Source organism: Engystomops pustulosus, chromosome 5, assembly GCF_040894005.1.
Source record: "Engystomops pustulosus chromosome 5, aEngPut4.maternal, whole genome shotgun sequence".
Classification (NCBI taxonomy): Eukaryota; Metazoa; Chordata; class Amphibia; order Anura; family Leptodactylidae; genus Engystomops; species Engystomops pustulosus.
The window spans coordinates 81,906,185-82,050,363 of NC_092415.1; the positions used below are offsets into that span (position 1 = coordinate 81,906,185).

The 144,179-nt window shown below is 41.8% G+C and overlaps 1 long non-coding RNA gene across 2 annotated transcripts; it reads left to right on the forward strand.

Moving 5' to 3' along the window:
* Positions 1–24,466: 24,466 nt before the first annotated feature.
* On the forward strand, positions 24,467–73,754 carry LOC140134061 (uncharacterized). 2 transcript variants are annotated; one of them, XR_011856058.1, is made up of 6 exons: positions 24,467–24,573; positions 25,002–25,086; positions 25,849–26,025; positions 66,650–66,733; positions 70,799–70,942; positions 73,376–73,754. It is a non-coding gene; the product is annotated as an uncharacterized lncRNA (long non-coding RNA). The 2 variants fall into 2 exon arrangements; XR_011856059.1 differs by lacking the exon at positions 66,650–66,733.
* Positions 73,755–144,179: the final 70,425 nt, after the last annotated feature.

The window sequence follows — 144,179 nt, forward strand, 5'->3', positions numbered from 1 at the left end:
CGCTCATACGGCCCGTAAATACAGGACTGGAGAAATCATATGGTCGTGTGAATGTAGCCTAAATGTTTTGGATCACCACATAAATTAAAATATTAGGCAAACATAACACAAGTAAACACAAAATGCAGTATGCAGTAAAGTATTATTAAGGGAAAGAGTATTCAAAACCCACAGTGCCCTGTGTGAAAAAGCTATTGCCCCCTAAACCTAATAACCAGTTGGGCCGCCTTTCAGCAGCAACAACTGCAATCAAGCGTTTGTGATAATTGCCAATGAGTCTTTTACAATGCTCTGGCTGAATGTTGGCCCTCTGTTTTTTGTTGAATTGTTCTACTTCATCCACATTGGAGGGTGTTCGAGCATGACCCACTTTTTTGAGGTCTTGCCACAGCTTCTCAACCAGATTAAGGTAAGAACTTTGACTGGGCCACTCCAAAGTCTTAATTTTGCTTTTCTTAAGGTGGACTTGCTGGGTATTTCAAAGGTGGACTTGCTGGGTATTTTTTGGATCATTGTTCTGCTGCATGACCCAAGTCCGTTTCAGCTTCATGTCAAAAACAGATGGCCTGACATTCTCCTTTAGCTGTTTACAGGGAAGCAGGGACTCCTTGCATCAAATATTGAATTAATGAAAGGAATCCTGTCACCAGCAGTGTGGTTGGTCCATGAATGGACCAGTCATGTCTAGTGTAGGAGAGACCTTAGGGCTATCACAGCATATAATTTTCAGTTTCATTTAACTGGTCACTTTTGTCACATGAGCTTTAATTGAAAAACAAGATGTTGTTCTGAAGCTTTGTCTTAGATCACGTTTTTTATTAATGAAGAAAAGGACGAGGTTCCAGCACAGTGGTTATCTTCTAAAAGTCATCTTTTATTTCATCAGGATAACAGATATAAGAAGATAACCTCATCCTTATCCTCATTGTCTCCACACTGGTCTGGTGTTTTACTGAATGCTGTGTATGTGCTATGGTTTTGGACTGCTTCAATTTGGTGAGACAGAGCTGGACTTTAAATGCGTATAAAGTTATTTAACCCCTTACGGACCATTTTACAGCTTAAGGCTCAGTCCCATTTTTTGGATTCTGGCTTGCATCGCATTATATGGTTATAACTTTTGAACACTTACTTATCAAAGTGATTCTGAGACTCCCCACTTGTTGTACTTCATTTTAGTGGTAAATTTTGGCTGATAAGTTTTGCGTTTATTTACAAAAAAAAAGAAAAAATGAATTAAGATTTTTTTGAAAAATTTGCCATTTTCAAAATTCGAAATCATTGCGTTTTCAGGCAGATAGATTTACCACCTAAATAAGTTGATGAATAACATTTCCCATATGTGTACTTTACATTTGAGTTACAATGAGTTCACTGTACTTAACTGGCCTCCACAGTCACCAGATCTCAATCCAATAGAGCATCTTTTGGATGTGGTGGAACGGGAGATTCGCATCATGGATGTGCAGCCAACAAATCTGCGGTAACTGTGTGATGCCATCATGTCAATATGGACCAAAATCTCTGAGGAATGCTTCCAGCACCTTGTTGAACCTATGCCACAAAGAATTGAGGCAGTTCTGAAGGCAAAAGGGGCTCCAACCCGTTACTAGCATGGTGTACCTAATAAAGTGGCCGGTGAGTGTATATTCCAGGATTGTAGCTGGACTGGGTGTAGGTGCACTGGGAGTTTCTCAAACTGCTCTGCTTTAAGCTCCCTGGAATCAAACTGCTCTCTGCTCTGAGTGACAGCTATAGCATGTTTCTGGTTTATTACTACAATAGTCACTCAGAAGGGAGGGGTTATTGAGCATTATAAGATAGCTCAATTATTTTACAACACTTCCACAATCCGAGACTAGTCATAACGAGCAACCCTTGCAAACAATTCTTACCAGCCGAAACATACAATGTTGTCATCTGCATAAAAAAGTGTTCCAAAATGTACTTTACTTGGTCCCTCTTCTCTATTGCCTTTAATGTGTACATAAAGCGTACTTAACCCCAGTAGTGAAAAGAAATGGAACCTTTGACTTATTTGGAATAGCATATTCGCTCAGCTCTGCATAGAAAACATCATCATAGAATGCATCTCTAATGTTGCGTGGAAGTAAACTTGCAGCCGAAGATACTTCCCCACACGGCCCAAGTGAATGGGGCCTTAGACTGTCTAGTTTAAAGGGTTATTCTCGTCTGGGCATTCACATTCACTTTCATTAATCTGCCATATATAAACATTTCTTCAATTAGATGTTATTAAAAAAAAATGTTCCTGTATGAAGATAATTTTTCATAAATGTAGTAAGATCCCTTAGAAAGTAAGTCCCTTAGAAACAAGACGTTGGATCCGGCCACCTCTGCTGGAGGGACTGCACAAAGAAACAAAAGGTTTTTGTATATGAAATGTCCGGGAGTTACTGCATATCCTACAGCCGTCCAGTGGTAATGATTACTGAAGCCAGGTGGTCAGGCAGGACTCAATAGGGCATGTCTGGCCACGGATACAAAAATGTGAGGTGGTCGTATCCGAGGACGCTATCTCGTTTCTAAGGGACAACATGGCTGCATTTATGAGAAATTATCTTCACACAAGAACATTTTTTTAATTACATCAAATTGAAGAATTGTTTACATTTAAATGTGAATGCCCAGATGGGAATACCCCTTTAATTTTGCACTGAGTTTAAGAAACATTTAATAAATCTTCCGCAATATGTAGAAGAGGAAATATATTTATTTATACTAATTACAATAGCGCACATAATCTAAACTTATCATTATTATCTCAAACTGAACCTTTGGATTGCTAACCTCACCTTGTGTAAACCTGAACACAGGTGCACTGGCAAAAGTTTGGCGTTAGCTACAGCTAGTTTAGGAGCAAGGACCACTTACGTCATTTACTGAATTAGAAAAGCTCTATCTAGAATAAGGAACAGGGTGGAAATATATCTCAGCTTCATGTAAACATTACAACAGTGTTACCTTGATCCTGTACTGATGTTGATAATGTAGCCTCCCGTTCAATAGGAGTGAGAGCGCTCATGAATGTCTATAACGAACCAATGAACTAACATTTTAACTCTGTACCACCAAACAAAATAATGTTGCAGAAGTTGTAGAAAACATAAATTCTGTAAAGATTTATCAGATTTTATGTTAACAATGCTCACTATTAAAAATAAAAGTTGTATTATCTTGCAAAATAAAAGTGAACCTGTTAACCATGCAAATGTAGTCCTATCTGAACGCAGCATGTTGTGGTGCAGGTTTCCCACATATTAATTTTAAGTAAAAAGATTTGTTATATCTTGTCATTTATAGATTTATATTTATATTGTCTCTTTATTGAGAAGCCCAGAAGGTGGAGCCATCAGCGATTGGCTATTACCTCTGTCGGTTCAGTTATATAAGGAATGCTGTTGATCACAGATAAGATCTGCCCTCTGAATCATCTAGAAGTTCTAAGCTTAGAAAGAACTAAGATACAAAACTATATGTACAATATACTCAGTTCCACCTGGTCTTTAACATGTTACCACAAAATTACAATTTAATTTCATGGCAACAGGTTCTTCATATTTAAAATTTTCTGAAAGTAGAGATAACAAACCTGAAATGATGCCCAAATTGTGGATACAGTTGAATGAAGAACAGTCAATGTTCTGTGAGCTTTATCACATAAGCAGAAGCCTCAAAGTGAAGGTTACAGGAATATTAACTCCTTAAGAATGAAGCCATTTTGTAGATTAACCCCTTATCACAATGGGGCACATTTACTTACCTGGTCCTGTCGCGATCCAGCGGCACGTTCTCCATCGAGGATTCGGGTCTTCCGGCGATTCACTAATGTCCTGCACCCGATGGCCACCAGTTGTCGCTGCTGTGCCGAGGTCCGCCGAGGTTCGCCGGAGTTCACCAACTTATTCCTGGTGCATGTAAGCGCGTGTCAAGCGACACTTTTTTTTTTTTTATTACCGCGGGTTTTCTGAATCTGTCGTTTTCCGACGGCCACGCCCCCAATTTCCGTCGCATGCATGCCGATGCCGATGCACCACAATCCGATCGCGTGCGCCAAAATCCTGGGGCAATTCAGCGCAAACCGGTAATTTTTACCATTATGATATGCATGTGTGTCATAATGCCATTAAAGGGGTTTGCCCAGGAAAGACAAATCTCAAATTTCAATCACCTAGTGATGTTTACATAATAAATATCATTTTACAATTATTTTACAATTTTACTCAATTTATTGCTGTTAAGGTTCCTATCACTGTGGGTAGGAACTCTCTAAGCAGACACTTTATGATCCCTCTAGTGCTATGAGATGCTGTGTTCTGACAATGTGCTTAGATTGCATAAACTTTTATTTAGCTTCTGAACATTCACTAGAAAGAGAGATGATACAAATCAGAGATGATATCTATGAGATGCATATAATACACAATGACCATCTCAGCTCTGCTATCTCAGCCATAACATACACTGTCAGCACCGCTGTGCCTCCCCCCCCCCCCCTGGATAAAGACTGTATCTGCCTGTAGATTTACAGGAAGTCTGTGTGTTTGAGCTTGTCTTGAAATGCAATGGAAATGGCTGGAGGCAGCGTCAGACAGGAGAACAATGTGTCCTGCCCGAACCTAGACTTGTGATTTAGGGTTAGGATGTGAAAGGATGTTGGGTGCAAGTCTTCACAAAGGGTCTGACGAAAACCAAAGTGAATAGTAGCAATCTACGAAGAAGCAGCACTCTAGGGTGAAGATTCTTTATTCCACCATTAGTATGCAATGGTGCAATTAGTCTTCCCCTTAAAGGCATTATCAAGCATTATGTGTTTGATATGTGCTTAAAAAGTAGTGATGTGATCACCAGCGTGGGTGCAAATGAGACGTCATATACAGATTCATTATAAACAATTAAAACACCATAATGTGTATTGTAATCAGGTACATAATACATAAGGTGATACATATTATAAAATTTTTAAGAATAACGTGATTGGTAATGTTTAGGAGTCTTAGAGGCAACTCATGAGTCTCCGTGGTGACTGCTACTGAGTACTATGTCTGAATAAACAGACAAAGGAAAAAAACTCAGGTCTGTGTGCATACTAACAAAAGTGCTTAGTGCAAATAAAACAATGCAATACAGAAATGTACTAGTTATAAAAAAAACACAGTCCGTGTGAATTACCCAGACTATGTTCTTGCTTAGGAGGTTCCATGAAAGTATCAACCTCCGGCGAGTAATTGGAGTCATGGGTATGGACATGCGCATGTTGCTGCCCCCATCGTAGCCCTGATGGAGGTATCAGAAAAGGCAGAGCATTTGTTTTTTGTCTCATATATAAATACACATATATATGGTCCCCAGAAGATGTTCCATCACCAGGGCATATAGGAGAGGGGATAGGGGGCAAGCCTGACAGGTGCCATTGTGGATAAGAATGGGGCCAAGAGGGCAGCGTTAATCTGGCAGAGGTGTTATCATACAGAGAAAATATTTTAGACATCAGTGTGGAGCCTAAGCCTATGTTTTGACCGGTCTGGGGTGAAGGCTGGACCAGTGGGCTTGTCCGAAGGTTAAATAAGTTGGTGTAAAAGGACTGGAATGAGGCTGCAATGTTAGGAATAGTGTGTACCACTCTACCAGGAGCAGATTTTATGTTCCAGATTTGATCGCGTGCGCCAAAATCCTGGGGCAATTCAGCGCAAACCGGTAATTTTTACCATTATGATATGCATGTGTGTCATAATGCCATTAAAGGGGTTTGCCCAGGAAAGACAAATCTCAAATTTCAATCACCTAGTGATGTTTACATAATAAATATCATTTTACAATTATTTTACAATTTTACTCAATTTATTGCTGTTAAGGTTCCTATCACTGTGGGTAGGAACTCTCTAAGCAGACACTTTATGATCCCTCTAGTGCTATGAGATGCTGTGTTCTGACAATGTGCTTAGATTGCATAAACTTTTATTTAGCTTCTGAACATTCACTAGAAAGAGAGATGAGACAAATCAGAGATGATATCTATGAGATGCATATAATACACAATGACCATCTCAGCTCTGCTATCTCAGCCATAACATACACTGTCAGCACCGCTGTGCCTCCCCCCCCCCCCCTGGATAAAGACTGTATCTGCCTGTAGATTTACAGGAAGTCTGTGTGTTTGAGCTTGTCTTGAAATGCAATGGAAATGGCTGGAGGCAGCGTCAGACAGGAGAACAATGTGTCCTGCCCGACCCTAGACTTGTGATTTAGGGTTAGGATGTGAAAACAATTAAAACACCATAATGTGTATTGTAATCAGGTACATAATACATAAGGTGATACATATTATAAAATTTTTAAGAATAACGTGATTGGTAATGTTTAGGAGTCTTAGAGGCAACTCATGAGTCTCCGTGGTGACTGCTACTGAGTACTATGTCTGAATAAACAGACAAAGGAAAAAAACTCAGGTCTGTGTGCATACTAACAAAAGTGCTTAGTGCAAATAAAACAATGCAATACAGAAATGTACTAGTTATAAAAAAAACACAGTCCGTGTGAATTACCCAGACTATGTTCTTGCTTAGGAGGTTCCATGAAAGTATCAACCTCCGGCGAGTAATTGGAGTCATGGGTATGGACATGCGCATGTTGCTGCCCCCATCGTAGCCCTGATGGAGGTATCAGAAAAGGCAGAGCATTTGTTTTTTGTCTCATATATAAATACACATATATATGGTCCCCAGAAGATGTTCCATCACCAGGGCATATAGGAGAGGGGATAGGGGGCAAGCCTGACAGGTGCCATTGTGGATAAGAATGGGGCCAAGAGGGCAGCGTTAATCTGGCAGAGGTGTTATCATACAGAGAAAATATTTTAGACATCAGTGTGGAGCCTAAGCCTATGTTTTGACCGGTCTGGGGTGAAGGCTGGACCAGTGGGCTTGTCCGAAGGTTAAATAAGTTGGTGTAAAAGGACTGGAATGAGGCTGCAATGTTAGGAATAGTGTGTACCACTCTACCAGGAGCAGATTTTATGTTCCAGATTTGATGCCGGAGTTCCCACAATACAGGATTGGAAAGAGCCTGCTTGTGTCTCAGCTCAAGCAAATAAACTTTCTCAAGTGCTTTACATAGAGTATCATACATAGAGTATCAGCTTTTTTCTTTCTTGAAGCGGGAGCAATGTTTAATGAGGATACCTCATATGAACCCTTTAATGGTCACCAATTAAACCAAGGCAGAGACAGGGTCCCCTTCATGTTCTGATATAATGAAAGCAATGATTCTGGAAGTTTTGGCTGTGCAAACTAAGTCTAAAAGCAAAGATTCATTGAACCGCCACATCCATTCCCTCTGGATGGATGGCAGGGCCGCATCTGCCATGAGGCGAGATGAAAATCTCGCTTCAGGCGGCAGAATGCGGGTCCCTGTAAAGGGCGGCGAAATTTGTCGCTCTAAAGTGGGCGATTCGGGCGTCCATTAACGCCCGAATCGCCCACCAGCTAAATAAATCGCGCCTGTCTCTTTAAGACACAGGCGCGATTTATATGCGGAGCGACGCAGCTCCTTTCCGGCAGCTGCGTCGCTCCGTTCTAAGCAGTGACACAGGCGTCATGACGTCACGCGCCTGTGTCATTGTGCGGAGCCGCGGCTCACAGAAGGGCCGCGTGAAGACCGGGCTGCTCGCCGAGGGAGCAGCTGCCTGCAGGTGAGTATGATTTTATTATTTTTCATGTACTTTAATTAAAGTATTAAATTTCATGTTATACTGGGAGGGGGGGGGGGGTACTATATGGGGCTAGAAAACGTTTAATACTGGGGGGGGGGACGCTATAGATATCATATGGGGCCATAATTATTTTATACTAGGGGGGGGGTGCCATATATATTATTTGGGGCCATAATTATTTTATACTGGGGGGGGGGGAATGCTATATGTATTATTTGGGGCCATAATTATTTTATACTGGGGGGGGGGATGCTATATGTATTATTTGGGGCCATAATTATTTTATACTGGGGGGGGTGCTATATATATATTATTTGGGGCCATAATTATTTTATACTAGGGGGGGATGCTATATATATTATTTGGGGCCATAATTATTTTATACTAGGGGGGGGGGGGATGCTATATATATTATTTGGGGCTATAATTATTTTATACTGGGGGGATGCTATATGTATTATTTGGGGCCATAATTATTTTATACTGGGGGGGGGGGATGCTATATATATTATTTGGGGCCATAATTATTTTATACTAGGGGGGGGATGCTATATTTTATTTGGGGATTTGGGGCCATAATTATTTTATACTGGGGGGGGGGGTGGATGCTTTATATATTATTTGGGGCCATAATTATTTTATACTAGGGGGGGGATGCTATATTTTATTTGGGGATTTGGGGCTATAATTATTTTATACTGGGGGGATGCTATATTTTATTTGGGGCTATAATTATTTTATACTGGGGGGATGCTATATTTATTATTTGGGGCCATAATTATTTTATACTGGGGGGGATGCTATATATTATATATCACTATATCACTGAGCTGGAGGGCTGTATATGGGGTACAGTATATTACTAAGATGGGGGGATGTATATGGGGTACAGTATATTACTAAGCTGGGGGCTGTATATGGGGTACAGTATATTACTAAGCTGGGGGCTGTATATGGGATACAGTATATTACTAAGCTGGGGGGATGTATATGGGATACAGTATATTACTAAGCTGGGAGGGGGCTGTATATGGGGTACAGTATATTACTAAGGTGGGGGGATGTATATGGGATACAGTATATTACTAAGCTGGGGGGCTGTATATGGGATACAGTATATTACTAAGCTGGGGGGAAGTATATGGGATACAGTATATTACTAAGCTGGGGGATGTATATGGGATACAGTATATTACTAAGCTGGGGGGCTGTATATGGGATACAGTATATTACTTAGCTGGGGGGAAGTATATGGGATACAGTATATTACTAAGCTGGGGGGATGTATATGGGATACAGTATATTACTAAGCTGGGGGGCTGTATATGGGATACAGTATATTACTAAGCTGGGGGGAAGTATATGGGATACAGTATATTACTAAGCTGGAGGGCTGTATATGGGATACAGTATATTACTAAGCTGGGGGGATGTATATGGGATACAGTATATTACTAAGCTGGGGGATGTATATGGGATACAGTATATTACTAAGCTGGGGGATGTATATGGGATACAGTATATTACTAAGCTGGGGGGCTGTATATGGGATACAGTATATTACTAAGCTGGGGGGCTATATACCGGGTACAATATATTACTTAGCTGGGAGGGGACTGTATATGTGGGGCAAGATTTTATTTAAGCTGTAGGAGATCTGTATATGGGAGCTGTATATAATTTAATTGGGGGTGAATAACGAGGCCTTTAAAAATATGAGAGCAGGGATATATAAAAATAAATGTATTATATATATATATATATTCATTAGGGGGTGCTATATATGTAGTAGTTATAGGATACAGATTACTTTGCATCATGTAAACCAAATGTTTGGGGGGGGGTCTGTAATAATAAATTGGGGGTGTTGTATATTGATTGGTGCTTAGCATGCTATAATTCCTGTAGAATATATATAATGAAGGGATGTTTTATATGTGTGGAGAGTGAGGTCAGTTGTGTTGTGAGGGGTATATATTATTTAGGAGCACAGTGTTGTTATCCAGGAGACTTTATACTGTAAGTGACTGTGGTATTTTTAGGGACGCCGGGTGGAGATGTTGAACGGAGCTGAAGATATCCGGCCGTGAATTCACCTGTGATACGTCATGGATTGGAGAACCCGGAATAAAGTTCTCCTGACGGAAGAGATTGTCATCTATAAGGTACTAGATGCCACTAATGCCCCTCAGATCCTGTAGTCAGTCACACAGTGTCACTGCGCTGTCTGTGGGATGTTAATTGTTAGTAAAGTTTAAGGATTTACTTAACAGGGAGGGGGGGGGCAGCATTTTAATATTAGCCTCAGGCAGCAAATATGCTAGAATCGGCCCTGATGGATGGTCATAATTTTTAATATTCTGCCCCAATTGTGATTGGCAAAAAATGCAGCTGTGCTATTTTCTAGTGGCCTTTGTTTTACAGCTTTCATTATGCGGTCCAAATGACACACACCCTTTACTATTGCGAAGATACCAAATTTTGGTATCTTCTGACCATATTCTGACCATAACTTTTTCAGTGAGGGGAGTAAGAAGTTATTCTTTGTAGGATGAGATAACGTTGATGCCATTTGTAATCTAAACAACCTTTTGAACACAAATATTATGCAATCCAAACTACCAAAAAAGTGTTGATTTTAACATGTGGATGATATTTTCTGTGACGCCGTTCATAGAAAATACTTAACATGTATGATTTTAGTTTGTTTATTTTGTATGTGTTCTAGAGAAAGGGGGTAAGTCAAATTTCTTTTTTACTTTTTTATTTATTTTTACAGTATATTGTCAATATACTTCTTCTCTACTACTATCTGCCTGCTTCCAGTAACACAGCAGACATCTTCCCTGTACTGTATAGAGAGGGGTCAGCCCATGAGCCCTCTCCATTCACTCTTGCATAGACCAGCCTGTTAATCAAAATGGGCTGGTTATCAAAGGGTTAAATAAAAAATACTATATTATGCAATTTTAACATAAGCCGCTAAGTCTACTGCTATCTATAGTTACAAGACCAGAGCAGAGGAGAAGCTGAGGCACTGAAGCCATCATAACATACACAACAAGACACAACAGATAGAACCAGGAGCGTAACTAGGAGAGGCTTAGTCCCATAGCAAATTTCTGCATGGGGCCCTTTTCCCCTCAGAAAAAATATAGACATATTTGTTCACACACATGTTTATACAATCACACAGATTTTTAAACTCATATAAACACATTTATGTACTTATATACACACACATAAAGTTCCACACACACATTTATGCAGTCTTACACACATAGATACATGTATACACTCATACACACACATTTGTGAACTCATATATACTTTATACACTCATAGATACAGTATATACAAATTCATACAGCATATACACATAGTATGTACAACACATACATACATTTACACACAAATGCAGTATATACACATCATATGCACACATACAGTATATACACTTCAAATTTGCACACAAACTGTATACTACATAACGCATTATATACACACGTATATATACATCATATACTTAGATATATATAATATACACATAATATATACAAAAAGACACACATATATCACATACATACAAACACACCATACACACATACTGCATAAACATACTTAAAGCATATACACACATAAATACAGTATATAGATATCATGCACACATACATACAGTAAATATACACCATACATCATATACACACATACAGCATATACACACACATACATGGAGCATATATACACCATACAACATATACACGCACACACAGTATATACACACAAATATAGCACATATATACACACATACAACATATACAGCAAATATACATATTTACACACATACAGCATATACATACATACAGTATATATGGCACATACACACTGTGGCAGATTTATCAGGCTGTCTGAAAGTCAGAATATTTCTGGTTGCCCATGGCAACCAATCACAGCTCCCCTTTAAAATATTCATGAGCACTGGTAAAATGAAAGCTGAGCTGTGATTGGTTGCCAGCAACTAGAAATATTCTGACTTTCAGATAGCTTGATAAATCTGCCCCACTATGTACAGTCACACAACATATACACAAACATACATTATTTACACACATCTAGCATATAAACAGCAAATACACACACATACATTTATACACTCATAAGCACATGTATGTACTCACTGTCAGGGAGTTTTTCTTTTCCAGAGGTCTAGTAGCTGCCACCTGGAGGAAGTAGACTGCAGGAAGTACAGATGAGAGCCCCCTAGTGCTGCCTTTTTGCAGCCCCTTTCCCTTCCTCTGACATTTCTTATTTTAGCTCCCAGCTCAGCCGTTTACTGTGGAAGTTGTGCATAATTGTACAATGTGTGGCATAATATGTATATAACATGCTTTAGTGTGGTAGGATGGGTGCTGTGTTGCCAAGCTGGATAGAACATGCATAGGAAAACAGTACATCTTTTTATACATCAAAAAATTGGGTGTTCATGCTTAGGTAGAGATGTGTTGTAGGATTAGAGTTAGTTTTTTGCTTCAAATAAATTACAGTTATTGGAAGGACAATATGGTAGAAAACTGTGGACCAGTAGAATATTGGCCAAAACTATGTTACAGAAAAAGATAAATTATTAAATAAATTGCTAATTTTCAATATGATTTTATCTCTCTTCATAGAGCCATTAGCAGTTCACCCATGGATGACCTTGTCTGCATGTACTCGTTGGTGGTCTCAGGAATATTCTTGTTTTTAGAGAAAATATTGTTGAATGAGAATGTAAAGGTTTTTCATTAACCCATAGGTTACATGTACAATATGATATCAATATGCCAATGAATGTATGAATATTTAAATTTGCCACCAAAGTTATTATTGATTAGCAACCTCATGGTTTTCTTCTTTCCTTGTGTGATGTTAATATTTATGTATAAATTATGTCTGAATTGTTTTCATACCCTATTTCCATCATTGTATTATTATTATTTATTATGTATGTACTTATTTCCACCAACCTTATGTACACCATTGGTTGTATGCTGAAATCTAATATCTAATATTGTCACATTCATTCCTGAGCGATTCAGGGTGTGATTATAGATCATTCATACACTGTGATGCCAATTGTCTGGAGTTTCTGCATTCAAGTGCAAGTCCTAAAATATAAAAAAAATCCTGCAAAACAAGAGAAGCACACAGATCAAAATAAAGATACATGTCCTCCTATATATAATATATAGACATGGCCTTCATGATAAAAGGGGTTGTCCAGGCTTGTATTTTTTTTCTTTGTTAGTGGAGTAAGGAGGCTGTAAAAACAAGAAAGCAGATGTACTTACCCCGACTGCTGCTCCGGTCCAACGCTGTGCCCCCCATCACCCCTGGTATGTATACAGAGATGCAGCAGTAACATCACAACCAGAGGGGGCGCTGCGGGTCCTGGCTGTGGTCAGTGTAACACGTACACAGGCTGCAGGCAGAGGCTGCACAGGAGGCGCTGTGGTCATGATGTCACTGCAGTATTTCTGTATACATACATACCAGGGGTGATGGGGGGCACAGCGCTGGACCGGAGCACCAGTCGGGGTAAGTACAACTGCTTTCTTGTTTTTAGATTCGCATTTGTTATCTGCAAATCAGACAAAGAAAAAAACAGAAATGTATCACAATGGCAGACTTAGAAAGATACATAAATGCATAGCACTGCTAAAGTATCCCGACCTCAGCCAACTTTACAAAGGAAAACAAATGATACATGTGGCTCATAGATATGTATATACACACAAAGGCTTGTATACTACATGAAAACATAACCAAAAACCAAGCTCAATGTTGTGTATTGAGTGGATAATGTGAGATAGAAGTATTAAAGATATTCTGACTTTCAGACAGCTTGATAAATCTGCCCCACTGTGTAATATCAGCACTTACTGTAACTCCAGCAGCTCACACATGACGTCTCTGGTCAGAGAAATTATCTTTCTTCTTCTTCTTCTTCTTCTTCTATCTGGAGGATGTTTCAGCTTCTACCAGATGAGTGCTTGGCTCTGAAGATATAGACACATAAAAAGTTACCATATCACCCTGTATTCCCACATTACATCCATGTCACCCTGCACCCCACATTACATCCATTTCACCCTACACCCCACGTTACATCGATGTCACCCTGCTCCCCCACATTACATCCATGTCACCCTGCACCCCCACACTACATCCATGTCACCCTGCACCTCCCACATTACATCCATGTCACCCTGCACCCCACATTACATCCATGTCCCCCTGCACCCCACATTACATCCATGTCACCCTGCTCCCCACATTACATCCATGTCCCCCTGCACCTCAATATTACATCCATGTCACCCTGCGCCTCCGCATAACAGCCCTGTTACCCTGCACCTCACATTACATCCATGTCACCCTGACCTTACATTACATCCATGTCACCCTCCACCCCACATTACATCCACGTCACTCTGAACCCCACATTACATCTATGTCACCCTGCAACCCACATTACATCCATGTCACCCTGCACCCCACCATAGGTCCATGTCACCCTGCACCCCGCATTACATCCATGTCACCCTGCACCTCACATTACATCCACGTCACCCTGAACCCCACATTACATCCATGTCACCCTGCACCTCCACATTACATCCATGTCACCCTCCACCCCACATTACATCCACGTCACCCTGAACCCCACATTACATCCATGTCACCCTGCACCTCCACATTACATCCATGTCACCCTGCGCCCCACATTACATTCATGTCACCCTGCGCCCCACATTACATTCATGTCACCCTGCCACCCCCAACATTACTTCCATGTCACCCTGCACCCCACATTACATCCCTGCATTATGTCTATTTCTATATAATGCAGGGACTCCCATCCTCTGCACTACGTGCAGCCTGTGGCATCGTGCCACCGTACAGCACGCATACAGAGGCTGCTCACATTTGTGTGTAACTGGTCTTAAAGTTTTCTCTTCACACAAAAAGGGAATGCTTTATGATAATTGATGTTTATATATTTGCAATTGATATGTGTAAGTTGTTTCTAAAGTAAATCTTGGTTTAAGACCAGTTACACCGGTTGCAATCAGAGCCGATTCTAGCCTTTTTGCTGCCTGAGATGAAAATTGAAATGACACCCCCCTACAAACACCCATACACAGCCCACTCCTGAACCCCTGCTATATCTGGCTCAACAAAATTGCAGGCGAATCTAAATAGTGCTGACATTACTAAACATTGAGAACATCCCCACACAACACCACCAGATCATTGACACTACACAGGCTGACACTGTCTCACACACTAGTAGTTAGTCAGTGAACACAGACTTTAGCGGCATCTACAACAGGATACAATCTGTGCCATCAGGGAGAGGACTTCATTACGATTTCTCCTGGCCAGCCGTGACTTTATTCTGCTAAATTTGCCCTAGACGTCTTCAGCTCCATGCACCAAATGCCCCACACTGTGCAACTAAAAATACCACAGTAGCTTACAGTATAATGTCACCATGATAACAGTGCTCCTAAATAATATATATCCCACAAATGGGAAATAAAACATGTCATATAAAGTCCCCATAAAGAATATATATATACCAGATACACCCTATATTAATATGTATTCTATACAGCTAATATATACAGGAAGCCCCAACACCCATCTCTATAGATAGCATATAAAGGCGGACTCCATCTCCATAGACAGTATATACAAGCGGCCCCCACCCCAACAGGTAGTATATACAGGCACAACATCCCATAGTTAGTATATACAAGCGAGACCTCCTCCCCCAATAGATAGTATATAGTCAGGCAGGACACCCCAATAGATAGTATATACAGACAGAAAACCCCTGTAGACAAAATATACAGGCAGGTCACAGCAAAGACAGTATATACAGGCAGGAACCCTTAATAGACAGTTTATACATGCAGGACCTCCCAATAGAGTGTATATATTTTTACCTGGGAGGTGGGTGGCAGTGGATAGGGCTCAAAAGCAGTCTGTTGATCAGGAAAGCCAGCAAGTAGATAAGCATATAGACGGATGAGTGGAAGAACGGATAGATAGAATAGCGGGCAGGCGGGCAGATTAGTGGATGAGCTAACAGGAGGAGTGGGCAGGCAGTCAGGCAGGCAGATGACCGGGCAACCAGGGGGGCAGAGGAGTGGACATACAGAGAAGCGGGCGGGCAGATTAGTGGAAGAGCGAACAGGAGGAGCGATCGGGCAGTTGGGCAGGCAGATGAGCGGGCGGGCACTGGAGCGGACAGACAAAGGGGCAGGTGGGGGGATTAGTGGATGAGCAAACAGGACGAGGGGGCTGGCAAATGGGCAAGCAGATGATCGGGCAACTAGGGGGGTAGAGGAAGGGCAGGCTGGCGGATTAATGGATGAGCGAAGCAGGTGGAGTGGGCCGGCAGTTGGGAAGGCCGATGAGTTGGCGGGAAGATATGCATACAGACAGGTTGTTGCAAAGGCAGATCAGCAGACAGATGAGGAGGGGCCACGGATGTGCATAGAGATGGAGTAGCAAGCAGGTAGTCGGACGGCAGATAGAGTGGGCATGCAGAAGATTTTTGAGATTTTTTATGCCAGGAGCAGTACCCGCATGTCCTGGGTTATGTTGCCATCTGCCCTGCATTCTTTGATATTATGTGGCAGGGTAAGGTGAACAGTGATTCACCTATTTGCCGCTCCCCCTAAGGGCTCTGACATCTGCCGCCTGAGGCAAGATTTTCATCTCGCCTCATGGTTGATGCGACTCTGGTTGCAATTCATGTTTTTTTTCAAGATTTTTTTAAAGACAGTCAGATGAATTTATAAGACTTTTGGACTGCCTAGCTAAATATTTACTGTACTGGATGAGGGAAAGAGATCCTCCACTGGTTAACTGAATGAAGTTGCTATACTGCTTAAAACTCTAACAGTTCATTAAAAGTAGCCGCACTATATGGTTGACTGTGAAGTGATCTGCTACTGTTTATATTTAAATGAAATGTAACCTATTTTGGCTTAATATAAAATAAAACTTTAAAGTGAACTGAATTTTAGAAGATGCTCTCTGTACTTCAACTTGGCGCAGTACACACCTAGCTATATCAGCTGTCTTCAGAACACAGAAACTGCCACTGTTTTACAGCTGATAACAACGTGTTAGTCTAAGCAGCCCAGGAATATTTATAGTAATTAATGATTATAAGGTCACTGACATCTTGTAAAACCTTATCGATACTGTGCTTAAGCTTTGCGTATTCAGGTTCTTGCCAGTGAGTAAGCAGGACAAGGTCTTACCCACACTGTAAATTTAAAAATAACATTTGCAATAAAAGTGTCAAATGTGCTACTCCGAAACCAGAAATGACCAGTAATATAAGGAAGAATGCACATTTATTATTATTTTCTAAATGTTAATGTTTATCTACTCTTAGAAGAAAATTATGTTAAAGATAACCTGTCACCAGATTTTGCCCCAATAAACTACCCCTCATTTATGTGAAATCTCACCTGTTTACCTAAAAAAAAAATCTCCTCCAAAGTCAGGCAAAAATGCATTTTCTCTCCATATTTTCAAATGAGAAGTGAAGTTTAGTGGTTTCAGTGGTAGTGCCACTTCAAAAGCCCCTATCTTTGATTCCATAGCAACTAGGAAGTGAAAGCTTTCTGTGTCATATTAAAAATAGAAATCGCATCATTTAAGATCAGGATTATGGCTTTGTGAGCTACAGAACCAGAGATACAGGCAGCTAAGGACATAGTTAGAAATGCAAGCTTACAGAACCAGAAGCCTAATGAGATCTGAAAGAGATTCTTATCTTTAATATGACACTAGTAGCATGTTTCCAGATACTGTAAAACTAAAGATGAGGGCTTCTGCAAGTCCAGCTTCTGAAGCCCCCATTAATCACTGGAGAAGTGATACCCAGTCATATAGTTTGAAGGGTAAAAAATAAGAAGGTAACCAATGAGATCACATCTTTGATATTAACCCCCTACCGACGTGTGATGAAATGGTACGTCCACGTCGGCTTCTGCTCTGTGGAAAGAGCTCACAGGCTGAGCCCTCTCCGTACAAAGTGGTTGTTTGCTGCATATTGTAATCAGTTACTATGACAGCCTCTGTCATACAAAGACCCGAAGTTGTCTGGTTTTAGCCCATTTATTACAATGTGCGATTTGCACTGTGTACTAGATGAAGTGTAACATCCTCATATACTGCTATACTTTAGTATGGCACTATACTGTAGGATCAATTAGACAACCTAGGGTTTTCAGACACCCTAGAGGGGTGTCTGAAAAATAGTAAAAATAAAAGTTACAAAAAAAAAAATAAAAATTTAAATCACCTCCCCTTCCCTAGAACTGATATACATAAACAGTAAAAATCATAAACATGCTAGAAATCACCACATCCCAAAATGTCCAATCAAAATATCAAAAATCAAAATATAATAACGGTTATTCCCAAAATTGGAAAATACTTCGAAAAATATAAAAAATTCAAAAAAAGTGTCAAAAGGCTGTACAGTCTGGTGTACAATGGTAGCATTGAAAATGTCAAGAAAAGTCACAAAAAATGACACCACCCACAGAAATATGGAAGAGTTATTAGCACCAGAGGATGGAAAAATGAAGAATTTTCTTTTTTGTACCAGAGGTTTTAATTTTTGTAAACGTATGAAAACATTATAAAACCTATAGAAATATGGTATCCCTGTGATTGCACCAGCCCAAAGAATAAAGTAGACATGTCATTTGGGGCGAACAGTGAAAGCCATAAAATCTAGGCCACAAGAAAATGGCACAAATGCATTTTTTTACCAATTTTACTGCATTTAGATTTTTTTCCTGCTTCATAGTACACGACATGGAATATTAAATACCATCACTATGAAGTGGAACTTTTTACACAGAAAACAAGGCCTCATACAGCTCCTCACATGGAAAGTTTAAAAAGTAGATTTCTGAAGGTGGGGAGTGAAAAATGGAAACGCTAAATCTAAAAGGGCCTGGTCATTAAGGGGTAAAGAGGTGATTTTCCACAATTAATTTTCAGTCTGGCTAGTAAACAGGACATCAAACCTCCTAAAGGAAATGCTAAAGCTAGAAACATATGACAATGGTTGGTCGGTAAATAACGGACCATGCACTGGCTGGATTTCATGGACCAACCGCATTCCAAAAGGACTCCTTATCATTATATGAGAGGCAAGGAGTCCCTTCTGCACTGCTGTTTTTAGAAGTCCAGTCCTTGGCACTGTGGAACATTGAAAACTGTCCAGCAAGTGATGCGCGATTCACCACAATTGTTTGCGCCTAACCTAATAGTAACTCTGCTTTCTCTTTATCCCCAGTGTCCAGATATCTCATAAGAAAAAAAAATATAGACCCTCTTTAAACACTCTGGTTATCTACAGTATACAGAAATATATTTATGTAAATATATATATAAACAAACAAAAATACATCTGATTCTTAGGAGGTCTTAAAATTAGGTGCACACAACCCTAACATCTTTTATATTACCGGTTTGCAACTTGAGCTCTTTGGGGTTTACTTTCTTTTCCCCCTTTACTTTCCTATTTATCTTTTCCATTTGATGTACAATGTTTAACTCATCGCATTCCAAAAGCCATAACATTTTATCTTTCCATTTACAAACCATATTATAATAATTTTATGCAGGGGAAGTTGGACTTCCAAATGGCACCATCTAATATTTCATGCAATTTACTGAGAAGTTGAAAACTGTGGTGAAAGTAGTGCAGTAGTGCCATTTTCTTACAGGGTATCTTTATGTAAATGAAGTAGAAGTCCTTTGGGAGGCATTACAGGAGCCCCTCTACACCATGTGCCTCCTCTGACGCTGACCCTAGTAGATGACATCAACCAGCTCTCCGCTACAGCTCTGTCTGCTACTCACTGCGACTGCCCTCTCCGAGCCACAATTTCTGAGAGTTTGGTGATGACATCTACTAGGGGCAGCAGAAGGTGTGATAGAAGTGCTGTAAGGGGAATGAAGCCAGAGCCCTGAGCGTTTTTTGCCTCTTTGACATAAAGATAAAATAAAGTTTTATAGGAAGGAGCCTGCTGATCACTAATGTAGAGGTGTGCCTGAAACGTTCATGTTCACCTCTACAGATTAGTAATGGAGCTTAGTAAAGGTGAAATCAAGTGATAGATAATATTTAGAATCTTTAGAAAAATATAATTATTTGCAACACTTGTACTTCAGGTACAAGTGATAACTACCCTGTTGGGGGTAGTTTGTTGGGGGGGACATGCTGATGTTTTCACATTTTGATCAGATATTTAGTACATCCAAATGGGAAAACAATGAATGATTCAGATGTCTTGTTTTGTATTACAGCGTTCATTCTATGGGATAAGTATTTGTATATCTTTTATACATCAGGCATTTGCAGGTTTTGAAGCATTAGATTTTATAAGATGGAAGGATACTATTCTACTTTTTGCATATGGCTTACATGGAGCTAGGCTTTTATCCTGCAGCTAATCATTTCACATTGTATATTTTACTTTGTCCTTTATGTTAAATGTACGTGGTTTGATGTTATTTTCACCTTAGGTCTATTCTTGACATTGTAAATTATATTCATATAATTTCAAAAGAAGCACAAATATTGTAATTAAAAGCAAACATTCAGTAGAAAAATACAAGGTAGTTTCTTGTTTTTAAAGACACTTGAAAACAAACCAGAAAAGGGTTTTCTTTGACCCACTGTGTTGGACGACTTTGAACTCTCCCAGAGGATTTGCTTTTATTTATTGGCTTTGATATGCTTTGGATCACGGATATAGATTTTGACTTGATTCTGAATTTGAAATGTTATATAAGAGTGAGCGCTGTTTAGGCATACTCCAGGACCCAGTATTTAAAGGAAACCTACCACTTAAAAGTGGTAGTTCTTACACACAGATATATGGCACCAGCTCAGGGTGAGCTGGTGCCGGAGCATATTTTCATTAGTAGAATAAACCCTGTATCACAGATTTATAAGTTATATTAACATTTATCTCGGCGCACCAAACTAGGGCATGCACCGGATTCTGAAGTGCTGGAAAGCTGGTGACGTCAACGAGCTCTCCGGCACACTCGAGCCTGTGCAACTTAGCACGGCCTGTTTCCCCCTGCGAAGTTGCACAGGCGCGAGTGTGCCGGAGAGCTCGGTGATGTCACCTGCTCTCCAGTGCTTCAGAATCCGGCGCACACATGGGCGTGCGCATGGTGTGAAAAAATTTAAATATGTTCCGCCACCAGCTCATCCTGAGCTGCTGCCATGTATCTGTGTGTAAGAACAACCACTTTTAAGTGGTAGGTTTCCTTTAAATGGCTTATAAAAAGTTTGCATATTTGTGTGAATTGTAGCACGTGACTAAAAGCAGTGGTATCGACAGAACTACAAGCAGAATTACATGCAGTTTATAAACAGGTATATACTGTTTAATAATGTATTGGTAAAAAAAACTAAGCTAATCACATGAAACGCAAATAAAATGCAGAGTGAATCCTCACAGGACTTCTAGGATAGAAAGTGTAAATCCTGCTTACAAGCACAATGAGTTAAAGGGAACCTGCCATTCAAATTAATCCACCCAAATAAAATACTTAATTAAAAACTATTATTAAACACATTGCTCCTATCCCTAAATGGTTTCTTTCTATGGCTACAATGTTAGAAAATCAGTTTGTTGACTTGCAAATCACCTGATGTGAGTCCAAACACAGTAAGTGAGCCCGGCATATTCATTGTTCCTTGCATTGCCCCGCCTCCCTGTTCCTGATTGACAGCTCTCACTGCTACCACCATGCTGCCTGTATGGAACTAGTACTTAGGGACCATGTGCAAATATTCAACTACCGACATATACAGCCAGGGCTCATGGTTATTTTATATACATCCCCCTCAAAGAATAATTATATACAGCCCCACATGGTAATATTAAATACAGCCCCCCATGTATTCATTATATACAGCACTTTATGGCAATTTTATATACAGACCCAAGGTTCAAATGAAAAGATAGTATACATTTAATTACTGCATGACCATTGCAACATTTCAGCTACAAAAACAATGTTGAAATGCTGAAGTGGACATGCAGTAATAAAAATATGCCATTTTTTCATTTGAACTTTGGGGGTTGCCCTTTCTTCTTATTTAATAAAGGATGATCTTTGTCATTGCACCAAGCATTTTTTTATTTTTCCTTTTGCTGCTGTGTTCTCTCTCTCTGTATATATATATCTGCAGAGGGGAGAAGGTATATGAGGATATATGTACTATGCTGCAGGGGTTGATTTATAAAAAATAATTTCCCCCCTGCACAGGGACGTTTCTAGCCTATTTGCTGCCTGGGGTGAAATTAAAAATGCTGTATGTAAAAATTTACATTGTCCATCTCCTCCTCTTTTGGTGGTGGCACAACTTCTATTCCGGGAAACCTAAATGGGTTGGGGTCTCCTCCAAGGCATTCTCTTATATGTTGTATCAACCTTGGAGCTCCCTCCCCTGGCCTAATGGACTTCAAAGACGTCTTATGGTTTTCCCAATATGAAAACAGTGTCATTCACATGAGTACATATGCTACAAAACAATCTCACAACTTTAGCCTCTAGATTATTAGAGCAATAATAACATTGTCCACATCTATACTTGCCTAACGGTACTTTTTGCAATTGAAGCATTGAGAGGGGAGGCTACAATGTCAATCTGGCAGCTACTGAACAAGCCCCCTATTGTGCTGTAGTTCAACTAATCTCTGCTGTGTAAGCGTGCTCCATTAATAAACTAACAGCAGCTACGAAACATGTATTCAAACCAGCATCTAAGGGTTAAACTTGCAGAAAGTCACATATCTATCTGGATCTGTAGAAAAATGAAAAGTTGGGAGCCACTAGATGAAAAGATGATTAGCCTTAGCGCCACTTGGCTTTATTGAGGGAGACTCCCTTTATGATATCTATATTCTCTAATAGGGTATGCAAGTGCTTCAGAGAAATTAGAGATGTAACATGTCAGGTAGAGTAGTTATATTTTGCTCCCACTTTTTTATCCGGCTAAAACAAAAAAAGGGAGTTGAGGTGTATAATGGTTCCTAATAGTTCCTTGGCTGTTGCACCTTTCAAGAGTTCCAAAGTGGGTTTGATCAATCAACTGTAGAAGGTTTAGGAAAGCTGGGTGTTCAGAGTGGCGATAACTCTGTGTACAAAAATGTTCAAGACACCCTAGCAGCATCACTCAAAACACCCAGCTTTCCTAGATCTTCTACAACCAATAGGGCACATGGTCAAGGGTTGTCCTGATGAGGCAAATCCTTCAAGTTCTAAATAACTTTTTTAACACTTCTGTCCAAACCAACCCATCCAAACCTCATTGTTCACTGCTAGAATTTTTAATATCTTACTTATTGGCACATCTAGAAACTGTTTATATCGCCGTTTATCATACTGCACACCTGTTTGGAGAACTTATGAGATAAGCCTTGGATATTGAATACTATCTGTATTTTTCTATTAGTAAGGTGTAAGAATGTGAAGGAGTTCATATCTAGTGCATGTATTTAAATAAGATAAGGGAATAACAGCAATTATGGAATGGGGTGTGCTGTGCTAATGGTCAATATGAAATATCCCACCTGAGGAGATAAGCACTTAGAAACTGTAAATCAAATATAAAACACTGCTGTGAAATATTCAGCAATAAGTTGTTTTATCAGTCGCTAAACCTTATCTGTGCAGAAGTGAGAACACATGTTCACTAACATAAATTATTGTTATGCTTTGCATTTTAATATTTGCTTCTGCATTGTAAGATTTGAACAAAGCTAAGGGTCGTATTATGCTTCCTGGAATTCAGTCTGCGTGAGCACCATATAGAGTACGGCCTGGCCGCATGTGTCCACAGTAATCTGCTGTTTCTGTACTGTTCACTTTGCACCACTACAAACTACAGCCAGGCAACTGGTGGTTGTGTATGAAAACCACTCATTTCCAGGCTTTACATATACCTGTTATTAGTACAAATAAAAAGGATTTGCCAACAAGAAAAATCATCAAATGTGGAAGAAAGTACAATACAAAAGGGTGGGATGTTCATAATTCTATGACTGACCACAACAAATCATCATCTGCCTTTATGGCTGCTAAGAATTTGTCACTAATCATAATGATGAACATTGGGTGAACAACTTATTTCCCTCTTTATAAACGTTTTCCTATGGGTGGCCTACAGCCACATTCATGTCAATGGGCAATACAGCCATCTATAATAAGATGTTTAAAATAAAATATATGTTGTATATGTGCTGCATACGGTTGTGCCCATATGCTGCCGTATATAAGTGCAGTATCCATGGAGACCAGAACCAGTGGGAGGTGCATTCTGTCAGCCAGCCAATAGTCAGCCATCTATCAGCCTGCACACCAACATTTTATAAGGATACAGTACGTATACAGCTTCATGATACAAACTCATATAATCACAAAAATCATATATTTACACAATAAGGGGAGAGAAGTTGTGTAGGATAGCAGTCACCAGCTAATATATATGACCTGCTTTCATTTTTTTTATAGTACTCTACTTTACCAAGTATTTAACAGAACATATTTATGCTCCAAACTCTGTATAATATGTTTCCTTTATCTAAACGTTTCAGAGCATGATGGAAAACACCAAAGCGCATTGCAACACCATTACAGCATCTGGAAATAGGCTTAGCCAACAATATCTAAGCTGGCCATTGATCTCCATGACAAGCCAGTGAACTACACACAGAGCAAAAGAGGTGCCACTTTTCACCTGCATGCCCCGCTAGTTAGATCCTAAACAAAGCTGTTACATTTTACCCAAGTGCACTGCTTTCTTCATAAACATGAAATCAGATCAGTGTCCCACTTCTGCCCAGCTTTATGAAATGGTTTTGAAGAAACAAATAAATAAATGAACACCATTCCCAAGTTTTTTCTGGTGTACCGAGCTCAAATATTACCATCACATTCCCTGATGGTAGATGATCAGGGGGGTAACAATTGCACCCCCTGCTTTTCCCCCTTTAATATACATTTTGCCGATAACCGTATTGGGGAGGGGGCCTGTGGCTGTCACAGATTTAAAACTGTGCAGTCACCGGGTTCCCTATTGCAGCTTTCAGCTGTATCAGAAGTGTCCTCCAATCAGTGATGCGCACTGACACTTCCTGCTTTGTCTTTTCAGCAGGAGCGCACGGGACAGCGATGGTGTCATTACGCTGCTGGTGCTGCAAAGAAGACAATCGCTCATCACCGACACCAAAAGAAGAGTATATATATATATATATATATATATATGTTTTCTCCATTCTGCTGCTAGTATGTAATATGGGATTGGGGTGGGAGGAAAATAATAAGGTAGGGGGTTATAATGGCTCCTAGTATGTAATAAGGGGGTGGTGGGGATAATAAGGGCTCCTGGTGTGTAATAAGGGGGTTGGGGGGGGGGGTAATAAGGACTCCTGGTATGTAAAAAGGGGGTTGGGGGTAATAATGGCTCCCAGTATGTAATAAGGGAGTAGGGGGTCAGAATGGCTCTTGGTATGTATAAGGGGGTTAGGGGTAATAACGGGGGTGTGAGGTAATATTGTCTCCTAATATGTAATAAGATAGGGTGGTTATAATAATTGTTCCTGGTGTGTAATCAGGGGGGTGGCTGGGGCTCCTGGACCGTATATATTAATAAACAATTGGAGGCTGATAGATGGAATATTTATAACTGGGAGCTGCTGAACAGTGTACTTACTAAATTATTTAGTAAGAGGGGCTGCTATGCTACATATTAATTAATAGGGGCACTGCTGACTATATATAGATTGGTGGAGGAGCTGCTCTGCTACTTTAATGGCAAGCTGCAGGGTTACATGTAAATTAATTGGGGGTATGGCTTTGCTAAATAATAATGAATAGGAGTAAACATAAATTAATAAGAGGATGTCGATGCTGTATAACAATTAGTGGGCGATGTATATAAATTACGAGAGTTTTTATCTTATGTGACATTATATTGTAAGTGACTGTGGTGTTTTTAGGGACACAGTTTTGGGATGTGTGGCACAGAGCTGAAGATATCTTGTGGTGAATTCTGTAGCAATATGTCACAGCCGAAGAAGTTCTGTAACTGACAGAGAAGAATCTGTGAGGAGTCAACAAGATGAGGACCAGGACAGATATGAGGTAGAAGGTGGGAGCTACGATTGATTTATACAGTAAGTGATGTCTATATCTGCCTTATAGCAGCTCTGGAGTGCTGTCATTTTTTGGTGCTATATAGTAATGTGCAGTATATTCCCAGCTGGTATATATTTATGTATATGGTATATTCATTACTGCAATAACATTAGTATTGTACAGGTATGTGGGTATTGGTGTGGGGATATGTATTTATGTGTATATATGTATTTGAATGTGTAGTGTATATAGTGTGTGTAGAGTATATGCATATATAGTTATAGAGTTATGTAGAGTTATGCATATGTAGTGTATGTGTGCTTATGTCTGTGGAGTGTATTTAAGGTGTATTCTGAAGTATTACGTGCAGATTGGGGCCAGCAGTAAGGGTTTAGGTATACAGAGGCCCCTTTTCTAAGTTTGCACCGGCGCTCACTAGGGTCTTGTTTCTCCACTGTAGATGATTGCTAATCACTTCCAAAATACAAAACAAATATTTACTTAACCAAAAGGTTGTGGAGATATTAAATTATATACACACTAGTGCAGAGAGTGGGTGACATCACTAACTCTCTGCATCGACCGTGGACGGAAGGTAAGTGCAGTGAACAAATGAAAAGATGGAGGAGCTCACAGGTGGGCTCATTTAAATATTTTAAAAACCTTATTTTCTAATAAATGTGGCTGTCTGTACTGAAACCAGATTACTGCAAAGGGGGACAGGATGGAGAGGTAAGTAGTAATCATCTACCATCAGTGACTGTGATGGTATATGTCCTTTAACCCCTTAAGGACATGGCCCTTTTTTCTTTTTTGCATTTTCATTTTTCACTCCCCTCCTTCAAAAATCTATAACTTATTTATTTTCCCATGGAAAGAGCTGTGCTTGGGCTTGTTTTCTGCGTAACAAATTGCACTTTCTAGTGACAGAATTTATTATGCTATGCCATGCACTGGGAAGCGGAAAAGAAATTCTGAATGCAGTGAATATTATGAAAAATGCATTTGCGCCATATTCTTGCATAACAAATTTTACTTTCCCGTGATGTTATTTATTATTCCCTGCCATGTAGTGGGAATCCGGAAAAAAATTCCAAATGTGGTGATACCAAATTTATACAGGTTGTATTGCATTTTAAAACATTTTCAAAAATGAAACGAATGTGTACAAAAAATAAAAAAAATTTGCCATCTTCTGACGCTAATAACTTTTCCATACTTTGGTGAACGGAACTGGGGGAGGTGTCATTTTTTGTGAAATGAGCCGATGTTTTCATTGCTACCATTTTGAGGACTGAGCAACATTTTGATCATTTTTTATAACATTTTTTATGTCATGTAAAAAGGTGTAAATGTCGTGTTTCGGACATTTGGGTGCCATTTTCCCGTCTCAGAGATCACCGCCGGCCATAACCGTTTTTATATTTTGATAGATCGGCCATTTTTGGACGTGGCGATACCTAATGTGTCTGTGATTTTTACTGTTTATTATGTTTTATATCAGTTCTAGGGAAAGAGGGGTGATTTAAAACTTTTTTTTTTTTTTTCACTATTTCTTAGACCATCTAGGGTACATTAACCCTGGATGGTCAGATGGCTCCTACCATATACTCTCTGGCCTCTGGCCTCTGGCTCATTGTAATGGATAGGCAGAAGCCATTCAGCCTCAAGCACCGATCACGGGTGTTAGCGATGGGTCTTTGCTGCGATATACAGCAAAGCCCATCTCTGTATGAAAAGAGCGTGTAGGGGTTAATACTGTCATTTTGACCAAAGTACGGCCCTTTAATCACTTTTTATAGAATTTTTTATATTTTTCAAAATGGTAAAAAAGTGGCACTTTCGACTTTCGCTATTTCCCGTTACGGGGTTAAACGGTGGGAAAAGTCGTTTCAGTAGATCGGACATGATTTGGGACGCAATGATACCAAGCATGTTTAAGATTCTTACTGTTTATTTGCTTTTATATGTGATCTAGGGAAAGTGGGGTGATTTAAACTTTCACCATTTTTACTATTTTTTCATATTTTTTTTTAATTATTTTTTTTTTTACCATTTTTTTCTGATCCTCCAGGGTAATTTAACCCTTCAGGGTCTGATTGCTAATACTATATACTGCAATACTACTGTATTGCAGTACATACCAATATTACAATGATTTCTAATAGCCTGCCATCTGCTGGCTATTAGAGATCATTGCACATGGCAAGTCTACAAGTCAGATGAGACGACTTCCGGTTCCGGCCCCGCCATGTAAAGAATAGTGCCAAGCATACAAGAAACTGTATCTACAGCAATAGAAGATACTCTCCAGGCCATACAATTAGAAATTGATTCGCACACAAACCGCCAAGAGGAAGCAGAATGACGCATCTCTACCTTGGAAGATGATCTAGCAACGGCGCTAACAAAAATAACGGCAGCAAATACAGAGTCAGAAAAAATGGCAGATAAAATAGACGACCTAGAGAACGGGTCACGCAGGAGCAATCTCAGAATAGTGGGCTTACCAGAAACGGTCACTACCTCGCAACTATACCAAATATTTGCCGAAAAGCTGCCATACAACCTAGGGCTCAAAGGCCCGCTAAAGGTAGAACGAGCCCACAGGATAGGTTCACCTAGAGCCCCAAGGTCCCCATCAACAAGACAGACGGAGAGAGAAGAGCGTCCGAGACAAGCAATAGCAAAGTATCTTGATTATGCTGACCATGAAGCGATTCTACGAGAATCTCTCATAATTGATAATACTAGACTACTGTTATTCGCGGACTACTCGGCTGACCTGACCAAAAAAAGGAGAGCATTTAGTCCACTTTGCTCAGTGGTTTTCAAAAAGCAATGGAAATTTCAACTTATGTATCCGGCGACCCTAAGAGTGTTCACACCAGACGGGATGGCACAGACCTTTACAGATCCCAACATGGCGGAGGACTGGAATCTTTGCCAAGCTGGCAAGACCCCGATGGTGGACGACGCACTCATAGATCACCGCTGAGACACGATCAAAGACAACCACCACCATGCACGTCATTGCGGAAACGCCCTGAAAGATCGCCTAGATAAGAGAAAATGGAAGCCGGAAAAGCTGGGGACACTGAAAAAACAACACACAGAAACACAAAGCTTGCAGAACAGCAAAGTTGGGTTACATTCTATTAAAGGGTGAACTGCTTCCACCACTGGACGGAAAATTGGGAAGTCGATGACAGGCTATCTTGCTGGTCCACCTCCGTGGACCTGGGTGAATATGAAAATGTCACTGTTTTATATTTTGAATATGTTAAATGTGTTATTGATAAGAGAATTGTTAATGTTAAAGAAAGTTAATTTAGGTTTGCAAGAGTCGGACAAATCCAAGGGACAGGGAACAACAACAGAAAGCAGTACACAGGGAGACATGCCAGATAAACCATTTACACTACAAGCATTATGACAGTAACAGTGATCACGTGGAATGTCAAGGGTCTCCGCTCATCACAGAAGCGCTCCATGGTACTGCGACATCTGAAATCTTTACACGCAGATGTGGCAGTATTACAGGAAACACACCTGTTAACCGGAGAAACTAAATACATGAGGCGCCTGTGGGTAGCCGAGGCCATTGGCTCTGCAGAATCCAATAGAAGAGGCGGTGTCATACTTTTAATAAACAAAAACTCAGCCATAACGATAAAATCCCACTCAGTCTCAGAAGATCACAGGGTCCTCCATGCGGTTTTGGACACACCAGCAGGAGAAATAAGTATATACATTGTGTATGCCCCCAACACAGAGCAGCATGTTAATGGAGCGATTAGCGCTAGCGATTAGCGCTAGACATGTCTGAACAAATAGTGGTAGCAGGCGATTTCAACCAGGTAATAAATCCTAGGGAAGACAGATCGCGACGAGACAGTAAACACCAAATATATACACAAACGCAGACGGATTTAGCCCTACTTACATTAGACTTGGGTCTTATTGACAGCTGTAGACACGAACACCCTGAAGGTAGAGAGTATTCTTTCTATTCGGATGCCCATGATGGGTGGTCCAGGCTAGACCACATCATGGTTAACAGGACCTTATTGGACAGGATAGAACACACCAAGATTGAAAACATAGTAGTGTCAGATCACGCCCCAGTCAGCCTAACCCTAACTCCCGAGCATAAAATGGGCACTGATTACATTTGGCGCTTCCCGTCATATATGGCGCAGGACGAAACCTTTCTGAAATTATTGAAGGGGTGGTGGACCGAATTTGAATTTCACAATGCGTCCACAAAAGACAACCCAACAGTGCATTGGGAAGCAGCCAAAACGGTCATTCGGGACCAAATACAAAGATACGTAGGACGGGCCAAAAAACAGGCCAGGAAAAAATTACACGAGAGCAGCATAAGGCTCCAAAACGCCTACACCGCATATCTAACCACCCCAACACCACAAGCCCTAGAACATTGGAAGGTAGCAAAATCCCAATACGAGACCTTGCTAGAGCAACAGGACTACCACACGCGGGTCAAGAAGCAAGCGAACCTATTTCGGTTTGGAAATAAGTCAGGTAGGATACTGGCAAATCTGGCAAAGGGCCGTAGGCCAGCCACACATATACCAAAACTCAAAAAAGAATCAGGACAGATACAAGAAGACCCGCGTGAGGTACTGAACACCTTTCGCCAATACTATGCAGACCTTTATTCAGATACCAAACCCTATGATAAACATAAAGGTGAGGCATACCTATCTCAATTAAAGCTACCAAAGCTGACTGAAGACCAAAAAGGGGCCCTCAATGCAGAGGTCACCCAGGAAGAAGTGTTAGCGGCCATAAAGGGACTGGCGTTGGGTAAAATGCCAGGACCTGATGGATTTCCAACGGAGGCATACAAGGGCCTAAGAGAACACATTTCACCGGTCTTAGTGGGATATTATAATGCCCTACTAAACGGCACCCATCTCACGCCTTACGCAAACTTGGCTTACATCAAAGTATTACCAAAGCCCGGCAGAGACCCTATGCTAACAAATTCTTACAGACCCATATCCCTTATTAATCAGGACCTTAAACTGATAGCAAAGATAATGGCAGATCGATTGTCGCTCCTAATGCCCAGCCTGATAGAAGAGCTACAGGTGGGCTTCATCAAAAATAGAGCAGCGGTGGCAAACATCAGGCGAGTCCTTACGATCTTGGACGTGGTAACGGTGCAGCCACCAACATCGGGCAAAAGTATCCTATTAACCCTCGACGCAGAAAAAGCTTTCGATAAGGTCCGATGGGGGTGGCTGGACCAGGTCCTAGATAGACATGAAATACAAGGACCATTCCAATTGTTAAAATAAGCCTTATATAAAAACCCGATGGCGGCCATTTACTCACCGGGATATTTGACAACTAGATTCCAACTGAACAGGGGTACAAGGCAGGGATGCCCACTCTCGCCACTACTATTCAACCTGGCAATTGAACCATTGGCAAGAATGCTGAGAACTCTGGACATAAACCCGGGCATAAAAGTGGGATCTGAGAGAGTCACAAATGCACTCTTTGCAGATGATATACTACTATTCATAACCAACCCAATAACAAACATACCAAAAATTTTGCAACATATCGAACAGTTTGGCGAAATATCAGGCTTCACAAGTAACACGTCAAAAAGCGGGATCCTATTACTAGACCCATTCACTTTCTCAGAACAGGCTCACATGAAGTCATATAACTTAAATATAGCTAAAGAATATATCAAATACCTGGGAATAAACATAGGCAAGACACCGTCATCCCTATACAAACTCAATTACCCCCCGATCTTTGCAAAAATCAAAACTGAATTAAAACGCTGGGAAACACTACCACTTAACATATCGGGGAGTATGCATTTGATAAAAATGATCAGCTTTGCCAGACTATTGTACCCTATGCAGACCCTACCACTACTACTAAAATCACAGGATGTCAGGGAACTAAATAAAACATTCACAACATTTATATGGCAAGGAAAGAGACCTCGTATCTCTCTACAAAAACTGACATACCGAAAACACCTAGGAGGCCTAAACTTTCCAGACGTTAAAAGATATAACTTGGCATGCCTAACCAGACACCTTGCAGACTGGCTGAACGCCACCAGCCACTACTCCAATACCAAGCTAGAACAGGCATTACTACAACCATGCGGGCTAACAGCCTTACATATCCCTTACGGAAAGCTGCCGCAGATGGCCAAGCAATCACTATTACTTAGAGACACAATATCAACATGGAAGATGCTGAGGAAAAAAAAACAATTGTCTTACCAAATTTCAAAACATCTCACCCTATGGGACAACCCAGAGTTCCGGGTGGGACAGAACAATAGGCTCTTCATACCATGGAGAACTCAGGGAATACACCGCTTACAACAGCTAATACACCCAACCGAACCAAGACTAAAAACCCTAAATGAAATAAGTAGAGAATTTCAACTACCCCCGAGACAAGAGTTTCAATACGCACAACTAAAAGCTTTCTGCTCTGCCAGACTGAGAAATTTAGCGGGAGAACTTATGACAAATAAAGTTGACACTATCATAGGAGGCCCAAACGTCAAACGGACGATCTCTATTTTATACATTCTATTAACACCAGAGAGGGACAACACAGAAATAGCCTTACAATTCCCACATTGGGAGAAGCGACTGCGAACTACGGAAACATCCCAAAGGATTTTACAAGGATGGGCGACAGTAAGGAAACATATAGTTAGCGAAAAGTGGAGAGAAACATTTTTTAAATTAATGCATGTGGCGATATACGCATTTAACATTCCTGCACACTGACAAAACAGAGGCGGAGAGTAAAGGAGACAAACGAATAAAAGGATTTTTTCGCAAATGGCGGAAATTTATCACCAACCACATGACTACCAGTGAAATCAGGGAGTTCATGCAAAAATTCCAATATTCAGCACGGTACATGACCGAGGACATCAAAGGCACACTGGGCAGATTGAAAATATAAGGCCACAAGAGGTAACACAATGAACCATATTCTAAAGCAAAATTGGTAGCACTTATTTTCCCCAATTATAAATTATAAGCAATAATGAAAACAACTCCCCTGGCCCTGTTACAGGATAGTACTACTCTTGCGGGTCCCCCCCCCCCTTTTTTTTTTTTTTTTTTTTTTTTAAATGTTACTGTTTAAAGAAATGAAAACTGTTTAGTCATAAAAGAAGCAACATAACCTGGATGATACGAGACAAAACTGTCAGCTAACACGCAATGGTGCGTAAGGCACCTCCAAAGGGGAACGAATAGGAGGAAAATTGAAAAAGTGAAAGAGGGAAAAAGACTTCAGAACATCAACAGGAGGGATGTATGAAACAAGCAGCATATTATACCATTGTAAAATGTATACCTCTAATGTAGATGATATTTGTCATATGTACCTGCCTTTTATTTCCCAATAAAAAAGGTTATAAAAAAAAAAAAAGTCAGATGAGACATCATCTGAGGGCAGCAATCGGCCATCCAAGATGGTGGCGCCCATGTAAAGGTAAGTTAGGTGCTGGTTAACTGCCGCAATCGGTGCCAATACCGACCTTGGCAGTAACAGGCGAGCGTCACCTGTATTATACAGCCGTCACCCGCTGTGTATGGAGAGAGCTCAGTTCATGAGCTCTCTCCATACACCCTTTGCAGCACGAGGACGATATAGTTTGTCTTCGGTTGCAAAGATGTTAAAGGACATCTATCACCAGGATCAAGGATCGTAAAACAAGTACACTGACATACTGGTGTGTGCCCCCTCAAGCAGGTTCTGCTCTTAATATAGCTTTTTTTTAAGCTCTTGTTTACAAAAAAGGCTTCTACAATTATGCAAATGAGTCTGGGCTACATAGGTATTAATGGAGCCTGGAGCCCCTCAGACTCATTTGCATAATTTTAAAAGCCCTTTTACTTAAAAACAAGGGCATAACAAGCTATGTCAGTGTATCAGTCAGTGTGCTTTGTTTACAATCTTTTAAAGGGAACCTGTCACCAGGGACCTCATTTTCACTAAAGACAGGTTACAAAAGCCTATTACAGCTGCATTGCAAATATGTTTTTCTGCTTTCTCTAAGTATTTGCATTAAAATATAATTGTGCATTATAACTTACCTTGCACCCTAACAGAACCCTCAGTGTAGTCCAAGGGGTTGGGCTTTGGTTTGGATGCATTTCAAAAAACATGTTACTTGCCTGTGCTACTCCTCAGCTCTCAGCCCCCATCTTTGTGCTCCTGTACTGCTCCTGTACGGCTGTGAGCTCCTTCACAGAGCTCACAGCCTGGTGAGCTGACTGTCAGGGTTCTGGGCCTGTGGACCCCCTGGACTACGGCGGGAGATGGTACTAGCCGACACCTGGGACTGAAATTTAAGTGGCACCTGGTTTTCACAAGAGCCTGCCGCAAAGCGGGATGGTCTTGCTGTGGCAGGGTGCTACAGCAAGACCATCTCAAGGCTCGAGGTCAGGGAAAGGCACGAAGTCAGGGAGGCAGCAGAGATGCAGAGGTCAGACATCAGGTCTGAGGTCACAACAGGAATTCAGCAGAGAAGGGAACAGGAAACGGAAAGGAACAAAGGAACACACTGGAAGCTTTCTCTAAGGCAAGGAGCGCAAATATCCGTCAGGGAATCCTGGGAACAGCCAGCTTTAAGGAAACCCGGGAGTGCCAGCACCAATCAGTGGTGCGCTGGCCCTTTAAATCCTAGAGTGCCGGCGCGTGTGCACCCGTCGTGAATCTGGTGCTTCCTGCACTGCCCCGACAGAGTGCACCACTTTTTTTTGGTGCACCTTTAACATAGGGCGTGCAACACATTTCTGTTGGCCTTTGCATGTTAAATCTGGTGCATGGCCCGACTGAGCACAGGAATGCCCCCTTCAGTGCAGAAATTTGGGTCGCATGAAGAATAGTGTAACACATATGCGACACATATGTGGCACAGACACTTCTTAAAAACCTGTGCAAGCAGTTTGCAAAAGAAACAACAAGCAAAGTCCGACAGAAACTAGCACATGGCCCTTAGCAAATGTGCTCCAATGTGTTAACACAAAGACAGCAGTGTACAGATTATTATACAACATAACCAAGCCGTAGTCATTTTCCTTGTACTTTGCTTTGTTTCTTTTCTACCATATAAAATTTCATTACCTCATTCACTTTTCAAAACTATTATTAATTGCATGCTTTTTAATGACATAATGAGAGTCATTAAAAGAAATGGCTGGACAAGTAGTAAGCAAAAAAGTTGGAGTTTGGACTCTTTTTATGACAAGGTGTGAAGTTGTTTAGAAAAAATAGAAATAAATGTAAATATTTAAAAATCTATTTTGTAGATGGTTCCAACATTTTTACATAATTAATTTCAACTACAGGTGTCAATATGTTCCCCATTAATCACCAAACTTTGTTCTAAATGATGTGCACTCATCAACAGACACAGTTGCCTTCATTTGCAGTTGTGTCCTGAACAAGAAACCTGGACTGCGACAGACTAGATAGAACATGTCTCTATACCTAGAAACAGGCTATATTAAAAGTGGATGGGATGGTTCCTACTAATCTACAATACCAACAGACAAAGGAAAAGTAACAAGTATAAGAAGAAGGACGGCACTCACCCACGGTTCTATGTGCAAACAGGAAAACTTCTTTATTGGTAGTCAAGTTGCCAACTTCACACCGGGGTACAACGGGGAGGGGGTGATGCGGAATGCTATGAGAAGGCTACGGCCGTTTCGCGCGGCTTGCGCTTCTTCCGGCCTCCGTGTGGGGATTAAAATCAAACGCTGGGTTTTAAGCTCATAAGGTGGGATCATAGGTAACGCCCCACTCTTAGTGATCCGTACGGATAGGATAACGTCATGTCAAACAGAGCAAGTAACTGCCAATCACAAATGCTATAAGGTCAAAATTGGTGGCTAAAACTCACCTGTGGATATGCACCTGCCGCACAGGTCCTCCCATTAGGCGGTGCGTCTATGGTCCGCGGTCGCTTCCGGACTCAGCCGGTGGCTCCGCCCCCAACACGACGTCCCACGTGGGGAGATCAGCTGACCTATGTCCCGCCTACCTCGCTCGATGGTCATGTGACGCGTCACCGCGGTAACCGCTGACGCCGTCCCCGGATCCTTTCACGAGCATACCAGGTAGGAGGTGGGAGTTTAGGAAGCTGGTGTGTGGGCGTAGTGTGCCACATAGGTGATACGAAGCCTTGTAACACCATGACCTTTGAGTATGGGGCACGTGACGTCAAACTATATGGGATACTTATGAGAGCTAAAACATCAGCCAGTGAATTAAAAACAGTAGAGCGGGTGGATATACCACCTGTGCACCCCACAACATATTGCACAGTGCAAATGACACATAGGATATAAATGATATACTAGGCTAAAACGGGCGGGCTACGCAGGATTAAAGAAATACGCCCCAGTCCACTTTGTCGTTCAGTCCCACTGGTCCTACGGCGTTAGAACGTATTATCCATCTGTTTTCTGCTTGTAACAATAGGCGTTCCCTGTCACCTCCCCTTTCGGGTACCCCGATGGTCTCAATGCCTGCGAATTTTAGGATCTTTTTGTCTCCACCATGGCATTCCTGTATATGCCTTATAAGGCGGGGGGCTCCTACACCTGTTCCTATGGACCTCAGATGTTCTCTTATCCTTTGATAAAGGGGTCTGATTGTTTTGCCTATATAGAATCTGTTGCAACTACACCATAATACGTACACAACGAAGCTGGTTTTACAATTTATGAAACTATTCACCTCCACTCTTTGTCCCCCAAATTCTATCACCTTCTTTGCTGCATTATGTGGACAACATTTGCATCTTCCACATCTAAAGTTTCCTTTGGTGGTGCCTCTTTTTTTTAACCAGTTATTGTCCTTCCTAGCTGAAGTATACGAACTTCTTACTAGCTTGGATCTGATTGTGTTCCCTCTTCTAAAACTAACCACCGGGCCACCTTCTGCTATCGTGGATAAATCTGTATCGTGTTCTATAATATGCCAGTTGTCTTTTAACGCTTTTTTAATGAGATCTGCCATCGGGGAGAAATCAAATGTAAAGGAAAACCTCTCTTGTCCTTCCTTCTTTTGGTTCCTTTTTTTCAATAGGGATTCTTGTTCTTGTTTCCCTGCCCTCTCATATGCTCTCTCTATTACCTTACTTGGGTAACCTCTACTGGATAATCTTTGTTTTAGTTCCTCCGCTTGCTCCTCGAAGCCCTCCCTCGTATTATTTATACGTCTTAGCCTTAGAAACTGGCCGTACGGTACTGCTCTTTTGACGTGGTCAGGATGATAACTGTTGAAGTGTAGCAAGGAGTTTGTCGCTGTTTTTTTCCTATGTACAGAAGTGCAAATTTTGTTGTTCTTTATCTCTACTAGGACATCGAGGAACTCAATCTTATTCTCACTAATCGTGTGTGTAAATCTCATATTCATGTTGTTGTCATTGTTTAAGGATTGCACCATGTCCTCAAAACTCTCCCTGGTGCCGGACCATAGAATGAACACATCATCAACAAATCTCCTGTACATTTTAATATGTGTCAGGTACGGATTGCTCGTATTGTATATGTATCTGGCTTCAAAGATGGCAAGAAAAATATTGGCGTATGTGCAGGATACGGGCGTTCCCATGGCCGTCCCGTCAACCTGCACATACCATTCGCCATTGAACATAAATGCATTGTGGCTCAAGATAAAGTATAATGCCTCACAGATAAAGTTAGTGTAATCGATGCCTTTTTGTGCATTCTCAACTATTTCCCTCACTGCTAGTACCCCTTTCTCGTGGGGTATCTAGAGATAGGTCCTTTAGGCTTCTTCGTGTCAGGGGAGTTAACGGCCATAGAGAAAGAGTGCATCTTGTTTCTAGCTAGTGAAGAGGAGAAGAATTTAGTAGAACATAAAGATACATTCAAAGGAGGGAATACGTCCAGATTTAATCCGCAGATTCCACAAGGAGGCACCCTAGACACTTTCCGGAGACTGGTAATGAGGGATATAGAGGCATTAATCTATAAAAAAGACAACCACAACATAACAAAGGAGGAATATTTAGCGTTAGAAGCCCTAAAAAAAGATAAAGAGGTCATAGTTAAACAGGCCGATAAGGGGGGTAACATAGTTATCATGGAAAGTGCCAAATATGAAGCAGAGGCACTAAGATTATTAGGGGACCAGAGAACGTATCGTAAATTGTCTGGAGACCCCACACAAAAGTATGTAACGCACTTAAGAACCTTCCTAAGAAAGTATGTGGAAAAAGGTATTTTGTCTAAAAAGATGGCAGAGAAACTGTTACCCCCCTTTCCAAAAAAACCAGAATGGTATTTTTTACCTAAAGTGCACAAAAATCTAGAAAATCCCCCGGGACGCCCGATAGTGGCAGGCATCGGCTCGGTGACAGAGCCACTCTCGAAATACATTGATTGGTTATTAAGACCAGTCCTAAAAGATATCCCTTCTTACCTTAAGGACACAAACGATTTCCTAAATGCACTAAACCAACAGACACTGGAAGAACAATGGCTATTAGCGTCCATAGACGTAGAAAGCCTTTATACCCGTATACCCCACGAGAAAGGGGTACTAGCAGTGAGGGAAATAGTTGAGAATGCACAAAAAGGCATCGATTACACTAACTTTATCTGTGAGGCATTATACTTTATCTTGAGCCACAATGCATTTATGTTCAATGGCGAATGGTATGTGCAGGTTGACGGGACGGCCATGGGAACGCCCGTATCCTGCACATACGCCAATATTTTTCTTGCCATCTTTGAAGCCAGATACATATACAATACGAGCAATCCGTACCTGACACATATTAAAATGTACAGGAGATTTGTTGATGATGTGTTCATTCTATGGTCCGGCACCAGGGAGAGTTTTGAGGACATGGTGCAATCCTTAAACAATGACAACAACATGAATATGAGATTTACACACACGATTAGTGAGAATAAGATTGAGTTCCTCGATGTCCTAGTAGAGATAAAGAACAACAAAATTTGCACTTCTGTACATAGGAAAAAAACAGCGACAAACTCCTTGCTACACTTCAACAGTTATCATCCTGACCACGTCAAAAGAGCAGTACCGTACGGCCAGTTTCTAAGGCTAAGACGTATAAATAATACGAGGGAGGGCTTCGAGGAGCAAGCGGAGGAACTAAAACAAAGATTATCCAGTAGAGGTTACCCAAGTAAGGTAATAGAGAGAGCATATGAGAGGGCAGGGAAACAAGAACAAGAATCCCTATTGAAAAAAAGGAACCAAAAGAAGGAAGGACAAGAGAGGTTTTCCTTTACATTTGATTTCTCCCCGATGGCAGATCTCATTAAAAAAGCGTTAAAAGACAACTGGCATATTATAGAACACGATACAGATTTATCCACGATAGCAGAAGGTGGCCCGGTGGTTAGTTTTAGAAGAGGGAACACAATCAGATCCAAGCTAGTAAGAAGTTCGTATACTTCAGCTAGGAAGGACAATAACTGGTTAAAAAAAAGAGGCACCACCAAAGGAAACTTTAGATGTGGAAGATGCAAATGTTGTCCACATAATGCAGCAAAGAAGGTGATAGAATTTGGGGGGCAAAGAGTGGAGGTGAATAGTTTCATAAATTGTAAAACCAGCTTCGTTGTGTACGTATTATGGTGTAGTTGCAACAGATTCTATATAGGCAAAACAATCAGACCCCTTTATCAAAGGATAAGAGAACATCTGAGGTCCATAGGAACAGGTGTAGGAGCCCCCCGCCTTATAAGGCATATACAGGAATGCCATGGTGGAGACAAAAAGATCCTAAAATTCGCAGGCATTGAGACCATCGGGGTACCCGAAAGGGGAGGTGACAGGGAACGCCTATTGTTACAAGCAGAAAACAGATGGATAATACGTTCTAACGCCGTAGGACCAGTGGGACTGAACGACAAAGTGGACTGGGGCGTATTTCTTTAATCCTGCGTAGCCCGCCCGTTTTAGCCTAGTATATCATTTATATCCTATGTGTCATTTGCACTGTGCAATATGTTGTGGGGTGCACAGGTGGTATATCCACCCGCTCTACTGTTTTTAATTCACTGGCTGATGTTTTAGCTCTCATAAGTATCCCATATAGTTTGACGTCACGTGCCCCATACTCAAAGGTCATGGTGTTACAAGGCTTCGTATCACCTATGTGGCACACTACGCCCACACACCAGCTTCCTAAACTCCCACCTCCTACCTGGTATGCTCGTGAAAGAATCCGGGGACGGCGTCAGCGGTTACCGCGGTGACGCGTCACGTGACCATCGAGCGAGGTAGGCGGGACATAGGTCAGCTGATCTCCCCACGTGGGACGTCGTGTTGGGGGCGGAGCCACCGGCTGAGTCCGGAAGCGACCGCGGACCATAGACGCACCGCCTAATGGGAGGACCTGTGCGGCAGGTGCATATCCACAGGTGAGTTTTAGCCACCAATTTTGACCTTATAGCATTTGTGATTGGCAGTTACTTGCTCTGTTTGACATGACGTTATCCTATCCGTACGGATCACTAAGAGTGGGGCGTTACCTATGATCCCACCTTATGAGCTTAAAACCCAGCGTTTGATTTTAATCCCCACACGGAGGCCGGAAGAAGCGCAAGCCGCGCGAAACGGCCGTAGCCTTCTCATAGCATTCCGCATCACCCCCTCCCCGTTGTACCCCGGTGTGAAGTTGGCAACTTGACTACTAATAAAGAAGTTTTCCTGTTTGCACATAGAACCGTGGGTGAGTGCCGTCCTTCTTCTTATACTTGTTACTTTGTTTATTGTGTGGACTTACCCCCTCCTGGGACGTTGACACCACCTCTCTGGGAACTCTGGGCACGAGTAGAACATCTCCGAATCCATCAACTGTCTTCTGTAGGTTTGTGGGAGGTGCCGCTATCATTACTCTTTGAAGGACTTGGTGGACATATTTTTCTATTCTCTTTCGATAGCAAGGCACACCACCAGTACCTGTCAGCAACAGCGTAAAGAATATATGGAACACATGGAGACAACAAGTGCCTCAGGAGAAGGGTTAATCAAACAAGGGAGGGAGGATGCGGATGCTTTTTTTGCACAGTGTAACGAAAAGGATGACGTTTTCATGATTAGTACCAAGGCCCTAGAATTTAGGGTGAAGAATTTAGCAGAAAAAGAAATACGTTTATTCTGGTCCATTAACTCATTAAGGTCATACCACGAATGCAAAAGGGTCCCGAGAGGTTTAAGAACATATAAAGAACCATCACAGTTTGAAAATGACCCGGTATTCAAAAAGATATGGGACGAAGCACATCTGGAACACGCACTCACCCTATTAAGAATTATCCTAAAAAGGAACGAAGAGGAATATGAAAAGGTGACCGAGGAGCTATGCAAAACAAAATTGGAACTAAGGAAAAGATTGGCACCCCAACAGTATGACACCTTCCTGAGAAATTTGGAGAAAAAATTAGTTCCCATCCAGACAGATATAAAAGAGAAAAAGAAAGATAAATTCTTAAGAGACAAACAGGATTTTGCCAATAACAAAATATTCACCTGGAGACAACAAAGGGGCCCAAAAAGGAATGAATTTACACAAAAGAAACGTAATCCGAGACGACCCGGAAAAGACTACTGGACCACAGATTCAGACTCAAGTGCCTCAGAGGAGACTCCCCAAACACACAGAGAAAAAGAAACAGAAAAATCGGACAAAGGTTTGAATGAAATTGTCCCTTTAGGAAACGCACCCGAAGAGGAGGAAGAAGGAGGAATCGTAAGAACAAGGAGACAAAAGAGGAAGCAAGTGACCTGGAGGAAGTGAGAAAACCAACAACTATAAAGGACGGTTTAGTAATGAACCTCTCCAATAAGACTCTAGATAAAAATTGTATGTCAGCATTACAAAAAGGGTTGAGTTTTTGTTTCACAGAACAGTTTAATAGTGTGGAGTTTGAAATCGATTTGTTTAGAGGATTGAGAAGGATGAATTTGAAAAAATTTTTTGCACAAGATGGACAGAATAGTAACAAAGACACTACAAAAGAGGGAGAAGTCCCCCTAGAGATAGGTCCTTTAGGCTTCTTCGTGTCAGGGGAGTTAACGGCCATAGAGAAAGAGTGCATCTTGTTTCTAGCTAGTGAAGAGGAGAAGAATTTAGTAGAACATAAAGATACATTCAAAGGAGGGAATACGTCCAGATTTAATCCGCAGATTCCACAAGGAGGCACCCTAGACACTTTCCGGAGACTGGTAATGAGGGATATAGAGGCATTAATCTATAAAAAAGACAACCACAACATAACAAAGGAGGAATATTTAGCGTTAGAAGCCCTAAAAAAAGATAAAGAGGTCATAGTTAAACAGGCCGATAAGGGGGGTAACATAGTTATCATGGAAAGTGCCAAATATGAAGCAGAGGCACTAAGATTATTAGGGGACCAGAGAACGTATCGTAAATTGTCTGGAGACCCCACACAAAAGTATGTAACGCACTTAAGAACCTTCCTAAGAAAGTATGTGGAAAAAGGTATTTTGTCTAAAAAGATGGCAGAGAAACTGTTACCCCCCTTTCCAAAAAAAACCAGAATGGTATTTTTTACCTAAAGTGCACAAAAATCTAGAAAATCCCCCGGGACGCCCGATAGTGGCAGGCATCGGCTCGGTGACAGAGCCACTCTCGAAATACATTGATTGGTTATTAAGACCAGTCCTAAAAGATATCCCTTCTTACCTTAAGGACACAAACGATTTCCTAAATGCACTAAACCAACAGACACTGGAAGAACAATGGCTATTAGCGTCCATAGACGTAGAAAGCCTTTATACCCGTATACCCCACGAGAAAGGGGTACTAGCAGTGAGGGAAATAGTTGAGAATGCACAAAAAGGCATCGATTACACTAACTTTATCTGTGAGGCATTATACTTTATCTTGAGCCACAATGCATTTATGTTCAATGGCGAATGGTATGTGCAGGTTGACGGGACGGCCATGGGAACGCCCGTATCCTGCACATACGCCAATATTTTTCTTGCCATCTTTGAAGCCAGATACATATACAATACGAGCAATCCGTACCTGACACATATTAAAATGTACAGGAGATTTGTTGATGATGTGTTCATTCTATGGTCCGGCACCAGGGAGAGTTTTGAGGACATGGTGCAATCCTTAAACAATGACAACAACATGAATATGAGATTTACACACACGATTAGTGAGAATAAGATTGAGTTCCTCGATGTCCTAGTAGAGATAAAGAACAACAAAATTTGCACTTCTGTACATAGGAAAAAAACAGCGACAAACTCCTTGCTACACTTCAACAGTTATCATCCTGACCACGTCAAAAGAGCAGTACCGTACGGCCAGTTTCTAAGGCTAAGACGTATAAATAATACGAGGGAGGGCTTCGAGGAGCAAGCGGAGGAACTAAAACAAAGATTATCCAGTAGAGGTTACCCAAGTAAGGTAATAGAGAGAGCATATGAGAGGGCAGGGAAACAAGAACAAGAATCCCTATTGAAAAAAAGGAACCAAAAGAAGGAAGGACAAGAGAGGTTTTCCTTTACATTTGATTTCTCCCCGATGGCAGATCTCATTAAAAAAGCGTTAAAAGACAACTGGCATATTATAGAACACGATACAGATTTATCCACGATAGCAGAAGGTGGCCCGGTGGTTAGTTTTAGAAGAGGGAACACAATCAGATCCAAGCTAGTAAGAAGTTCGTATACTTCAGCTAGGAAGGACAATAACTGGTTAAAAAAAAGAGGCACCACCAAAGGAAACTTTAGATGTGGAAGATGCAAATGTTGTCCACATAATGCAGCAAAGAAGGTGATAGAATTTGGGGGACAAAGAGTGGAGGTGAATAGTTTCATAAATTGTAAAACCAGCTTCGTTGTGTACGTATTATGGTGTAGTTGCAACAGATTCTATATAGGCAAAACAATCAGACCCCTTTATCAAAGGATAAGAGAACATCTGAGGTCCATAGGAACAGGTGTAGGAGCCCCCCGCCTTATAAGGCATATACAGGAATGCCATGGTGGAGACAAAAAGATCCTAAAATTCGCAGGCATTGAGACCATCGGGGTACCCGAAAGGGGAGGTGACAGGGAACGCCTATTGTTACAAGCAGAAAACAGATGGATAATACGTTCTAACGCCGTAGGACCAGTGGGACTGAACGACAAAGTGGACTGGGGCGTATTTCTTTAATCCTGCGTAGCCCGCCCGTTTTAGCCTAGTATATCATTTATATCCTATGTGTCATTTGCACTGTGCAATATGTTGTGGGGTGCACAGGTGGTATATCCACCCGCTCTACTGTTTTTAATTCACTGGCTGATGTTTTAGCTCTCATAAGTATCCCATATAGTTTGACGTCACGTGCCCCATACTCAAAGGTCATGGTGTTACAAGGCTTCGTATCACCTATGTGGCACACTACGCCCACACACCAGCTTCCTAAACTCCCACCTCCTACCTGGTATGCTCGTGAAAGGATCCGGGGACGGCGTCAGCGGTTACCGCGGTGACGCGTCACGTGACCATCGAGCGAGGTAGGCGGGACATAGGTCAGCTGATCTCCCCACGTGGGACGTCGTGTTGGGGGCGGAGCCACCGGCTGAGTCCGGAAGCGACCGCGGACCATAGACGCACCGCCTAATGGGAGGACCTGTGCGGCAGGTGCATATCCACAGGTGAGTTTTAGCCACCAATTTTGACCTTATAGCATTTGTGATTGGCAGTTACTTGCTCTGTTTGACATGACGTTATCCTATCCGTACGGATCACTAAGAGTGGGGCGTTACCTATGATCCCACCTTATGAGCTTAAAACCCAGCGTTTGATTTTAATCCCCACACGGAGGCCGGAAGAAGCGCAAGCCGCGCGAAACGGCCGTAGCCTTCTCATAGCATTCCGCATCACCCCCTCCCCGTTGTACCCCGGTGTGAAGTTGGCAACTTGACTACCAATAAAGAAGTTTTCCTGTTTGCACATAGAACCGTGGGTGAGTGCCGTCCTTCTTCTTATACTTGTTACTTTGTTTATTGTGTGGACTTACCCCCTCCTGGGACGTTGACACCACCTCTCTGGGAACTCTGGGCACGAGTAGAACATCTCCGAATCCATCAACTGTCTTCTGTAGGTTTGTGGGAGGTGCCGCTATCATTACTCTTTGAAGGACTTGGTAGACAAAGGAAAAGAATACACCCCAAAAATAAGACCTAGTGCAATTTTTTTTAAAACTTAGAAATATAAGGCCTCCCCTGAAAATAAGACCTAGTTGTTGTCATTGCTACAGCTCCCTCCATGCCGTACATTAGTATTTGTAGATCATTTAGATACTAAAAGAGGCTGTGACTTGGGTGAAGAATTCATGGGATAAAATCACCAACGGTTGCACTGCGACCGGAATCGGTTAGGCAGATGGAATGCACCCTAAGCTAAGCGGGTGGGTTCCATTTGCCAAGCCGATTCTCGTTTAAATGATCTAATATTCTATGTTAATCTGTTTGTAAGGTAAAGTATATGGTATCAAAACTGTAGAAAGAGTATATAGGATTTATGAGTATATTAATGTAAATGGGCAAGAATAGAATGTTATTTATTATTATTGATTCTTTGTAAATATAAGCCCCAGAAGTAAAACCAAATACTTCTTTACTCAAAGCTTAATAGGAAAGTTTTAATTGTTATTTGTAGTGACCTGACGAAGCGCCCAGCTGTTTGGCACAAAATGCGTTGTCCAGTTTGTCCATTTTTTAGCTATGAATAGTACGTTAATTAATTATTATTTTATGTCTTTTTATGACATCAAATGTCAATAATAAATCGGACTTGATGGGACTGAGATCTTTCTTCACAGTCTTCAATTATAATGCTATGATAATGGCACTACAATTTCAAATACTCCATATGGTAGAAAATGAACAACTTCTGTATGTTCGGCTAAAGTGTCGAATGGTTTTACTGTGATAGCAATGGGGATACTGGACAACAGACATGAACCTTAAAATTTGTGCCTCCAAACAGCCCTGCCTGCTTGCCTCTGCAAATCCTCTGCGTACCACAGACGAAACTGTATCCCCCCACCCCCCACCCAGGTTTGGAAGAGTTCTGATGATGGTACAACTTGAGGAGAGGTCTGCCATGAAGATCTTTGCCAGAAACCATGTCCATGTCTGTGCTTTGGTGTCATACCCCTTTCAATTATTGAATAGCTGTCTGAACCCTGTGAGAATCAAGAATGATTTTATCCTTTAATTTCTCCCTGGATAACAACAGGAGCTGGTGGTTTAGGAGCTTGGTGGTGACTTGTGAAATACATTGTAGATACAGTGGGTACAGGACAACTGTAAAATAAAGGATACAGGATTAATAATCTTGGCTAATAATCTTGGCTATTGCATATGGGCCCACATTATGGGGGGCAAATTTTTCAGACTGAATTTAAAACGCAAGTCCTTTGTCGATAACCACAATCTTTCCCCCAACACATTCAGGACCCAGAGACTGCCTTTTATTACCTTTACATGTTGTGTGTCTTGGGTTTCAGCTAGGTTCAAGGGAGTTTTGGCACAGACTGAACTCAGTCATTGAAAGGTCAATTCGTTAGAAGGGTTAAAAAATTCAGTGTCCAAAAAGATGAGTATTTTGGGTTAAACCCACAATAACAATAGAACAGCCACATTTAGGTGGTTTGATTTGAATTCTAAAAAGTTTTTAAGGTGTTATGTCTCTGACAGAGACAATTCCTTCTTCTCACTGAGTTTACTCAATAGAGTCTCTTTTATTGCATGTAGAAGAGACTCTAGTGTTTAGACCAGTGAGAAGAAAGAATTGTCTCCACATTTCAGAGACATAACACCTTAAAAATTATTCCAAAGTTTGATTAAGTCTCTCATTCATCTCCGGATGAAAGACATAGGAGAAGGACATAAAGATGCCCAGGCAACCCCAGAACTCTCTACAGAACCAGTAGGACCTAGTAACACAGAGCAATGTATTTTCTCAAGGACACAAAGATGAAGATTAGGGGAAACAAACAACCTTCCTAGAAAAATATTTTCAGGAGCTGAACCCTGAGCATTATAAATAGACATGGCCAAATCCTGACAAATGACAGCAACAACAACACTGGAGGACAGGATTTTTTCAGATGCAGCCTTCAGAACATTGCTGGAAAAACTGCAAGATAGCATCAACCTTAACATTTTTAGTGCCACAAAGGTATAAATGGGATGGGGTAACATAATCAAAATAAGTAAAAGTCAATAATCACTGTAATTCAGTACTTGACCCCTTCTAGTAGGTGTCTACATTTTGCAAAGCCCATTTTATAACCCAAATCATAATTGTGTTGTAAGTGATTGGTAAGGGAGTCAGGACCCTGAGACAAAAGTTTGATTTAGATCATTTAAAAATCAAGACAGGGGCATTCATAAAGCTCTTCTTTAGCTGTACAAACAGTAACTCAGATCTCAGATCAAATTAACGGCTTAATTTCTTTTATAAATTTTATATTTTGGTTCAAAACTCATTGCAGGGCTTTCAGATTAGTGGGAAGTTCCCAGTGATCAATAGTTGTGACTTTGATTGGATGCACACAAAGAGACAACAAAAAGAAATGATGACCTGGGAAAGATATTTTTGGACTATGAATAATGATTAAGATTAATGTATAGTACATTTCGGTTGTACATCATGTTGTACATGAGTGTCCCAATCCGTAGAAAAGATAAGGATATCATCCAAATAAACAGTGACATACTCACCCAGAAGATCATGAAAGATTTAATTAAAAAATTGTTGGAAGACAGCAGGAGCATTGCACAACCCAAATGGTATCACAGAATATTCAAAATGTCCTACAGTAGTATTGAATGCAGTCTTTCATTCATCTCCTTCTCTGATCCGAATCAGATTGTAGGTTCACCGGAGATCAATCTTAGAGAACCAACGGGCACCCACTATCTGACTGAAGTCAGGGATCCATGGAAGATGATATTGTTTTTTTTTACAATAATGTTATGGAGCTCACTATAGTCAATACAAGGCCTAAGGCCACCATCTTTCTTAACCCCTTGCCGCAGAAGCTACTTTCACCTTCCTGACACGGCCCATTTATTCAAATCTGTGTCACTTTAAGTGGTTATACTTTACTTAAATGCTTTAACATATCCAGGTGATTTTGAAATAGTTTTCTCATGACACATTGTACTTCATGTTAGTTAAAAAAAATTGGGTTATATGTTTTGCATTTATTTATGAAAATAACAGATATTTGGTGAAAATTTGGAAAAAATTCTGGACTTTTGAAATTCTAAATCTTCTACTTTTTTAATGCATAGTGTGAGATAGTGACTGGTAAGGTGGAGGGAAATCGCTATATTTCCCCTAGATTTCTCTCATATGTCTTCTAGGGGACAGGAGGTGTACATCTCACCCAGGGAAAGCTGAGTGAGATGTAGAAGATCCAGGGAGACTTGATGTCCTTAGCAAGACATAGCTTGCTAAAGGATCTGGTAAATCCTATTTTCGGGCCTGGATTTTTGGAATGACTGGCAGGCTGGTAGTGGGGCTGGTCATTCCCTTCCTGTCCAGCACTGGTTTTCCTGGTTGTTTCAGGAAACCCAGGTGTTGGAGCTCAGCTCCAACTAGAGCTTTAAAAGGATTGCACTCTGTGCTTCACAAGGGGGAAACATGTGGAGAGGCAGAACCTGACTCTGTTCTCCTGCACTGAGGCCTGCGAGCCTAATACGGACTGTGTGTGTCACGTGAGGTAAAACCCACGTTTTGTTTTTGTTTCAGGTGGCTGGTAGTACGCCACCCGAGTAGTCAGGGAAGACTCTGTGTTAGTTAGAGTTCAGCCGAGCAGGTGTTTATTTTAGCCTGAAGTTAAGGCTTTGTTTTATTTTGTATTTGTTTTCTGCTATTAAAGCCAGGCAAAGCCCTGTTTATAGCCAAAGCTCTTGTGTCACTGTCTCTGACTGCGATTCTGGACTAATTTTACCGCTTCTACCAAGCTAGTTCCCACATATGGCGGAGGACGCGGGCATAGTAACGCAGTCTTAAAGAGACATACACGTATTTTTTTTTTTTTCCTCTCCTGGATTAAAGCTGCGAGAGCGTCCGGTAAGATGGAGGACTTTGTTAAGCAGTTTGGACAAGCCATCCTACAGCAGCAGCAAATGATTATGCAGCAACAGCGAGCTTTTGCCCAGGCTGAGGAAAGGCAGCAACAAGCCCAGGCCAAGCAAGACGAGATGAATCGCCTCCTGGTGGAGAAAATGGCCTTGCTTGGTGAGACACTGTCGTCCAGCAGAACAACCTCTGGTGTGCACGGGACCCAAGGAGGGTCTACTTCTCTAAGGGCCTCAGTACATGCCTCTCTAAAAAAGATGACCGCCACAGATGACGTGGAAGCGTACCTTATGGTCTTTGAGAGAGTGGCAGAGCGTGAAAAGCTGCCAGCCGACCAGTGGGCAGATGTGGTAGCACCTTTGCTGACAGGTGAGCCACAAAAAGCTTACTATGACTTGAGTGAGCAGGACGCTAAGAACTACATAAAGCTTAAAGGTGAGATCCTTGCCCGACTTGGAGTGAACATGCATGTGCGTGCAGGGCGTGTGCACAGTTGGACTTTCTCTGAGACACTGCCACCAAGGTCACAGATGCATGATCTCATACACCTTGTAAAGAAGTGGCTGCAGCCGGAGGAAGCCACACCAGGCCAGATAATAGAGAAGGTGGTCCTGGACAAATTCATCAGATCCCTTCCTTCTAGGATCCAGCGCTGGGTCGGACAAGGAGGACCTACGACGGCTGATGAACTCGTGAGTCTCGTGGAAAGATACAGTGCAACAGAGGAGCTACTCCAAACATCTCCCGGACGTGCCAACCCCAGGGACAGCAAGTTATCCAGGTCAACTGGTAAGACTGTACCTACTGTTAAAGGGGTGAGAAATGTCTACAGGGGAGGTGGCTCAGAAGGGGAACAAGCAGCTGGGTCAAGTAGGTCTAGTGAGCCCTTCAGAACCAGACAAGGGTCTCAAAATGGTGACGGGGGCAGCATACGTTGTTGGCGCTGCCGAGAACCCGGACATGTGATTGCGACTTGTCCCCTCACGACCGAGCCCATGGACTGCAACACCGCAGGACCCGTATCTCTGTTTGCAAGACCTGTTTACTCTGCAGAGACTAAGGCAGAGCCTCAAATGTGTGCTGTGAAAATAGGAGGCTGCTCTGTGAATGCACTGCTGGACTCTGGGAGCTTAGTGACCCTGGTACATGGCTCTCTGGTAGACCCTGGATTGTGCAGCGGACAAACTGTTGGGGTACTTTGCATTCATGGAGAGACCAGATATTACCCTACAGCCGTGGTCATGTTTGAAACTCCCTGTGGTGCAGCTTCCCACAATGTGGCTGTGGTCAAGTCACTAATGCACAGTGTGATATTGGGAAGAGACTTTCCCCTTTTCTGGGACTTGTGGCGACATAAAAATGTATCAGTTGACAATGTAAGTTCCGTGATTAGCCCTGAACCCTTTGACCCTGACAGTGAGGTTCCAGCGGTAGGGGTGACCAATAATGAAACCGAGAATTTTCCCCTAGCGGTACTAGCTGGTGATACTGAGGAACAGGAGGAAGCTCCTGATATGCCTGAGTTGGAGGTGTCCCGGGATAATTTTGGGACCGCTCAGCTAAGAGATCCCACATTGTTAAAAGCCAGGGAAAATGTGAAGGTAATAAATGGTGTGCCACAATACCCAGGGGCTGAGAAGGTATTTCCCCACATGGCGATTGATCGGGAACTGCTATATCGGGTAGACAATGTACGTGGGGAAATTGTTGAACAGCTGGTAGTACCCCAACCATTCCGCAGGGTGGTGCTGGATCTGGCCCACAAGCACGTGCTAGGCGGACATTTGGGATGTGAAAAAACCCGTGAACGTATTTTGCAGCGCTTCTTCTGGCCAGGGGTTGTTGTTGAAGTACAAAGGTATTGTGAGACCTGTCCAGAGTGTCAACTAACCGCTCCAGTGTCACATTTCAGGAGTCCTTTGGTACCCTTACCCATTATAGAGGTACCATTTGAAAGAGTGGCAATGGATCTGGTTGGTCCCCTGGTAAAATCAGCTAGAGGACATCAGTATATCCTTGTTGTTGTAGACTATGCCACACGTTATCCCGAGGCTGTGCCACTAAGAAATACTTCCTCTAAGCTAATAGCCAAGGAACTATTTCACATGTTCTCCCGTACGGGTATCCCTAAAGAGATCCTTACAGACCAGGGAACCCCCTTCATGTCTAAGGTAACTAAAGAATTGTGTAGGCTCTTGAAAATTAAACACTTGCGTACATCTGTATATCATCCGCAGACGGATGGCCTGGTTGAGAGATTCAACAAGACCCTGAAGGGCATGTTAAAAAGGGTGGTTTGTAAGGACGGTAAGGATTGGGATTGCCTGTTACCCTATCTAATGTTTGCAGTTCGTGAAGTACCGCAATCCTCCACTGGGTTTTCCCCATTTGAGCTGGTGTATGGTAGGCACCCCCGCGGCCTCCTTGACATTGCCAAGGAAACCTGGGAACAGGAACATACACCCTACAGAAGTGTAATAGAGCACATTAGTCTCATGCAAGACAGGATCGGTGCAATAATGCCTATAGTTAAAGCTCACCTAGAGCAGGCTCAAGAGGCTCAAAGGCGGGTATATAACAGGTCGGCTAAGGTCAGAACTTTTAACCCTGGTGATCGCGTTTTAGTTTTGGTACCAACCATAGAGAGTAAGTTCCTGGCTAAGTGGCAAGGGCCGTATGAAGTTTTGGAGAAGGTAGGAGAGGTGAACTACAAAGTATATCAGCCAGGGAAGAGGAAGCCAGAACAGTTGTACCATGTAAATTTACTAAAACCCTGGAAGGACAGAGAAAATTTGTCAGCTATAAGTTTTCCTTGTGAAGTTACTCCGCAGGTCCTTGCAGTAGAGGTAAACTCTCATGGTAACAGCATACCCGAGGTTCGTATATCCGAGTCCCTGTCTAAGGCTCAGACGCAGGAAACTAGAGAGTTCATCTTGCGGAACGCTGATGTGTTCTCAGAGACGCCAGGCCGTACCTCGCTGATAAAACATGACATTGTCACCGAACCACAGGTACGAGTTCACCTAAAACCGTACAGGGTACCTGAAGCTCGTAGACAGGCCATTTCGGAAGAAGTCAAAAAGATGTTGGACCTAGGGGTTGTTGAGGAATCAAATAGTGAGTGGTCAAGCCCCATTGTCCTGATTCCTAAACCAGATGGTACGCTGCGTTTCTGTAATGACTTCAGAAAATTAAATGAGGTATCAAAGTTTGATGCCTATCCAATGCCAAGGGTGGACGAACTAATCGAGAGACTTGGTCATGCTAGATATTTTTCCACCCTTGACCTAACCAAAGGGTACTGGCAGGTGCCGCTTACTGACAAGGCAAAGGAGAAAACTGCATTTGTCACCCCAGAGGGTCTTTTTCAGTATGTTTGTTTGCCTTTTGGGTTGCATGGGGCCCCAGCAACTTTTCAAAGGTTAATGGACGTTGTCCTTAAGCCACATCGTAGATATGCCTCGGCTTATCTTGACGATATTATCATTTTTAGTGAGGACTGGGAAAGTCACTTGGCAAAAGTCCAGGCGATACTGGATTCTCTTAGGGCTGCAGGGTTAACGGCAAACCCTAAAAAGTGTGCTCTGGGTCTTGAGGAGGCACGTTACTTGGGCTATGTCATTGGTAGAGGTGTGATAAAACCCCAAGTAAATAAAGTAGAGGCTATCCAAAACTGGCCCCGACCCTTAAACAAAAAACAGGTAAGAGCTTTTCTGGGAATTCTGGGTTATTACCGCAGATTCATACTAAACTTTGCAAGTATTGCAGCACCCTTAACCGACCTTACCAGGGGGAGTAAGTCGGTCATGGTCAAGTGGAACCCAGAGGCTGAAAGATCATTTCAGGAATTAAAATCTGCCCTTTGTAGACAGCCAGTCCTAATAACTCCTGACTTTAAAAAAATGTTTGTCGTGCAAACGGACGCCTCTGATGTAGGGTTAGGTGCAGTCCTTTCACAGGAGGTTAGGGGAGAAGAGCACCCGGTAACGTATCTAAGCAGGAAGCTTACACCGGCAGAGAGAAGTTATAGCATTGTTGAACGTGAGTGTTTGGCAATCAAATGGGCCTTGGAATCCCTGCGGTATTACTTATTGGGTCGACACTTCAGGTTGGTGACAGATCATTCCCCTCTTACGTGGATGAGCCAGGCTAAAGAGAGAAATGCAAGGGTCACAAGATGGTTTCTCACTTTACAAAACTTTAGGTTTTCAGTTGAGCACAGGTCAGGCAAACTGCAGGGAAATGCAGATGCTCTGTCCAGAACACATTGCTTGGTGGCTAAGTGTGTCCGCCCCGACAGGTTCGAACAAAGGGGGAGGGTATGTGAGATAGTGACTGGTAAGGTGGAGGGAAATCGCTATATTTCCCCTAGATTTCTCTCATATGTCTTCTAGGGGACAGGAGGTGTACATCTCACCCAGGGAAAGCTGAGTGAGATGTAGAAGATCCAGGGAGACTTGATGTCCTTAGCAAGACATAGCTTGCTAAAGGATCTGGTAAATCCTATTTTCGGGCCTGGATTTTTGGAATGACTGGCAGGCTGGTAGTGGGGCTGGTCATTCCCTTCCTGTCCAGCACTGGTTTTCCTGGTTGTTTCAGGAAACCCAGGTGTTGGAGCTCAGCTCCAACTAGAGCTTTAAAAGGATTGCACTCTGTGCTTCACAAGGGGGAAACATGTGGAGAGGCAGAACCTGACTCTGTTCTCCTGCACTGAGGCCTGCGAGCCTAATACGGACTGTGTGTGTCACGTGAGGTAAAACCCACGTTTTGTTTTTGTTTCAGGTGGCTGGTAGTACGCCACCCGAGTAGTCAGGGAAGACTCTGTGTTAGTTAGAGTTCAGCCGAGCAGGTGTTTATTTTAGCCTGAAGTTAAGGCTTTGTTTTATTTTGTATTTGTTTTCTGCTATTAAAGCCAGGCAAAGCCCTGTTTATAGCCAAAGCTCTTGTGTCACTGTCTCTGACTGCGATTCTGGACTAATTTTACCGCTTCTACCAAGCTAGTTCCCACAATAGCCATAACAGCAAAACTACTTGATAACTAACATTCACCGAATGTCTGCTTTATGTTGACATGGTTTGTCATGTGTCCTCTTGTTTTTGTAGGATGTTATGAGGCTTAGAACTTTAGATGCGATTTATCACATTTTCATAAAAAATGCAAAATCAGACTTTTGAGGGACTTGCTTTCCACCCCTTAAAGGGGAAAAGTCAGCTCCTGTTACTAGGAATGTAGCATATAGTTTTACTAGATCCACATCCAGAGCCAAAAGAAAACTCATATTGACAAAACTGGCCACAGCCCCTAAATCTAAAAAGACAGTAACAGATCTCTCAGTGTTTGAAAGGGTTATTGGCATCAAAATTTTCACAACTGGTTCAGGATATACCTGTTTACCTAAACATCCCTCCTGTAAGTCAGTTAGGTGCTGGAGCTTTTCCAGTGCTGGTTTCATTGGGCAGAACTTTATCTGATGACCGGACCATCCACAGATTGCAATCTTAAGTCGATACTCCTTTCGATCACTATATGAGATGTCTTCACATTTCCGTTCCGTAGAACATCTGTCTAACCTGCCAATGACATCACTTCCTCCGTGGTCTTTAGCTCAGTGTGACCCACTAATACATCTTTAAGCGCATCAGAGCAGGGTTGTTCCAACCTGAAGGAACACACCATCTACTGAATTTAGTAAAGTATTCTTCCACCGGATGTTTTCCATGGTGTAAAGCTGTTAACTATTCTTCAGCACATCTAGTTTTGTCAGGTGCCTCATACATTAGCCCTAATCCTGCAAAAAAATTAATCCACAGAGGACAACTCCAGAGCATCTAAGGCTAATGAAAATCCCTATTCTGAGTACTTCCAATTAAGAGAAAAATAATAATGCCTAACCCTTTCTGGTTCGGAGCAAAGTTTGCAGAGAACAGTGCAGGGTGGATTCCACCAGAAGCCCAGCCATGGAGCGATGTTCAGAGTGCCATCTGAAAAGATAGAATTCAACGTCATCTCAGCTCAAGAGTACAAACTACAGAAGACACAGACTCAGGCGTAACAGTGATATTTTGTAGCTTACATGTTTTTATTGCTTTATTAACTTTTTTTAAGTTATTCTGTCAGGACAATATATTTTCTTAATGCTTAGCTGCTATTGGTGATATATAGTATACCATCAATATAGCATTGCTCTTTGTAGTAAAATGTTTCCATAACTACAATTCACTTTAGTGAATCTTATACTGTAGAAACATTGTATCTCAGAGAGCTTTAGAGGAAGGCAAAGACTCTGTAATACATTTTCAGTTTGGCTCAGCTATGTTTAACTGTTTAATAAATTTTAGGTTAAAATCTCATTTGCTTCCTTATTGTTAAAGTGTCAGGTATTTCTGTTGCCCTCAAGGTACCCCAGAGTACCCAAAGTACTCTCATTGGGAAGAGACTCTTTTCTATGGTCTGCAGATAGGAGAAACATAGTAAAACAGGGAAGTCATACAGATTTATTTTAGATGTACAGTATTGTGCTTTATTGGCTATTGTAATAATAGATCCAAATCTACATATCTATGAGGTTTTACTGCAGACCAGGAAGTGCATCCAGACCAGGCTTCCTCTTATCAATATTATGTACAAGACCTGCAGAATTCTGCCCAGACTCTCCTCAAATATTTGTTTCAATTTACTTATTAAGAAACTTAAAAACTACCACATGACTATTTCAGACTAAACAGCAAAGGTACAACTTCTTTGAATATGTTTACAAAAATATTTCCTGCTCAGTTTGGGGTTTTTGTGTAATGGAAGAGAATGGTTATTTTTAAAAGAGCGACAGGATATAACAGCATTGGTGACAATCTCTGCACAATCAAAGGATCTTTGGGGCATTATCCAATGTAGTATTTAATGGAAATTATGTTGTTGTTAAACTTTCTTTGAAGCACAAAGAAATAAACGCATGAATTGTACCACACTCAGCGGGGTCTTCTAAGCACGAGCTCCGCTTTACTCATTTACTGTTATGATAAGGCTTTGTACTAAACTTGAACTAAGCCTGATACCATGCACTGAGAGAACTAGATTATGATTGACTAAGATAGAAACTTTAGACAAAAGGGCGTTTTTTTTGCATTATACATTTTATGCACTTCTTTTTCTTATTTTGCTGGGCAGTACAATATTGTTGGTAATTGTTTTAATAAAATGTGTGCAGCCCTATTACAATCAAATTTCATGCAATTGCCTGTACTTCCCTTGAGGGAACTAGACCACCTTCTTCTCTAAGAGATTTTACAAGACCATATATATGGAACATGCAGTATGCATATTTAAACCTCAACTCAGATATGCTTTTTTTCACAAATCAATAGCTCTTGGGTTGTAGATCAACTTTGCCTATTATCTTGATTACCTATGTTTAGTAGTTCCTCCTCAGTTTAGCTTGGCTCTGCATTAGCTGTGTCTCCAGGCTGTGTTGATTTCTCTTATCATCCCGCAGAGTGTTTAGAGATACAGACTCACAGAGGGGAGAGGCTGCTGTTCCCTGCTTACACAGGAGGTAGGAAGGGAAGGTCATGTAACAGTGCTCTCTGTGTGTAGCTGAGAGGAGTAGCAAACCTGTGTCCAGTGCTGTACATGCAGTCTAGTCTCCTACACAGCAAAGTGAGGTAAAAGATCTCCTCCATTCCCCTGCTCCTCCTCTCAGCCCTTCCACTCCAGTCTGTGATTCTGCAGAACTTTCTCTCTTTGTCTCTTTGCACCTCATGTTGTGTCATAGACTCCTCTGCAACCCTTCCCCTTCTTCTGGACATCACAGACTTTACATGTCATGTAACTGTTTCACAACTGGTTTCTATTATTTATTACATGCTGCATGCTCCTGCATGTGTGAAGAAAGCTTCATGACTAGTTACCATGTACAACAACATGAAGGTACACTATGCAGTGCTCAGTGGATTTACCTGCAGGAATATTACTTGACTTGCTGGTAAATTACTGAATAAGAGAACGCAATGCATCATGGAAAGTGAGTGCAAACTAAATTTGACTCAAGAGATTAGTCGCCACCCACTTCTCTGCTTGCCGACAACAATATTGCCACATAGCATTAATGGGATAGTCCGCTTTCAGCAAAGATTTGATTGGTTTGTGTAAGGAAAAGTTATACAATTTTACAATATATACTTCCTGTATGAATTCCTTAAAGTTTTGTAGATCTCTGCTTGTTGTCCTTCTATAGAAAGCTTCTACGTTAACATCCAGTACATAGAATGTCATGTAATGGACATCCAGGTGCCCACGCCATTAGTATTGCACAGCTCTGATTACTCTGTGATAATAATGGCTTGTGCACCTGTATGTCCATCACATGGACATGGACAGATTTCTATCCAGTGGAAGTAAATATTTTCCTTACACAAACCATATCAAATGTTCAGAGACATCTACTGTTGATAAGGGAAACTTACAGTAGTAGTTAATGAACAAAAAACGCTAACTAAATTTGACTGCTAGAGGCTTTCATAGTCAGAGACTACTGATAAGGGATAACAAGCAAGAACAATGTAACTTTGTAACAAATGAATAATAAAAGAAGGAAAGAGTGAATTTATAGAGAAAAAATACTACTTAACTTTATAAATCAAATTTACAGATACCAAAAATTCAAATTTTAAATAAATAATTTTTTCAATAAAAAAAAAAATATTTTATCTCTACATATACACATCTTATAAAAGTAGTAAACAACAAAAGCATTTTTAAAATAGGAGGAAAATAAGCATTGAATTATTCATAGACCATTGAAGGGGAATAAAAACACAATCAATAACCTTTATTAAAACTATTTTATCAGGTAATATACGGAATACAGGAACAGCAATGAAAGCAAATGGACTATTCAACTAATCAATTTATAGACAATATTTCAAAATGTTAGCATATATATATTTTTGGATGTTGTTGTCGCGTGACCACATTCTGCGCCATATCTATGTGTACGTAGCAATGTATAGACAGATGCTTTATAAGTCTGAGGAAGAGGCATTCCTATTACCTGGAAACGCGGAGCTAAATAACAATTTTACATTTCTTTAAATTTAATAAAGTTTGTAAACCTGCTTATATGAAGTGGGGAGGAACATGCATTTTTATTGTGGACTATCAGCTCAGCATAAAGAAGCTCTGGGATCCTAGATGCATTTTTTCTCCAAATTGAAACAGTAAGGAGTTTTGGACCTTCAGAGGCAAACAGCAGCAGTAGTGACCACAAAAACATAAAATCACAAGTAGTTATGAACTCAGCATAACTCGCTAAGCTGAGCACACATACAAATGGGGACACACAATGTTGCCATATGAGTGCTTTCTTTATTTTCTTCTTTAGTCTATAAAACCCCTAGTTTTGATAACATCCTGTTCCTATATACAGTTTTAACAGCTCTCCCCCCACCTAGTATTATTAAATTCTGCCCCAATATCCAGATTCAGTACACCCAGGTATAATATACATTCCCCCCATTTTCAATGCTGTTATATATACCCCTAATGTACCTTAAGTGGGCAGTATTATAAAAAGAAAACTGTTACTCACCCGCAGATTTTTGAGTAATATTTCAAAATATTTCAATATGTCAAAATATTTTGTTCCTAAATTATTATAAACCTCAAAAAATGCATATATACCATCCACTGTGTTTGCCTTGCTCTCATTTAACAAGCATGTCTTTGGATTTGTTTCAAAACAATTTGCCTTCTTAATTAACCTTTTAATTGTCTTAACACCAATGTCTGCCAAACCATGACCCTCAGGCTGTCTGGCTCAGTATGTAACAAGATAAAGCCCAAACTACTGCAAATGTTCAACATTTTAGGCTAACAAAGTGTGCCCTTTATATGACTGTAAATTGAGTAAAACTTTATGACTGGAAAAACATCAAGTATTTCATTTCCTACTTCTTTCAGAGCTTTAGCTTTCTCATTATATAGTATCTGCTTTACCATTCTATTCCTGCTGGCGTCTAAAGGTAGTTTTTGCAATTCATTGTATGAATAAGAGGCAACTTACAGTGGGAGTAGTATTCACTTAAATGTAAGAGTAGTGACCAATTTACAGTATATTGTCTTTGCCCACAGCAAGCTGCATAGTGAGAGGTGTCAGAGCCCCAGAGGCGTCTGTGTAAGCAGTTACTATAGGATATATCTATAAACATCATTTCACTTTAAATTCAAAGGAATAAAGAAAAATGGAAGGAGCTCTCTTTAGACGAATATTGCTAGGGGCAAATGTACTGGTCACATGTCTGTCTTCAACACTTGAAAAGGAGCCTTTTAGGAACACTTAAAACGGAAACGTTCAGGCAAATCATTAAAACAATATTAGAAATAGTCCTTTGGTCACAACCTTCACTGCAAAACTTAATTACCGGTATATCAGCTGAGGTAACTACTGGTATCATACATCTAAAACTGATAGTAGAAATGGTACATGATCAGGGCTTGTGTATTTTCTGGGAATCTTTATAATTACAAACTCACCGCTTATTTTTTACAGAAGAGAACAAATTTATTTGCTTATGTTTTTATCAATTCTATTTTTGTCATAAGTAACAATTTTCAATAGTTTTTGTTACCTTTTTAATTAGTTGTGTTTTTCATTCTATCAAAGGAAATGTACCATCCTTTTTCATGGTCTCCTTATGCTAAAGATTATGTTTTTAAAATATGCTAATGAGCTGCACGTGGTAGGTGTGGAATTACCTGTGCAGCCAGGCTCTGGTGACGCCCACTGGAGTACTTGCACTTTTTTTTAAACTTTTTTTTTTTAGAAATAGGAGACCATACAAAAACTATTAAAATCCAAATCCTACATCAGGGTGCAAAGTGGATTCAGTTAGCGATGCTGCTTTACAAGGTATTAATCAGACAGTAAATGTCCTTAAAAATTTTATAACATATAAATAATTATGGTTTTTTAGTCATTAGTATGAAAAACTGCAGATGCATTAAATATACATTACAGTCTATTTATTCCTCAGGAGTGACGACCCTCCAAAAAAAGGCGAGGGCATCCCTTGCAGTAAGCGCGTGTCCACAGTAATTTAAATGCCACTGGTGTAGGGGGTAACATTGGACCCCCAACTGGATTTTTGGTTTTTAAATTAATTTCAACCATTTACACCATGATTTGATCTTTTGATTACTCGTATTTGTTAAGATCCCTTTTATGGTTGTTATAATATGTGTGTTCAACATATGCTCCATTGGCTTGTTCCAAACATTTTTGCAGCACTAGATCTATGAAATCATTTCAGGATTTTTTAGCAGCTGATCAAAGCATTGCAACCATTCCCAGGTTTTCAGACATATCATCAACTTCATCAAAAATGATTTAGGCACTCAAAGACAGCTTCTTGATGTGGTACGAAAGCATCCTGCTGCAAAATTCAATATTTATATTTAATATAAACCGATATTATTGTGCAGAACACTGAACATATTTCAATAAATGTGGCCAATTTGTGAGCTAGAAAAAATGACTGAGATGTAAAGGAAAAGTTATACAGTCCCTTAACCTACTTATTTCACATAAAATGGAGACTGTTATTTTATTACACAAAGTTTGGCCCAGCAAATATTTTGTCTCTATTGATTTTCTATTACACATGAGCCAGTCCTCCATGGACAGGTACTCTGTATCCACAGTATCCACAGGGACGCAATATCTAAAAATCTCAACAAAATCTCAACAAACTAGCAACTTAGGTAAGCGAGTAGTCAGCTGTTAGTTGCATCAACGCCAGCAGACAATTTTGTCAGCTATAGTTTGTTTTATGAGGCTTACCTGTACATTATAAATGTAACCTGCATGAATTTTAATAGATGCTATAGTTCAGGAAACAGTAAATGTTAATTATCTTGTTTCAGACATTTATTGTGTATCAGGTACAGCATTTAGATTATTTTCCCAGTTTAGTTTAATCCTAAATTGTATGTTTGTGTGAGAAAGAAACAAAGTAAGGGCTGTAACCTGTTATGGTTACTAGTCATAAAATACAGTAACAAAAGTCCTTCCATTTCACAAATGTAATTGTGTACACTGAACAGAAGCTAACCCTGGTTGTCAACCTTTATTGTCTCATACCACTGGGATGTAATTAATTCTTTAATACAAGCTTATTTGCTTTGCCATCCTCTCACAGTATTGAGATATAAAAAAAACCTACCTGCCTACATCAAAAGATAAAAACTGCCAATCAAAGTTTGTTAAGCCTTAAGTGCCATTTTTTAAATTTGATTTATGCATTCTACCTGAGGCATTCAATAAAATTGCTTAATTATGAACCAAACATACCTTGAGACTGTTGTAGCTACACTGATGCAGAAACATATCTTGTTTAATCCCTGAACTGATTGGTTTTGCCGAAAAAACAATTATAAAATTATGATAATGAGGCTCTTTTGCTCCTGTAGCTGCCCCAGTGCTCTCCTCTTTTCTTTTTTTTTCATTTTTCAAGAATACAACAGTGCATAAAGGCAAACATCCACCTCAGGGAAATACAAGGTACAATCATGAAAATCTGCACCCAGCTTTCCATAGGTCCTGAATTTTATAACTGTTTTTTGAGCAAAATCACTCAGTTCAGTGATTAAACAAGATATGTTTCTGCATCAGTGTTGCAGCAGCATTCTCAAGGTATGTTTGGTTCACAATGCATAAAAACAAATGTAAATTTCCTTTGAATACCATATTTCTACCTTTGTCATAGCTCATTAGCAAAACCCAGTTTTCAATTTACTTATCCTCATGATAATACAGTACAGCCTGAATGTCACTGTATAGTTGTCATGAAGGGACTAGATTCAGGGAGGACAAACAAGACAGTAGGCCGTGAACTGAGCCCCCCAAACTGTCACCTGTGTCCTCCCTAACCAAAAGCCAGTAACTAGTCAACGTTCCCTTCCTACGCCAAAGTGAGGACACAAAACACGACTTACAAGCAAATAACACAAAAGAGAGTTCAGAGGTCCAAGTCACAGCAGACATATCAAAAATGGCACAAAATTGAAATATAAAGAAGTAGTCAAAATGCGTAACCCAAGATCAGATAACCAGAAATACAGAAGAAAAGCAAGATAATCTAATATGGAACTAGCCAGGAAATATAACCAGCAGAAAACTACGTCTGACAAAGAGGTAGACAAAGAGCCTCATCCCCAACTGGCTGGAGCAGAGGTCTGTCCAGCCAGCAACATAAAGCGCAGTTCACAATATGAAACGTTCAGTAAAAACAGAAAGAAAATCTGTGCCAACTGCAGCATGGCATTCTGCAGACAGAAGAAGGCATTGGCATGGATGTTACAACAGTACATGTCAGGCTCCAGGGGCAGTGGACCCACTGGACCACCACGAACAATGATGTAAGCCAAAACCTGGAACCGGAATCTAAGTGGCACCCGCTTTTCACCAGAGCCCGCCGCAAAGCAGGTTGGACTTGCTGTGGTGTGGTACCACCAGGACGTTTTGCAGGTGCAACTTTGTCCGCAGTGGCAGCCAAGCGAGCTACACAGACGTAAAGCAGGATCATAGTTGGGGACAGGCAGGAAGTCAGTACAGGGCAGCTCGGGATCGGAGTTGGGGATGAAGCAACAAGTCAGTACAGAACCGGGGTCCCAACATGAAATCCAAACACAGGCACAAGGCAGGGACACATAAGCACAAAGATCCAGCAGGGAATGATGGGAGAGGCCAGCCTTTAACTTTTTCCTGGAATGGCCAGCACCAATCAGCGGAGTGCTGGCCCTTTAACTTATCGCGAGCCAGCTGAAATGGGTTGCTGGAGCAGCCATGACAGTACATACTTCTTCAGGGACAACAGTATAAAGTATATCCTGGGAAATGCTACACAGCAAAGTTAGTTCTGTGAATCCAGAACTTTAAAGGTCTTAGAGAATGTATTGTCACATCAGTAACCAATGCTTTGAAGCAATTCTTTTAATTTGCAGAAATCAATTGTGCTAATATTAAACTGTGTTATATACTTCATTGAGTTCTCTGTGCCTTTTTGTGCTCTGCTTTGTCCTGCAGTGAGTAGTGTATCAGAAAACCCATACAAAGAGATAAGGAAAGGAGGCTAAAGAATAACATATTTCTCCTATAAAGCATATTACAAAGTTTTCTTTTATCGTGCACTATTTATTTCTAAAATGTTGTTAAGTAACACTTCAATATTATTGGAACTGAAGTTACTAGTGTACTACAGGTTACCTAGAATATTATGCTGAAGGAACAAGAGTAGTAACTTTCCAATAGGGGTTAGGACCTCTTAGGATGACAAGAGTTTTTAGATGGCTTGGTTTCATCACTCAGCGGCCTACTTGTTTTTACCAGTATTGTGACTGTGCAGCACTACAATCCTTTAAATAGCCACTAATGGATGGTTGACTAATTTTCAAATCTGCACCCCTCAAACTATCAGAAACAGGTTTTAGTAAGATTCTTAACCCCGTGAGATCTTTATAGTAATTAAATCAAAACTGTGGTGAAATTTAGAATGGTCTGATTTTGTCAGTAATAAGTTCATGTAGCCCCAAAGTTTACACAGTCACAAAAGATAAAATTAATCTTATTAATTTGTTATGCCATTCGTCCCGTTTACGGAGACACCCCACATGTGGAAATAACTCGTGTGTGTACATTGAGGCACAGACGAGAAGGAGGACCATGCATTAGACAGTTTACCCTAAATTTTATGTTTTTTGTTGGTTTATGGTGCAGTTTTTTGAGCTATAAAAAATTTGTTTTTCTGCTAATGTTGCAATACAAGGTTTATTATTTGCAATTATTTGCTATTTTGGGGTTGTTATGTTCTAAAATTTATTCACTTTTTTGTGGTAGGGTTGTAGAAAAAACATTAAATATGTAATTTATTTTTGACTTTTTCCTTTGGTTCACCATATACCTTAGGTAATATGTTTAATTAATTCAATGGTTAAATACGATTACCACAATACCAAATTTCTATGCTTTTGTATACATTTTACTAATTTTGTAGAATAAAATTGTAGGGAAAATATATTATATTTGTATCACCATTTTCCAAGTAGCATATAATTTTTGTCTATATAGCTGGATGACAGCTTGTTTTTTGCAGAGCATGTTGTATTTTTGTATTTATAGTTTTTTAATCACTTTTTATTGCATTTTGTGTGGGACAAAAGAGGTAAAAATCATAATATTTGGTCGTTTTTAACATTTTTTTTTATAGTGTTTGCCTTGCAGGTATAATAATGATTTTGTTTTATTGTACGGGTCATTACGGATGTGGCTATACTACAAATGTCGGGTTTGTATGGTGATTTTCACTTTTTTTATTGTATATATAAGTGTGGCTTTAACGACTTTTTGATTAATTTATTAGTTTGTTTGTTTTTTTCACTTTTTACTTGTCCCACTATGGGACATGAATCAGCGATCATTCGATAGCTGACTGCCCACAAGTTCTACGCCAAGTTCTCATAGCTAGCTAACGTAGAGCTTTTGCTAAGCTTTTGAAAGGTTTTTTTAAATTGTATCAAGTTTGAAATGTTATTGTTACCTTTTTCCCTCTTCTCAGGTTATAAAAGTTCTAGCCTTACAGCCGAGGTACCTCAGTGTTTATGTCAGGGCCTGAAGTTAGTTGGTGGTTTATAAAGTGAGAAACTATATTAACCTTGTATGTAGTTAAATAAAAAACTATTGATAGTTGCCATAGTACAAAACAAATTGCCCTAGGGATAACAATAGATTGGCTAATATTAGCAAGATATGAGCACAGCCACATGTTCACTGGTTTTGTATTGGTTTAATGTATTAGTAGTGTACAATGTGTTGGTATAGCTGCAACTAATATATTGTTTTAATACTTTATCATTCTACTTTAACACTCTGCAACATGATTAATATTTAAAGGTAACCTGTCACCACACTAACCCCTCTTCCCCTCCAAGCCTACAAACAGCACCTTCTTCTGTAATATGAGCGTCCCATGGAGGTCTTTTTGCATATTTCTAGATTGCAACATTAAAGGAAGCCTACCACCACAGGTCTACCTATAAAGGTAGATCGGGTGGTAGGTGCCTCTATTGGAAGTGAGGATAGTCCTTTTAAGGGCTAATCCTCACATCCCTGCAATCTTTTTATAACTTTTATTTGCGTGGGCGTGGAGTAGCCGGAGCTGAGGCTACATGGCACGGCTACTCCACACCCCAGTAGCCTCTTTGATCCTCCTACCAAATATCTTCGGCGCACAGCTATGAGGAACTGCCCGTCTTCGCCCATGTAGCCGGAGTTCTGTGCATGCGCAGTAGCTCTGGCTTCGGAGCAGTGACAGTGCAGCCGCGGACCTGCTGTTCTGCTCATGCGCAGAACTCCGGCCTTGCAGACGAGGACACGCAGCTCCTCATAGCTGCGTGCCGAAGATATCTGGTAGCAGGATCAAAGAGGCTACTGGGGCCCCAGTAGCCTCTTTAGAAAATTACCATATTAGGCACATAAAAGTTATAAAAAGATTGCGGGGACGTGAGGATTAGCCCTTAAAAGGACTATCCTCATGTCTAATAGATGCACCTACTACCCGATCTACCTTAATAGGTAGATCTGTGGTGGTAGGTTTCCTTTAATAAAAAATCATTTTTTATTTTTTTGTAGGAAGCAGTCAGTCAGACAACCCCACCTCCTGCAGTCAAGTAACCCTGCCTTCTGCAGTCTGCTCTGCTCTGCCTCCTAGATCTACAAATAGCCAGAGAAGGATATCACAATTAGTCGGCAGTGCTGGGATGCATGGAGTGGGCAGAGCAGACTGACAGGAGGCGGGGTTACCTGACAGCAGGAGGCGGCTTGGTGACTGCCAGGGGCGGGGTTGCCTGACTGGCTCCTATAAAGAATAAAAAATGATATTTCATTCATGCTGGAACCTATAAATATAGGAGATAAACACATTACAGAAGAAGGTGGTGTCAGTGGGCTGGGGTTTTTTGCATACTATGATCACCATCATGTCACAATCAAGGGAGCCAAAGTGTTTTTAGCAAGTCTTCTAAGTCTGCTATTTAAGGGAGGTTGCAGATGAAAGAAAGCTCTCAAATTTGAATCCCCTATAGATCATTTGTAACCCATTATTTTACAATTTTAATCAGTTGTATTGCTGTTTTGATCCTATCACTCAGTGATGGTCAGTGTAAGGTTCCTCAGTGTGGGCGGGGACACTCTAAGCAGACACTTCATGATTCCTCTGTGCTATGAGATGCTGTGTGCTGACAATGTGCTTAGATTGTCATAGTACAGGGTTTATCTATTTCATTTAGCTTCTGAAGATGCTACTAGATTGAAATGTATATAAAACACAATGACACACTCACGTCTGCTACCTCGCCTATAAAACACACATTCAGCATTGATATGCCCCCTTCCCCTCAAATCTAGAGCTTATCTTGTCTACAGAGCCGTTGCTGTCTCCTCTACTCTAGGAGTTTATGGTCATATCCAGGAAAACCAAAATGGAAACACCAGGACTGATAGAGACAGGTAGGAATTATATCTGTGAAAGCTGTATTTATGTTAATAACAGTGAATTACAGAATGTGTTATTTTGATACCCTGAGTATATTTAAGAACTTTGTCAGCTACATACCAACAGCCAGAAAACAGTGCAGTACATTAGCACTGAGTATATTGTGAGGAATCAGATCCTTCCATAGACTACTCCCAAAGTTGGTCTAAAAGTATATTTTAACATTCTCCAATATATTCTGTATGAATTGCTTTATTTTTTTTAAAAGCTATACATGTTCATTATAATTTTACAGAAACATAGAATAAGAATATGCCATTTATGATGTGTAGTGACTGATGCAATATTTGTAATGTAAAAAAAGTGCCAAAAACTGTTTTTTTTATCATTCCCAAAAAGAACTTACTCAAAAAGTTCCACTGAAAACTAAAACACACCTGACTAAAAACAAGCCCTTAAACAGATATATTGAAGTTCTTCATTCCGCTAAAAAGACATTTAAAAAGCGAAGTCACAGAAATCCATTGTAATTTGTGTCCCTTGTTTCACTTTAATCAAAGGTTTTAGACAGTTTTTAGACACTTTTGTGACTGTTTGGCAAAAGGTGTTTGATCTTAGTAAAAAGGGGGTGTGGTCTAAGTTGTGCCAAACATGCACCAAAATCTGATTTTTCTAGCGTAAACTGTTTATTACACTACTACTACCACTAAAACCATTTAAGCTTATTGAATATAATCCTTTTGAATTCATGTTTCAAATAACATCCATATTGTTTGGTCTAGACTACAGATACACATTTTTTTCTATAGACACTGCTCTTAAATTCACAGGTTCCGTTTTACCAAATCTAAAAAATATCTGTGGTTAACTAAACTACTTCTTGACTAATTACATAATAAAAAGCAGATCCAGGGATCCATGCCTTAGTAAAAGGATCTTTTCCTTATGGTGCAAGACCACATGAGTGACTTAAAACAACAAGACTGTGTTCTCCACTGACATCTACTGGTAAGAATACAGAATGAATGGATACATGAATAGTAATATTTAACTTTTAGTCTACAATAAGTTCATAGCATTAAAACACGGTCAACCTTCCTCTATTGCATATCGTCCAAGACAGATAAAGTGTTAGAATAATAAGTATTTAGCAATACATATATGTGCTAAGTGCACACACTTCTTTGCAAAGGTGAAGTAAAATAATGCTCCTTTTATTGGAATTTTCTTGAAAAATAATGTGTCATGAAACATGAAAAATGTGTCATGAAACATGCCTGTTACTAGCACAAATGTGGTTGGTTAATGAATAAAATAAATATGTATTATAGTATTACATAACAGTGTACTTTGTTATGTAAGTAGAGTAATGACTAGTAAAAATATACATATAAATATAAAATTCTCTTTCCAAGTCGCTATAAAAATGGCTAATTCAATACTTTAAAACATTAAGGCATTAGTTGACATTTCAGCTTTTTTTCATGTACAAATACTGTATATGCGAACCTTATCTATAACACGCTGTCTACAAATCACACTGTATATTCATGTTGACATTAATAACATTAATGACAACTATGTTCATTTATTCATTTAATTGACACTTCATTGACTCATCTTTTATATACTGTAGCTCCAATATTTAATTAAATTCTTCTACAAAATTGTTACAATCACAAAATATGGGAGATTTATTAACTGACTGAGAGTATAGTTAAAATCTCTGCCAGGCACAAATCGCATCCACATCTGCTAAGAGGCTGGAGTGTTTAAAATGCCAGTCCTAAATTCCCTTCACACTCATCTGGGTGAGTCTAAAACATCTACAGTGCTTTGTCTACAAACAAGGAGCAGGCTGGCATCATGCCAAGTAAGTTAGAAAGGTTAGTAATGGCCTCAAAAGTCACACCCTCCTTACCTGCTAGGTAATTAAGTCTGACAATGTGGTAGGAAGGGCAGTGATCAAAGACAGGGCAGCACAGTTGTGCATCAGCAAAGCATCGGCTAACACTAGTTACACATGGCACTTGTAACATGGGTTGCATCCCAGCAACACAACCGTCCAGCATTTGTAATTTCCGAGAACTTTACTAAATGGAAGAGCACCAATATTTACTTTTTTAGACTAGTTTTTTTGAGAGAGGATTTGTTCAACAAGTTACATGTTAGGCTGCAAAATTAATCAGTGGGGGGAATTTAATAAGACTAGCATTTTAAACGCCAGTCTTAAAATCGTCACCCTCCCCCCATATTGTTTATAATATTTTGTTACAAAATATGTCTACCATGGGGAAATAAAAGACCCCTGGGGGACATTTTCACTTTTGTTTTACAAGTTTTCCACTGTAACTTGCCATCATAGCATCAGATAAAGGTGGAGAGGTCTGCTTGGTCCCAGAAACTCCCCTCAACTCTATAATACCTGGCGATCATATGACCTTCGTCTCCTATATAGACAGTAGCACCAATGCCACTCAGTGCTACAGTCCACCATTATATTTACTTTCAGTTCTAAAGACTCTTTATATAACATAAGTAATGTTTATAATGTGCAAATGAGAAATATTTTAGGCATTTAACACAAAACTATGTAGGTCAACTATGAGTACTATTGCAATTACAAAAATAAAGCGAATATAGTGTTGTTGTGTATATGCCTCAGGCTTTGTACAATTGGGAGCCTATAGGCAGGAAGTAAATTTTCACAAGTTATCAAGATATGTACATCCCTGAGTTCAGCTATGCAGCTTCTTGTCAATGCATGACTGATGAATATGTTTTTCACCTTTATGTCACTATAATGTATAGGTTTACAACATATTAATAACATATATTGTCTCATAACAAAAAGTAAAGTAAGTTTTATGCATATATAAAAGGGAAGACCAGGAATTGGTAAAACTAGCTAGTACAGATTAGTTGATCAATCGTCAGGGTTCAGGAGCCCAACCCGGACGTACTGCTGGATTGGTAGCCAAACAGTCAATGTGTTAAATTGACGCAACTAGCCATGACTATTACTGGCATTGACACTCCTGGCAAATAATAGCTATGGCAGGTTGCTAGGGGCATCAGTTTACCATATTGACTGTTTTTCTGGCAAAATGTCCAGTTCAAGTGACCAAACTCTAACCAGAACGTCGGATCAGTTCATCTCTACTGATTAAATCCTCACAGTTGCAGCCACTGACTGCCTGATGGGTAAAGGTTTTTGTACATGGGTATGGTTTATCTTGTTTCATTTTAGTATAGTTAAGGCTAATTCAAATTATATACAAGCTATGAAGTGCTGTCCATGTTTCAAACATTTGCTGGTTCAATTGCAGCTTTTCATTTATGTTGCTGTTGGTTCCAGAATGCATAGGGGCTCCGGAAACCATTTTGAAGGGGATACATGGTGACACAATCCCTTCATAAGGAGTTTAATTGTTCTGCCCATTAAAGGGTTAATGTATTTCTCTGTTAGGGCTAAATTTGCTGTCCTTTTTGTGTGGTGTTCTTCTCATAACAATAATGCCACCTGATTGGTGGAAACGCAAAATCAGCTGTGATTGGTAAACAGATGGGTCAATGACAATACTGTCACCAGGTGAAATATTGTCAGCTGCCAGATAATTGGCAGTTGACCGCTTCTACTCAGGCATATAAGGAGCCATCAGCTGGGGTTCAGGCCAATTCTGCAAGACCTTCAGAGTGCATTGGGCCACTCAGCAGACCCTTAATTAGTTACTATATGTTTGTGAGGATTGTTTGTTAGTGGGGGTTTTGTCTTCAAGCTCATGCTTGTGGGACTCAGTTATATATATATTTGATGAAATGTTTTCATATTTGAAATGTAGCTGTTTTAATTATATAACATTTATTATTAAAAAAAATTATTAAAATGTTTATAATTTTTTGGTAACCCAATAATAAAACAAGAGGCCATTTTTCTTCAATTATATATTTGTTTTGTGGCTTTATTTATTATTTAGGTATTAAGTAAGTTATTATGAGAATGGGATTTCTGTCACCATGACGTTGTCTCACATGATGATATGTCCATTGCTGATCTGTTGTGTTTCTGGAACATACAGCAAGCTAAGTCATAATACTGACTAACAAGGAAAAACAGATGACAAACCATGCCCTAAGACAAGTGGATCCTGCTTCAACAGGGAAGATATTGTAAATGTTCAACAAAATTTTCCAGAAAAGGCAGCAAAAAAGTGGAGGACAAGGTATGAATCATCTGTTTTATGTTTTTAGCTATAAAAAAAAATCTTCTGTGAATATATCATAACTAGAAGTGACGGAAAAAAATTCACCCTTTTCAGTTTTTTGTATGTGCATAATTTTGGTTAAAGAAAGCCAGCTATCAACGTGTGCAGCCCATGGAAACAGAACCATATGATGCCGACAGGAAAGTAATCTAGCAAATTGTAAAAATGAACACCTTCCAGATGGAAATCTACCTAAAAGATTCATCATACAATAGGATGTCAGATGCTTACATGATTTTTCACAAAACTTACCCATATCCGGACAAAGAATAAATCATAAAACGTCACTTTTATTATTCATACATCATAAAATGATAGTTGCATTGCTACTGGGTGCTCCATGGGAAAGTGTTTAGAAACACAGTATGACACAGCTCTCTAGATCTGCAATAGCTAGATTATTAGTGATATACTACACTCATATCAATGAGCCCAACTCTGGGTGGTATATTCAGTAGGGCTGTAGGACAACGGGCTAACCCAGTAAGGCGAAGGGCTAGAGGTAATACATAGAATGACCAATAGCAGTTATGTGACTGTTTTCATAACTCATGTGTCAGACTGTATGACACCAGATTCTATTCAGATCACCACTATGCACATAAAGCTATGGCTTCTTTTTGCTGTGCGGACTAATGTGGACTGTGTGGACTACAGTATTAATCCGAACCCCTGATGAAGCCAGTTCACTGGCAAAACATGTCGGGGGGGCTAATGTTAGAAAAAACTTTTTAATTGGCAGTGAGTCTATAGCTCCTAACCTGTTAGCATCTACTCAGCATTAAGAAACTTCAGTGGCAGCTCAGTATGGTGCAATAGTACATAACAGTGCCTGCAAATCCAAACTTAGGGTTAGCTTAATGCCGGTGCGACAATCCATGTGCACATTAGGGTCATCGCACCATTAGTCCACACAGCAAAAAGAAGAAGCCATAGCTTTATGTGCATAGTGGTGATCTGAATAGAATCTCGTGTCATACAGTCTGACACAGGAGTTATGATAGCAATCACATTACTGCTATTGGTCATTCTATCTATTACCTCTGGCCCTTCGCCTAGCGTGACAACAAACGCTTAACTTACTGGCTTAGCCCGTTGTCCTACAGCCCTACTGAATATACCACTTAGATATGAGTGTAGTATATCACCAATAATCTAGCTATTATAGATCTAGAGAGCTGTGTCATACTGTGTTTTTACACACTTTCCCATGGAGCACCCAGTAGCAATGCTACCATCATTTTATGATGTATTCATAATAAAAGTGAATGATTTATTCTTTGACCGGATATGGCAGTTTTGTGAAAAATTTAGCAAAAAATCCCTGCTGTGACAATTGCTCCATTTTTCGTGATAGATGCTTACATGGAAACTGTGGTTAATGTTCTGTTCTGCACTGTGCTGTTTTGTCTATCTACAACTTTATTGCATTGGCTAAATATGAACGTTTAACCTTGTCAGTTGTTAACAAAGACTAACAATTGAGAGTAACGCTGCACAAAATAAAATCTGTACCTGCATTAGGATGAAGCATAGAGATAATACCTTGTACCAGGGATTGTATGAGAGGTCATTTTCAGACCCATACACTATAATCATGTTTTCTAAATTCAGACTTACTTTAGCAATACATTTTATTTCAAGAAGGTTTTTTATATGCACATATCAATGTTATTCTTCTTAAGTCAGGTTTGTCTAACTGCAAATATAATTCATGTTAAGTTTTATATTACAAAATCCATGGGTTAAAGTAAATCCAGTTTACTATTCAGATTATCCATTCAGATTAAAAAGTCAAATCTCTCAATTCAATAACCATGAAAAGCAATCAATTATAAGAAGATTAGCCATGCTTAACTACTAATGAGATGAATGTGCTTTACAAATAGATACAGATTTGTTTTCTAGTGTTGTAAACCACCTGGTTTCTATGTCAGTTACCTTAAGACAAATTGCATCTCTTGGGATGACAACTGGCAGCCAAGAAATATTTAAAATATCACACATCAAAAAGACATACAAAGAAACCAACCACAGACAGATCAAGTTGTAAGTCACATTTCAAACCCTGTCACTTCAGCAAATACTGTGAGTCTATAACCGATAATGCGCTCTTATTATGGTCTAGTGCTATAAAGTACTATATATAGTCCAGTTAGGACTTGTCAACAACCCAACTGAAGGAAACAATACAAGGATAACTGTTAATCTTCTATTGCTGTTATAATGGTCATCAGTCAGGAAAGGATTCAGGTTAGAATAATTTATGACCTGAAAACTGTCGCCCCATCCCTTATTTTTATGTTGATTTGATAGGGTGTCTGTTAATATATGTTCATATTGAAGAATGTTTGGTGTTTTCTTTTCATATTCTTTTTATTTAATTTTCAGAACAAAAGAAGAACATGTTACAGTATGCCACGTTTGCTGTTTTGATGTAGTCAGTGCATCGATTGTCAAGTGGGGCTATTGAAACAAATTATTAAAGACACTGCCAGGAGGCAACATACGTTTTTAATGCATTTTGATCATTACCATAAATATGTGCATATTCTGTATTTTAGAAAGTAGTGTTCACTAGTGTGTTTCCTAGACCCAGTGCTGCCCCAAGAAATCTCCTCTACAAAGGCTGATTCAGAAAGTGTTTTCACTGAATTGGTCAGGACTTTCAATGCTTTACTAAGGAAGTCAGATTGAGGCTCTCATAGTAATGACTTTACCCTATTCAATGAAAAACTTCATGAATTAGAACAGAGTCAAGGGCACAATATCTCCAGGGAAAAATTGAGCTAGATTGTACCCTCAAGTTCAACAAACTTTCAAAGACTACATTTGGTCTCCTTATATATATTCCTTATTATACCACACAACATTTGTATAACTATGTACATGTGCATGCGTAAATGTATGCATCAATACATTTTTAAATAGTTTAGTATATTCTTCTGTTTCAAATCATATAAGATCTATAAAATTTAGATCTATAAGAGCAGGGCAAAAACTGTTTAGGTGTTAGACTGTTTTATCCAGTTAGAAGCTTCCCTTATCCTGCCCATGTTTTTTTTCAGAAAAGAAAGAACTGCTTCTGACATCATTTTATTGGTATACCTGGTTTTAATTTCCTATGTCACTAAATTACTTTTCCTGATTCCAATGTAAGTGAACGTTTTGTCAAACTTGTGTTTTTTCAGCACCAGAGAGCTATATACAAACAGAAATGTGGGTGGTCTGCGGGGCTCTTTTTAAAGATGACCTAATCTGTAGCAATTTTGTAGTTTATCTACTGCCCAAATCATTAGATAATTTTGTAGAGGGAAATGACATTATTATTTCACAATTAGCACATTTAGTAATAAGGTGAGCACAAGGGAGTACTTTAAATCACCATCACTTACTGAAACTGTTAGAATAAACATATATATAGGACAAGACTTTCTAGGATAAAATCATTAGTTGTTCCAGGGTAGCACTGAAATAAAATTTACACTTAAAAGATGTTGACATTTATGTGTTACAATAAAAAAAATCTTTAAAGAAATCTTTAAGAAATGCAATATAACGCTGGTTAGACACCTATTAAAAATGATCATGCCTTACATCTACATGCTGAAAATATTGTTAACAAAGAGATCATAACTACATGTATATTTATAATCATATGGCAATAGGCTAAAAAATCATCATACCGTCGCAATGGTCAGGTAGCATGAGGCAAAAAATGGTATTCATACAAAAAGTAATGGGGGGTAGTACAAGCCACGAAAAAAGTCACATTCCACCCCTTACACCATTTCCATGCCAATTGATTGGGAGGAATGGGTGTGGAGTGGGCATGAACAGGGCACTACTAACAACTAACACAAAGGTATGGTTACACAAATCTTCAGGACTGTTCCCTAACACTGCTGGTAGCTTTGTATGGTAAAAGCCACTGACAGATTCCCTTTAAATATAGCCTGCACAATTTCCTGGTTATAGTTATAGCGCAATTCTACACCAGGCAGGACTTCTTAATACATACCATGGAGGGGGAGCCAGCTCTTGATTAATCCCCCCTAATAGGTGCCTCTAATTTCAATATGACTTTCCTTACATGTAGTTGTTTTAGCCAGACATGTAATCGGTTCAAAACCGTATATGACATATATGTCTTTAGTTTTGATTACAGGCGGTCCCCTACTTAAGACGACTTACAGACGACTCACAGGCGACCCCTAGTTACAAACGAACCTCTGGATTTTGGTAATTTACTGTACAATAAACAGCTATAACAGTTATCACATGTGTCTGTAATGAAGCTTTAGTGATAATCCTGGTTCTTATGACAACCCAACAATTTTAAAATCCAATAGTCACAGAGACCAAAAAAATTCAGGCTGGGGTTACAATTATTCAGGCTGGGGTTACAATTATAAAATATACAGTTCTGACTTACATACAAATTCAATTTAAGAACAAACCTACAGAACCTATCCTGTACGTATCCCGGGGACTGCCTGTATATTTATTTTCAACTGCTTTCCATCTCCAATGAATTTGCACTGAACAGAAATATTCATCATCCACATTAGTTGTTGTCCCTAGATGGGTTTATACTAGTTTTCATGCAGGTACATTTATACTTCGGCCAATCTCAATTTAATTTCTATGGAATAATATGCTATTTTGTTAAGTAAACTGATAAGTATATCTAGATTTGTAGGGGATGTGGATTGGGTAAATTCATCTCTGCATTGAATAAGTTTATGTTTTTGTAAATTATAGTATTCTGTAGAGTGGTACCTGCCCTAAAGTGGGTGGAAGGAGAAAGATTGTATGGGGCCTCTGTCTGACATTGAAACATCATTATTTTGTTTAGGGGAACATATGTCCTAAGTTCCCCAACAAGATACTAATCACAGATTGTTTTTTTGCTGGGATCCAACATCAGAAATGAAAAATGAAAAAACATTATAACTGTTACCATGAGCTTCTGTCTTATCCTCTTTCCATCCTAATTGGCTTTTTAGATTCATTTTTACAAGCAACAAGACATAAACTGAATTAGGAATTAGATTACATAGAGACACAAAGGAGGAGGGAAGGGAAAGTGTTTTGTCACAGGAGCTAAGTCTCCACCCATAGCAGAAAGTGCACTGAAAATCCTAGACACAGATCCTAGACACAGCTGAAAACTGTTGGTAAAGAAGACTATGGGGCAGATGTATCATAAGTCTGACTTTGTTAGTCTGTTTTTGGAGACTTTTCATGGTTCTTCTGCTGGCCAGATATATCTTAGTGTTTTTTCCTTATTGATACCTGGTGTTTTGTCTTTAGTGAATTTAAGACTTTTTAAACCAAAAGTCGCAAAAAGTTACCAACAGTTCCCCAGCCAATTTCTTCACCTGGTCAAGGACCGCAGAAGATTTGCACCAAAATTTGCTATTATTTTGCGGCTTTTTAAAAAAGATGCAACTTCCAACTCTGGTTTCAGATGATAACTCAGGGATCACCTCAGAAAACTAGACAATGGCAAACTTTGAAGGGAGACAGTTTTAGGAGCAATAAAATTTGCAAAATTCGTACAAACTCCATGAAAAGTTTCAAAAATTGAAGAGAAGGGCAAGCCAAAAGTTTGATACATGTCCCACTATAAGTCTCATATTCCCAAAAATAATGTTACACACTGGACTACTGATCGCTGCAAAGTTTGTTAAAGGTCAGATAGGCTTTAGGCTTTTACAATCCTTGTAGAGAACCTAATTTTGAATGCAGCAATCTCGAATGAGAATGAAGTTTGACAAAGTTGGTTACTTTCATTTTATAGAAAACACATTTGCAGATGAGTGGTCTGAATCTATACATGTGGGAGGGAAAAAGACTGGCACAAAGGTAAACAACTGGCAACTTATTATTCAATTTAGACTTGCCCAAAAGAGAAATGCAAAACTGTTCAACAGATGTTAAAAATTGCTTTCTTTAACTAATAGACTGCTGGCAAAGAACATTCAAACAATAGTGTCAATATTAAATGTATCAAGTTAAAATTTTATGAAACTCTGCAAATTTATAATAAAAGCATCATAAAATCATATTACTTTTATTATAAAAAAGGATTTTGTTATATAGAATATGCCTCACTGCAATTGTAGAAAATTAAAAACGGGCTGGAAATTTGACTTCTTCAATCATTTGAAAGATAGAATCAAATTACTATTGCCACTCACCATTGAGCTGTATTCTCTGCACATTCTATATGCTATTGAATTACTTTTTTGTCTTAGTATTAACATCCAGACAACATACCTGGGCTTAAACTTATAAATATAATTTTTTAAAATTTTGTATTTGCTTACTTTTTTGCTACATCCAACTGAAATGGTATACTGGCCTCATTTAGAGAAGCCTTATGTATTCAGGTTAAATTATTCATAGTACAGTTGAAGCCACCATTTATGTAAGTAAAATCACAAGTCTGATTAGCATCACCAGCATGTTGTTTGATCGTTTAAAGTTGACAACTATTTTTTAGCAGAGATAGCAGCTTCAATATGGTAGAAAGCCACTTACATTACAAACGTATATTAATGTGGTAAAAATGTCAATATTTCATGAAGTTCAATCTGTTCTTAATTCCTCTTTGCTCGCCCGCTGACTTTAGACATTAGCGGGTGCAGGTCCGGAGTTTGCAGCAACGTCTTTAGACGTTGCTTCAGTTTTCTACTGCTCCTGCACTAGCTGCGGGAGAAGGACCTGGTCTCCGGGTGTCAGAGAGACCCAGAGACACTATGGGGAAGGGAGATACGTTACCCCTTCTCCATTCAAAACTACTCATAGCATCGCACTGAATGAGCGTTATGCATAGAGGAGTGGAACCGGCCGGTGACCACCGGGTCTAATAGGGTTAAACAGAGCTGCTGGGTCTAATTAGACCCAGTCCAGCTCTGATCAAAATCCCCAGTCATAGGTGGTAATTTCCCCTGTAACTGAGGCTCTTACAGATGCCTCCGTTACAGGGGAAAACTTGTAAAAAAACAAAATAAAGTAAAATTAAAAACAAAAAGTGAACATGTCCCGCAGGAGTCTTTTATGCCATCATGGGAGACATATAAAGTAAAAACACACATACACACAAAAATATTACAGTAATAAAAATACAATGATATTTCCCCATATAACAAAAAAAAATCCCCTGCTACACTACAAAAAACATCACCATAGTCACCCCATTTGCTTGAACAGGGAATTCATTAATAATGTTCATTTTGAGTTAATTTGAAAATTTAAAAAAGTTACTATAAATTACAAAAAGCGCCTTTTTTCCACTTTTTACCGCAAATAAAGTTAAAAATGAAAAAAAAATGGTTACTTTGGTTACAAAACAAAAGTTTTGGCCCTTAAACCAACACTTACAAAAATTAGCTAAAAATGCCCGGTCACCAGAGCCTTTTCAGGCCGCGTCACTAAAGGGTTAAGCAGAAGATCCACTTTCCAATAACCAAACAAACCGAAATGCGCATTATTAGAGTAAATTATTGACAGTAAATAAGGTGGGGAATGTATGTTAATACGAATTAAAGGAAAACTCTCACCGGGAATCTAATTTTCACTAAAGACAGATTGGAGAAGCCCATTACAGCTGCATTCCAATGCATTTGCATTACAGTATAATAGTGTGTTCTAACTTACCTTGCACTCTGACAGAATCCTCTGTTTAGTCCTAAGTGATGACTTTGGTTTGGATGCATTTCAAAAAACAACACATGACTTGCCTGTGCTGCTCAGGCACCTTTGTGCTTCTTCACAGGAACAGAGCTCACAGCATGGAGAGATGACATCAGTGGGCAAGGGAGGATCTGTACAGGAACACAAAGGTGGGAGCTGTAGAGCTGAGGAGTGAGCAGCACAAACAAGTCACATGTTGTTTTTTGAAATGCATCCAAACCAAAGCCAACCCATGGGACTACACAGAGGATTCTGTCAGGGTGCAAGGTGAGTTAAAACACACAATAATGCTTAGAAAAGGCAGAAACGCATATTTGCAATTCAGGTGTGATGGGCTTCTGCAACTTAGTGAAATTAGGTCCCCGGAGACAAGATCCCTTTAATAATTCATATAAATCTGCATTTGTAATTAATCCAGTTTATTTCATGAAACTAAAAACATAGGGGGCATCATATCCTCGAACCCCTGCGGCCATGCCCCCCTTGGGGTGTCAGATACATCAAGAAGCTTAGGCTTCTTGATGCATCTTTGGGGCCGGGCCACCGGGGAGCAAAACTATGCCACTTCGGACCTGGTGCAGTTTTTCATAAAAACCAGCGAACAAATTTACTGGGTTTGCAAAAGAACGCAGACACAGGGCAGTGATAAATCTCCTCCATAAGGTGAATGCTGATCATATAAGATTCTCACACATGCATAAAGTATCAGATGATAAGAGAGTGTATGACAAAAGAAGTAGAGTGGAATGTTATGCAAATGTTTCTTATATTGTGGTTTATTTTTATGTGAATGTCCATATCTCCTCTTTTCTTTTTGATCATAGTATCATACTGATACCAGTAGTAATTATGCTAGCTTAGTGTAATCTGATATAGTCTTCAGATGTACATTTTTCATGATTTAGATTACAATTTTATTGGCATCTGAAAGCCATATTTTTATGAATTACAAAATGGTTCACACAAGACCATTGCCAAATTTCTGTCATCTTGGTTTATACACTAACATAATAAAATAGAATTGGAAGAGGTTTCTCAGATGTTTCTCTAAGCCAGCAGTCCGTAGCAAACTTTTCATACCACTCTCTACACAAATTCAATCACTAGGCAAAAGAGAAGGCATAAGATGCAGACTTCCCATAGGAATGTCTGATGTGGAATCACTCTCACTATTCAAGTACAGGATTGTTTTAAAAATATGGCATGGAGTTATAGATGAAAATCTTGGTCTATTGTACAGTATGTGCAATGCAAATAGGATTGTTCACTAACCACTTATTGCCACAGACCTTCTGTGTTTTAATCCCCTCAAAAAGTAAAAACCTTTTACATTTTCAGTGTATATTCTCTCAACTTCTGTAAACTTTATCAGTTTGTCATATATCAGTGATGGCGAACCTTTTAGAGACCGAGTGCCAAAACAACAACCAAAATCCACTTATTAACCATTTTTTTAAGCAGTAACTCATTGTAACCTATTCTTCCACATCTTTTATTTGTATCAGCCGCCTGAGGCCACCAATACAGTTGATAGAAGGAAAATTCAGACCATCATTGTAGCTTCTCTCCAGGGTCTCTCTGTACAGGAAGAATGGTTGGTCCAAAAGGATGATGACCTCCAAAGATGACCTCCCGCAGTTCCAAACAGTCAATGAAGTGTCGCTTTAAAATAGCGGTGAGAGCAATTGCCTGGGAATGCAGGAAGATTCAGTGGATTTGGTGGACTCAGTCCTGGGGCGATGGCCTGAGTGCCCATAGACAGGGCTCTGAGTGCCACCTCTGTTACCCGTGCCATAGTGTCATATATGGTACAAATTGTACTTGCTAACGGCACCATCCCAAGTACTAAGAAAATGGGCAAAAAAAATCAAAACACATTAAAATTAACAAAAAGAAACAAGCTTTTTTTTTGCAGCCTTAATTCTTATTTTTCTTATAATTCTTAATTCTTTTTTTTTTTTTTTTTAATGTTATGCCCCACCACCATAATGTAACTGGACTATACAACCTATTGTACTATAAATTATATTGGTAAGTTGCTCCTGAATCAAATCCAATATGGCCATTTAAAGGAAATATTCCATCAAAATGATAAACCAGGGACACTTACACATAGATCCAGGCACTGCTACTGTGGTGATCTTCTTATGTTTATTAACCATGGCCTTCTTCCATCAAAAGTCAACCAAATTAGCCTTATGCTTATGAGCCTTATTCTGCTGGTAAATATCCTTTAAGCGATGCAGCCAGGTTTGACCACAGAGTTAAAGAATTAACACTTGCAATTGGTGTCAGCACTGAATGCTAGTATAGTAAAGCAGAAATATGCCCTGTAAAGAGAAGGCTTAACTTGAATCCTCTCTATATTGGCTGAAAGAGTAACCATCATTTGAGATCATTTTTAATATTGGGGGGAGTATACTTCTGCTTATGTTGTAAGCAAACTTCAGGGCTCCCATATTCAAGCCTAAATAGTGTGTGACTATAAATCTGACTATGAATTTACATCAAATCTCCCTGTGATTTTTTTACACAGCTTTAAGCAGGCAGGATTAACCCATTCACTTTCATCTTGATGTCTGAAAATAATTGCATACTACGGGCAGGGAGAGTTGTGTTAACAAAAGAGAGGAGAGGAGAGAGAGTCTCATCTTCAGCCTGGTAGTTGGATCTGCCTCAAAAATGCAGAAGTAACAATATAAGTAAGGGATACTTTGCAGCCTGTTTCTTTTCAAACTAAGCAACAATTCTTAATGAAGTATATTAGTAATTAGTATCACACAAATTGTCACAAAGTATCACACATGAAATGGCACAAAAACTGGGACAATAAAACCACTTAAAAATACTCCAAATGCGATGTAATGCAATCTGCCTCAAACACTGAATGAAATGTGGTGATAGAAAACATCAAAATGACTTTCCAAAAATCTGGATATACCTGTGAGTCAATGTAGAAAGACCCTTTAGCTATAGCCACGTGATACAATACCCAACATTTAGGGTCCATATGAAATAAAGAGACTCGATAGGTGTAAGCAGAGAGAGGGGGAGGTGGGCAGACCCCATGCGTTTTGTCACCCGTTGGTGACTTCCTCAGGGATAAGGCTGGGGAAGTCACCATATATATAATATACACTCACCGGCCACTTTATTAGGTACACCTGTCCAACTGCTCGTTAACACTTAATTTATAATCAGCCAATCACATGGCGGCAACTCAGTGCATTTAGGCATGTAGACATGGTCAAGACAATCTCCTGCAGTTCTAACCGAGCATCAGTATGGGGAAGAAAGGTGATTTGAGTGCCTTTGAACGTGGCATGGTTGTTGGTGCCAGAAGGGCTGGTCTGAGTATTTCAGAAACTGCTGATCTACTGGGATTTTCACGCACAACCATCTATTTTCTTGGCACTCTTTGGGCCCCTTGGTACCAATTGAGCATCGTTGCAACGCCACAGCCTACCTGAGTATTGTTGCTGACCATGTCCATCCCTTTATGAGCACAATGTACCCAACATCTGATGACTACTTTCAGCAGGATAATGCGCCATGTCATAAAGCTGGAATCATCTCAGACTGGTTTCTTGAACATGACAATGAGGTCACTGTACTCAAATGGCCTCCACAGTCACCAGATCTCAATCCAATAGAGCATCTTTGGGATGTGGTGGAATGGGAGATTCGCATCATGGATGTGCAGCCGACAAATCTGCGGCAACTGTGTGATGCCATCATGTCAATATGGAGCAAAATCTCTGAAGAGCTTCCAGCAACTTGTTGTATCTATGCCACAAAGAATTGAGGCAGTTCTGAAGGCAAAAGGGGGTCCAACCCGTTACTATCATGGTGTACCTAATAAAGTGGCCGGTGAGTGTATATTTCATATAATGTTCCTCGCACAGAATAAACAGCTTTATAAACTTTTTCTTAATTACATTTCTTTTTCTCCTTCAATTTTTCTTTATTCAAATGTAGTTTTAACAAGACAAGATACAGTTTTTATGTACTATTAGAACACCAAACTAAAATAAACCTATGCAGTCATGTGTGTGAATGTGTGGGGGCAGGACATATCGAGATGGATAACAAGATATACTTTAGCTTCATGCCACTGTTACATCTGTGTCTTGCAGTTCATACTGTGAAGCTGAGAAGGCTCTAAGTTCCACCTGGTGGTCTATGTGCTGGACTGCTGGCTCTCTACAATCCTTGCTCTGAACCAGTAAGGGTTAAGGCTCTGACGCGTTCAGAGCCTCTCTGACCTAGAGCACTCTGATATTAACCCTGTTTGCATCATCCTGGTCAGATAGTGTATCGGCTAGCTTTCTCCCTATCCTTATTCTACAATTCGCTTGTTCTTCTGGATTTTTGATCCTGGCTACATTCCTGACTTTTCTGCTGATTATTCAATTTTGTATCCTTGCTATCTTGTTGTGACCTGGATTGTTAACTTCCCCTTTGTTATTTGTTTGTCTGTCATGTTGCATGTCTACACTTTTGCACAGGGGGGACCAACGCTCAGTTACTGGCCACTGCTTAGTGTTGATCCAGTAAGCAGACAGGGTCCTAGAGATGGGATTTGATAATCACCATATATGGTGGGTGAAATTGCTATTTGTTGGGGTAACTGGGAGGGCAGCTCCTGTACTTTGCCTCATAGGGGTGCCCTCTGTCTCCTCTGTTTCTTGCAATTGTTTTGGAGTAGAGATGAGCGAGCACTAAAATGCTCGGGTACTCGTTATTCGAGACGAACTTTTCCCGATGCTCGAGTGCTCGTCTCGAATAACGAGCCCCATTGAAGTCAATGGGAGACTCGAGCATTTTTCAAGGGGACCAAGGCTCTGCACAGGGAAGCTTGGCCAAACACCTGGGAACCTCAGAAAAGGATGGAAACACCACGGAAATGGACAGGAAACAGCAGGGGCAGCATGCATGGATGCCTCTGAGGCTGCTTAATCGCACCATTATGCCAAAACTATGGGCAACAGCATGGCCATGACAGAGTGACAGAATGAAGCTAGATAGCATCTAAAACATCCAATAATTGACCCTGACACTATAGGGGACGGCATGCAGAGGCAGCGGCAGCAGCGGCAGGCTAGGGAGAGGCATGGCGACATACCCTAAATGGACTCAGGCTTCAAACCAATGGGTGGCAGAGAGGAACCAAAGGAGGTGAGCAAGAAGCGCTCAAATAATATCGGTACATGATAAAAGTTTGCCAGTATATTTTGTGGATTACACAGCAGGGTGGCGACAAAGTTAACATGGAAGCCATGAAAACAACCCAAAATTCTGCCTGACACAGCTCGTTTGATAAGGGGACCATGTATGGAGGCAGTGAACTAGTAGTAGATTAAAGGTGCTGCAGTTAAAACTATGTTAGTTGGATCTTGGCATGGAGCTGGCGCTCCGCTGCCAGGCGAGCTTTCGCCAATCCAAGCCCGTGTCTCTAGGCTACTCCCCAAACAGCACTTCTAAGAACCTTTTGTATAAGATCAAGTGTAGTACCGTTCTTATAAGTTTAGGATATGGCGCGTGAGGGGAATGTAAACAGATGCGCAAGAAGCGCTGAAATAATATCGGTAACTGATAAAAGTTTGCCAGTATATTTTGTGGATAACACAGCTGGGTGGCGACAAAGTTAACAACTTTGATGTGGAATCCATGAAAACAACCCAAATTTCTGCCTGACACACCTCGTTTGATAAAGGGACGATGTATGGAGGCAGCAATATGGACGACTTTTGGAGGTAGCAATGGAGACAACGTGTGGAGGCTGCTATGGAGACAATTTAATTTGGATAGTGCCTGTATGTGGCAGTCCAAAAAAGTTTTCAAACCAGAGGAGCAGGTAGGTGGCCCTCCAGAAAAATGAAATAGATTGAGTGCCTGTATGTGGCAGTCCAAAAAAGTTTTCAAACCAGAGGAGCAGGTAGGTGGCCCTCCAGAAAAATGGAATAGATTGAGTGCCTGTATGTGGCAGTCCAAAAAAGTTTTCAAACCAGAGGAGCAGGTAGGTGGCCCTCCAGAAAAATGGAATAGATTGAGTGCCTGTATGTGGCAGTCCAAAAAAGTTTTCAAACCAGAGGAGCAGGTAGGTGGCCCTCCAGAAAAATGGAATAGATTGAGTGCCTGTATGTGGCAGTCCAAAAAAGTTTTCAAACCAGAGGAGCAGGTAGGTGGCCCTCCAGAAAAATTGAATAGATTGAGTGCCTGTATGTGGCAGTCCAAAAAAGTTTTCAAACCAGAGGAGCAGGTAGGTGGCCCTCCAGAAAAATGAAATAGATTGAGTGCCTGTATGTGGCAGTCCAAAAAAGTTTTCAAACCAGAGGAGCAGGTAGGTGGCCCTCCAGAAAAATTGAATAGATTGAGTGCCTGTATGTGGCACTCCCAAAAATTGTTTAAAACAGAGGACCGGGTCGGTGGACCTCCAGAAAAATTAAATGCATAAAGTACTATAGCTAGAGCCAGTGGGCCCTGTCAAAAAATAGCCAGTTTCCTCTGCTTTACTGTACAAAGAGGAGGAGAAGGAGGAAAATGAGGAGGAGGAGGAGTGGATAAATTATTCAGGTTGAGCTTCCTTCAACTGGTGGAGATTGGAAATTATGAGAAATCCAGGCTTTATTCATCTTAATAAGCGTCAGCCTGTCAGCGCTGTCAGTCGACAGGTGTGTACGCTTATCGGTGATGATGCCACCAGCTGCACTGAAAACCCGCTCGGACAAGACGCTAGCGGCAGGGCAGGCAAGAACCTCCAAGGCGTACAGCGCCAGTTCGTGCCACATGTCCAGCTTTGAAACCCAGTAGTTGTAGGGAGCTGTGTGATCATTTAGGACGATGGTATGGTCAGCTACGTACTCCCTCACCATCTTTCTGTAAAGATCAGCCCTACTCTGCCGAGACTGGGGACAGGTGACAGTGTCTTGCTGGGGTGACATAAAGCTGGCAAAAGCCTTGTAAAGCGTACCCTTGCCAGTGCTGGACAAGCTGCCTGCTCGCCTACTCTCCCTCGCTACTTGTCCCGCAGAACTACGCACTCTGCCGCTAGCGCTGTCAGAAGGGAAATACTGTTTCAGCTTGTGCACCAGGGCCTGCTGGTATTCATGCATTCTCACACTCCTTTCCTCTCCAGGGATGAGAGTGGAAAGATTTTGCTTGTACCGTGGGTCCAGGAGAGTGAACACCCAGTAATCGGTGCTGGAATAAATTCTTTGAACGCGAGGGTTACGGGATAGGCAGCCTAGCATGAAATCTGCCATATGCGCCAGAGTACCAACGCGTAAGAATTCACTCCCCTCACTGGCCTGACTGTCCATTTCCTCCTCCTCCAACTCCTCCAACTCCTCTTCTTCTGCCCATACACGCTGAACAGTGAAGGACTCAACAATGGTCCCCTCTTGTGTCTCGCCAACATTCTCCTCCTCTTCCTCCTCATCCTCCTCCACCTCCACCTCCTCCGATATGCGCTGAGAAACAGACCTAAGGGTGCTTTGGCTATCAACAAGGGAATCTTCTTCCCCCGTCTCTTGTGACGAGCGCAAAGCTTCCGACTTCATGCTGATCAGAGAGTTTTTCAACAGGCCAAGCAGCGGGATGGTGAGGCTGATGATGGCGGCATCGCCACTGACCATCTGTGTTGACTCCTCAAAGTTACTCAGCACCTGACAGATATCAGACATCCACGTCCACTCCTCATTGTAGACTTGAGGAAGCTGACTGACCTGACTACCAGTTCTGGTGGAAGTTGACATCTGGCAGTCTACAATCGCTCGGCGCTGCTGGTAAACTCTGGATAACATGGTCAGTGTTGAATTCCACCTCGTGGGCACGTCGCACAACAGTCGGTGAGCGGGCAGTTGGAGGCGGCGCTGCGCTGCCCTGAGAGTGGCAGCATCTGTGCTGGACTTCCTGAAATGCGCACAGATGCGGCGCACCTTCATGAGCAAATCAGACAGATTGGGGTATGTCTTGAGGAAACGCTGAACTATCAGATTTAACACATGGGCCAGGCATGGCACATGTGTCAGTCTGCCGAGTTGCAGAGCCGCCACCAGGTTACGGCCGTTGTCACACACAACCATGCCTGGCTTCAGGTTCAGCGGTGCCAGCCACAGATCAGTCTGCGCCGTGATGCCCTGTAATAGTTCTTGGGCGGTGTGCCTTTTATCGCCTAGGCTCAGTAGTTTGAGCACCGCCTGCCGTCGCTTAGCGACGGCACTGCTGCTGTGCCTAGAGCTACCGACTGATGGCGCCATGCCCACGGATGGTAGTTCAGAGGAGGAGGTGGAGGAGGGGTGGGAGGAGGAGGAGGCATAGTAGGCCTGAAACACCTGGACCGAGGTAGGCCCCGCAATCCTCGGCGTCGGCAGTATATGACCAGCCGCAGGGTCAGACTCGGTCCCAGCCTCCACCAAGTTAACCCAATGTGCCGTCAGCGATATATAGTGGCCCTGCCCGGCAGCACTCGTCCACGTGTCCGTGGTCAGGTGGACCTTGTCAGAAACGGCGTTGGTCAGGGCACGGATGATGTTGTCTGACACGTGCTGGTGCAGGGCTGGGACGGCACATCGGGAAAAGTAGTGGCGGCTGGGGACCGAATACTGAGGGGCGGCCGCCGCCATGAGGTTGCGAAAGGCCTCGGTCTCTACTAGCCTATAGGGCAGCATCTCCAGGCTAAGCAATCTGGAGATGTGGACATTAAGGGCTTGGGCGTGCGGGTGGGTTGCACTATATTTGCGTTTCCGCTCCAGCGTCTGGGGTATGGAGAGCTGAACGCTGGTGGATGCTGTGGAGGATCGTGGAGGCGACGATGGGGTTTTTGTGGCAGGGTCCTGGGCAGGGGGCTGACTATCAGCTGACACAGGGGAAGGAGCAGTGGTGTGCACGGCCGGAGGTGAACGGGCTTGTTGCCACTGAGTGGGGTGTTTAGCATTCATATGCCTGCGCATACTGGTGGTAGTTAAGCTAGCAGTGGTGGAACCCCTGCTGATCCTGGTTTGGCAAATGTTGCACACCACAGTCCGTCGGTCATCCGGTGTTTCCTTAAAGAACCTCCAGACTTCTGAAAATCTAGCCCTCGCCGCAGGAGCCCTCGCCACGGGAGCTTCACTAGTTGACACATTTGGCGCTGATGCACCAGCTCTGGCCCTGCCTCTCCGTCTGGCCCCACCACTGCCTCTTCCAACCTGTTCTGGTCGAGGACTCTCCTCCGTCTCAGAAGCACTGTGTTCACCCGGCCTATCAACCCAGCTTGGGTCTGTCACCTCATCATCCTCCGATCCCTCAGTCTGCTCCCCCCTCGGACTTCCTGCCCTGACAACAACTTCCCCACTGTCTGACAACCGTGTCTCCTCATCGTCGGACACCTCTTTACACACTTCTTCCACTACGTCAAGAAGGTCATCATCACCCACAGACTGCGACTGGTGGAAAACCTGGGCATCGGAAAATTGCTCAGCAGCAACCGGACAAGTGGTTTGTGACTGTGGGAAGGGTCCAGAAAACAGTTCCTCAGAGTATGCCGGTTCAAATGCCAAATTTTCCTGGGAGGGGGCAGACTGGGGGGGAGGAGGCTGAGGTGCAGGAGCTGGAGGAGTGCCGATTTCGGTGACATGGGTGGACTGCGTGGAAGACTGACTGGTGGACAAATTGCTCAAAGCATTGTCGGCAATCCACGACATCACCTGTTCGCACTGTTCTGGCCTCAACAGTGCTCTACCACGAGTCCCAGTAACTTCAGACATGAACCTAGGGAGTGTAGCTCTGCGGCGTTCCCCTGCTCCCTCATAAGCAGGTGGTGTCTCACCCCGCCCAGGACCACGGCCTCTGACCCCTGCAGTAGTTGGACGCCCACGTCCCTGCCCTCGTCCTCTACCCCTAGCCCTCGGGTTAAACATTTTGAAAATGAGAGTTATAACTTGTATTTTTTTTTTAACTTTTTTTTTTTTTTTTGTGTTTTTTAGTTTTTAAAACCAAACGATGCTATCCTATTGCTATGGCTATTTTCTAGCCAAGTATGAAAGCACACTGCTATGCCAGATGAGATGACGCTGAGTTATTAAAAAAATAAACGTAAAATAAAAAAGGAAATGTCAGACTGTGCCTAATTGAAATCCAACCCCTAATAAATTTTCCCACTTCGGTCTTTGCGATGGATATGTGCGTCACTAAGCGCAAAACACAGCGGTCGCAAGTCTCACTACAAATTGCTCACAATTTGCTAGTAGATGCACTGCAGCAAGGACAGCCACCAGCAGATCAACCAGAAATCAAATATATATAACGCTACTGTAGGCGTAAGTAAGCCGTTTGGATTCTCCTATGGCTATTTTCTAGCCAAGTATGAAAGCACACTGCTATGCCAGATGAGATGACGCTGAGTTATTAAAAAAATAAACGTAAAATAAAAAAGGAAATGGCAGACTGTGCCAAATTGAAATCCAATCCCTAATAAATTTTCCCACTTCGGTCTTTGCGATGGATATGTGCGTCACTAAGCGCAAAACACAGTGGTCGCAAGTCTCACTACAAATTGCTCACAATTTGCTAGTAGATGCACTGCAGCAAGGACAGCCACCAGCAGATCAACCAGAAATCAAATATATATAACGCTACTGTAGGCGTAAGTAAGCCGTTTGGATTCTCCGATGGCTATTTTCTAGCCAAGTATGAAAGCACACTGCTATGCCAGATGAGATGACGCTGAGTTATTAAAAAAATAAACGTAAAATAAAAAAGGAAATGGCAGACTGTGCCTAATTGAAATCCAACCCCTAATAAATTTTCCCATATCGGTCTTTGCGATGGATATGTGCGTCACTAAGCGCAAAACACAGCGGTCGCAAGTCTCACTACAAATTGCTCACAATTTGCTAGTAGATGCACTGCAGCAAGGACAGCCACCAGCAGATCAACCAGAAATCAAATATATATAACGCTACTGTAGGCGTAAGTAAGCCGTTTGGATTCTCCGATGGCTATTTTCTAGCCAAGTATGAAAGCACACTGCTATGCCAGATGAGATGACGCTGAGTTATTAAAAAAAATAAACGTAAAATAAAAAAGGAAATGGCAGACTGTGCCTAATTGAAATCAAACCCCTAATAAATTTTCCCACTTTGGTCTTTGCGATGGATATGTGCGTCACTAAGCGCAAAACACAGTGGTCGCAAGTCTCACTACAAATTGCTCACAATTTGCTAGTAGATGCACTGCAGCAAGGACAGCCACCAGCAGATCAACCAGAAATCAAATATATATAACGCTACTGTAGGCGTAAGTAAGCGGTTTGGATTCTCCGATGGCTATTTTCTAGCCAAGTATGAAAGCACACCGCTATGCAAGATGAGATGACGCTGAGTTATTAAAAAAATAAACGTAAAATAAAAAAGGAAATGGCAGACTGTGCCAAATTGAAATCCAACCCCTAATAAATTTTCCCACTTCGGTCTTTGCGATGGATATGTGCGTCACTAAGCGCAAAACACAGTGGTCGCAAGTCTCACTACAAATTGCTCACAATTTGCTAGTAGATGCACTGCAGCAAGGACAGCCACCAGCAGATCAACCAGAAATCAAATATATATAATGCTACTGTAGGTGTAAGTAAGCCGTTTGGATTCTCCGATGGCTATTTTCTAGCCAAGTATGAAAGCACACTGCTATGCCAGATGAGATGACGCTGAGTTATTAAAAAAATAAACGTAAAATAAAAAAGGAAATGGCAGACTGTGCCTAATTGAAATCCAACCCCTAATAAATTTTCCCACTTCGGTCTTTGCGATGGATATGTGCGTCACTAAGCGCAAAACACAGTGGTCGCAAGTCTCACTACAAATTGCTCACAATTTGCTAGTAGATGCACTGCAGCAAGGACAGCCACCAGCAGATCAACCAGAAATCAAATATATATAACGCTACTGTAGGCTTAAGTAAGCCGTTTGGATTCTCCGATGGCTATTTTCTAGCCAAGTATGAAAGCACACTGCTATGCCAGATGAGATGACGCTGAGTTATTAAAAAAATAAACGTAAAATAAAAAAGGAAATGGCAGACTGTGCCTAATTGAAATCCAACCCCTAATAAATTTTCCCACTTCGGTCTTTGCGATGGATATGTGCGTCACTAAGCGCAAAACACAGTGGTCGCAAATCTCATTACAAATTGCTCACAATTTGCTAGTAGATGCACTGCAGCAAGTACAGCCACCAGCAGATCAACCAGAAATCAAATATATATAACGCTACTGTAGGCGTAAGTAAGCCGTTTGGATTCTCCTATGGCTATTTTCTAGCCAAGTATGAAAGCACACTGCTATGCCAGATGAGATGACACCGAGTTATTAAAAAAATAAACGTAAAATAAAAAGTAAATGGCAGACTGTGCCTAATTGAAATCAAACCCCTAATAAATTTTCCCACTTTGGTGTTTGAGGTGGATATGTGTGTCACTAAGAGCTAAACACAACGGTAGCAAGTCCCCCTGCAAATTCCTCACAATATGGTACTAGCTGCACTACTAGTGCCAGCAAGCCCAGCCACAAGCAAACAAAAAAAAAAAAGTATAACGTTATTGTAGCCCTAAGAAGGGCTGTTGGGTTCTTGTTGAATCACTCCTGCCTAACACTATTCTAATAGAACACCCTAACGCTTTCCCTGACCAGCAGCAGCTCTCTCCCTAGCGGCATCCAGACACAGAATGATCCGAGCAGCGCGGGCAGCGGCTAGTCTATCCCAGGGTCACCTGATCTGGCCAGCCAACCACTGCTATCGACGTGTAAGGGTACCACGTCATGCTGGGTGGAGTACAGAGTCTCCTGGCTTGTGATTGGCTCTGTTTCTGGCCGCCAAAAAGCAAAACGGCGGGAGCTGCCATTTTCTCGAGCGGGCGAAGTATTCGTCCGAGCAACGAGCAGTTTCGAGTACGCTAATGCTCGAACGAGCATCAAGCTCGGACGAGTATGTTCGCTCATCTCTATTTTGGAGCCATTAGTATGTGTTCTTAGATCTAGTTCTCAGGTCCCAGGGTGGATAATATTTTGCTGTATGCTGATTATTTGCTTCTTTTTTTGGACTTATCAGAACACATTGTTAAATCTATCTTTGGTTGAGTAAGCTGTATGGAAAATTTTCATAAATTGGTCCATATCCTCTTGTATGATGTTGGCCATAACAAAGGGTACTGAATACAGTCTGAGGCAGCTACCAGTGTTGGATAGTTTTAAATATTTAGGAATAGTAGTAAGTAAAGATCTGAGGGAATATATCAAATTAAATATAAAACCCCTGATTTTTAAATAAGGGCTAAATTTGGGGTATGGGCGAAGTTGAATCTATCTATGCCAGTTAGAACTCTGTCATTAAATATGGTAATGTTTCCGCAAGTATTATTTGTGTTACAGAATTGTTCGATAACATTGTCATTAAACATTTTAAAAATCAATGAAACATTAAAGGGAACCTGCGACCAAGGATCTCATTTTCACTAAAGAAAGGTTGCAGAACCCATTACACCTGCATTGCAATTATGCCTTTCTGCCTTCACCAAGCACTTGCATTACAACATAATTGTGTGTTATAACTTACCTGGCTTCCTGACAAAATCATCTGTCTAGTCCCATGGGTTGGCTTTGGTTTGGCTTTATTTCAAAAAACAACACATGACTTGTGTGTGACGCTCATTCCTCAGCTCTTAGGCCCCTTCCACACTAGCGTTGCATTTCACGTCAGGGTGCAATGCGTGAAAAACTGACGTTTTTGGCTGCGTTTTTGTTCCATTTTTCCTTGGAGTCATTAGCGTTTTTGCGTTTTTCACGCGCGTGTTGTTCGCGTTTTTTTGCGTTTTCGGTGCGTTTTTCACGCGCGTTTTTTTAAGTCAATTGGACTTTTTCAAAGGGACCATGGTTCGGGAATAATATTTTTTATTTAATTGAAAAAGAATGTCTTCAGATAAGTTAGCAGATGTATGCAAACATCTTTTCTTCACTGTTCCGCGCGTATATTATCTCCCGACAAGTTAGCAGATGTGAAGAACAGTGAAGAATAGAATAAAAACAGTGAACACAGTGAACACAGGATCATTTAAGTGAAAAACACAGTAAAGAACACAGTGAAGAATAGATTACAGATGTTCGGCACATCTGCTTACTTGTTGGGAGATACGCGCGGAACGGTGCGAACAAAATAGCATGTGAAGATCAATATATATGTGTGAAGAAGACATTGCAGATGTATGGAAACATCTGCAATGTGTTCTTTACACACATATATATTGTTCTTCACATGCTATTTTATTCGCACCGTTCCGCGCGTATCTCCCGACAAGTAAGCAGATGTGCCGAACATCTGTAATCTATTCTTCACTGTGTTCTTTACTGTGTTTTTCACTTAAATGATCCTGTGTTCACTGTGTTCACTGTTTTTATTCTATTCTTCACTGTTCTTCACTGTGTTTTTTAAATTAAATGCGCGATCGCGAGCAGGGGAATTATTCATGTCACCTAGCAACCCATACATTTAAAACGCATTGCACTCGCATTGCACTTGCAATGCTTGCGAGTGCAATGCATTTTTGATGCGTCTCCATAGACTTGAATGGGGCGGGAAAAACGCGCGTGAAACGCAAAAGTAGAGCATGCTGCGATTTTGACGCGCGTCAAAACAAACGCAAGCACGCGCGTGCAAAACAACGCAAATGAGGAAAGACCCATTGGAAACAATGGGACAGAGTGCAATGCAAGTTTTGCGCGTCAAAAGCACGCGCAGAACTCGCGCGTGAAAAACGCTAGTGTGGAAGGGGCCTTAGCCCCTCACCTTTGTAATTTAGCTGTAATGGGCTTCTGCAATGTGTATTTAGTGAAAATGAGGTCCCTATTGACAGGTTCCCTTTAAGGGAATTTTTGTGGATGGGGAAAAAAACATGTACAGCATTAAATTATGTACATTATATTTACAGTATTTTCTTTCTGCACAACTGTGGAATATAACAAATTAGGATTCTTATGTGATTCACTACATGATAGGACATAATTATAGTTATTTAGGAATATAGTGGGATATAGTAGGAATAAAGCTTTGAGAAATAGTTCTCCTACAACACCACTGTGGGGTGTTATTGGAAGATGGAGTTTAGGACCTTTGGAAAATTCCCTCTTTTGGTGCACAAAAGGTAGTTTATAGGGGAACAAATAAATGAAGATCAAACGGTGGTGTCTTATGAAGTCCATCATGGGAATAACCCCGGTGTTAACCCCTTAATGACTTAGCCATTTTGAACCTTCCTGACAAGGCCCTTTTTTTTAAATCTGACATGTCACTATAAGTGGTCATAACTTTGGAAAGCTTTAATATATCCAAGTGATTTTGAGATAGTTTTTTTTCGTGACACTGTCACAGTTGTCCCTGCGATCCATGCCTCGGATTGTAGGCACACCCGTGCCCCTCTCCGTGGCGCCACTGCCCCGGTCCATGGCCCACACTCACCTCTCCATGCTCCTGCTCCCGTCCAGACTAGGCCACACATGTCCTCGCTCCCTAGGGTGCGCGCTTGCCGGCACTTGAAGATTTAAAGGGCCAGTGCACCACTGATTGGCGCTGGCCAGTTCCGGGTTTTCATTAAAGACCGATGGCTCCCATCATTCCCCACTGGATCTTTGAGCTATATCATGAGAAGAGAAAGCTTCCTTTTCCCAGCATTTGTTCCTAGCCTGTTCCTTGTTCCTGTTTCTGCTGATCTCCTGTTGCTGACCTCGGACTTGAACTTTGACCTTGCATCTTTGCCGCCTACCTTGACTACGTGCCTGTTCCCTACTACGTGACAGCCCACTGAATCTGTACCTCTAACTTGGCTGCCACCGCAGGCTAGTTGCACCTGTGGAACGACCTGGTGGCCCCCGGCCGCAGCAGGTCCATCCCGCTTTGCGGCAGGTTCTGGTGAAGACCAGGTGCCACTTAGACTCCGGTCTCAGGTGTCGGCTAGTAGCATCTCCCGGGGTGGTCCAGACGGTCCATTTACCCCCAAACCCTTTGACACATTGGGGCTTATTTACTAAGGGTCTGGAGACGCACTTTCGTTGGACTTTCCAACGTTTTTGGGTTTTGCACGGCTGTGACAGATATTTAACAGGCGCAATCAGATTGTGGCGCAGCTGCGCTGGCTTTCATGCAACAGAAATCGTGGGGCCTGCCGGACTGAACACAGGATTTAACTTCAAATTGTGTCGCAAGATCAAGCACTTACATGCACCAGGAAGAAGGTGAATTCTGGCGGACCTGAGCGGGGAAGCGACACATGCAGGATATTGGGTGTACGATCTTAGAGAATCAAGGCAGAGTGCATTCTTGTCAGACAATGCACTTTCTGTGAACTCCTCCGGCGGGTAATTAAATGTGCCCCATTGTATTCGTGTTGGTTGAGAAATTTAGGCAATATATTTAGTATTTATTTATGAATAAATGGAAAATTGGCGAAAATTTGGAAAGAAATGTTTTCCAAATTCTAAATGTTCAACTTTTTGGAAAGTCAGTCATATCACAAAAAAAAATTATTTTGTTTAACAATATATTCGTTGGTCACAAAAATTCTCAATTTGTGCAGCTAGTACCATATTGTAAGGAATTTACAGGGAGACTTGCAAACGTTATATTCAGCTCTTAGTGACACACACATGTCAAACACCTAAGTGGGACAATTTATTAGGGGTTTGATTGAATTAGGCAGAGTCTGACGATTGTTTTTTTTTTTTCAAAACTTAAAGTGACTTAAAATCCAGTTCTTGTGTGCTAGAAACGAGGCATACAAGAACCCAACCGACTTTCTTAGGCCTACAATAGCGTTATATATATTGTTGATTTGCTTGTGGCTGGCCTTGATGTTTTTAGCCCCCGCCTGTTTTGAAAATGATACTTTTTTCAAAGGAAACGCTTCTGGCCCCCATGCCCATTTTGGGTGGGGAGGAGCCGAGAGACAGGAGCTTGGACAGGCGAAAGCTCGCCTGGCAGCGGACCGCCAGCTCCATCCCAAGATTAGGCAGCCTCAGAGGCATCCATGCATACTGCCCCTGCTGTTTCCTGTCCATTTTGCCTCCACGATCCTCCACAGCGTCCACCAATGTCTCCATGCGCAACTTTCAACTCTCTATACCCCAGACGCTGGAGCACGAGAGTATATACAGCACATCATCCCCTTATCAAACGAGCTGTGTCAGGCAGAATTTTCAGGTGTTTCACCAGATACATAGTGGAACTCGGCCCATCTGTCGCCGCCATGCTGGAGACCTGAAGTTGCAATCATAGCAGCGCAATATGGATGCCTCATACTGTCGCTCTTAATCGTGGAACCATTTACGAAAAAAACTATTAAAAATAGAACCACTATGCTATTCCATTATTCCTAGGTGAAATATTCAAACGACCCCGCCTGCTTTGAAAATTATAATTTTTTCAAAGTAAACGCTTCTGGCCCCCAGGCCCATTTTGGGTGGGGAGGAGCCGAGAGACAGGGGCTTGGACAGGCGAAAGGCCTCATGCACAAGTCCATATAAGCCAATCCTTTATTAGTCCCACAGTGGGGAAATTCACATCACAGTGGGCCCATCATTCAGACGCACAATTTGTGGCCAGATAACGACCCCTATCAAGGTTTATGGCAAACACCGCAGAGTCAGTCGGCTTATCCTCCTACACCTGGCCATGTGCTACTCCCAGGATCTGGTCCATTAGAATGTGGCCTAAGAATTGTCACACATTAGAAGGATTTTAATTACGACTGGACTACTCTGACACAGGCTGAAGTGGCATCTGGTATCTCACAAGTGATAAGTCTTCTCCTTTCAGTCAAGTAGTTCATGACGACCTCATAAAGGTCCAGAAGTGCCATGACTTATCAATGCAAAATTTCCCCTTCAGCTCCAGTCATCATATCTCCACACTGTGCAACTAAAAATACCAGTCACTTACTGTGTCACCTGTATATAGTAGGGGACATGTATCTTTATTTCTGCTAGTTAAATTGTCTAATTTTGTGACATTTGTCGTTTTTGCGACTTTTGCTTTCATTTATGAAGTACACCTCAGTCTTCACCCTGTGCATTGTCTAGGGTCCAAGAAAAAGCAGTACTGGCACTACTCCCGTGTACACGGCAATCTCAGCATTTGTCGGAGGTCAGCAATGGAAATACAAAGGGCATCAGCTGCAGGTCTTGTAGCTCGGAGTTGCTCAGCAGAATTATAGCCCAAACAATGAGCCTCTAATCAAGGCATGTCGGCGTCCTGTACCTGCCCTTGCACGAATTAAAGTTTTGAAGTATTGCATCTGTTAGTGCTGCATCCTTTCTCCGTACCTTTCAAACGTGTACAGTGTGGCTTATTTTCCAGATATTCCGTGCTACTTTTCACTTATGTGTCACTGTTTTTGCTTATTTTTGTGACTTTTTAGGTGCAAATCTGCACCTGCTCGAGGGCAGGTGCAAAGAAAGGATTTTTTTTTCATGGACCCTGTTTTAATTGTGTTGTGTTTTGAAACGCATTACAACAGAGGTGATTTGTCTAATTTCATTACTGTTAATATTTGCATTTACAAAATACAATGCAAACACAATGTTAACACATGTGTTAACAACACATCAACACATGAGTTAACAATTTGTTAACATGTGTGTTTTGTAAATGCAAATGTTTACAGTATTGTAATTAGGCAAATCACCTCTCCTCAGCTGCTGTAATGTGTTTCAAAAGCATTGAAAACACAACCAACATGTGACCGCAGCCTCATATTTAGTCATTAAAAGTCAGTAAAAGGCTCTTTTTTATGGATATTGCACTTCTTTTCAATAATGTTATGTAAAATTTCTACAATTCTTTTAGATGTTATTTTTAGACATTTTGTTCCCCATTAATTACTATAAGGTATAATCTCCTCAAAATCGCTACTCTCACAACCAATCGCCTGACCACTTGTATACAGAGGTGACATCACAAATATAGTTCCCCCCAAAAATATTAAATCACCCCTCCCAAATAAATACTATACATAAAGACCCCACCAAATTATTACATTACATACAGGCCCCCAAATTAGTACATTACATGTAGATTCCAACTAAATTAGTGCATTGCATATATGACCCCTTAAATTAGTACATTAGTTATAATCCCCCCAAATTAGTGCAATGAATATAGGCTCCTTCAAATTAGTGCATTGCATATAGGCCCCCTTAAATTAAGTCATTACATATAGCACCCCCAATTTTTACATTACATATAGCCCTCCCCAATCATAACATTAAATATAACACCCCAATCATTTTTTTACATAAAGCCCCCAAATTGTTACATTTCATATAGGTACCCCAAATTCTTACATTACATATTGGCCACCAGCCATAATAGTACATTACATATAGACCCCCAAATCATTACATTACAAAAAAGACCCCCAAAAATTATTATATTACATAGCCCCACAAAATTCATCCATTACATACATAGCTCCCCAAATTAGTTCATTACATTTAGGTACCCCAAATCATTACAATACAATTAAGCCCCCTCAATTCATTACATTTCTGACTGGCACAATTCATTGACTTGATTTATAAAGCTTTTATAATCAAGATGCCCCACATTTTCTGTGTCCCCAAATTGTACCTGTTTAAAACAAAAAAAACATTTTCTCACCTCATCGTCCCCAGCGTTCTCTCTCCCGTCTTCTCCTCTCTGCAACTGAGTGAATGGGAACAGGATGTGTGTCCGTGTAATGATGGCATCAAATGATCTTGCATCTAAGGTCAGAGTGTGATGTGTGCCGGGAAGTCATCCTGCCACAACACACTCACTCTGACAATGGATTTGTGTCTTAAAGACGTAGATGCAGTAACTGTTTCATCACAGGGGTAGTACTCGAGCGGCCGATTCCAGCTGAATTGAGTACTATTTCTATTAATAGCAGGGGACTTCGATGGGCACAGAGGCCTCTGCCATGGCTTCCTGTCGGCGCAGATGCTGGGGCCCCAGTCCATGGTGGGCCAGTCCATTCGTGGGTGTATGGAGATTTAAGAAAGAGGTATTCTTTAACTCCCCGTATGTTCCAGGGGTGGGGTGGGGTGGATCATGCTGATTTCTGTAAGAATATACATGATTATAATATTTGTATTTGAAAATTCAAAGGGAAGTTTGAAAGAAATGAATCTTGCTGATGTATATTACAGTATAAGGTTGTTTCTTAAAAATGATATGTGATTTGATTGTTTTGTATTGAAAACTTCAAAAAGTAATAAAGTTGAAGGAAAAAAACCCCCCTGTATGCTCCACCCCAGTCTGCTACCTTTCTCCCTGTGCTTATTCTGCAATTTGCTTGTTCCTCTGGTTTTTCGATATTGGCTACATTCCTGACTATTCAATTTACATTCAGGAAATTATTCAATTTTGTAGTTTCTTTGTTTTCTTGTTGAGACCTTGATTGTCAACTACCCCTTTGTGTTATTTGTCTGTCTTGTTACGTGTTTACACTTTGGTGCAGAGAGGGAATGACAACAAGTTACTGGCCACTGCTTATTGTTAACCCAGTTAGCAGATATGGACCATTTGAGGGGCTCAGAATTAGGGCCCACTGTCCGTGTCCGGCTCCTGCACTCCTGTTCTCATGGTAAGTAAATTTGCAGAGCAGAGTCAAGTGTTTTTTAATCCCCAGTCTGATCCTCTCCCAGAGTAGCTTGTTGGACATTGATTTTTATTCATTTTAATTTTGTCCTCACATATTGTCCTGGCATTAAAAATGTTTAGCCAGTTTTTGCAGCAAAGCTTATTCTGCCGCCCCTGTTATTGCTGTCATTGATTGGGATTTTGCCATGTCTATCTCTAATACTTGAAGTACAGCTCTTAAAAATGTTCTTTAAGGAGAGTTATTTATCTCCCCTAATCTTTGTCTTTGTGTACCAATGGGGATATTTATCATTACAAATCTGTTCTATGTTGTTTAATTTTTGTACAAAAATGTGCACAATTTATGTCAATTGCAATTTTTTTTGCCTAAATCAATCATAAATGTCATTCTTGCAAATGTTCCCAGGGCAACAAATGTATAATTGTGGGTGTGCAACACTGTGGATTTACGATTGCGTTTTTTGTAAAAAAATTTTTTTTTGCACAAAAAAAACGTCTCAGTCACTCCACCATGGAGCACGTGTATGATTTAAAGCATGCTTAAATGATACCACCATCTGTTTGTTAAATATAGCAATATTTACATATCTAGTCCCTATAAATCAATACAGGTGAACCCTTTAATTTCAAGGATGATCTATTCAGATCTGATCTTCACATTTACTATATTTGTAATTGTTGACCTGCCTTTACAAACAAATAATTTACATAAAACATTTTTTACATTTTATTTTATGACCATTTGCATATTTTTAATTAAGAGTGATAAATATATAAACTTCAAATTATTACCGTGTGTTTTGTGTCTTTTTTAGATTTGTTTCAAGAGGAATGTATTAATTATTATATTAATAAAATCACAAATTGTGATTATTTTCAACGAAAATAACCAACTCAAAGTTAAAAATCGCAACATGTGATTGATAAAATAAACCACACATATTAATTTTGAAAGACAAATTAGAATAAAAGAATTGCAAACAAAACATAGAACATGGAGACATTTATCACAACATAAAAAGACTATGTTAAATCAGGCACATATATAGGTCTATGTCAATACACCATTTCAAAAACAAAAAAATTATAAATGTCCCTCATAGAGACTAAATCAAACTGAACAATAGAGTAAATTCTTCCACCAAAGTATTGCCGTGCTATTGGAATTTTGAGTTACAATTTGCTGGACTACTTTCTCACACTTCCAGAGTCCAGCCTCCTGTCAAACCTCATTCTGGATTTTCGATATTGGCTACATTCCCAACTGATTATTCAATGTTGTACTTTGCTTGCTATCTTGTTTTGACCCAGATTGCTGAGTTCCCCTTTGTGTAATTTATTTGCTTCTTATGTGTCTGCGCTTAGGCGAAGGAGGGACTGATGCCCAGTTAGTGGCCACTGCTTAGGGTGGACCCTGCAGGAAGGGCCCATTTGGGGGGCTCAGAATTAGGACATACAGTCCTGGTCTGTTTACTGCTTTTACAGGCATTGCAATGCAATGTGATAAATTTCTATTAAATTCTTAAGGGAGATTGATGCCCAATAGTCTCTCTGTTTATTTAAAACAGTTTTTGGTAATGCAGTAAGACATGCAAACGGTGCTGCCTTCCATGGCACTTAAATGCTGGCTTGATGTCATTGGGGGTGATGATCATTCCCCCCCCCCTCGCCTATGATGGAAATATAAATTAATAATACCTGTTTCCCAAAATGCCAGATATATCATAATATAAATGCAATTATCCAATATAGTGAAGCCCGTAAAGGGTTGAATGTCTTCCCCATATCACCTAAAATTATCTGCCACTGTACCTTAATTAAATCAGTTTTTCTGATATACAAATGAGTAGACAAAGATTCAAATTCTGAAGAGTTACACTTTCTCCAGACTGCCAGTGAACCACACCTTTTGATTGACAGCTCTGTGTCTCTTCAGATCTCAGCCTGAGCAGACAGGATATTTTATCCCTGTTTTTAACACAATGCTGTCCCTCCCACTGCATTGTGTATTTAGCAGTGAGCACTGTGTAGAAAACTGCAGATCTTACCATTTCACGCAGCTGGTGATGGGAGGGGTCAAGTAGCGATGGGTGGTGCCAAGCAGAAGGCAAAAAATGTTTGGGGAGCAATTTTACTGGCGGAAAGTAGCAGATTTAAGTTACTATGCTTACACTGCACCGACGTTCAATTATGCACTAAACCCCGGTCTAATAGAGGAAGTCTACATGGCTGCCCCATTAAGGCCAAAAAAAAAAAAACGACTAGAAGAGAAACAAGAGGCAGAAAACATAGATCAAGACACTCTATCATCAACAGAAAAGTCACTCTTAAAGACACCCAAGTAGAAGAGACAAAAATAATACCTTGCGTTAAGTTCACACCAACCACTAAGCCTATCACCAGAGATTCCAGTAATACTGTTAAGATATTTAATCTATCCACATATATACAAAACGAATCAGAAATTCGGCTATTTATGCAAAAGGTGAGGAGCATGGAAATGTTCAGGCGTGGAGAAGCTTTGCTCTCACCTAGGGCCTCCCAAGAACCCTAGGTGCAGGCGTTTCCCGGAGGCTGAGGACGAACAGGACAAGTCCCAATGGTACAATACAGAGCGAGGTCCTCCTGATGTCGTCTGACTTTCTCACTTTCCTGGTGAGAAAGTCGGGCCCCGTCTACCTGCATTGTTTCCTCTGCAGAAGGCTGAAGTGGCCTTTGGAAGGCAGATGCTAAGCGATGTTGCTCGAGACACAGCTCTTCAGATCCTTAAACTTGCATCGTTCTTGGCGAGTTTGGGGCCAGGGTATGGAACTGAACTGCATAGTCACCAAGAGATGAGTCCCCTTGACGCAGGTTCAGCGATCCAGTCTCAGCTCAATATGCCCGTGCATGTTCTTCAAAAAACGGACCAGAATTCTGTGAGGAATGCTGCGAGAGTAGCCATGATTGGATCGTTCCTGTCCCAGAGAGGAGCTGCCCAGGTCAGGACCTTTTGGGTATGAGCATTTTTTTTGGAACATTGTACTTTTTGGCTCAAGGCCATGTTCCCTTTTTCAAGGCCCACACCCTTTTGTCATTTAATTGTAATAGTGCTGGAAAACTGCCTAAAACCCAGAAAGTAGAAAGGTTCTTTTTGCGACGGAATTCTGTCAGAAACAGGTTGATAAATATGCCCCCAAAATGTAGTAATTACAGTGGTATAAGCGATTTTCTGAACTGTGGAATGTCTCCATTTTATGGATGAATTGTATAATTTTTTATAAATACAGGCAGTCCCCTACTTAAGAACACCTGACTTACATACGACCCTCTGGATTTTGGTAATTTTCTGTACTTTAGTCCTAGGCTACAATAAACAGCTTTAACAGTTATCACAGGTGTCTGTAATGAAGCTTTAGTGTTAATCCTGGTTCTTATAAGAATCCAACATTTTTAAAATCCAATTGTCACAGAGACCAAAAAAATTTTGACTGGGGTAACAATAATAAAGTATACGGTTCCGACTTACAAACTCAACTCAAGAACAAACCTACAGAACCTATCTTGTATGTAACCCGGGAACTGCCTGTATATTAAAGGACATCTACCACCAGGATGAAGCACACTGACATACTGGTGTGTGCCTCCTCTGGTTAGATCTGCTCTTCTTTTAGCTTCTCATGCCATTGTTTTTGGGGAAAAAAAGGCTTTAAAACTATGCAAATGAGACTGGGAGCTCCATTAACAACTAATCATTTTTTGTAAAAACTAGGGCATAATAAGCTAAATGAAGAACAGATTCTGCACACACCAGTATGTCAGTGTGCTTGGCTTACAATCTTTGATCCAGGTGGTAGATGTCCTTCAATATAGTTAATTCTTTACATGGTGAATTATGGCTGGGTAATTGATTTATTTTGGTTTATTGTGTTGGCCTCTGTATAAATTGCACACTACCTTGTATACATTGTTGTTTGTATTGTACTGGTATGTTTATTGTAAGTACATTACCTGTAGGTATTGTATGTACAGGTGCCCATTCATTCACAAATTCCACAGTGACATAAGTGCATGCCAATATGATTCAATCACTTCATATGAGCTGTCCTGTAATATACTGTAGGAACTATAGAATAACTGGATGTCCTGTACTGCTGTTTTAGTGATAACAAATGAATGATCCTTAAACAGAACAGACCATTGTTTCTATGATTGAGGAAGAGTCAGCATACTTCTGATCACACAGTCAGACATAAAGATTGGCAACCAATGTAGAGCAAAGAGTAGTGGAATTAAGTGACAAGCTTTAAAAAAAAAATAAAATATATATATATATATATATATATATATATATATATACATTACTTTGCATTTAAAGAAGATAATAACTATATTGATAGATATAGCAGATCTGTGAGACTTTGACTGCTATGTATTAGATGTTTCTGACTAGCATTATTTTCTTACATTCACTACAATTAAACTGTAGTTATATTTGTTTTTCAAAGCCTATTTCCTTCTAAAATCAACTTTTAAAGATATTCTAATGAGCCTGAACCGGGCATTGCTGTAGCTTAACAGGCTGTCACAATGAGCAGAACATGTCCAACCCTTCTCAATCTGCCTGTGTAATCTAGCAGCAGAAAAAAAAAGTATAGGGGGAGGGGAGCTCTGCTTTGCTCATTGTAACAGCCTGTGAAGCTGCAGCACTGAGAGGCCCTGGGAACACGCCTCAATGCTTTTTAGGCTCTTTAGAATAATTATATAAGTTGATTTTACAAGAAAGGAGGTCATCGGTTAACAAATACAAGAAGATTACCACAGTCACAGTGTCTGAATCTATGAGAAGGTGTCCCTGGTTTATCCTGTTGGATTTTGATGGTGGGTTTCCTCTTAATCATGGTCTTTTTATACTTAGGTTTCAAGCGGCCGTCCATTGTAATGTTTACTTAGTGATTCACATCTCTAAATATTACACATGAAGGGCAGTCAATTGCATGAATTTTTCTCCACAAATATCAATCTAGAAACTGGATACCAATCTTCTCAGTTTTTTCTTCTCTATAAAATGCTGCCTTCCTGATGGGAGGAATCACAAATGTGCATGGGAGAGAACCTGTTATGTTAACTATGTTTGTGGTTATATTTATGCCAAAAAGCTGCAGTCTACTCTTTCCAGGAAATAATACTGGAACTCATGGAAAGTTATGCCAGCAAAAAACATCACCTCTGATTGTGATGTGGCGATAACTGTGGAAACTTGCTAACAGTTACCTGTGATAAAGAGATTGACAGGACAGCTATCCCTAAGAAAGATTATAAAAATAAATGAAAAGAAGTTAGGAACATTAACCAATTCATGACCATCCAAGCTTGGGAAACTTCTCACGGGGACATATTAAAATACAAACCAATTTCTCAAGCCTTGCTTGTTGCTTATTCAGGTGGCTTCAAGAAATCTGCACAGTTTGTACTCTGAATGTTTAATAAGCTTAAAACACGAAATATCTAATGCGACGTGAACTTTCTAGTGTTATTTCATCACCGTAAAAGCAAAGTCTGAGAATCAGTCATTGCCTAGGTTTGAATGTGAATTCCATCTTGTAATACCCAAGCTAGATGTTTCAGGAAATCAGTATTAACCTATTAGCATGCAGTTTTCCTTGGAGTAGAGCCATCTTCACACTGAGACTGATTCCCTGCTCCAAGTCTTCCTGTCACTGTTCCGTATCCTGAATCTAGCCTGAGGCTGCCTTGACGGATCTCCAGCCATTTCCTGCATTCTACACTAGCACTAATTGAATTTTGGGTGGCCCTGCTTATTTATTTTTACGGAACACACTGGGTTATATTTTCATGGCATTTTCTCAGCAGTGCAACATTTCATTCTCAAACTCGGTGTAAGAAGAGGAGAAGAATGAAAGAGCAAAAGCAGGGAACATGCTATGGATTGATAGGAGTTCTGGTGTCTATACAGCCAAATGAAATACCACTGCAAACAGCAAATGCCTACATAAAACTTCAGACCTGAATTTATTATAAATATATATATATGTATCAGTTAGATGCAAACATAATGTTTATTTATGCACAGACCTACGATTTGTTACTTAACTGATTTACATATATATATTTTTTATGTTACATATATATTTTATGTTTTTATGTTTCCTACTCATAAGTTATTTATTAGTTATTTTTATAAATTTTATCACTAAGCATATTGCCAGATCTCCAGACACAGAAAATAAATAAATAGTACATTTTAGCACATCATTTAATTAAAGGATTTCTTGAAAATAGTAAAGCTGAAGTAATATGCTGCAAATATTATTGTGTTTTGCTATAAATGATATGATACATTAATATTCAGAAATTTTTATAGAATGAAAATAAAAAGCAGCACAGTCCAAAAGATATGTGGATGCTATCATGGATCCCCCTGCAACAAGTTAATTGATTAAAAAAAAAAAAAAAAGGTCAGCAAAATGTGAGAATTATAGAACATCATTCTTTGATATATACCTGATTCTTAGAATACAAATGATGATAGAATACAAATGATAGAATACAAATGATTAATTTGTAAAGTCTCAATGAGTAGGTATAGAAGACCACAGAAGATAAAGTAAAATAGATAGTTTTGTGTGTGTGTGTGTGTGCCTTTAACATTTACATAAATGCTGCAGCTGGCAGAGTTGTCTTCTATATAAACTTCCTGACTTAAGACATAAGAATGTGAATCTGGTATTTAAATATTACCAACAGCAATAAAACAAGATCACTTAGGACTGATGAGTGCTTTTTAAAAGAAGATGTTGTTTTTTAGGAAATACATACACTAGAATGCAGGTTCTAGGTGACTACAGTATTTACTTTGTAAATGTGAGGAGTCTAATGCTTCCCTTCTTCTAAGTCTTAATGTGAACATTTAATCTCTCTAAATAGAATAAATGTCTCATAGAAAACTACAAGAAATAACTTGACATTTTAGCTCTGAGACTTGGCAACATCTGCTAAAAGTGTGATAAATGTATGTTTTCTCATGAAGTGCTTTAAAAATAGCCCGTCAGAACTTACCTCAAATTTCAATTAATATTTTTAGTCCAATGTACATTTTGCAAGTCCAGATTTTCCCAAGGTGCCAATTAAGAATTCCTTATAGATGAATACATTTTTATTTGGTCAAGAAATTACATTTTGTATTATATAACATTTTGTTGCATGATTTTATTGGATATTGCAACTTTATTCATATAATTTATTAATAGAATAATAGATAATAGAATAACAATAAGCTATCCTGAACACATATCATTTAAAGATGGCAACTAGAGATGAGCGAACACACTCGTCCGAGCTTGATGCTCATTCGAGCATTAGCGTACTCGAAACTGCTCGTTGCTCGGACGAGTATTTTGCCCGCTCGAGAAAATGGCATCTCCCGCCATTTTGATTTTTGGCGGCCAGAAACAGAGCCAATCACAAGCCAGGAGACTCTGCACTCCACCCAGCATGACGTGGTACCCTTACACGTCGATAGCAGTGGTTGGCTGGTCAGATCAGGTGACCCTGGAATAGACTAGCCCCTGCCCGTGCTGCTCGGATCATTCTGTGTCTGGATGCCATTAGGGAGAGAGTTGCTGCTGCTGCAGGGATAGCGTTAGGGTGTTCTATTAGCTTACTGTTAGGCAGGAGTGAGTCTACAAGAACCCAACAGCCCATGTTAGGGCAACAATAGCGTTATATTTTATTTTTTTTTGGTTTGCTTGTGACTGGGCTTGCTGGCACTAGTAGTGCAGCTAGTACCATACTGTGATGAATTTTCAGGGAGACTTGCGACCGTTGTGTTTAGCTCTTAGTGACACACATATCCACCTCAAACACCGAAGTGGGACAATTTATTAGGGGTTTGATTTGAATTAGGCACAGTCTGCTGATTTATTTATTTTTTTACGTCTGAAAGTTTTTTTTTATAACTCAAAGTCACCTCTCCTCTCTTATCTCAGTCTATCGCCCAACTCGTGCTCTTAGATCTGCCAGTGATCTTAGATTAAACTCTACCCTAGTGCGGACCTCCCACTTGCGTCTCCAAGACTTCTCTAGAGCTGCACCAATTCTATGGAATGCTCTGCCCCAGACTATCAGACTAATACCTAACCTCCAAAGTTTCAAACGTGCTCTTAAAACCCATTTCTTTAGGCAAGCCTATAACACTCATTAACTGCATGAAGTTTTAACTCTTCTACTAACCCGTCCTGTGTCGTCCTCCCATCTGTTATCCAGCAACCAACAGGCACCAGACTTCTCTGCAGTCCCATTCACCCTGGACCTGGTATATAAGATGACGGCTGATTGGTTCAAGCGACAGCAACTCCATTTATTATATTTTGCTCTATTCCCTAAGAAGAATGGCTTGACCATTAAATATTCTTTTACCTCGTGTTACCCCATCATCTTCATAAACCGTAAGCTCTGGCGAGCAGGGACCTCACTCCTGTTGTTCCATACAAATGTTGTGCTCTGTCATGTTATATTATATTTGTATTTGTTTCCTATGATTTGTAAAGCGCTACGTAATATGATGGCGCTATATAAATAAAGATTATTATTATTATAAGTCATCTGGAATAGCAGTGTGCTTTCAGTGTAGGCTAGAAAATAGCCATAGGAGAACCCAAACGGCTTACTTAGGCCTACAATAGCGTAATATTTTTTTTTTTTGGTTTGCTTGTGGCTGGGCTTGCTGGCACTAGTAGTGCAGCTAGTACCGTATTGTGAGGAATTTGCAGGGAGACTTGCAACCGTTGTGTTTAGCTCTTAGTGACACACATATCCACCTCAAATACCGAAGTGGGACAATTTATTAGGGGTTTGATTTGAATTAGGCACAGTCTGCTCATTTATTTTTTTTTACATTTATTTACTTTTATAACTCAAAGTCATCTGGCATAGCAGTGTGCTTTCAGTGTAGGCTAGAAAATAGCCATAGGAGAACCCAAACAGCTTACTTTGGCCTACAATAGCGTTATATATTTTATTTTTTGTTGATTTGCTTGTGGCTGGCCTTGCTGGCACTAGTAGTGCAGCTAGTACCGTATTGTGAGGAATTTTCAGGGAGACTTGCGACCGTTGTGTTTAGCTCTTAGTGACACACATATCCATCTCAAACACCGAAGTGGGACAAATTATTAGGGCTTTGATTTGAATTCGGCACCGTCTGCTCATTTATTTTTTTTTTACGTTTACGTTTTTTTTTTATAACTCAAAGTCATCAGGCACAGCACAAAATCCAGTTGTGTGCTGTCAGTGTAGGTTAGAAACTAGCCATAGCAATAGGATAGCATCATTTTGTTTAAAAAAAAAAAAAAAAATTTTACAGTTTACACTTTAATTTTGAAAATGTTTAACCCGAGGGCTAGGGGTAGAAGACTAGGGCGTGGATGTGGGCGTCCAACTACTGCAGGGGTCAGAGGCCGTCGTCCTGGGCGGGGTGAGACACCACCTGCTGATGAGGAAGCAGGGGAACGCCGCAGAGCTACACTCCCTAGGTTCATGTCTCAAGTTACTGGGACTCGTGGTAGAGCACTGTTGAGGCCAGAACAGTGAGAACAGGTGATGTCGTGGATTGCGGACAATGCTTCTAGCCATTTTTTCCACCAGTCAGTCTTCCACGCAGTCCACCCATGTCACCGAAATCAGCACTCCTCCACCTCAGCCTCCTTCCGCCCAGTCTGCCCCCTCCCAGGAAAATTTGGCATTTGAACCGGCATACTCTGAGGAACTGTTTTCTGGACCCTTCCCAGAGTCACAAATCACTTGTCCGGTTGCTGCTGAGCTCTTTTCCGATGCCCAGGTTTTCCACCGGTCGCAGTCTGTGGGTGATGATGACATTATTGACTTAGTGGAAGAAGTGTGTAAAGAGGTGTCGGACGATGAGGAGACACGGTTGTCAGAGAGTGGTGAAGTTTTTGTCAGGGCAGGAAGTCCGAGGGGGGAGCAGACTGAGGGATCGGAGGATGATGAGGTGACAGACCCAAGCTGGGTTGATAGGCCGGGTGAACACAGTGCTTCTGAGACGGAGGAGAGTCCTCGACGAGAACAGGTTGGAAGAGGCAGTGGTGGGGCCAGACGGAGAGGCAGGGCCCGCGTAGTGAAGCTCCCGTGGTAAGGGCTAGATTTTCGGAAGTCAGGAGGTTCTTTAAAGAAACACTGGATGACCGACGGACTGTGGTGTGCAACCTGTGCCAAACCAGGATCAGCAGGGGTTCCACCACTACTAGCTTAACTACCACCAGTATGCGCAGGCATATGAATGCTAAACACCCCACTCAATGGCACCAAACCCATTCACCTCCGGCCGGGCACACCACTGCTCCTTCCCCTGTGTCATCTGCTAGTCAGCCCCCTGCCCAGGACCCCGGCCCAAACACCTCCCGTGCGAAAACCCCATCTTCGCCTCCACGATCCTCCACAGCATCCACCAGCGTTCAGCTCTCCATACCCCAGACGCTGGAGCGCAAAAGGAAGTATAGTGCAACCCACCCACACGCCCAAGCCCTCAACGTCCACATCTCCAGGGGCGGCCGCCCCTCGGTATTCGGTCCCCAGCCGCCACTACTTTTCCCGATGTGCCGTCCCAGCCCTTCACCAGCTCGTGTCAGACAACATCATCCGTGCCCTGACCAACGCCATTTCTGACAAGGTCCACCTGACCACGCACACGTGGACGAGTGCTGCTGGGCAGGGCCACTATATATCGCTGACAGCACATTGGGTTAACTTGGTGGAGGCTGGGACCGAGTCTGACCCTGGGGCTGGTCATATACTGCCGACGCCGAGCATTGAGGGGCCTACCTCGGTCCAGGTCTCTCAGGCCTACTATGCTTCCTCCTCCTCCCACCCCTCCTCCACCTCCGAATTACCATCCGTGGGCATGGAGCCATCAGTCGGTAGCTCTAGGCACAGCAGCAGTGCCGTCACTAAGCAACAGCAGGCGGTGCTCAAACTGCTGAGCCTAGGCGATAAAAGGCACACCGCCCAAGAGCTATTACAGGGCATCACGGCGCAGACTGATCTGTGGCTGGCACCGCTGAACCTGAAGCCAGGCATGGTTGTGTGTGACAACGGTTGTAACCTGGTGGCGGCTCTGCAACTCGGCAGACTGACACATGTGCCATGCCTGGCCCATGTGTTAAATCTCATAGTTCAGCGGTTCCTCAAGACATACCCCAATCTGTCTGATTTGCTCACGAAGGTGCGCCGCATCTGTGCGCATTTCAGGAAGTCCAGCACACATTCTGCCACTATCAGGGCAGCGCAGCGCCGCCTCCAACTGCCCACTCACCGACTGTTGTGCGACGTGCCCACGAGGTGGAATTCAACATTAACCATGTTATCCAGAGCATATGGCAGATTTCATGCTAGTCTGCCTATCTCGTGACCCTCACGTTCAAACAATTTATTCCAGCACCGATTACCGGGTATTCACTCTCTTGGACCCACGGTACAAGCAAAATCTTTCCACACTCCTGCCTGGAGAGGAAAGGAGTGTGAGAATGCATGAATACCAGCAGGCCCTGGTGCACAAGCTGAAACAGTATTTCCCTTCTGACAGCGCTAGCGGCAGAGGGCGTACTTGTGCGGGACAAGTAGCAAGGGAGAGTAGGCGAGCAGGCAGCTTGTCCAGCACTGGCAGGGGTACGCTTTACAAGGCCTTTGCCAGTTTTATGTCACCCCTGCAAGACACTGACACCTGTCCCCAGTCTCGGCAGAGTAGGGCTGATCTTTACAGAAAGATGGTGAGGGAGTACGTAGCTGACCATACCATCGTCCTAAATGATCACACAGCTCCCTACAACTACTGGGTTTCAAAGCTGGAAATGTGGCACGAACTGGCGCTGTACGCCTTGGAGGTTCTTGCCTGCCCTGCCGCTAGCGTGTTGTCCGAGCGGGTTTTCAGTGCAGCTGGTGGCGTCATCACCGATAAGCGTACACGCCTGTCAACTGACAGCGCTGACAGGCTGACGCTTGTCAAGATGAATTTCTCAAGATGATTTCTCAGGATTTCCATTCTCCACCAGGTGAAGGAAGCACAACCTGAATAATTTATGCACTCCTCCTCCTCATTTTCCTCCTTCTCCTCCTCTTTGTACACTAAAGCAGAGGAAACTGGCTATTTTTTGCCAGGGCCAACTGGTTCTAGCTATAGTACTCTATGTATTTGTATTTCTGGAGGGCCACCTACCCGGTCCTCTGTTTTAAACAATTTTTGGGAGTGCCACATACAGGCACTCAATCTATTTAATTTTTCTGGAGGACCACCTACCTGCTCCTCTGGTTTGAAAACTTTTTTGGACTGCCACATACAGGCACTCAATCTATTTAATTTTTCTGGAGGACCACCTACCTGCTCCTCTGGTTTGAAAACTTTTTTGGACTGCCACATACAGGCACTCAAATCTATTTAATTTTTCTGGAGGACCACCTACCTGCTCCTCTGGTTTGAAAACTTTTTTGGACTGCCACATACAGGCACTATCCAAATTAAATTGTCTCCATAGCAGCCTCCACACGTCGTCTTTTTAGCTGCCTCCACACGTTGTCTCCATTGCTACCTCCACACGTCATCTCCATAGCTACCTCCAAAAGTCGTCCATATAGCTGCCTCCATACATCGTCCCCTTAGCAAACGAGCTGTGTCAGGCAGAATTTTGGGTTGTTTTCATGTCTTCCACATCAAACTTGTTAACTTTGTCGCCACCCTGCTGTGTTATCCACAAAATATACTGGCAAACTTTTATCATTTATCGATATTATTTCAGCGCTTCTTGCGCATTTGTTTACATTCCCCTCACCCGACATAACCCAAACTTATAAGAACACTACTACACTTGATCTTATACAAAAGGTTCTTAAAAGTGCTGTTTGGGGAGTAGCCCAGAGACAGGGGCTTGGATAGGCGAAAGCTCGCCTGGCAGCGGACCGCCAGCTCCATCCCAAGATCCAACTAACATAGTTTTAACTGCAGCACCTTTAATCTACTACTAGTTCACTGCCTCCATACATCGTCCCCTTATCAAACGAGCTGTGTCAGGCAGAATTTTGGGTTGTTTTCATGGCTTCCACATCAACCTTGTTAACTTTGTCGCCACCCTGCTGTGTTATCCACAAAATATACTGGCAAACTTTTATCATTTACCGATATTATTTCAGTGCTTCTTGCGCATCTGTTTACATTCCCCTCACCCGCCATAACCCAAACTTATAAGAACGCTACTACACTTGATCTTATACAAAAGGTTCTTAGAAGTGCTGTTTGGGGAGGAGCCGAGAGACGGGCTTGGACAGGCGAAAGCTCGCCTGGCAGCGGACCACCAGCTCCATCCCAAGATCCAACTAACATAGTTTTAACTGCAGCACCTTTAATCTACTACTACTTTACTGCCTCCATACATCGTCCCCTTATCAAACGAGCTGTGTCAGGCAGAATTTTCAGGTGTTTCACCAGATACATAGTGGAGCTCGGCCTATCTGTCGCCACCATGCTGGAGACCTGAAGTTGCAATCATACAGCGCAATATGGATGCCCCATACTGTCGCTCTTAATCATGGAACCATTTCCGAAAAAGCAATTAAAAATAGAACCACTATGCTATTCCATTATTCCTAGGTGAAATATTCAAACGACCCGCCTGCTTTGAAAATTATAATTTTTTCAAAGTAAACGCTTCTGGCCCCAGGCCCATTTTGGGTGGGGAGGAGCCGAGAGACAGGGGCTTGGACAGGCGAAAGCTCGCCTGGCAGCGGACCGCCAGCTCCATCCCAAAATTAGGCAGCCTCAGAGGCATCCATGCATGATGCCCCTGCTGTTTCCTGTCCATTTTGCCTCCACGATCCTCCACAGCGTCCACCAAAGTCTCATTTCAACTCTCTATACCCCAGACGCTGGAGCACGAGAGGATATGCAGCACATCATCCCCTTATCAAACGAGCTGTGTCAGGCAGAATTTTCAGGTGTTTCACCAGATACATAGTGGAACTCGGCCCATCTGTCGCCACCATGCTGGAGACCTGAAGTTGCAATCATAGCAGCGCAATATGGATGCCCCATACTGTCGCTCTTAATTATTTAAGTCGTCTCCATGGCTGCCTCCACATGTCGTCCCCTTATCAAACGAGCTGTGTCAGGCTCATTTTTCGGGTGTTTCACCAGATACGTTATGGAACTTGGTCACTATGTCGCCACCATGCTGTGTTATTGACTAAATATACCGTCAACCTTTTGTTCACATAGGAAATCATGTCAGCGCTTCTTGCTCACCTCCTTTGGTTCCTCTCTGCCACCCATTGGTTTGAAGCCTGAGTCCATTTAGGGTATGTCGCCATAACACTCTCTAGCCTGCCGCTGCTGCCGCTGCCTCTGCATGCCGTCCCCTATAGTGTCAGGGTCAATTATTGCATGTTTTAGATGCTATCTAGCCTCATTCGGTCACTCTGTCATGGCCATGCTGTTGCCCATGCTGTTTCCTGTCCATTTCTGTGGTGTTTCCATCCTTTTCTGAGGTTCCCAGGTGTTTGGCCAAGCTTCCTCGTGCATAGCCTTGGTCCCCTTGAAAAATTTACTTCAATGGGGCTTGTTATTCGAGACGAGCACTCGAGCATCAGGAAAAGTTCGTCTCGAATTACGAGCACCCGAGCATTTTAGTGCTCGCTCATCTCTAATGGCAACAATCAAAATATATATGTTATCAAAATATGATGAGATATCATAAAAGTATGTACTGGTACAGAATCTTATTCATTTTTGATCACTAATTTCATCAGCATACTCCAAATACTGCATATTGCTTTTGAATTTTGCATTTCACATAAAGTGAGGGACCAAAAGTCTAAAATGTTATATGCATGTTGCATGTAATTATTATTATTATCATTGCTGTACATGCAACTTTTTTAGGCCAAAAACATTTAACTCCGCTTTCAATAAAACTGCATAAATCAATAGTGCAGATGATAATAGGAAACTTTCTAATATACTTTATGAAAAAATATTGTCTTCTTCTTCCATTTCCCTGCCATTCTTCCTTATTAAGCGGTTTGTGTAAATCAGCTTTCTGTCCTATACTCCATTGACAGCTGATAAAAGTCATTTCTGCAAATATGTTTTCTGGGGTGGGAAAAGTAAAACAATGCCTCTTTTTGTGAAAAGCAGCCCCCATAACACCAAGCAAGACTTCCAAAAGCCTAGTGACATGATGTGGGATTAAGCTAAACCAATATATCTATTCCAGAAGTAACAAATTCCCAACTGTAGACAGCGCTGTTTTGACCTGGTTGAGTCTCTGCAGTACAGCGTAGACAACTAGTTTGGCTGAGTGAGAGGCTATTGATTAGTAAGAGATCTCTTTATGGACAGTTTGCCATTTAAGCATGTGGAGTTCTGGCAAGTACGTTAAAGACCATGTATAGACTACAGTGAACTTAAGAATATTACAGAGAAAAACCAGTATCCACTTCCACTGATTCCCAATTTGTTTAATCAGTTCACGGTTCCCATTTTTTTTTATATAGTGGGTGCCCATTGCTTCTCTGAAATTGATCTTTGTGGGGCCTACAATCTAATTCAAATCAGAGAGGAGGATGAGTGGAAAACCGCATTTAATACACCTGAAGGTCATTTTGAAGACCTTGTAAAGCCCTTTGGGTTGTGTAATGCACCCACCTGCAGCATTCCAACAGTTTGTAAATTACTTCTGGACCAGTACGCTGTGGTTTACTTGGATGATATCCTTAGCTTTTCCACAGATTGGGCTACTCATATACATAGTCAGGAAGGTACTGTTAAGATTGTGTCAAAATCTGTTATTTACTAAGTTGTCTAAGTGTTTGTTTGGAGTCCAAGGAACTACTTCCTATGTTACATCGTTACTCCTGATTTATTTGTATGGATCCATTCAATGTCACAACTATTTAGAATGGCCTACCAGTCTTAAGGCTCAGCAATGTTTTCTGGGCTTCTTGAACTACTATCGCAAGTTCATTAAGTAATTTTACTTATTAGCCAAGCCATTGACAGATCTGACTAGGAAAGGTGCTGATGTAACCAATTGGACCCGGAAGCTGAACTAGCATTTAATCAGCTTAACCACTTCATGACCGCCCACAGTAAATATACGTTTGGACGGTTGTAGAGGGGAGTATGGAGAGTGCTCAAAGACAATGCCCTCTCCATATGCATTGGGTTTCAGCTGTATTACACAGCTGACACCTGGCAGGAACTGCCGTGGTCAATGCTGGCACCAATTGCAATTGTTAACCTGCTAGATGCTGCAGTTAAACTTGACCGCGGCACCTAACAGGCATGCTGTGTGGCAATATACTGCTGCGTCTACAATATTCAGTAATACAGTTGTATTGTTTTATAAGTGATAATAACACCCAGGGTTCAGGTACCCTAGGGGGTTGAAGTAATAGTAAAGAAAAATAAAAAAAAGAAATATATTCCTCCAGTCTTACCAATATCTAATCCTGCAGTTCCAGTGTTAGTTCAAGGGGAATTAGAATTTGAATTTTATTCTGTGAAAGTTCATAACTCCATATAGTCTAGTTCATTAGAAGGGATATGACCTTGAGGATATGACATGGGTCTCTGGCAAAAATCTTCATGCTTCACGCCTCCTCAGGTTAAACCATCACCAGAATCCTTCCACATCTGGTGGATTAAAGGAAATCTACCATTTGATTTGATGCTTTATGAAGCAAACATACCTTGAGAATGCTGTAGCTACACTGATGCAGTACCATATCTTGGTTAATCCCTGAGTTGAGTGGTTTTCCTGAAAAAAGAATTATAACATTCAGGACCTTGGGAAAGCTGGATTGCACAAGTTACACGGACCTTGTATTGTACACAGGACTTAGTCGAGATAGGATTAATCAACCTGAGCTGGATCAGTCATGCGCAACAGCTGGGTGATGGTGCAGCAATCGATTATTCTGCCTTCAGGCATAACCCAGGAATTACATCATCCTGTGAACAGTGCATAACTAATGTGCTAGGAAAAGCGCTGAGCCCAGGCAAAGGAGCGACACAGCTTCATTATCATAATGTTATGATTGTTTTACCAGCAAAACCACTTAGCTCAGGGATTAACCAAGATATGATTCTGCATCAGTGTAGCTACAGCATTCTCATGGTATGTTTGCTTTATAATGTATCAAATCAAATGGTAGGTTTCCTTTAAATCCGGTGGCCCCTAAGAAGAGGGTGTGTACTGTAACATCTGTGTCCATGTCATCCTCAAGTCCATGATTTACGACTGAGGAGATGCTGATCATCCTGCAGTCTGCTCTTGTACAGCAATGATAATCTGTTTTGACTGACAGAGCTCTAACCTTCTTCTTCCATGTCTGTCTTTTTTGTGCTGCACATTGGCATAAGGAGGGGATGTCTTATAGTTGTGCCACCCCTATTTTTTTTTCAAAAGGGAGGGACAACTGGAAAGTAGGTTTAGCATTACATATGTGTAACCTGTGCGATCTCAGGACCTGTATTACAGTTATATAAAGAGTTGGTAATTAGCCTCCTGTCCTGTATCTTTGTGAGATACACACAGGGGTGTACCAAGCCTGTCTGCTGCCTGAGACGAGCCATAGAGAGACACCCCTTCCCGCCCATATATGTAGTCCTAGTCATGAGCATGCAACAGTGCACAATCCTCTCAAAATACCAAGCGGCTCCTGCCAAAATGAATTCTATGCCAGGTGCTGCTTGGTATGGAGGTGGCATGGGGAGAGTTTTTTAATGGAAAACTGACAGACAATCCATGAAAAAAAACCCCAGTAAGATTTGACATTTCCCTGGCTAAGAACATGGTAATCTCAAACAAACAGGGTAATTTTATTTTGAATGATAAAAATCATGGGGGTTATTTATCATTAGGTATGCCCCATTGGAGAGTTCTGTCTTTGGTGCTCCGCTGCCTGTCAGATTTATTAAGTGACTTGGCTGTGTACGGCTGGCTGACTTCTCAACTTTTGAATAAGTCGTATATAAATCTGTGTTTCTATGTTCTATTGGTGAGAATTGCACTGCTCCACTTTTTGACTAATAATATAATAATCCGAGATGCAAAACCACAGCAAAAAAAAAAAAAAAAGCACAGCAAAACCAATGATAAAAAAGTTTTTGTCAATCTAGCCTCAATGGTGATGCTTCACTCACTCTTCATTCAGTGCAGCTCCTCTGCACTTCCTCTAGGTACTGCTACTTGGCTCACCAGTATCGGATTCACCCTTCTGTTTCCTTCTATCCCTTTCCTTCTCTTTCCTTCTGTCACTTAGTTTACCACTTTTCATCTCTTCACCCTGTTATTTCAAGTTATTTGTCTTCTTGATCTGTACATTATATGTACATTTTGATCTGTTGTAAGGGCTTCTTATCCCTGCAACCTGCAAATCATCTGCAACAAAAATTGTCCCATATTGTGTGGTTTTGAAGGGCAGGCAAGGGCTATAACTCCCTGGCTAACCATATTTACAATAGCTTTAATCTCTGCCAAATCATAGGTGGTCTGTCCTACTTGGCGGAGAAACGTCCTAATCTACTAAGAGCTTAGTAGATCAGGCAAGCTGCGGGCAGGTGTGTGTTTATTACAACTGCCGTAAAACGCCGGTTGTTATAAATAACCCCCAATGTCTGCAGGTCAGTAGTTCACAAATTCACAACATCTATGCAACAAGAATGAAAGCAGTCAGAATTGTTTCAAGGTTCTAAAGATTATTTAATAATACGAAAGTCAAACTTTTGTTTTAGATTACTTGACTGAGCCTATTCCGGAAGCAGAAAAAAAAAAAAAAACCCGTGCGGTAAGTCTTATCCTGGCAAACTATGGGAATGGGAAAAGAGGTGGACAAATGATATTATCAGTATTGTTTCAGTTTTGTGCACATTGTTCTCTCACATTTCAGCTTGTAATTACAGGAATGCTTACTTTGGTACAAGCATTATATATATATATATATTTTTTATATATTGTAACGGGATTAGCTCTGGGATCGCCGTCTCCTGGGATAGACAAGCACTTTTTGGCACATCACAGTCACAGTCCACTCCAGACAAGTTGGGTGCAACTGGCCGCAACCAGTTTTATTAACTTCTTTCAAGCAGGAACAATGGCAAAACAAAAACAATACAGAAATAAAATCCTAGGCCGTCTGGCCACTAACTATACAATGCAGTAGTTTCCTCACTACCAAGAAACTGTACCTACCACAGCATACAGCAATTGGCAACTCACATATGAGGTTTTCCCAGGAGCAGAGAGAGCAGCCCTCTTGTGCAGCTTCTGACTTTTAAAGCAACATCTCAGAGCTGCTGGTGATTAGCCCCAATCACCTCAATCGCCTGGAGTGGCTGAGCGGAGCAGGGACCAAGCCCAACACTCCAAACTGCAGCAGCCAGGTCTTCCAGACCAGGTTTTGGCTTCCTAGAAAGTGTAGGACAGAAACCTAGGGGAAACATACACAACATTTAACACTTTTCCCCTGGTCTTGTCATAATATATATATATATATATATATATATATATATATATATATATATATATTACAAATTGTGCAAAATGCGAGGTGTCTTTTTATTTATTAGTGCAGCATTTTGGTGAGCAAGTCACCTATTTCATCGAAACGTCGCACTGGAATGAAAAGACACCCTGCTCTTTGCACAATTTGGAGTGCTGCTATTTATTTGGATTATCTACAGGGTTTTACAGATTTGCACCCTACTTCAGCTGTGCTGCTCATCTGAGTTTTTTCCCATCTGAGTTATAAAACCGGCCAGTATCATTTATATGCATCAGAGGGTCAGTTTGAGAGTGCTGAGAGGCTCCTCATTCTAGTCATTTTAACACTGAGCTGAGAAAAGAGGTCCCTGGGTGGCTTTGCTCTCTGTGCCAAGATTGGCTTAATAGATCTCTCCCCAAATAGGAAGAACATTGTCAATCAACTGTTATAAGCAATTGTAGATGGAGTTTTGAGCAGTTGGTTGTCTCTTGTGTGTAAGAGCAGGGGCATTGTGCAGTACAAAAGTCAGCCTTGGAATCTATCATTGTTTAGATGTTTGCCCAGAGGCAATCATTTCCATACTGCTGGGCCTCCTCCAGTTTTACATTATAGCCTGGTATAGTTCAATAATAATTTCATGATACACATCTCTTTTCATAATCTTAGACTCTGCCTTAGGAAGATAGCAAACAGGGGACACAACAGCGCTCATAGGGTGATAACGTCGGATCAGGGTATAGGACGTAGTTAGACAGTCGCTTACCTGGTTTAGTTGTACTTATACATAAGGCACAACTTTCGTATTGGCATATGGGATCTTAATAAGGGTCGAGGTGCAGCCGGCGTAGTTGGGGTATCCAGACACGAGATGCTAATGCGGCTGGAGTGATAAAGTCGGTACAGAAGAGCCAAGAGCAGAGGGCGCACGACAAGACTGGGTGATGGTTCCAAATAGGTTTTCTTTTTTATTAAATCGTCATAGATACACAGATCTATGACGATTTAATAAAAAAGAAAACCTATTTGGAACCAGCACCCAGTCTTGTCGTTAGACTCTGCCTTGCCAGTGGTAGGTCAGGACAGGCAGCACGGGATCGGAGTCCGGAACAGAATCGAGGTCACAAAGGGAAATCAAGATAATCGCAAAGGGCATGGAAAATCACAAAGATCCGTCAGGGGTCACAGAAAGAGGTTGAGCATTTTTAGGTTGTCAGGTGGCCAGCGGAAATAAGCGGTGCTCTGGCCCTTTAAATTTCAGACGGCAGGCTTGCGCGCGAGCCCACACGCTGAGGTGAGGAGACCGTCGCTGGAGCATAGCTAGGTAAGTGAGGCTGCTGGCAAGGGGGGCACACGGAGGCACACGGGTGTCGGTGACCCAGAACATGAAGAAACCTATGCAGAAGGGCATGGTCCAGGATGTTGTTCTTGGGCTCCCAAGAGCTCTCCTGCTGTCCCAACCCCTTCCAGTCAACGAGAAAGTACCGCTTCCCTCTAACCGACTTTATGTCTAGGACCTCTTTGACTTCATAAATATTGGTGGAATCAGCCACAGGAGCAGGAGGAGCTATTTGCTGGAAAAAACTATTCAAGATGACCGGTTTTAGGAGGGAGACATGGAAGGAGTATTGATGCACCTCAGTACCTCGAATGGCCCAGAAAATGAAGACCGAGTTCGTAGCCGGGGATCTTCAGATGGACATACCTGGAGGACAGTCAAACTTTATCGACTGGAGGAGGCATACTTTTCATGTTGGCTTGTGTTTTGGTGTGGGCGGATGCCTAAAGTAGAGAATGGAGAGTTTTCTCCCAGATGGACTTAAGATCTTGTACCAGTTCTTCTACAGCAGGAACATCAGAGAGAGCAGCAAGAGGAAGAGGTGGACGTGGAAGCCGTCTATAGACAATGAAGAAGGGAGCAGCACCAGATTCAGGGTGTAGAGAATTATAAGAAAATTCTGCCCTTTGTAAAAGGGAGGACCAATCGTCCTGTCAAGCAGAGACAAAGTGCCATAAATAGAAGCCCAGAGTCTGGTTGACTCTCTCCACCTGGCCATTAGACTGAGGATGATATGCATAGGAGAAGTCCATTTTGACCTGCAGTTGATTGCAGAGGGAACGCCAGAACCCGGAGACAAACTGGGCAGAGACAATGTGTAGGGGAAGACCATGTAGCCGGAAGATATGGAGAAAGAACAGACGAGGAGATGACGGCAGCCCTGGTAGAGGCACAAAGTGGGTGTCAGTAACTGTCCAGCAAATGGCGCTACCACAACCAGGCTTGGCTCTAGCTGTCAGACTACCGTAGGTAAGCGGTGGCGAACTCACCCTGCGATGTACCTGCGGGCTAAGGCCCTGCCTAAAGCAGATAAACCGCCCTTATAACCGCCCTAACTGACGGTCCCTGAGCGACCCTACAAAATTACAAGGAAAACTTTCTTTGTCTGGCAGCTGCTGGATGGTGGAGTGGACAGGTAACCAGAATACAGGAATAGACCAGTGGTGCACAGAATACAAACACAGGACTGCGACAGGGACAAAACAACAGATATATACAGGTCTTCAGGCAGATAATACACAGGTCAGTTCAAGATCAAGCAGATTATATACAGGTCAGATACAGATACAGGCAGACACACGGAGACATGTAAAACTGAACAAGATACACAGGTAGCACAAGACTCAAAATAACCAGCAAGGTATGATGGGAATAGGCAGGTATATAAGGCCGATCCTGGACACGCCCCCAGTACACTGGGGAACTGTCCATCAGGCTAGTAACCCTTGCAGGGCAGGACTAAAATGCAAGGAATAGGGTGTGGCTCAGATAATCCAAACACAAGCAGTAAGCCACAGATCACACACAAATAAACGCCATCTACACTCACCGGCCACTTTATTAGGTACACCTGTCCAACTGCTCGTTAACACTTAATTTCTAATCAGCCAATCACATGGCGGCAACTCAGTGCATTTAGGCATGTAGACATGGTCAAGACAATCTCCTGCGGTTCAAACCGAGCATCAGTATGGGGAAGAAAGGTGATTTGAGTGCCTTTGAACGTGGCATGGTTGTTGGTGCCAGAAGGGCTGGACAGAGTATTTCAGAAACTGCTGATCTACTGGGATTTTCACGCACAACCATCTCTAGGGTTTACAGAGAATGGTACGAAAAAGAAAAAACATCCCGTGAGCGGCAGTTCTGTGGGCGGAAATGCCTTGTTGATGCCAGAGGTCAGAGGAGAATGGGCAGACTGGTTCGAGCTGATAGAAAGGCAACAGTGACTCAAATCACCACCCGTTACAACCAAGGTAGGCAGAAGAGCATCTCTGAACGCACAGTACGTCGAACTTTGAGGCAGATGGGCTACAGCAGCAGAAGACCACACCGGGTGCCACTCCTTTCAGCTAAGAACAGGAAACTGAGGCTACAATTTGCACAAGCTCATCGAAATTGGACAGTAGAAGATTGGAAAAACGTTGCCTGGTCTGATGAGTCTCGATTTCTGCTGTGAAATTCGGATGGTGTGGGTCAGAATTTGGCGTCAACAACATGAAAGCATGGATCCATCCTGCCTTGTACCAACGGTTCAGGCTGGAGGTGGTGGTGTCATGGTGTGGGGAATATTTTCTTGACACTCTTTGGGCCCCTTGGTACCAATTGAGCATCGTTGCAACGCCACAGCCTATCTGAGTATTGTTGCTGACCATGTCCATCCCTTTATGACCACAATGTACCCAACATCTGATGGCTACTTTCAGCAGGATAATGCGCCATGTCATAAAGCTGGAATCATCTCAGACTGGTTTCTTGAACATGACAATGAGTTCACTGTACTCAAATGGCCTCCACAGTCACCAGATCTCAATCCAAGAGCATCTTTGGGATGTGGTGGAACGGGAGATTCGCATCATGGATGTGCAGCACCTTGTTGAATCTATGCCACGAAGAATTGAGGCAGTTCTGAAGGCAAAAGGGGGTCCAACCGGTTACTAGCATGGTGTACCTAATAAAGTGGCTGGTGAGTGTATTCTGCCAACTTCGGATAGAGCGACGTTCAGGCATGGAGGTTACAGTGGGACATCTTGGAGAACCGATCTGTTACCACCCAGATGTCTGTATTACCGGAAGAAGATGGGATATCCGTAAAAAGTTCATGGCTATTGAGTGCACGGGCAACTGGGTATCGGCGATAGCAAGAGCAGACCTGCTGGCTTGAGACGTGACAACTTGTTACGGCCGCAGGAAGCGCAGGAACTCACAAAATATTGAACGTCTTTGACCAGATGGCAGAAGGAGAGGGACCAACGAGCCTGTCGAGGATTGAAATGCTGGGGAGTCTGGAGGTAAAGGAGATTCTTGTGATATGTGTAGAAACAGACTAGATGAAGAGCTCCTTCCAGCAGATCACGCCACTCTTCCAAGGCAAGTTTTATGTCCAGAAACTCCTGATCACCTATGGAGTAGTTCCTCTCTGCAGCAGAAAAAGTCTATGTGAAGAAACCACAGGTGAAGCGTCAACCTCTAGCTGGAACGGTTTCTCTGTATCAGACCGTGTGAGAACAGGAGCTGAGGCAAAGGCAGACTTTAATTTAGAAAATGCTTCTTCAGCCACCGGAGGCCAGGGCTTAGGGTCAGTGTTTTTCTCTGTTAACGCCACAATAGGCGGGGGAGGAGAAATGTGGTATGAACTGATGGTAGTAGTTAGTGAAGCCTGAGAATCTTTGTATAGCTCGTAGTCCTACTGGACAAGGCTAGTGAAGAATCGCAGACATCCAGCTGTAGACCCTTGTCAGAAATGATATACCCGAGGAACAGTAGATTCTCAAGTTTTGCATATAGGCGATTGGTCCTTAGATGTCTGACAGCTTTTTGTATGTGGGTCTGATGGGATTCCAGGTCAGTAGAGAACACCAGGATATCATCGAAGTAGACCACGACACAGGTATATAACAAGTCTCTGAAAATGTCATTGACAAATTCTTGAAAAACAGCAGGCGCATTGCAGAGTCCAAAGGGCATGACCAGATGCTCAAAATTTGCCCATTTTGAGTGTAGAAGGCAGTCTTCCATTAATCTCCTTCATGGATGCAGATGCGATTATATGCCCCCCGAAGGTCCAACTTAGTGAAGACCTTAGCTCCACGAAGGCAGTCAAAGAGTTCCGTGATCAAGGGTAGTGGGTAGCGGTTCCTCACGGTAATTTTATTAAGCCCATGATAGTCTATGCAGGGGCGGATAGAACCATCTATCTCAGCCACAAAAAAGAATCCAGCACCAGCAGGAGACGAAGACTTGAAGATGAACCCTGGTACGAACAATGAGTATACCCGACCTTGTGGCGGAGACGTGCCCGGCAGCAGCTCTATAGGACAGTCATAAGGACGATGTGGTGGCAGAGTCTCTGCTAGTTTTTCTGAGAAGGCGGTGGCAAAGTCCATGTAAGCAGCGGAAAGACCCACAAGAGGTTTGGAGGATACCTAAGCAGACATGGTGGACACTGGCCGAAGAACCGAGAGACAGCGAGAATGGCACTCTGGACCCCAGTGGAGAATCTCCAAAGTCTGCCCGTCGAGCACTAGAGCGTGTTTCTGCAACAACAGGAGACCCAACAGAATGGCAGATGTAGATCAGGGAAGCACATAAAATGACAGTCTCTCCTTGTGCATAGCCCCAACTTGCAGAGACGGAAGCTTGTTGCGGTAATATACTGGATCGCTGAGGACCTGCCCACTGACGGAAGAGATAGCCAGCAGCTTCTCTAGGCGGACCACAGCAGGGTGATACTGGGTGACCAGGGCAGCATTCACGAAATTTCCTGCGGAACCAGAATACAAGAAGGCTGTGGCTTGAAACTGAGTACCTGTCCTGGAGCTGAGTAAAACAGGCAAGTTCAGTCGTGGTGAAGCTTTGCTCTCACCTAGGGACACCTAGACTCAAGAAAGTGTTCCGGGCTGGCACAATAGACGCAAAAGTCCTCTTGTCTTTGTCGGGAGCACTCTTGGGGTGTTAGAGGAGCTTTATCCACCTGCATGGGTTCCTCAGAAGCAGACCCGGAGGGCGGCGGAGGTAGACCTTTGGAGAGGAGCCAGGCAGGGCAGACAGTGGACCTTGACTTGCCCGGATGTCGATTTGAGTGACCAGAGAGATGAGATCACTCACGGTGAGGTCAAGTGCAGTCAAAGCGTCTTTAATTTGTCCAAAGAAGCCCCTTTTTAAAGGTTGCAAACAAGGTGGCTTCATTCCAGGCTAGCTCAGAAGCCAGGGTACAGAAGCTAGTTCCTCAAAGAAGTACCGGAACTCAGTGAAGAAGGCAGAGATATTAGCCGTGACTGGGTCTTTCCTGTCCCAGTGGGGAGTAGCGCATGCCAGGGCCTTGCCAGAGAGGAGGATGATGATGAAAGCCACTATAGACCGTTCTGTTATGAACTGCGTAGCGCATGAGTTCAATGTGCAGGGAGCACTGAGTAATAAAGCTCCTGCACAACTTGGGATCCTTAATATATTTAGACGGCATGGAGAGTCTCAGCTTGGATTCTGGGGAAGGCAGACAAACCGGAGTAACAGAAGGAACAGCAGGAACTTGACGGCGGTGCTGAGTTGCTGACCTTGCATGGCAATCTGCTGGGACTACTGGGCCACAATGATGGTAAGATCAGCCAGGCAAAATAGCGGAACCTTGGCGGAATCCATGGTCGGATCTTACTGTCAGGAACCAGGGGTACTGGACCCACCACGGATGATGAAGTAAGCTGACACCTGGGACCAGAGTCTAAGTGGTACCCAGTTTTCATAAGAGCCAACCGCAACGCAGGTTGGATTTGTTGCAGCGTGGTACCACCAGGTCAGTCCACTGAGGCGATTTTGGTGGCGGCCAAGGCATAGTACAGAATCATAAGGCAAACTTGTGGTCGGGTCAAGCAGGAGGTTGAGATGGGCAGTACAGGATCAGAGTCAGGGACGTAACAGTAGGTCAGGACAGGCAGCACGGGATCGGAGTCAGGAACGGAGTTACAATGGGATATCAGGATAATCGCAAAGGGCATGGAACATAGCTTTCTCTTGGGCATAGAAGCACAAAGATCCAGCAGGGGTCACAGGAAGAGGTTGAGCATTTAAAGGTTGTCAGGTGGCCAGCGCCAAATAGCAGTGTTCTGGCCCTTTAAATTTTAGACAACCTGCCCCGCCTCCTACGGCACATGCGTGCCGGCCATTTGAAATGTAAAGGGCCCGAGCACTACTAATTGGCGGTGGCCAGTTGACAACCTCTAAATGCCCAACCTCTTCCTGTGACCCCTGCTGGAGCGAGGAGACCGTTGCTGGAGCGCGGCTAGGTAAGTGAGGCTGCTGGTGAAAAGGGGGGCACATTGTGGCACAAGGGTGCACCTGCGACCCAGAAGATGGGTCGCAGGAGCACCCGTTACAGTAGCGTGTCGTGAGGGAGAGGGCAGTTGTTCTGCAAAACTGATTTATAAATCACATAAAGCTGATTTTAAATAAGTTAGTACATATGTCTGTTAGAGAAATGAGCAACTGAACTGGACACAGAATAAAATTTCAGTTCAGCAGCTCAGCATTTGGGACAGCCATTCCATGCACAGCACATTTGACTGTACAAACACCATGCAAACTAAATGCAATGGGGGTTATTCATCATTGGTTTAGATGGGGTTTTGGTGGCTCAAAAAAACCTTGAGGCCCTTTGGGACTTTTCACTTTAAAGTCTCACTGGGTGATTTCTGCCACTTCATTAATCTGGCGTAAACATAGAACTACAACTACATACAAAAACTACATAGAACATACACATAGAACTACAACGCCATGCAAAGCCAGATTCATGACTTGTGACTTTTGCAAAAAGTCCCATAAAATGTCTCATAGTTACTCCAGTCCCCTGTTTGTGTATGTGCTGAGACTTTTTATGCATCCTGAGACTTTTTGGAATGAACAGCAAATGAACATTTATCAAAGTGGCACTTTAATGCATCTTATGGGCATTAAAGCTCCAAAAACAGCCTAATAATAAATAACCCCAATTAGTGTATATTATATGATTTCATTATTACATTCATAATGTAATTACTAAACTGGGCTCACAACAAGTCTAGTTTGGAGACAGTGTCATCCAAAATGTTTTATATGTCCAGTCTACTAAGTAATCTAGCTTTTTGTGATGAATTAAGAATGAAAAGAATATTTAACTTTAAATTGGGGAGATTTGAGGCCTCAAAAACACTTTAAGATAAGTTGTTTTACTTCTATCACTGACACGGCCAATTCTACTGATTCGTTCACAAATAGGTTCCAGGTCCATTCCTTACCAGTTTGTGGGTCTTTTGTGGTTGAAAGGGTAATGATCAAATGTACAGCAACTGGAAGAATGAAGGCCCAAGCTGAGTTTCTTCCAAAATACCAGTTAATTTTGAAACATGAGTTTGAGTTTATTGAGAAAGGTGAATATGTAACACAAATAAGCACCTTATGTTTCCTATTTTATCCCACTGAAATGCCAATAATAATAAAGGGACCTCTAAGGTAGCCAGATAGCTAGTGATAAATTTGGGATAGGGTGCTTGGGGAGGACACCAGGATATTATTGGCATTTATTATACATGGTAAAAGCATGCATTAAGTGTTTTACTTGTATGGGAAGACCTGATCAGGTTTTTATATTATAACTACAGGTTATATGTTTGTGCTTGTCTCTTTTTTGTGGCTTAAATCAAATTAATTGAGGTTTGCATTGTTATATATATGATAATGATGCATGTAAAGAGGACCTGTCACTAGACTTTTACCCCCCTGACTATCAATGCCTGCTGATAAAGGGTTACAAGTACTGCCCTTATCACTTAAAATTAGCTGCCACCTTAATAAGGCTCTGCACTTTAAGTAAAGCAGTTTTTTAAAAAATATGCAAATTAGATCTCCTGACTCATGTCTCCTGGCTTTGACTCTTGTCTCTTAGGCTGTCATTAAACCACACCCCCTTATTTTGACTGACAGCTCTGTGTCTCTTCAAATCACTGCCCTGCCACCTTGTACTTAGGGATTGTCTGCTTATATTCAACTACAGTCAAATACAGCTCTTTTTACTCATAGGAGATATTGGGGGATATTTATCACGAGCACGAGCGCCAGCGTATGATATCCCCGCAGCTACAAATTCGCAGCCCGATACATGAAGAGGGTTCTGCCTCTTCATGTATCGGGCTGCCAGTTGCGCAGCGTTTATCCTACACCAGGCCCTGCCTGGCGTAGAAAAAAACGCTACCGGTGACTTTTCACGTATGAAAAGTCACCGGCAGCAGCGAGTGCGCAGGCGCGGGGACAGTAACGCCCCGCGCCGGCCCACTCCCGCCGGCTGCGCCCCCCGCTCGGCCGGCCGCGCCCCCCCTTCACGCCCCTTCACGCCCAACTGGCGTGAAGGTGGCGGATTGGGGAAAATAATCGCAAAAGCTAGCAATAAGCTAGCATTTACGATTATTTCAGGGCCTCTGCGCCACTGGCGGTGCGCAGAGGTCCTGATAAATATCCCCCATTGTGTCAATTTTTTATATGGTGTCTTGTGTTATACTCATATCATATGACCAGAGTGACATCATCCAATGACCTTTAGCCTGCTAACATTAGCAAACTGTACCCCATGTTTGTACTTAAAAAGATGAGAGAGGTCTGCAATTGACATCATAGGTAGACCTCTACCATGAGAGACAAAATGTGAAATCAAATCAAGGACATCACATTGTCTGATTTTTAAAGAATTTATTTGCAATTTATGTTGGAAAATAAGCTTTTAGTCAATAACAAAAGTTCATTCCTTCACATGATTGGCACACACTGTTGTTGGTATGTTGGCCCATTCCTCCATGCAGATCTCAGAGCAGTGATGTTGGGATGTCGCTGGGCAACTTGGACTTTTAATTTCCTCCAAAGGCTTTCCATGTGATTAAGATCTGGAGACTGGCTAGGCCACTCTAGTACCTTGAAATGCTTCTTACAAAGTCACTCCTTTGTTGCCCTGGCAGTGTGCTTGGGATCATTGTCATGCTGAAATACCCAGCCATGTTTCATCTTCTTGCCCTTGCTGATGGAAGAAGGTTTGCATTCTTTCTTGCACACAGATCACTTGTCCTGGTCCCTTTGTAGAGAAACAACCCCAAAGAATGATGTTGCCACACCCATGTTTCATAGTAGGTATTGTGTTCTTTGGATGCAACTTAGCATTAACTCTCATCCAAACACAACAAGTTGTGTTTCTACCAAACAGTTCAACTGTTTGGTTTTATTTAACCATATGACATTCTCCCAATACTCTTCTGGAACATCCAAATGCTCTCTAGCAAACTACAGACAGACCCAGATATGTACTGGCTTAAGCAGGGGGACACGTCTGACACACGTCTGACACTGCAGTTTCAGAGTCCCTGGCGACATGGTAGCCATAGTAGCCTTTGTTAGATTGGTCCCAGCTTTCTGCAGGTCATGCACAAGGTCCCTCATGTGGTTCTGGGGTTCTGCTCACCATTCTTGTGAACATTTTGACCACACAGCCCCTGATTGAGGAAGATTATCAGTGGTCTTGTATGTCTTCCATTTTCTTTTTATTATTGCTCCCACAGTTGATTTCTTCACACCAATCTGCTTACCTTTTGCAGATTCAGTATTCTCAGCCCGGTGCAGGTCTACAATTTTGGTTCTGGTGTCCTTCAACAGCTCTTTGGTCTTCACCAAAGTAGAGTTTGGAGTGTGACTGTTTGAGGTTGTGGACAGGTGTCTTTTATACTGATAACAAGTTCAAACAGGAGCCATTACTACATGTATTGAGTGGAGGACAGGGGAGTCTCTTGAAGAAGAAGTTACAGGTCTCTGGGAGCCAGAAATTTGAAAATAAAGTTTATATACTCGAGTATAAGCCTAGTTTTTCAGCAAAAAATTTGTGCTCAAAAACCCTAACTCAGTTTGTACTCGAGTCAACTAAAAAAATTAAGTCAAAACTCACCGTTCTGACATCACCCGTGGGTCCTCTTCTGTCTCCGATGCTCCGGTGCCACCTCGGGTCCTTCAGATCCTCTTCAGGTTATTCCGCTCCTGTTCGGCTCCTCTGGCTGGGCAGGCTGTATACTACAGGGGCTGGGCAGGCTATATACTACAGGGGCTGAGCAGGCTGTATACTACAGGGGCTGGGCAGGCTGTATTCTATAGGGGCTGGGCAGGCTGTATACTACAGGGGCTGGGCAGGCTGTATTCTACAGGGGCTAGGCAGGATATATGCTACAGGGGCTGGGCAGGCTGTATGCTACAGGGGCTGGCAGACTATATACTGGGAGTCTGTGACCAATGCATTTCCCACCCTCGGCTTATACTCGAGTCAATAGGTTTTCCCAGTTTTTTGTGTTGAAATTAGGGGCTCAGCTTATACTCTGGTCAGCTTATGCTCATATATATAAGGGTATTTAAAAATTAGACAATCTGTTCTGTTTATTCCATACAGCCCTTGAAGGCCAAACCTGTACATTGGTTCTATGCTCAATATTCTTCACTAATAAAATTCAGATTAAAATAAAAATAAAACATTTTCTGGATTTGTTTTCACATTTTGTCTCATAGTTGAGATCTACCTATGATGTCAATTACATGTCTCTTTCATCTTTTTGAGTGGGAGAACTTGTACAATTGGTGGCTGACTAAATACCTCTTTTTTCCCACCGTATATCATACTATTTCCTTAAGTTGCTCTTTAATATTATCCATGTACGCCCTGGTGTGATTTATTTATTTAATTGACGATTACCTTGAGCAGGATTTGTATTCGTTTGTGTTATGTCTACAGAGAAGTTCATTTCCTAGTGTGTCTATATCTTTATGCTGTCCTTAAAATTTTAGCATGAACAAAGATATCTTGTGAACATTTTCTGTAGCTTATATTCATTCTTTTTATTATGAATGTTCATATCCAGTAACCCATCAGCCAAGAAAAATAACAGTGGTGATAATAAACACAATTTTTTTACATAAGATGAAATATTGATAAGGTATCTTTGTATTCAAAAAACAATGGGGGTCATTTATTAAGGGCCCGATTCGCGTTTTCCCGACGTGTTACCCGAATATTTCCGTTTTGCGCCGCTTGTACTTAAATTGCCCCGGGATTTTGGCGCACGCGATCGGATTGTGGCGCATCGGCGCTGGCATGCGCGCGACGGAAATCGGGGGGCGTGGCCGAACGAAAACCCGACGTATTCGGAAAAACCGCCGCATTTAAAAAACGAAAATGTGTCGCATAAGGACCGCTTACCTTCACCTGGTCCAGCTCGGTGCATTCCGGCGCGATGAGTTTACTTTCAGCGCAGCAGCGCCACCTGGTGGACGGCGGAAGAACTACCTTATTAAATCCCGGCCGGACCCGAATCCAGAGCGGAGAAGCCGCCGCTGGAACGCGAATGGACCGGGTAAGTAAATTTGCCCCAATGTGTATATTGAGAGATTTACAGGGGCACAAAAAGCCATTCCCCAAATATTCTGGAGCTGCCTGTGACTTAAAACTATATGAAGGTAAATCATGACCTATAACAACATAAAATGTTTGAGAAGATGAAGTTCTCTACTGTTCACTTTCAGTTTAGATTAAAAAATAAAATTAGATTTTAAATCTGCATTGTGTCATTATGGATCTGTTGCGGATGTGTGTTGGGGCTAATCATTTTGTTGAAAATATTGTCACAATTTCATCAATTCATATGGAATCTGCACAAAAGGGAACAGAGCTTTATCCAACATTTATGCAGGAAACACTCTCTATAAAATGGAACAGAATAATATGTCTAAAAATACAATGGGATTGATTCACTAAGGTTATGTTCACACAGGAGCATAACAAGGACTTCACAAGGAGTTCTACCAAAAAGACTGTGTGAAATTCTATGGCAGGCTCCCCAACGCAGATTTTGAAGACATTCCCTATATTTCTAGGAGAATCCAACTGAGGGAATATTAGTTCCAAAATCTACTGAATGAACATAGCCAAATAATTAGATTGTGTTTACTAGACAGTTGAGCCAGATTTATCACAGTGCTTGATGTTGGATCTAGTACATCTTAAAACTATTAAGTCCAACTTACATGAACTATTTGGGCTCCATTTTGCATTTCAAGCCATGATCCATTTTCCCAAAAAAACATGCTCCTTTGATAAACAAGGCACAAAGATAAAAATATAGTGTAAGATATTTATGCCAAATTTTAATTTTTACAGCTTCCTGATGTAGCCATGAAACAATCAGTTGTTATATTCAGAGTTATTCTCATATTCTCCTAGATCAAAGCTTAAATATTTTCTGGAAGATTCAAATATATTAAACAGAAAACAGGTGATAAGGCCACAAACCAAGAAGACATAGTTATCGATTAATGATTTTGAGAAAAAGAGGAGCTCAAGACATGTTGGTTATTTAAAATTTTCATCTAAATGTAAAAAAATGGAAGAAACCACTTCTAAGGCTTTCAATCAGTAATACAAGATTTTGAAAAACGTCTAAATGGAAATCCTCCGGAGTAGTAGTTTGCCAGAATAAACATGATATATGAGGGGAAACTAACCCTCTCCAACATGGATTAATAGTCTTTTTCCAAAAAAACTGTTTATATTGCGTAAGGTTTAATTAAACACAAGAGAGTGAAACATTTCTAGGGCCAAACTGTGAAGACTAGATAACTGTGCAAGATGATCTACAAATCAGTAGGTATTGCAGGGCGTTTCAGATTAGAAAGTCATCTAATTGGGGGCGTAACTACAGTGGTAGCAGTCATGGCAGCCGCAGTGTCAGGGGCTCCCGTCATCAGACCTGACACACTAAAGACTGGAGGATGTCCACCATTATATACATATTATACAGCATAATATGTATATAGTATACTATATATATGATGAATATATGCTGTATATGTGATCCAAAGGGTGTATGTGGAGCAGCCCCGTGTATGAGAAAAGATCAGGTGCAGGTCTTCTTAAGGGGTCCGACACCAACCCCAAAGTCCAATAGCGATCAAATTATGAAGCAGCACTCCGTATAGATCAAATGAAGGATTCCACCATAGTAGTGCAGCGTTTCCCCAATTCAATCAAGGCATTATTAAGCATCATGGTGGAATAAAAAATCTTTCATCTGATGTATACGGAGTGCTGCTTCATATTTTGTGTATATGTGACGTGTATTCTGTATGTGTATACAGTGCATGTTAACCGTATGTACTGTATGTAGGCTGTATGTTTGTATATGGCACTGTATATGTGTGTATATGCTCTATATGTGTGTGCATAAGTGTATAAATGTGTGATAACAATTTGCATGTGTGAGTATAGAAATATGTATATTTTTTAAGTGGGAAAGGGGGCCACATGCAAAAGCCTGCTATGGGGCTCTGCTTCTCCTAGTTACGCAACTGGTTCCAATATAGGGCAACTAGGGCAACAAAAGGGCAAGCAAGGTTTAGTGATGTGGATTCTGTGAGACAGAATTAACTTTTGTGGACATGAAATTTATGCTGTAACACAAAATTTTATTTTCTGACACAGAATTTCATTTTGACATCATAATGACTTTTGTATTAGTGTCTTTACAATATTCAAATATGCCTTGAAACTGTAATTTTGTATTACAAAATGTTATTCTGAGTGGCCAAATGTTATTCTGTGCAACAAAATTACATTTTGGTACTACAAAATGTCCTTCTTTGTAAAAAAATAACACTATATATGAGAAAATGCCATTCTGTGCAACAAAATTCCCATATTTTGGATTCTTTATCTATACCTCCTGCAGCTCATTAGGACTAGTGACTGCACTCTATCTCCAGGACTCATGAACCACAGGTGCAAGATTATATTAGTTCTATTTATGTGCATAGAGGGCAGTAATATAATAATTCTATTCTTGTACACAGTGGCCAATATTATAGTAGTTCAATTCTTGTACATAGGAGAGTCACGGGTGCCCCTGCGACCCATATCCCGGGTCGCAAGCAGAACCATGTATTACAATGTTTACGCTCCGACGCACGCGCCCTAGGAGACGGGACCACACGCGTCGGCTCTGTAAAATTTAAAGGGCCAGTGCACCGGTAATTGGCACTGGCTCGCTGCCTGCCCTGATAAATTACAGCCCTTTCCTATGTCCTATGCTGGTTCTTTGTGCTTCCATGCCTGAGAGAAAGCTATATTCCAAGCCTTCTGCAATTATTTCCCGTTGTGACCTTGATTCCGCTCTTTACTCCGATCCCGTGCTGCCTGTCCTGACCTACAGCTACGTTCCCGACTCTGAGCCTGTACTGCCTGTCTCGACCTCCTGCCTGTCCCCGAACACGAGTTTGCCTTCTGTTTCTGTACTACGTTTTTCCACAATTATTTCAAGCCAGAATTTGGAGTGCATGAGTTGATATTTTTCCCGAACAGTGCCTGAAAGTCAATCAAGTGGTCCTTTCAAAAAGGTTTTCAATAAAACATCTGCACAAAACATTGCTCTTTGGTTGGTTACAGGAATGGTCTGCTTAAAAAGGAGCAGCTTCCATGGAGTTTAATGGGTTGAAAGATTGTTTGTTGAAAAATCTGGCAGAACTCGCACGTTAAAACCTCAGCATGCTCTACTTTTGCAAGTCACGTGCTTGAAAAATACATCATACAAGTATGGAGACGCATCAAAAATGCACTGCACTCTGAGACACATGAAAGTGCAATGCGTTTTTATTGGATCAGTTTCTAGGTGATGTGAAAAAGAGGCAGGAATCATCATGTGGGTACCAATTGAAGAATCATGTGATTTAAAACACACACATTAAAAATCACACCAAAAAATACAGTAAAAGCGCAAACAAAAAGTGCTTTAAAAATGCCAGTGAGTCCTAGCAAAGACTGACCAAAAATGCAGGCAAAAATGCCAGTTTTTCACAAATTGCACTTGCACAAATTTACATGATTTGCAATGCAAGTGTGAAAGAGGCCTTATTTTTTAGGGGATGCATTTGTATGGGTGGAAATATTATGATAAACCTATTTAATACAATCATTGCAATACATTCATTGCTCTAGCTACTGAAGGTTGGAAATGTCCGGAGACCAGAGGAAGGAAAACAGTACAAGTCAGAAAAAATGAAAATTTCTTTTTTGTCCTAGATATTCCAGATGGAAGAGACCAGAAGAAGAGTGGATCACAATCCCACCAGAGCAGTGTGAGAGACGAGTGATGTCCTGAGGCTGCAGATGAGCTGAAGTCATTCCAAGCAAAGGCCTATGCACGTCCTAATGATTGGCGACTGCTGTAACCTTAATAAAGTTAACAAAGGTGGTCTTAACATTTTTAACAATAGACTCTCTACTTTTGGAGCAAGAAGTCTGTCCCAATGAGCGGCGCAAGGAAAAATGGGATCTACTCTAATCAACAATTCCAATATTTAAGATGCCCTTTATATTAATACCCTATTTAAATCGCATTAATACCTAAAATGATTTATTAAACGTATTAACTCAAATATAGACATATAGAGGCTCATTTAATAAGGGCTCCGTGGTCGCACTTTTGTCGGGTTACCCCGACTTTCTCCACTTTGTGGTGAATTCCGCCGAGATTTTGGTGCACGCGATCGGATTACAGCGGCGACTACAGCAATTGCACCGACTTTCACGCGACAGAAATCGGGAGGCATGGTTGACGGAAAACCCGACAGATTCGGAAAAAACACAGAATTTTAAAAATGAAGTGTGTCGCAAAATCAAGCACTCACATGCGCCGAAAAAAACCAGGTGAACTCCGGCGGACCTCGGCGCACCTTGGCGCAGCAGCGACACCTGGTGGACAACGGGCGTACGACCGGAAGATCCGAATCCTCGTCGGAGAACGCGCCGCTGGATCGTGACGGGACCGGGTAAGTAAATCTGCCCCATAATGTACAGCCCCACAAATACAAAAATGTTGTGATAACTCCACAGAACTAGAAGGTGGAAGACATACATCACCAGAGCCATATTAAATACAATGATGACGTTTTCAACGCTATTTTATAGGACTGTACAACCTTTTTCATCTTTAGTGCCATTTTCATCTTTAGGCGCTATTTTCCATTATGGGGTTAAATGCGGTGAAAAACCATTATTATATTTTTGGACGCGGCGATACCAAATGATTTTTACTGATTATTTATATCAGTTCTTGGGAAAAGGGGGGGGGGTGATTTGAATTTTTAGGTTCTTTTATTATAACTTTTTTTTTTTACTTTTTATTTTCTTTTTACTATTTTTCAGACTGCCTAAGGTACTTTAACCTTAGGTTGTCTGATCGATCCTATCATATACTGCCATACTACAGTATGGCAGTATATGGGGATTTTCCTCCTCATTCATTACAATGTGCTGATAGCACATTGTAATGAAGGGGTTAAAATCAGACAGCCTCGGGTCCTTGGAGGACTCGAGGCTGTCATGCCACCATCATTTTGAAGCTACCGGCAGCTTTGTGCTAGCACCGATCGCGGATGTTACCAGTAAGTCTTTGCTCCAATATGCGCAGGGACCCAACGTGCGCCGTGAATACACGGCGGGCGGTCGGAACCGGTTAATCAATTCACCATTATAGGAACAGTAGCCAAAATACTAATGGTGCCCCCACACAGAAGCCAATATAGTAAATTAGCCCCCACACAGTAGCCCATATAGTAACAGTGCTACAACAGTCGCCAAAATAGTAATGGTGCCTGCACACAGTAGCCAATATAGTCAAACTGCCCAACCACAGTAGCTAATCTAGTCAAAGTGCATGCAAATGGATCACAGTGGGGCAAATTTACTTACCCGGTCCATTCGCGTTCCAGCGGCGGCTTCTCCGCTCTGGATTCGGGTCCGGCCGGGATTTAATAAGGTAGTTCTTCCGCCGTCCACCAGGTGGCGCTGCTGCGCTGAAAGTAAACTCATCGCGCCGGAATGCACCGAGCTGGACCAGGTGAAGGTAAGCGGTCCTTATGCGACACATTTTCGGGTTTTAAATGCGGCGGTTTTTCCGAATACGTCGGGTTTTCGTTCGGCCACGCCCCCCGATTTCCGTCGCGCGCATGCCAGCGCCGATGCGCCACAATCCGATCGCGTGCGCCAAAATCCCGGGGCAATTTAAGTACAAGCGGCGCAAAACGGAAATATTCGGGTAACACGTCGGGAAAACGCGAATCGGGCCCTTAATAAATGACCCCCAGTGTCTCCAAACAGAAGCCAATTGACACATTACCCCCACACAGTAGCCAATAGTCACAGTCTTTCATAGTAGCCAGTATTCACAGCATCAGCCCTACAGTAGACAATAATCACACCAGCAGCCACTAGCAGCCCCCAGCAGCCATTAGTCACAGTGTCTGTCCCCAGTAGCCAATAAACACAGTGCCTTCCCCACAGTAGCTAGCAGTCACAGTAGCCAATAGTCACAGTGTCAGCCCCCAATTGCCAGTAGACACAGAAGTTAATAGTTCCCGTTCCTGCCCAAAGTAGCCACAATGCTTGCCCCCAGTAGCCAGTAGTCACAGTGATGTCCCCAGACGGGGCTGCCTTGCTTTGCCCCAGCTCGATAAGCCACAATAATGCACACAGTTGCCAGTAGCCACAATAATGCCCCGAGTAGCCAGTAGTCACAGTGTTGCTCCACAGTAGCCAGTAGTCACAGTGATGCCAACTGTAGCCAGAAGTCACAGAGATGCCCCCGGTAACTCCAATAATGCACCCAGTAGACAGTAGTCACAGTGAAGCCCCATAGTACCCAGCAGTCACAGTGATGCCTGCAGTTTCCACAATAATGCAGCCAGTAGTCACAGTGTTGCCCCCGTAACCACAATAATGCACCAAGAAGACAGTTGTCACAGTGAAACTCCACAGTACCCAGTAGTCACATTGATTCCTCTAGTAGCCACTAGTCAGAGTGATATCCCCCATTAGCCAAGCAGGGCTGCCCTTATTAGCCCCAGCTCGGCAAGGCGGTCACAATTTTAACAACCAGCTTGCCAGAGCCAGGATGATCAGGTTGGATCTTACCCGTGGTTGTAATCTTTCTCTGTGCTATATTGTCTAGTTATGATCATCAAGTGGTTTGCAAAATAAAGGTTTTATGTTCAATCAAATTTTATTGAAGATTTACATTTTCCAAAGAAACATAGGTTAAATCTGAATAACAGATACAAAATAAACAGATGACAGAAAGCTATGTCTGCTATAGTCTCCACAGCAAATTCGAGGGAACCTATATTTTATATTCTTATAGCCGTACATTATAAGTGCTATAATGGGTGGGAGATCAGACATAGCGTGTTAACAAGGATCACGTAACAGGGAAGACAGACAAGGGGATTGGGGCGACAAGGAGGGGTGGTAAAGGGAAAAAAATAGGAAAGAAGTGATGGACGTGGGGCAGGGAGTTGAGCCAGGGAGCCAAGGCCAACATGGGCCTCCCCCCCTGTCCCGCCTCATCCAGACTCCAGGAGCTCTTTGAATGTCGAGGTGTCCCGAAACATCACCCAAGGTTGCCAGAGTTTGAGGAATTTGACTGAGGAGCTATTGATGTCTGCCATTATCTCTTCCATGCGGAAGATCTGTATCATTTCCTGTAACCAGTCAGAGATTGAGGGAGGGCTGGGGGATCACCACTTTCTAGGGATTACTGAACGGGCTGCTAATAAAACAAATGGGAGTAGACTGCGCTTTATTTTCTTGATCTCCCCTGGTAAGATGGAGAGCAAGGCACTTTCCGGTCCGCCCATGATCTGGGCATTTAGATGAGTTTCAGAGATCTCAAAGACCTGGTCCCAGAATGGAAGGAGTTTACTGCACGGCCACCATATATGGAGCATGTTTCCTTTCTCCACGCCACACCTCCAGCACTTGTCCGGCAGCGAGGGGTAGATTGAATGCAGGAGGGCCCGAACCCTATACCATCTTGATAGTATTTTATAGCTGTGTTCTTGCATAGAACTTGCAACCGAGAGCTTGTGTGATAGCAGGAAAGCATTTTACCAGTCTTCCGCCGACAATGTAACTCCCAGCTCTCTTTCACAAGCAGCGACATATGGCAAACTCGAGGGGTCCGAATGCTGCACCAGGTGCCTATATATTTGTGAAATACAGTGTTCTGGAGGGGATGCTAGGCGGAAGAGTTCTTCAAAAGGAGTCAAGGGGGCGTTGAGAGCAGAGTCTGGGCCCAGGCGACTGAGGAAGGAGTGCAGCTGAGATATTTCTAGCCATGAAAGATGGGACGTCTCCGGTCTCGAGGTCAGCTCTTTGAGTGAAGGAATCGGGGCTTCTCCTAAAAGGTCTCTCGTACGAAGGGCTTCGTGAGCCGATCGGCCCAGAAAAATGGATCTAGAGAAGGTGGGTGGGAATTCTGGATTCCTAAATAGGGGTGTCAGTGGGCTGTGTGGTCTAGATAAGATTTTTCGCCTATTGAGGGAGTCCCATAGTTTCAAGGTCTGCGATAGTAAAAGGGTCTGCGGTTCCAAGTCTATTTGTCGGAAAGGCACCCAAGGGAGTAGTCGTAGTGGGATCGTAGAGCTATATTGCTCAATCCGGACCCACTGTTTAGAGGTATGGTGATGGTGCCAGTCCAATAGTCTCACCATGGAGGATGCCTGGTGATAGAGTCTGAGGTCGGGCAGGCCCAACCCCCCTTCTATTTTTGGGCAAATAAGAAATCTCCAGCCAATCCTCGGATAGGTTGAACGCCAGACCAAACGAAGCAGTGGATGGATTTAAAGAAGGAGGCGGGTGGCTGGATCTGTACTCCCTGGAACAGATAGAGGAACCGGGGTAAAATATCCATTTTAATCGTATTGATCCGGCCAAACCAAGACAGGTATTTTTTATCATCATAGGTGGAAATGTCTTTCAGTGTACGTTCCAAGAGTGGAAGGTAGTTCAAAGAGTATAGTTTTGCTGGATCGCCTAAGTAGGTAATTGCATCTGCGTGCCAGCGGAAGGGGAAGGCGTCCTTAAGGGACTGAACTTCGGAGGATGGCAGTGAGACGTTCAGTGCTTCCGATTTACCATAGTTAATTTTAAAATTGCTCAGCTGTCCATACCTCTCCAGTTCCGCGATCAGTGAGGGGAATGAAATTCTAGGTTGCTGCACATACAGCAGAATATCATCTGCAAACAGCGCTGTCTTGTACTGTCGTTGGCCTACTTGTATTCCACGTATACTGGGTTATTCCAGATGGAACACGCCAGATGTTCCATGACAATAATGTATAACAGTGGTGATAAGGGGCAACCCTGACGTGTGCCATTACGGATTGCAATGGGTGGGGAGAAAAACCCATTAATTCTAACCCTGGCTGTAGGGCTGGTGTAGAGAGCGAGGATCTTCCCCAAGAATGACTGACCTATTCTCAGCTGTGTAAAGTGCTGCTGACATGAATTCCCAGTAGACCCTATCGAAAGCCTTCTCTGCATCTATTAACAGGAGGCAGGAAGGAGCTGACGAGCATGCGCTATAAGGAGGAAAGTTTTATTTAGATTATCTCTAGCCTCCCTGCCCCTCACGAACCCCACCTGGTCCGTATGGATTACATTAGGGAGATGTGGTGGCAGTCAGTCTGCCAATATTTTGGAGAACAACTTCAGGTCAACATTCAGGAGCAATATAGGCCTGTAACTTGCAGTGGATAATGGGTCCTTCCCTGGCTTCAGAAGGACGCTAATGTTGGCTTCTAGTGACTGAGGGTGAAAGGCCGTGGTAGGGGATATGGCGTTAAAAAATCTTGTCATAAGGGGGGCTAGCGTGTCCCTGAAAATTTTATAAAAGGCCGGTGTGAAACCGTCTGGTCCCGGACTTTTCCCTGAGGAGGATTCTTTAATAGCCTCAGAGATCTCTGTCTCGGAGAACTCTGATTCTAATTCCTCTACCACCTTCGCTTCCAGACTTGGGAGCAACGTTTCTGCAATGTAAGCCTTTATGCTGTCGCTCAGATCATCGGGATGTTGATCCGAGGTCTGTCCTTTGATGTTGTATAGCTGGGAGTAGTATGTCCCAAACTCCGCGCTGATGTTGACAGGATTATGAATTATACCTTTCGAGGACGAGATACGTGGGATATAGGACGTGCTCTCTCAGGGGTGTAATAGACGGACCAGAGGTCTCCCGCATTTATTGGACCGTTCATAAAGTCTACTCTTAAATCGTTAGTTGGCCATGGATTTCTGGTCTAGTAAGGTCCGGATAGCCTCACGGACTAAAACCAATTCTGCCAGGTCTCCTCTGGGGTTTGAGATAGTTTGTGTCTCTTTTCTAGAGAGTTTAATTGTTGGAGCTGGGAGGATAGTTCTCCCTTTTTAATCTGACTCCGTGATCTATAAACCGGCTCCTAATCTCATATTTAAGTGCTTCCCACTTCATCGGGAGCAATGTGGGAGAAAGATCGTGTGTCCTCATGAAGGTAGTCACCGTGTCTTTTATGTCCTGTGAGCAGAGAGCGTCCTTGAGTAGATTGTCGTTGAGGCGCCAAGCCCACTGGCGGGAATGAGCAGGGGGTATTTCCAGCGCGAGATAGATCGGGGCATGATCCGACAATACTATGTTTCCTATTGATGCGGACGGCTCCCAGGCTAATCCCCTGTGCTGAAGAAGGAAGAAGTCGATGCGACTGTATGAGTTGTGGGCCGGAGAAAAGTATGTGAAATCTCTGTCTTTTGGGTGGAGTATTCGCCATATGTCCACCAACTGCAAACTCTGTAGATCCCTCTTGAGGGGTTCCAGTTGATAAAATGGAATGTGACTCTTCCCCGAGGATGTGTCGTCGAACCTAGCGTCTAGCGGGAAGTTGAAGTCCCCCCCCCAACTATTAGCATCCCCTCCGAGAACTCTGAGAGAGTCGATAATATTCGCCTACATGCCGCTAAAGGGGAGTGATTCGGTAGATATATGTCAGCGAAAGTGAATGTTTGCCCGTGAATCAGGAGTTTAAGGAAGACATATCTACCTGCTTTGTCCACTTCCTCGCCAAGGACCATGTGCGGGAGTGAGCGATGGATAGTGATGGACGTTCCTTTAGAGCGTGACTCCGGATTAGTGCTGTGGAACCAGGTCTTGAAATAACGGTCTCTAAGCAGTGGGGTGTGACCGGTTTTGAAGTGCGTCTCCTGAAAAAATAACATCTTATGCTTGCCATACAATATTTGAGAACGTTTTTGGGGAGTATTTAGACCCCTGGCGTTCAGGGAACCCAGCTTTATAGACAACATGGCTGGATGGGGGCCGACCGGATGTACTCGTGGAGTAGGGGAGGAGGGGGGGGGGAGTTACTACCTAAGAGGGGAACAAAGACAAATGGAAAGGGATAAGGGAGGGGTGAGTAGTGGATAAAAATAGGGGGAACAAGAACAGTTACACTACAACACGGAACAAAGAAAGTGTAACGGGTTCAAAAGCCGAACCCTAGCACGTAGGCAAGGGAATATAGGCTGCGTATACAGACCAGCTGAATACGCTCCCTCAGGTGGAACGTGGACCTACTACAAAGGGAGCCCGTGTCTAGGGCCCCTGTACCTAGAAAGAAAAAAGGAGTTACTGGAAGAACAACAACTGGCGTCACCCAGCACTAACATCTATGATGTAAAACAACTGCAAACTAATGGAGTATGTCCATGGGATAGAGTCATCAACAAAATGACAAAGGATACATATGGAGAGTTCCCATGCAAGTTGGCCATCGCGGGCTGTGATCTCTGACCTTAAGGATTGTCTGGCCGACGTTTTCTCCTGCGTTGCCCTCTGCGGTCATCCTCTGCCCTCCCACCAGGGGGGCGCTGGGAAGGAGGCGGATCCACCGGCCCAGGAGGGGTCGGGAGCTGCGGCCAATCTGGCATTACAGTTTCCGGGAGCCCGCGGATGCGGATATTGTTCCTTCTGCCCCTGTTCTCTGCATTGTCCAGCTGGTCTGTAAGCTGTTGGAGTTGGAAGGAGTGAGCGGCAAGGGTCGCTGAGTGGTTGTCAACTTATGCCTGTATGGTGGCCTGTGTATTTTCCACAGCTGACTTTCTGGCCTGTATTTGTTGGACTTCCTCCCGTAGCACCGTTATCTCAGCACTGTAGGATTGCTCGAGGCGAGACTAACACTCCATATCCTCCTTGGTTGGTATGGCCTTCAAGTGCGCCTTGAGCGAACTCAGCTCTACTAGGCCCTCCAGGGCTTGGGCAAGTAAAAATGACTGGTGAGCTTCAGGTGCGGCAAACATAGGTATGGGGGAGGTTCCTGGGCCCTCAGGGCTGAAGGCGAGAGGGAGCGGTGATGTGTTTCTCTCCGGTGTCTGGGTGACGTTTGTAGTACCGTGGGGCCCTTAACGGAGCAGGAGCTAGTGAGCGGTACGTCTGCTCGCATCCATAGGTAAGCCCTATTCCCCTCGCAAAATAAAGGTTTTATGATGACAGACAGTACTTTGGTAATTTTGTAAAAAACTGTTCCAGTGCCATGGAGTGCCCCTTACAGAAAATCCATCAAATCATCAAATGTTGATCAATAGAGATGACATTATTTCTGAAAAAAATTAAGTTATCATACATTGTTCTCTAATTTTGATCTCCAGTAAAGTATTTTACCTTACTGAATATATATATATATATATATATATATATATATATATATATAATCATTGAGACTGACACCAAGTCTTAGTAAAAATCAGTAAGAGCTGACAGGCTTAGAGAAATGTAAAAATATGAAAACAAACAATGTAGACCTTGCTCTCTGTAGACAATGCAGAAAACCATATACAAGCCGCCAGCCAGCTCTGCTTCTTATTAAAGAAAATAGCCCTTCTCCGCAGGCATTTGCCATGCCATGTTGATTTTGTAAGTGTGCCCATGCTTGTAGTATTCCGAGATTCCTGCTGAAGGTTCACTTCTAAATGGAATTGTAGTGATTCAGAAATCAGCACTCACAGTATGAACACTTTCTTAAGTGCTCAATTTATCATAAAGTAAAAGATGCTGAATCTGCAAAGCCAAGAAGTTCTTCCCAGACAAAGGGGCATATTTATCAGGATCTGGCGCAGAGGCCCTGAAATAATGGCAAATTCTAGCTTATTGCTAGCACTTGCGATTATTTCCCCCAATCCACCACCTTCACGCCAGTGGGGCGTGAAGGGGAGTGAAGGGGAGCGCGGACGGCCGAAAGTGGGATGGCGCAGGGCGTTACTGTCACCATACCGGCGCACTCGCTGCCACCGGCGACTTTTCATGAGAGGGCCTCCCGCCCCGATACATCAAGA